The following is a 144,179-nucleotide window of genomic DNA, read 5'->3' on the forward strand; positions in this document are numbered from 1 at the left end:
TTCTCCTTTATCCTCCCTTCCCCCCATTTCTGGAATAGTTTCGACTGGTATTATTTTCAGTTTACATACATGTGGTGCGTGTTTATTTTAATAGCTGATGTGAGATGCCATGCTACAGCTGACCAGAGCCTAAACAGAAAAGCATAGAGCTTAATATTAAGCACACACGTAGCATGGAATAATAATCAAGTAAGGCTCCTTAAAATGGTAAATGCCTGAAATCCTCCAAACATTAAATTGAAGTCTACATGACAGCTGGCCCTTAAATTCTGTTTCTAAGAGAGGCTTTTAGAATCTAAGACAGCTACCTAAAAAGCAGAGTCAAAAATGGGCTTTATTTGACAAACTGTGTTCTCCTTATTGTTGTCCTCAAAAGTTGTCCAGAACAGCGGCAAGAGTTTATCCTCAGGGAAAAGGGCAATTTCCTGAGCCCTAGCAGTGGGCAATGTATCCAATCACAGTCTGGGTTCGCACACAAACCTGCACAGGCGATTTGTGGCTGAGAAATTTCCATGTCCCCAAATTCATGAGGGTTGAGGACTTAGCACGGCGAGGAGAAATGATAAGAGGAAAGGATAATGTGTTGGTGAAATAAGCACAATATGTGTGGTGAAAGGAGGAAAGGATGTCAGGCACCTATGTGGCTTGAGTGAGAGGCTGGTTGGCCCTAAGGGCTGACTGCTTCGCCCGGTTCCAAGCCGGGTCTGCTCAAGGGTAAGTATGGGAGTGCACAGAGGGGCTTTGTAAGCTTTACCGTCAGTGTTAATAAAAAGACACCAAGTGTGGAGAGCTCCAGGCCAGTGGTCTTTCCTGCAAAAGCCGTGGAGGCAGCAGAGGCTCCCCTCCGCCCTTTCCAACTCGGCCTGGCCCCGCCCCTCGTTTCCCACCCCCCTGCGACCCCGCCCCTTCATTCCTAACCCCGCCCCAGTCAACCGGATAGCTTCCCACAGCCCTTTCCGTCGGCTTCAGGCTCCTGGCTTGGGCTAGGCTTGGCAGTAGAGAGAGCGCGCAGGCGCGGCGTGCTGCTTCCAGAGTGCGGAGTAGCGGAGCGGGACCCGTGGTAAGTGTGGCAGCTGAGCAGGGCGACTCCCGGGGAACGTGGTCCTAGCCACGTTCAGCGATCAGGGTGTATGTGACTCGGTCCGTAGTGCCTCTGCCTGACGGTGTCCGGCCGGGCCGCGCGTGGGGAACGGAGCGCGTGGTGGCGAGAGTGGGTGAGGGCGTGTATGAGGAGAAAAATCGGAGGGAGGGAATCCAGAGACTGGAAGTCCGCACACCGGCTTGGCAGGACCCGGAGCTCCGCCAAGGGCGCTGGAGGGTGTCCCAGCTTCAAGTTCAGTCTCCCTGCTTGGTGCTCCTGAGGGGCGTCCCAGGCTTAAACCTTGTTACGCTCCTTACCTTCTCGGGGTGCAGAGTTGCCAGGAAGGTTCCCCATCGCTGGGGAGAGGATGTAAGAGAGGTGGGCTGTTTGCCTGGACTATTGCCAAGGAGGGCGTGGCGTTCCTGTTACTTTCCTTTGCCCTGTGCTCGGGAATGTGTCCCTCTTCTGGTCCATTGTGCGCCTGGACATTTTAACAAAGGCTATGACTGTTTTGTAGGCAGTAGCGGGTGACTGCGGGGGCGGGTGTGTGGGGGGTGCTTGTGAAGTCGTGATGTGGCCCTGTGGAGCCGTGGGTCTAGGGGTGCCTGGCGTGGGGGCGGGGGAGTTGGAAGGAAGAGAACAACCTTCCTGCTTCAGCTTTTTTCTTCTTCCTGGTGCGCTGATTTTGATCGGTAGTAGGAAAAGCCCCTAGAGGGATATGACTGGATATTTCTCTGTGTGTTTGGGCTCTGGCTACAGCCAGTAGTTTTGTAATTGTGTTTTTCACATATTTTCTAAAAGTCTTTTTGGGAGAAAAGCGAAACTAATGGAATTTGAAAGGAAATTATTAAAAGAGCCGGAGAAGAGGTGGAGTGACAAAACTTAGATTATTCCCTTTTGATAGACATCATATAAAGTCAAACTTTGAAGGATGTGCAGGTGCGCAACTCAGGGTAAATTAAGAGTTGAATAAAGTTCTGTGGATGGTTCAATCAAGAGTGTATTTTGGGGGGGTGCTACCAAGTACTTGGGGAGACTCACTTTAGAACCTTTAAAATGATATTAAAATTATATAAAAATGTGGTATTGGATAAGGGTCCACAGGCTTTCATTTTCAATGTTGGGGTCTTTAAGATGGATATGTGTTCCTAGGTATAGATGTTGATATTTTTACTCATTTGTTTTAACTTAATACAACAAAACCAACTGAACTTCCTCTTGCTCCACCCCTTTCCCTTTATCGCAGATCCTGTTTTAAAAATTTTTTTTTGAGGTACTGGGGTTTGAACTCAAGGCCTCACATTGCTAAGCAGGTGCTGTACCATTGAGCTATACCCAGCCTAGTGAATCCTGTTTATAAAACATTTACTTTCAGACCTAATGTATTAAAGATACACTTGCCCCATCTCAGGTATGAAGTGAATTGAATTTCTTGTTTTATTGTTATTGTACTCTTTCTTTTCTTTATTTTCCACTTAATTTAAAGGTTTATGGGAATAACATCATCAAATTTGGGAGCGAGATGATAGAGATGCCTTTTTACTTTTCCAGTGCCTGATGAACTCTTATTCATCCTTCCAGACTTAGCCCAATTCACTTCTTGGAAAAATTTGTCAACTTCCCCAGAATTAAATAACCATCCCATCATCTAATGATTACACAATTGTGGTTTTTCCACAACCTTTCTTATTTAGAAGACATTAAAAAATTAAGTGTAGATGTTCTGCGTTGTAATGTTGTAATCCAGCCCTTGCTACAAGACTGCCACATCGTAACTTTTTATATGTTTTTCATTCAATTGTTTAGGTAGTATTTGTGTGCCTATAAATTGTCAAATTCTTCTAAGCACTAAGGGTACAACACTGAATAAAAGAATTGTACTTTATTGGAAATTTCTGCTCTTAAGTACATTGCATCTTATTTGAGGAAGGCAGAAAATAAACAAGTAAAATAAAAGAAATACATGATATGTGTATGTGTATATATATATACATTATATATGTAATTATTTGTATGTAGTCTGGCACCACATAGTTATGTTTTAGTCAGTGATGGACTGCATGTACAATGGTGGCCCCATAATATTATAATAGAGCTGAAAAATTCCTGTCATCTAATAACATGGTAGTCTTGGTAATCTAGTGGGAGACATTTTCACAAAATTAAGTCAGAGAAATACTCAGCAGATCACACAGTGATTAAAAACAACTGGTGATTTAACATGTGACTGAGAGCTTCTCTGCATCAATCGAGTTGCATAATGTATGTGCAGGAATTTAAATTTTCTGGTTTTGAAATGTATTTTGTTGGATTGATTTACTTTTGATTGTGCTTGATCAAAACCACATGCAATAAATCTGCAAATAACGCAGACTTGCTGTGTGCATAGTTTTGTAAGAAACTGACAATTCACACAATTTGTCGTACCACTTTATAATCCTACCAGCAAAGAATGGGAGTTCCTGCTGCTCCACATCCTTGCCAGCATTAGATGTCAGTGTTCTGTATTTGGAATATTGTAACAGGTGTGTAGTGGTATCTCACTATTGTTTTAATTTGCAGTTGCCTAATAATATATAACATTGAGCATCTTATATATTTATTTTCCATATGTTTACCTTCTTTGGCAAGTTATCTCTTCAGATATTTTGTCCATTTTAAAACTAAGTTGTTTGTTTTGTCATTGGTGCATTTTAAGTTTTATTTTTATATTTTGGATAATAGTCCTTTGTCTGATATTTCTTCTGCAAATCTTTTCTCACACTCTGTAGCTTGACTTCGCATTTACTTGACAGTGTTTTTGCAGAGCAGAAGTTTTGTTTTGATGAAATTCAGTTTATGTTAATCACTCCTTTCATGGATCATACCTTTGGTGTTGTAACTAAAATGTCATCACTATACCAGAACTCATCTAGATTTTCTTTTATGTTATTTTCTAGGAGTTTTGTGTTTTGTATTTTGCATTAGGTCTGTGATTCATTTTAAGTTAATTCTTACTTAGGATGTAAGGTCTGTATCTAGATGCTTAAATTTTTTTTTGGCATGTGGATGTCCAGTTGTTCTAGCACCATTTATTACATTGACTAACTTTTATTCATTGTATTGCTTTTGTTTCTTTAACAAAGACAGGTTGACTGTATTCATGTAGACCTGTTTCTGAGCCCTTATTCTGTTACATTGGTTTATTTGCCTATTTTTTTTGCCCATACCACACTGTGATTTTAGTATGTCTTGAAGTTGGGTAGTGTCAGTCTACTGCATTTGCTCTTGTATAACATTGTGTTAGCTATTCTGTGTCTTTTGCTTCTTCACAAACAACATTTGTTGTTGTTGTTTGTTGTTTTTGTGGCACTAGGGTTTTAACTCAGCACCTCACACTTGCTAGGTAGGTGCTCTACCACTTGAGCCACTCCACCGGCCCTTTTTGCTTTATTTTTCAGATAGGATCTTGAGTTTTTGCCTGGGCTAGCCTCAGACCAAGATCCACCCTATGTAACTGGGATTACAGGCTGGACCACCATGTCTAGTTTCTTAGTTGAGATTGGGTCTTGCTAACTTTTGCCTGGGCTGACTTCAAAACATGATCCTCTCAATCTCTCCCTCACAAGTAGCTGGGATTATAGGTGTATGCCGCCATGCCCAGCTCAGAATAAACTTTTTTTATACCCATAGGTAACTTGCTGGAATTTTGATTGGGATTGTACTGAATTTGTAGATAAAGTTGGAAAGAACTGACATCGTGAGAGTATTGGGTCTTCTTACCCATGAAAATGAAATTTATTTCCTTTCATCTAGTCCTTTGATTTCTTTATCTGAATTTTATAGTTTTCCATATAGAAATCTGCTTTATATTTTGTTTGAATTTTACCTAAGTATTTAGTATTGGGCTGTATTGCAGTATAAATGGTAATGTGTTTTTAATTTCAAATTTCACTTGTTCATTGCTGATATATAGGAAAGAGATTGATTTGTGCTGTAATTAACCCATGCAGTCTTGCTGTGCTCACTCATTAGTTCCAGAAATTATTTTTGATTAGTTCTTTGGGATTTTTCTACATGGACATGTCATTTATGAACAAAAGCAGTTTTATTTCTTCCTTCCCAGCTGCTGTATACCTTTTATTTCCTTTCCTTGACTAATCCCATTGGGTAGGATTTTTGGTATGATACTGAAAAGGAGTGATGAAAGGGGACATCCTTGCCTTGTTCCTAATTTTAGAATGGTTCAGGTTTCTAATCATTAAATATATTGTTTTCTGTACATTTTTTTAAAATAAGTGTTCTTTATTAAATTGAGAAAGTTCCTTTCTGTGATGGTTGGTCTTTTTTAAAAATTTTATTGTTGTACCAGGAAAGGGGTACATTGTGGCATTTACAAAGGTTCTAACACTATATCAAGTATATCATACTTAAATTCACCCCCTCTACCATTCTCCTTTTGTGATGGTTAATCTTGATTAGATTGACAGATGGCTAGGAGATCAATAAAGCACACTTCTGGTGTACTATGGGGATGTTTCTAGAAGGGTTAACTACTTGGGGAAGACATACCCTGAATGTGGGTGTCACTATCCAGTTGGCTTGGGGCCTGCATAGAATAAAAAGAAGAAAAAAGCCTGTTCACAAAGGCACATGTTCTCAGTTTCATGGCTACTGTGAGTTGAGGAGTTGAGGAAACTCCACTATTGCTTTTCTGTTACAATATTCTTTCTTACAACAGGTCCAGAAACATGGAGCCAACTGGCCATGGACTGAAACCTCTGAAACCCTGAGCTAAAATAAATCATTTCTTAAGTTGTTTTGCTCAGGTATTTTGTCACAGCACTGAAAAACTAACATACTTTCTATTCCTAATTTGTGGAGTTTTTATTTTTTATCATGAATCAGTTTTGAATTTTATCAAATGATTTTTTGTATCTTTTGATATCTTCATGCAGTTTTTCATTTTTAGCCTGTTGATGTGCTGGATTACATTAATTAGTTTCTAATATGAATCTGCCTTGTACGGCCTAAGTTTTACTTGGTCATAGTATATAATTCTTTTTATATTGTTGGATTCAATTAGTAACATTTTGTTGAGATTTTTTGACTCTATGTACATCAAAAATAGTGTTATGTGTAGTTTAATTTCAAGTAATGCCTTTGGTTTTAGTTTTAGGGTAATGTCCTCATAGAATAAGTTAGGACATATTTCCTTGGCATCTAATTTTTAGAGAGATTGTGGAGAATTGGTATAATTTCTTCCTTAAGTGTTTGTTTGAGTTCAGCAGTGAACTTATCTGGGCCTAGGGTTTTCTGTATTGGAAGATTATTAATTATTGCTTCAATTTATTTAATAAGTAGAGTCCTATTCACACTAGTTCTTCTTGTGTTGAGTTTTGGTGTATTGTGTCACCCAAGGAAATGGTCCATTTATCTGTGTTGTCAAATTTGTGGGCATAAAACTGTTCATAATATTTTTTATTATCCTTTCAGTGTCCATGGAATCTGTAGTGATGTCTCCTCTTTTGTTTCTAATCATAGTAGTTTGTGTCTTCTCTCTTTTTCTCTTAATTACCCTGGATAGAGGCTTATTGAATTTATTGATATTTTCAAAGAACTGGCTTTTGCGTTCATTTATTTTTCTCAGATGATTTCCTGTTTTCAATTTTACCAATTTCTGCTTTGATTTTATTTTCTCCTACTTAGTATTTAATTTCCTCTTCCCTTTCTATTTTCCTGTAACGGGAGCTTAAATGATTGATTTTTAGATTTTGTTTTCTGATATATTAATTTAGGCTCTAAATTTCTCTTCAAGCACTATGTTTACTACATCCCATAAAGTTTGGTAAGCTGTATTTTAATTTTCATTTAGCTGAAAATATTTTAAAAATTCCTTGAGATTTCTTCTTGGATCCATATGTTATTTATAAGGGTGTTATTTAATATCTAAGTATTCAGGGGGAATTCCAGCCATCCTGTTATTGATTTCTAGTTTAATTCCATTGTGCTCTGAGAGTAGACATTGTATGATTTAAACTTTGTTAAGGTGTGTTTTATGTCCCAGAAAGCAGTTTGTCTTGGTGAGTGTTCCATGTGAGCTTGGGAAGAATGTGTCTTCTGCTATGGTTAATATGTCAACATCCAATTGATTGATGGTGCATTTGAGTTCAGCTGTGTCCTTACTGATTTCTTCCTCCTGGATCTGCTTCTGTTAGAGGAGTGTTAAAGTCTCCCAACTGTAATAGGTTAATCTATTTTTCCTTGTAGTTCTATCAGTTTTTGTCTCATGTTTATGTATAAAAGTTATTATGCCTTCTTGAAGTATTGACTCCTTTATCATTATGTAATGTACTTCTATATCTGTGATAATTTTCTTTGTTCTGAAGTCTGCTCCACCTGAAATTAATATAACCACTCTTGCTTTCTTTTAGTGTTAGAATGGTATATCTTTCTCTGCCCCTTTAATTTTAATGTCTCGTGCCCTTATCATTAAAATAAATTCATTGTAGTCAGCATAGAGTTGGATTTTGTTTTGTAATGCATTCTGACAATCTCTCTTTTAATTGTTGATTTTTAGACTACTGACATTATTTTAAACAATTATTTATTTACTTGAATTTCTATTTTATTTGTTATTATTGTCTATGTGTTGCCCTATTCTTTGTTCCTGTTTTGTCTTATATATCTTTTCTGCATTTTGTGGCTTTAATTGAATATTTTGTATGTGCAGTGGCTTGGATAAGTGTCTCCAAAGTTTCAGGTGGTAAAGGCTTTCCCCCCAGTATGGTGCTGTTGGGAAGTGATGGAATCTTTAAGATATCTTTAGGTCCTTAGAGATGTGCCCTTGAAGGGATAGTGGGGCCCTAGCCCCTTACTCCCTCTCTTTCTCTTGCCAACCATGAAAGAGTGGCTTTGCTTTGTCATGTGCTCCCACCATAATGTACTGCTTTGCTACGTGCCCAAAAGCAACTGGATTTGGAGATAATCTTTATCTATATCTATATTTATATCTATCTCTATCTATCTATCTATATAAAAAACTGGATGCCAGACTGGAGTTTCCAATTTTCTTTCTTAAGATTTTTTAATCACATAATTACTTCTAGATATTAGCTAATTTTCCCTGTTTTGAACTTTATATAAGTGAAAACATGCATATATAGATACTTGATTTGCTCAGCAATACATTGATGGGATACATTCATTACTTGGGTGCTTCTCAGACGTTGGTGTGCACATAAATCCATTGGAGATCTTGTTAAAACGCAGATTCTGATTTGGGAGGTTTGAGATGGGCCCTGAGATTCTGCCTTTTTTACAAACTCTGATGTGATGCTGGTGCTGCTCTTAAACAGGTGATGCTTGGAGTTATACTAAGGTCTTAGTTCATTCTACTTTCAGCTGCTTATTATGCTCTGAATACTGCAAGTATTTTCTATATAGATTTTCTGCCTGGGTGAAGACCAGAGTGGTAACCTGTGATTTATTTGTTCATCAGGTATTTTTTCCAAGGTTGGGAGCTAAGAGGAAACAAGTTATTTCATATTAAATGGGTGTTGTCATCAGTATGATAAATTGATGATTTGAGTAAAATAGTAACATATCCCTGGAACATTTCTCACATTGCCTTTTTATTTATTTATTTATTTATTTATTGCAGTACTGGGGTTTGAGCTCAGGGCCTATACCTTGAGCCACTCCACCAGCCCTTTTTTGTGATGGGTTTTTTCAAGATAGGGTCTCATGAACTATTTGCCTGGGGTGGCTTCGAACTGTGATCCTCCTGATCTCTGCCTCCTTACAAGCATGAACCACAGGCGCCTGGCTCACATTGCCCTTTTAGTTGTAGGCAAGGTTTTGGCAACTTTATTCTGTGCAGGTTATTTTGAGGTAAGGCAAAGTTAAAAAGGACACATTGGTGCCCTGTTTGTGTGTGTGTGTGTTCAGTGGCATATGTATGTGAGTAACAGACAAGATATAAAGCTTTCTTTTAGGGCTTTTATAGTAACTATTATTCTTTTTCCTGATCAGGGTGTTGAAGGTAGCCTCTTTTATTTTACTGTCTTTCCTGTAATGGCAAAGGGATTTGGTTATCCTGAAAACCTGGGAGAATTATAGAAATGATACTGTTATTGCAAGTTGACTTGTAGAGTGTCCTAAGGAAATGAATTTATGTTAAACTCTAATTCAGTGATCATTGGGCACCTTTGGTGTATAAGGGGTGTGTTAGATAGTTTTATCCTTCATAAATTAGAACCATAATTACTTCTTAAGCATGTTGTTGGGCCTAATGAAGTAAGAATTTTAGAGCCACAGGGGTAGGGTAATCACAGCTCTTAAAAATGATCATAGTTGCTTTGCTTTCTCCATTATTGTGTGGTAATAATTGGTATAGTTATTTTCAAGCTCTTTCAAATACTGATGATGAATTTTTGATAACACTCATTATCTTCTTGAAAGGCTTGGCAATCAAGTGAACCAGAATTGAAATAATAATTTGAACTCTTAGACACATTTTCAGTGCTTCAGAATTTAGAGCCTAGGATTTCTTTAGGAAAATGTGTATGTGTGTGTGTGTGTGTGTGTGTGTGTGTGTGTGTGTATGTGTGTTTTAAAATACTTGACTTGGAATAAGTTCCCTGTGTTCTATTTATTTTCTTCTTCCAAAACTGTGTCTTAGAAGGTGTGTATTATTTTCTGGAGCTCCTAGTTAACCAAAGGCCTCCTTTTTCAGTGACAAAATCTTTCACACAAAGCATTTTATATTCTGTGAATCTCCATCTGTCTCCAGTGTGCCTAATATTTGTGGTTTCATTTCTAATGTTGTGCATTCCAGTTTTGTAAAAAAGCCTTGTGAGTAAGTTGCTGCAGTTATCTGCTGTGACATGTTTGCTTTAGGGAGAAAGAGGAAAAGTTAGAAACATAAGCCTAGTTTTAGAATTTACTGTCACTGCAGAAAAGTTAATGGAATATATTTCAAGTTTCTTTCTTATATTAGTATTACTTATGGGATCATAATAATTATTTTGGCAAGATATATTTGCTTTCTTATGTAGTTTTATTCTGCTTCAGTATCTCATTCTGTTTTCCCTTGGATTTACCAAGGAAATATTGTTATAGAAGTAGAAAAAAGAAATGTCTTTCCATAGGTTCATAAGCAGTCTGCAAATACAAATATTTTTGTTGCATTAATTATGAACAATCTTATAAGAATAACTGTTCTTTGAATTTTAAACTTTAAAATGAAAATAGTAGATATTAATAATTATTTTCTTTAAATTTTATTCTCTAAATTATGAATGTTTACCCAGTTTATAGAATTGAACTTTGCAAATAGAATTGAACTTTGCAAAGTTTCTAATAGTCCATTCCTATTATTATCCTAGTCCAGGATTCTATACTTCTTTCCTAACTCTCATGTCCTTTTAACTGGTCTCCTCTGCCATTTATTGCTTTCGCTTAAGCCAAATTTGCCCACTGACAGATATTGAAAACCTCCAGCTTGTGGCACCACCCTTCACAGTGCTTCTGGAAAACCCCATTTGATACCCCTACAGACCCAACTGACCATTCTGTCAAAGGTCGTACGTGCCTAACCTTTTCTGATTTGTGTGTGCCAAATCTTTCTTCTATTTTTCTCTTTGAGTTCCTTATTTGCATTTCTGTCCTTAACTTGTTAGCTGGGCCTAGTTCTCTACCAGAATCTCAACCCCATTAGTCAAGGGTCAGAGCATCTACACTGCCTTGGTCTAGTTGTTCTTTGCCTGTTTCCCATCTCCAGGAATCAAGATGCTACATATACCTAAAATCTACAGCGATGGACCCTAGCAGAACAGAAAGTTTGGGGCAAATACTGTGTAGAATGGAATTTTGTTTTTTGTCCTCTGGGACCCAAACCCACTCTTGACACCTTATCCTTCACAGGAGTATAGTGATAGTTGATTATTTAGAAGATTGCTCAAACTATTTTTTCTTCTTATCTCTCAAACAACTCCTAGCCATATGAATTATACTCCTTAATAATAATAACCCCTCTGCATTGTGTACTTTATGTATTATTACCATTTTTTCTTGCCCTGTAGAGTATATGTCATTTAACCCACTTTATAGTCAGGACACTGCAGTTCAGAGTTTAAATGCCCAAGGTCACTCTAGGGGTGTATAGTAGAACTATATCAGGTTTTTCTGACCCTAAAAGGTTGAAGCTTTTCTCAGGAGTCCCTAATGCATGAAGAATGCTTTTGGGCTGACTCTTCCCATAGTAGTACTAGTTTCACATAGTAAAACTCTGTTTAGGAAAAAAAAAACATATGTTGAGCACTCGTGCATGTATTTCAGTCATCTAGCATTATGGTCTACTATGGGTAGTGCTAATGTTGAATGAATGAGAGAATCCTATGTAAATTAGTTAAAGGATAATCTTCCTTCTGTGCTTAACAGAGTGGAAGGCCTGTGGTAAGTGCATTTATACACACACACACACGCATATTGTTTTTTTGAACTTAGGACTAGACAAGTACTCTTCTGCTGAGGCACACCTCCAGCTCTTCTCTGGTTACTTTTGAGATAGGGACGCACTTTCTGACCAGGCTGGCTTGGACTGCAATCTTCCTATTTTATGCTTCCCACCACAGCTGGGTTGATAGGCATGTGCCACCATGCACAACACTCAGCTTTTTTTCATTGAGATGGAGTCTTGTGAACTTTTTTGTCTGGTCTGACCTGGCATTCCTGTCCTCCCACTCTTACATCCACTCTCCTCCTTACCCCATAGTTTGGGATGACATAGTTTGGGACCACAGCTATTGGTTGAAATGGGGTCTTGTGAAGTTTTTACCCAGGCTAACCTGCAACCAAAATCCTCCTGACCTCACCCCCCCAAGCAGCTAGGACTATAGATGTGAGTCACTGGCACCAGACTTCAAAAATATTTATTGAATTGATAGATTACCTACTCAAATATTGTGGAATTAATGATATTATTCACGCTGCCTTTCTATTAAAACAAATAGTGATGATGAATAAAAGTGAGTCACAGAGCCAGTGTTCTGGTGAAGGAAAAGATTGTTTTAATCATTGTTTTTCTTTGGATCCCTGAAAGTGTACTTGACACGTAATGATCCCTCCTTCTAAAAGAAGGCTTTTGTTTATCTGTGTCATCTTACATGACTCTTTACTCCCTAAAACTCTTTCCTTTCCTTCTGCCCATTCTCTAAACAATCCCATCAGCTTCATGACTTTAGATTTATTCTATACACAAACAATTCCCACATCTGTATCCAGTCAGAATATTTTCATGAATATCTGAGAATATATGCATGGTTGCCTCCTTAAACTAAAATGTTCCAAACAACATCTCCTGCCTACTACTCTGCCTATATCTTCCTTTTCTCTTTTGTTTCCTGTATTGTTCAATGGGAAGAAGGTTCCGTATTCAGACCTCTGGGTAAGAAGCAACCAGCATATAAGCAGGAATGTGACCACGTTCAGTTCCCTTAGCCACTCTTTGGAAAATTTACAGTGCTTGCCCTGGACTTAAGGCCTCTAAAGTAAGGGGATAACAAGTAATTTGCATCACCCCGTCCAATGAAGTTTCTACCTTTTAGTGTTTTTCTTGCCAGTTAACCCTCTACTCCTCCTTACTGATACAAGAAGGTATGGTAAGAGAGGAAGTCCTGTTTCTCATTACTTCTTTATTTATGCATAATATATTGAGAGAATGCACTGTGATTATCATTTACACAATTCTCATTACATATTTAAAATGCAGGTTTTAGGATTAAAATCATCTTTTTGTTTATGTTTAAACTTTCATTGACTACAATAATCATATAACTTAATAAATTATTTTGAGAGTTTATACTGCATCATAGGTTTAGAATATACCATTGTCTACCTGTAGCCATTAATTAGTGAAGGCAATTTTAGTCTCTTAAACTTTCATTTAGATTTCATATCCACAGAACTCTCTCAAGTTTGTGTGTGTGTGTGTGTGTGTGTATTTTTCCCATTGTCTTGTTTCTTTCCTAATCAGATAATAGGCTACATGTTGTTCTGTGAGTTCTTTTTCCTGTTACTTCCAATCCTCAACAGAGGGAGGGCCTGACCAATAACACTGTGCAGTTAGTTTTTAGTTCTTGCCTCTTTCTCTGGGTCTATCCATAGTTTATCTTTCTTATATGATAACTGTTGGACTTCAGATGATGATTTTGTTTTTCTCCTGTACATTACCGTAATAATGTGGTTTTGCTTTTCTTTTTACATTCACCACACACCGGATGAGACTGATTTATCTAAAACTATATGAATTGTCTCAAAACATCCCTAATTAAATCAGCTGTTTTCTTTGTATAATATTGGGAAGGAAATCTTAAGTGTTCTATTTTAACATTTAGTTATATTATATAGAACATTATAAGGGACATTACATTCTTTTTCCAAAAAATGTTTACTGTAGCTCCATATGTAGTATTGTTTAAAATCTTTTAATGTTATTAAGATGAATAAAAGTTAATGCACTTCTAGCCTTTTTGACATAGGTGAATCTTAGTTACTATATGACCATCCATAATCTGACTCTCTGTATCTTTATTTAAAGAAATGCAATTCAAACTCCTTTTGTTGGAGGTTGCTGAGTCAGCCAGGGCTCAAGCCGTATGCCTCAGAGAGTTTGAATTGGACTTGTTTTGTAGTATCAGGACATAGAAGTGTCTTGAAGATGTTTCTGTTTATAAAGTATTGGTTGTTTTAGAAACTAGCCTTTTATTTGATCTCACTCCTTTTGACCAGAAACAGCAGCATTAATTCCAGGGAGTATTACCAGACCTTAAGAGTATCATTCCATGGAACTAAGAGTAAGTTGTTGGGAAATCATGTAGCTAATGCAAGTGCTTTCTTCACTGTGCACAGCACATAACTCTCACAAATAGGTCCCCTGCTGCAAGGGTGCCTATTTTTGCAGTGGTTAATTGCATTAGACTTTAAGGGAGGTGACAGAATATTCTATTAAAAACTTCACACTTACTCTACTCCACTGTCACTTTCTTTAACTAATTCAGGGCCCTGCTGAAACACTTAGAGTCCCCTCTTAGTAAGTGCTTCACAAATCTTGGAATTGAATATTCTACTACTTGTCACTCGCTGGGAAGTATAGCAGTATAGTGTAGAGAAGTTTTACTGACAAATGTGTATGACTTCATACAGGCCACATGGGCAATTCATGATTGTAGTCCAACCTAAGTCTTAGTGAAATGCACCATAATTCTTGCTAGAGCAAGAAAGATAAGAAGCTTGGTGAGGAGCTGCTGTAAGGCAATGTCTCATCCTTATGATATGAGCCATTCCCCTCCCCATCTTCTAGTTTCAGTTGAGCAAAGGACTTTTCAGCTTACATTGTGTGGAAGTACAACTACAGGTTTCTGTGTCAGTCTATAAAATGTCTTGAATTTAGTTTAGCAGTGGGTGTTCAATATTAGAATGACCTATTGCTTAGGTTATCTGTCATCTAGCCTCTTGCAGTTTGGTGTCATCATGTGGGGCTAGGGACTGGGGGAACTGATACCATGCTGATTTTGCATTTGTTGTCTATGTAAGTAATAAATTGCCTCCTTACCAGTCAAAGTGGCATAAATTTGGCAAGGTTATCTAACAGCTGCAGTAGTAATACACATAGCTCTGTTAACCACTGTGTTGCTGCTTTGGGAATGTTTATGTGACATAGTGGGACTCTTAACTGGCCAAACATCCAGCTGGCATGTGTGCCATAAGACATTACTAGAGCCTTGTACTCATCTCTAGGCAGAATGGTACCCCCAGTCTGGCAAGTGGACAGAAGAAACCAGGGGTTTCTGTTGGAATTACTCTGGATTTCTTTTCTCACATTGTTGGGCCAAGGAAAATTAGCGAGGCCCCCTCATTAGAAAGTCTTATTTCCACAAATGGAATGACTATGCCAATTCTGAAGCTACCCCTCCACACATACTCACCGAGTATGGTAGGAAAGGAAGCGTAATGATAATGTTTGGGCCTGCTCAGGGTGGTGCACTTTAAAAATGTGTTTGCCTTCTCTCATCAATCCTGTGGTCTCTTCAGGCTATGATGCTTTGTGTTTCAAAGAAACCAAAAGTTTCAACATAGAAGCATCTGTAAAACATTCTTATTCTGGCATTATATCTGGAAAAAGTCAGAGACAACATGAAGAATAATTTCTAAATTATGCATTTTTGAAAAAGTTTCTGCAATACTTGTCAATTTTGCCTTATGTTCTTTTCTAATATAGGCATTTAAGGCTATAAGTTTCCTTCTAAGCATTATGTTAACTGCACTTCACAGATTCTGATGTATTTTCATTACTATTTAGTCCAAGATCTTGTAATTTTTTCTTGTTATTTATTCTTTAATCCAGTGATTATTTACAGTTGGGTTGCTTTCTTTCCAAATATGTAGTATTTTCCTGGCTTTCATATTGTTCTTTCTTTCTTTCTTTTTCTTTCTTTCTTTCTTTCTCTCTTTCTCTTTTTCTTTCTCTCTTTCTCTCTCTCTCTCTTTCTCTCTCTCTTTCTCTCTCTCTCTTTCTCTTTCTTTTTTTCTTTCTCTCTTTCTCTCTCTCTCTCTCTCTATCTCTCACTTTCTCTCTCTCTCTCTTTCTCTCTTTCTCTTTCTTTCTTTCTTTCTTTCATCTGTCTCACTGTGTTACTATGTAGCCCAGGCTTGCCTAGAACTCACTATGTAGCCCAGGCTGGCCTCAAATTTGTGACTCTTCACCCTTTCTGCCTCTGCCTCCCAGGTGCTGGGATTAAAGACGTGCATCACCACACCCAGCTTTATATTAGCTTTATATTGGTATTTCTGAAGAAAGTTTTAACACAGCAGGTCTGGTTGCAAACTCTGTCTTCATGGGAACTTGGAACAATCATCGACATTTGGCCAACCCCTAGCTCTTAGGGTGTTGGTTTTTTTTTGTACACCTGGAACAATGGACCATACTCGGTGTACCTGTTTGTCAGAATTGCTTTGTATGCACATTAAGACCGATGATGTGCACCTGGTTCTTGAGTTTTGGTTACCATAGTTGGTTGCATAGCAGGAGATGCCTACATGACTGTATCTTCATAAGAAGCCATTAGTACTAAATCTTAAATGCTCTTCTGCCCTTTCCCAGGCAGATAATCTACACTTTCCCTTGTTTCTAGTACCAGAGAGAAAGTATGTATAAGAAGCCTGTGTGTGACCCTACTGGATTTACCCATGTCTTAGTTCATTTTCTGTTGCGGTAGCTGAGGACTACAGACTAGGTAATTTATAAAGGAAAAGGGTTTATTAAGTTTACTATTCTGGAGACTAGGAAGTTCAAGGTCAGGGTCTTCTGGTGAGGGTCTTCTTGTTAGTGGGAAATGTTGGCAGAGTTCCAAGGCAATATAGGACATCAGTAGAGACAGGATCATATACATGAGATAGAACCAAATTGACTTTTATAATAGCTCTGCTCTTGAGATGAGATAAACCATTCACCCATTAATCCATTCATGAGGGATTTGCCCTCATGCCATAATCATTTTTTAAAGCTTCAGTTCTTATACCCCACAATGGAGATTAAATTTAAACATGAGTTTTTGTGGGAATATTCAAACCATAGCACATGCCTTTTTCCTGCTGCTTTTACTATGTATTTTTTGCTGTAATAAATTTCAGTCTTGAGTATAACCTTCTATTGAATCCTTCTGATGAATCACCGAAGTTGATCATGGTCCTATGTCCACCCAAACTGTATTCTAACTTAATTTTGTTGTGGTGAGAGAACATATTTTCTATAATTTCAGCTTTTCCTTTCACATTTTGGAACTTGTTTTATGGCACAGAATATAGTCTTTTGCTAAGTGTACCATGTACCCTGAGAAGAAAAGTATATTCGTCCATTATTGGTGTATTGTTCTGTATTAGTTAGGCCAAAATAAGTAATAGTGTACAGCTCTTCTATGTCTTTGCTGACTTTTTTTTTCTAGTTCAACTACTTGTTAAGATAGTAGTGTTACATATCCAGTTATGATTGTGGAATTGTCTGTTTCTCCACTCATTTCTGCCAGTTTTTGTGGCATGTGTTTTAAAACTCTAAGATGCATACAGATTTGGCATGAAGTTTCCTGTTGAATTGACCCTTTTATAATTATGAAGTATTCTTCTTTATCTCTTAAACATTTGCTTTTGATATTTGCCATCTGATATTAATACCCATTCTAGCCTTTTGCTTATTCTTTACAAGGTATATCTTTTCCATCAATTTACTTTTATCCTGCCTGTGTATTTATATTTAAAATGAGTATCTTGTAAACATCATATAGTTTCTTTGTCTTCCCAGTGCATCTGCTTCTTTTCACTCACTATTGCTTTCAGGGTGGCAGCTCTAGTCTCAGCTGTGAATATCCAGATTGCTTTGCATCTGTTCCACACAAACTTGGTTCAGGGTTCAGTTAGAGATGTGAGAATCAGAGTTTGGAAATTCCCTCTCTAGCTCTCTTCTCTCTGGTATTCCAAAACTCTCTTCAGCATTCTCCAACTGGACTTCTGTGGTTCTTTAAGCCAAAAAATGAGGTTTAGTTTTTCTTGTGTGTTCCCCCTCTTCCACTAGCTGCTGTTCACCACAAGTGCTGCACTTAGTGCAGGCTAAAAGCCAAGGTAATGAAAACTTAATTTGTATAGCTCCTTGTCTCCATTCCTCCTAGCAATTGTGGATTCCTTGTCAGAGTCTGTATGCTTCTGTTCACTGTCCAGTACTTAAGTTCATTTCTCTTTATATTATGTGGAGGTTTTAGAATTATTTGCTCTGAGTGTGTCTGCGGGTGTGGGAAGAGATCTTCCCTTAAAATATTACTAGAAAAAATAAAATGCACAACAATACATTTAATAAGAGAATTATAATAGTTATAGATTGAAAAACTATAAAATAGCATTAAAAAATAAAGAAGGATGGGCATGGTGTTTCATGTCTGTAATTCCAGCTACCTAGGGGCTAAGGCAGAAGGATTGTAAATTCAAGGCCAGCCTGGGCTATATAGTGAGACCCTGTATCAAAGAAAACATAAAAAGGAGGAGGAGGATCCTGATTAGCAACCTGTATAATCCCACCTCCTTAAATTGTGTTGAAATTTGAATAACTTTTCACAGAATCTGAAGGATCTTTTTTAAAGAAAAAACTACATACAGTTGTCTTGAGCCAAATGATTCCTTTCTTATAGATAGAAGACCTGCCGTGAAGTTAAGTATTCAATAAATGTTAGTTGAGTCCATTAAATATAGATTCACCATAATAAATTACTAAGCATACTAAATTAGCTAAGTGTGAACATTTTGATTATCTCAGAAGATGATTAATGAAAATTTGTATATTTTTCTTTTTTGTATTTATGTAGATACACAGGCAACATATTTCAAACCATTGTAAGTAGATTAATCTGCCATGATATATATTGTTACATTGTGCTATATATATGAGTAGTTTTGGGGAGAGCACTATAGTGGTGCTTCCTCCTTCTGTCTAATTCATTTGTTGAAGAACTGTAGGGAATTAGAGAGCTAAGTAATTAAATGAAGTTCATTTTTTAGTTTCTGACTCATAACAGCCAAAGCAAATGAGATTATTAACAGGAACACCTTACAGATGCTTGTAGAATTTAGGAGGCCTGTAGAAATTATCATGGAATTAAGAGTATAGAGTAGCAAAGAATGAAAGTTTATTTTTTTGTTTGGGTTAATATGCTGTGAAGAGTATGTCTATATACATAAAATATAAAATACACTTTTGACTTTTGCTCATTATCCTCCTGTTAATGCACATGTAAGAGCTTATGTGGACTCTTGATATCATTATGATAAATTACAGGCCTTATCATAGGTAGGTGCTATTCATTATTGAATGGAAACGAAATAAAGTAGCCTTGTTGATCCTTTGCTAAAACTAGCATATTTGGCATTGACTTGTCAGGGTGATTATTATAAAGGAGATGTTACTGTGGAACTCTTTCCTGGGATTCATCCAAGTATTCAGCCTTCAGTGCTCTGCCCTGGGTCTCCCATTTATGTGGTAATGTAGACAGACTGGAAAACCTGAAAACACTTAGGATTTCTGGGTTTACTAAGGAGCCATGTTACTCATCCTGCAGTAGGCTCTAGTGACCCACAACTACAGATCAACCTACATGCAACCTCTTTCTCCTTCAGGTAGCCTGAGTTGAAATTCAGTGTTCTAAACCTCTTTGAGGGTTTAATTGCATGAGTGAGCACTGAAAATGTGAAAAAAACTTAGATCAGAATAACAAGGTAAGTAGGTATGAAGAATGTTTTTAATGGCTATTCATGCATATTGCTGGCAGGATATTTCTTCCAGATGATTCCAAAAGATTCATTTGTAATTTAATGGGTTTTTGTTTGATTCTTCTAAGGCTCTAGTTGCATTCCTGTCAATTCTGTACCAGACCACATTAGTTATTACCTTTTGTCTTACTCTAACTAATCTCTTAGGTGGATGAATGCCTCAATTAAATGGGAAATAAGACACTATATTTTTAAGGGACTTTCCTCATATTTCAATACCTGTGTGATGCAGACAAGGAGAAATTCTATTTTAGAATTAACGACACAGTTTTAGAATCCTATAATGCTTACATGAAGTTTGGCAAAATGCTTGGCCAAAAAGCATTTTTTCCTCAAATTAGTAGCTGCATTGGTATGTGGGAGGAGCCCTTTCTAAGATTGGCTTTCCTTGGTAGCTGATGCTACAACTAGACATTTCAGAAGCAGTTTCCAAGGAGGTGACTAGATGGTGAGGTAATTTTTTTTAAAGTACTTGGATCCTGATTTTCTCCAGAGGCTTTGAAGCTGTGAGTTACACAATAGACTGATTTGATCTCCTGGGATCTTTGCCAAGTTTGTAATTGCACTGAGATTTTTAATGATCACAAATGACAACACCATGTCCTTTGCTTTGTTTTAGCAGTGAGGTAATTACTACACGATAAGGAAGAGAGTGAGTTTTAGATTGGAAGGTTTGGAAGATTAGACTTCAACTCAAACCCAGCACTCTATCTGAGATAGTTATGTAGCCACTGAGTTGTGACTAGTTGTTTTGCTGAAATAGCCTTGAAGTTGTCCATTAGACTCTAAGCAGCATGGGGCAGGTTTTTTTGACATTTTGGTAATTATATTGAGTTCTGTCACAGTAGTTGCGTGGGTTAGTCTTTATTAATTTTTGCTAGAAGAATTAGAAGTTACATTTTGTTCCAATGTCCTAGGTTTCTTTACTTTTTTAGTATAGAAATAAAAGTAGCAATGTTGGACAGGAGGCAGAGTAAGGTGTTCATTCCTTTCTGCTCTTGGCAAGCAAGTCTTCATTTTTCCAAACTCTTAAGTGTCACCTCATCTGTGAAGCCTTCTTAATCTTTTCTAGTATAACTAACCTAATCATTCTTCTCTGCATGTGATATGTTTATTTTTATTTTCTGTGGTTCTAGGGATGGATCCTACGGCCTTGCACACTAAGCAAGTGCTCTACCACTGAGCTATATCCCAGGTCCTTATTACATTTTAATGTGCATATGCCTCCCTCAGTAGAGAGCTCAATTATTATTCATCTGATTATTCCTGGTATGTTAGTAGAGAGTGTTTGGCTGCAAGTAACAGGAAATACAATTAATAGAAACTTAGATGGTTCAGAGAAGGTATCTTCAAGGATGCATGTGTCTTTCTATTTTTCCAATCCACCAAGCTTTGCATGTAGTTCTCCTTGTCATGATTGTACAATAGGTATACTCCATGCCTTGCATCTATATTCTATGCAGGAAGAAAGAGGGCAAATGGCAGAAGGATTTACCAGAAGTGTGTCCTCTTAAAAAGAAGACTTTTTTTCTTACTTCATTTTGATCAGAACTGGGTCACATGCCTTAGTTGCAAGGCAATCTGAAAACTATTCCAGTGTTTATACTAGAGAAAGGCAAGGGTAGGTGGTATTTGTGTAGGTGGCCTACAGTATCGTGTTCTGATTGGGTGCTCCTTTGAAATGTTCTGGCACATGTCTGGTCAGTTATGTTCTATGTTGAACTTATTTTAGAAGTAGATTCACCATCTTAAATCTCAAGGACAAAATCTGTTTCATTGCTATTCCTTCAAATTCTTTGTATCTATTTTTAAAGTATGATCTTGCTCATTCTTTCAAATTAAACTTACTTTGGCCATTTCCAAGATGAAGGATCTGGTTGGAAGTGGTAATAAGCAATAGTTCAAGAGAATATAGTTCCCAGAACTTGGCCTCAGTGGTATCAAAATCATTCAACTATGTAAGCGATGAACTCCATAATAGCCCCAACAGTGTGGGAAACATTCAGTTTTATAAATGGACTCACAAATATTAAAATAATTTCTATGCTCCCAAAGATTCTGTGATTTCTAGATGCCCTTTAGCTTTCAATTCCTTTTTCCTGGCTGCAGAATTCGGTGTGTCTATTTTAGTGTTTATTTGATTTGTATATCAACAGAGTCTCTGGTTATCAATGAGATATCCTTTTTGAATCGATTAGAATGAGGCTAGATGTAGCTAAGAATCCTTAGGATCCTCTAATCTTTGATACTGTCCCTATTTTTATTCTCCTTTGCCTTCTTAGGGTCCTCCTTCCTCTAATTAATGAGTTTACATGTGTCATTTACATATTCTCTGGATAGCTGTATATTTTAATGTCCTGTTCATTCTATGAGTAGAGAATATTTGTTCAGCCATGAATTCCTGTGTTCTCACTATATTAACAGGAAAACCCCATGTTGATATATGTTAAACTAATTCCTTTCCTCAGAGACCAAGCTTTCCTCCACAGACCTTTCATTCAATTATTCTGGGAAAGGAAGAGCTGTTTTGAATGTTTCTCGATTTTGGAGTTGTTTCTAGGAAACTTATGTCCAATTTGGTAGTGGAGCATTGCCCTTCTTTAGGGCCATTTATTTGAGGAACAAAAGATTAAATAAGACCACACATGTTAAGATCCTACAAAAAAGGATAGTTCTTTTGGGTAGCAATTTTGAGAAGAAAATGTTCTTGCCTGCTTTTAAAATTTGTAACAGAGAAGGTGTACACTCATAAGGAACAGAAAGCACACAATTTTTTCCAAAAGCTATAAAAGAATAAATGCAGCTAGCTCATGCGTATATTATGTATTCAAACTTTATTGGTGATCAAGGCATTATAAAGTAATGAGATACCATACCACTTTTAATTTATTGAATTCACAAAGTTGAAAAACATTCATCGCTGACAAATGGCAGTCTTAAAATTTTTTTAAATTAAATTATAAAAGATCAACACCCCCAAAAGTAATGAGGCCAGTATAATATAGACTTCTCTGTCCATGATTTTACTTTAGATATTGTTTAAAAAACCTAATCTGGTTCCCTTACTTCTTCCCTACTTCCTACACTGCTAGTACCACCCCCCACCACTGCCACATATGCACACCTGCCCAACACTCTCTGTAACCAGTCTTGTACACTAGTGGTGAAAATGAAATTGGTACAATCTTTCTTGATGACAAGTTAGTAATAATTACTTACCTTAGGAGTTTAAGTTCAGAAAACAGTAAGAGATCTGTCTAAAATATAGGTAGGAATGTTTACAGCATTATTTATAATGAAGAAATGAAACTATCCTAAGTGAACACCAAGAGAGGACTAGAACTGGCTAAATAAATAATAAATATACATAGAATGGATTTTGAAGCAGCAAGTATAATTTATATGTTTCCCAAGTTGTCAGCCTTAAATATACATCACTTTGTTTATTAGAAAATATTCATATGTCATACAAGAACCTATATCCAATTCAGTGCTAAAACATATGGTTTTGTATTAAGAGTAGTTAAAGTAGAAAAAGAAAGGAAAAGGGAGAAAATAAGAACCCAAAAGATTAGTGGAGTTTACAGTGAAAGAAAGGTAGTGAAGCAGGCAACTGGTTTGTTTTGACTGTTCAGGGGATTTGGTACCTTAGCTGTCAGTTACTGAGCATTTTCTTGATGCCTGCTGGGTGCTGGATTCTAGTAGTGCAGAGGTAGAGTCATGGCCTCATTCCTCAAGCAGCTTACAATCTACAGGAAGTAATGTGCCCAAAAAAGTGATGAGCAAGTAATGAGTACTGTAGATTTGAATCCTATAGAAATTTAGAGTACAGAGAAATGACATCCTGCTGGGCTGGTGGAGATGCATGTCTCAGAAGAAGGGAATTATACTGTCACTAATGGTGGCTTTAGGATTCAAATAAGCTAAAAAGGAGGGAACAACATATTTAGACAGTGCTCTACCACTTGAGTTATGACTCCAAAATAACATATTTGAAAGAAGGGGAATGGTGTGAACAAAGCGTTGGAAATGGGAAAGAATACTGCATTTGTAGAGAGCTAGGTTGACTGAATTGTAAAGCAAATGAAAGGGGTAGAACTCTGAAAGTCTTGCTTTAGGACCTGTGGTTCTTGTTGCTTTTAACTGCAGTTTGCAAAAATGGCCTTTTCACTATTAGAATCCACTATAGGACATATATTTTTAGCCAAGAACTGAATTTTTTCCATTTTGGGCTCAATACTGAAGTGAGAATAGCAGTAGAGAAAGAATCAAACCTGGGATGTGGTGCAAGTTTTTACCAAGTGGTGGTTTTCTAACCAAACCAAGCCTTGATCTCCTATCTGTGAAACAGGTGTATTACTTACCTTTCTGGACTCCTAGGGTTTTTGAGACAGGATCTTGCTGTGTAGCCTAAGCTCATCTTGAATTCACAATCCTGCTTTAGCCTTTGAGCACTGAAATCACAGCATGCACCACCACACCTGGCTTCACAGGATTCTTAATGTGCAGATCAAGTAAAATGATATAAATGTTCTTCTTGATGTATAACCGAGGGAGAAAAAGAAAAAAGTCTTCTTTAGACAGAATTCACTCTGCACCCTCTGATTCCTCACCTAACTTTGATGAAGGAGAAAGGATTTATGGTGATATTTTATCTCATCTGAAAACGAAGTACTGGAGTGGAAAAAAATCCAGAAAAAAGTACAAGAACTGTTAGTACATTGTCCCCAGACAGTTGGACCCCAATATAAGGTCTTGGGCTTGCTTACCTTTTAGCCATAACTCTATTATAGCAGAGATCTTGTTTTGTTTTGGTTTATTGCTCCCGGGGATCTAATGATTTAGTAAACTGGCTTTGCAAGCTTTCCACAACCTGTTGCTGATGCATGGTAATTATTAGGAACCCAAGGCTACCCTCAAATGAACTTTAAGCCCTTGCCCTTAATAGTTTAGAGTGGAATGACATTCTGAATTCTCTTGGCTCATGGGTTTGCTTATCAGCATTTCTTTCAGGACTGCTTGCTGCTCTTTTTGGAGAAGGGCCAGCAGAGTGACTCAGATGTTCTAGATTTTCTTTATAGAATGGCCATCAGACGCTGGTCTGGATCAGCCAGTTGCAATGAGTTTTCCTTTGGCACGGTCATTCCACTAGGTATGTTTTCATTTGTATGTCTAGGCAGTTTTAGGAAGCCATTTGAGTGGGCCAGTTTCTAAATATATTATACAAATACAGAATACATTACTACTGTGCTATTTTGCCATTGACCTACTTATAAAAGAGAAGCTCTAAGAAATTGTACTATAAAATACATTACCATATTTACTATATGGACATTAAAGACATTGGTCATCACATTTCTTTTGAGGATACTAGGGTAATTTTTTTCTCAAACCTCAAATCATAAGTAATGAAACTTCTGGGCAAACTGGTTTGTTTTGTCGTGGCTCATGTAACTAATAATATTTCTTGCCATTGGCTACTGTGATATTTATCTCTTCTTTTATCAGTTACGGAACACTTTAGCCACTTTTTGTATACAAACTTGAATCCTGCCTTTGTCTTTTGTATTCTTGATTTTTCTCATTGGCATGGTTTCCTCAAATGCTTTGCATTTATAAACTTTAACTTCTCCTATTAAAATTATATAAATCACCATTTTGGGCAGTACTGGAGTTTTGAACTCAGAGCCTCACTCTTGCTAGACAGGTGCTCTACTGCTTGAGCAACTCTGCCAGCCCTTTTTTGTGATAGGCTTTTCCAAGGTAGGGTCTCATGATCTATTTTCCCAGGCTAGCTTTGAACTGTGGTCCTCCTGGTCTCTTCCTCCTGAGTATAGGCATGATCCACCGGTACCTAACTATGTAAATCATCTTTAATTTCCCCCAGGACTAGGTAGGATCTGAGTAAACAAAGTGAGTTTGATATTGAAATAATAAATTTAATGTGTTGTATGTGTGTCATTTTTCTTTTTACTTGTCATGATTTGGTGATAACCTAAGGTACGACTTCGATGATATACAGAAATATATAACAGTTGAATTTTTAGATAAAGTAGTTTGAGAGTCAAAACAACTGACCAAATGTATACAATAACCCTTACAATGAACACCTAAAGATGTACAAAAATTTTATCTTGTCCTTTCCTTCCCAAGCTTCCCCGGGTATCTGTACATTTCACCAGAAAACCTTTTATAAAAGAGGAAATAGAGTAACAGAGAAACATTTCACAAGTAATGAAGGATGGAGCAGACTGACCTGGTAGATACTGTGTCACTATCGATTATCTTACTCACCCTTTCTGATACAACTCTTCCACTGTCATATCATCTCTATGTCACTATAGGATAATTCCAATTTTTATAGTTTGTTCCAGGTAGGTATTAAGAAGCAAGCTGATTAAATTAATTCACATGTGTATAAAGAGCTTATAGCACTGTTTATTTTCTAAGCAATATGTGTTTGCTTGCCTCACAGGTTACCCTTACAGTAGTTGTATCTACAGATTTCCAAATCCAGTCTCTCACACTTATTGGTATAAGGAAATAATCAGAAATGAGAATAATAATTTCTATTTTAAAATATGCCTTGCTACATTATTTTTAATAGCAAAATAGAATCAATTCTTAAGGGCTGCATAATTCTTTAATGTTTAGCTATAGCAAAGTTTATTTCCAAATATGTTTAGAACAGGATTAAATTATTGTATATGAAGATAATTCAGCATTAAGAATCATGCTTGTGAAATTTTAATTTTATAGGAAGATTCTTACCAACTATGGATGAGAAAAGTAGAAAACAAAGACAAGCTATGGTGGCTCACACCTGTAATCCCCACTGCTTGGGAGGCAGAAATTGGGAGGATCATGGTTTGAGGCCAGTCTGAGCAAAAAGTTTGCAAGACCCCATCTCAACAAACAAGCTGGATGTGGTGGTGTACATCCCCATAGTCACATTGGAAAGGAGACTTAGGTAGGAAGATCATGGTTAGACACCAGTGGGCCAGGGTTGGAACAAAAGCAAGACCCTACTTGAAAATTAAGGCAAAAAGAGCTGGACCTGTGGCTCAAGTGGTATAATTCCTGCCTGGCGACCATAAGACCCTGGGTTCAAACCTCAGCATTGCCGCAAAAAAGTAGGACAAGAAATAGAATATCACATGAGCAAAATTTGTTAAAATATCCTTTTTTTAATTCAGTGAATTTTGCACATATAGTATGTCAGTATAGTAATGAGTGTAAGGATATAGCATCAAATAAGATACATGTGATTCCTGCCAGCATTAAACAAAATATGACATCATCATGAAATTAAGTATCCCTTGGGGGATTGGTGATTTCTAATCAAATATGATTAAGCAGCCAGACATGATGGTACATGACTATAATCCCAGTTACTCTGGTGGAGGAGATTATGATTTGAAGCCAGCCAGGGCAAAAGTTAGCAAGACCCTATTCAAAAACAAACCCAGAATAGTGGTGCATGCCTGTGGTTCCAACTACTCAGGAGGCAGAGATAGGAGAATCAAGATTCAAGCTAGCCTGGGCAAAGTTGACATAAGACCCTATCTGAAAAACAAACTAGAAGCAACAGGACTGGGGATGTAGCTCAAGTGGTAGAGTGCTTGCTGCCTAGCAAGTCCCTGAGTTCAGTCTCCAGAACTGCAAAAACATGTGATTAATCTCATTTTCTAGTTTGTAGACTTTCTAGGATCTTCATTTTGTATCTCTTGTGCTTTTTTTTGTCTGAGAATTCATAGCCTTGTAGGTCAATTTGATTGGGCAGGAGAGTTTGAAAACAAAAGCAACAGACAATTCATCATCTTTGGATTTTCTTCATCTTTGTGGTTAGTGTTGCCCAATAACTTCAGCTCCTCTAGGAATCCATCCTTGTGATTTTGTGCAGGAGAAAGAGTTTGCAGAGGAAAGTAGCATTTCTGCAGTGGTCTTTTAATTTTACCTTATAAACAAACCCATAGTCATGGTTTTATAGGATGTAATTATTACTATTTGTACATCATTATCAGTTTAATTTATTTATTGCAGTACTAGGGTTTGAACTCAGGGCCTCATGCTTGCTAGGTAGGTGCTCTACCACTTGAGCCACTCTACCAGCCCTTTTTTGTGTTGGGTATTTTCGAGGTAGGGTCTCGTGAACTGTTCACCTGAGCTGGCTTCAAACCATGATCCTCCTGATCTCTGCCTCCTGAATAGCTAAGATTACAGGCCGTGAGCCATCAGTGCCTGGGCTCTCAATGCCCAGAAACTTGAGACAAGTTTCCCTTAAAATATTTAAAAATGATCATTATAGTAAAAGAAACTTTGCTCAGAAACAATATTTTATTTATTTATTTTATCATTATTATTATTGCTGTGCTGGGTGGGGGTACATTGTAGCATTTTAAAAAAGGAGAAACTATTTATTGAAGAAACTATAAATCTTGTTATTTAAGAACTTTATCCTGCAAAATAAGCATTCTTTAGAATTGAGGTCAATGTTTTAATTTTGCATGTCAGGCCATTAAATTTTGGTTTTACAGGTAGCTTTAGTGTAATATCCTTGAACATATTCATTAGAGTGACATGATTTGTTAGTGATGCAACAGTAATACATGTTACAGAAAGAGTGCTGTCTTTTTAAGGCCTCAGAGGTATATAAAATTTGTCCCATATGCTATATGTAATAATTTCTCAATGTCATTTTTGTGATATGCATACCTAATAGGGTAATGGGAGAAATTTAAATATGAGAACCTATTTCCTTCTGGATTGTCTATGTTGAGCTCTTGAAGTCATTTGTTATATCTGATCTTATTTTTAAACGTTAGAATATCTGAACTTTTTATGGTCACATTGAAAACACCAGTTTGTTATATTTGGGGTTAAAAGTCTGTGTTGTGGTATGTCTAAGATAATGAACCAAAGCCACATTGTTTATTCTTCTACTTTTCACTCACACATGGTGTCCATTATGTATTGATCTTGTCGAGCAATATTAACTTCCTTTAACTGATTGTTCTGCTATCTGAAGAATCTTATTAAAATTTAATCAGTAAACTAAAAATAAGCAGCAAATGCTATAGTACATTCTGGTAACTCATAAAAGAAAAAAGAAAGTAAAGCCTAATATAGCCTTGTGAGTTTAAAGGAAGGTTAGTATATATTTATTGGGTATTCAAGGGTATATATAAATGACCACTCATTTTTCGTCCCTTGAGAAGTGTGATGTAATGGGAGCACACTTGCAGGTGATACACCTCTCCATTTGCAGAATATTTACTGTTTTACCTACTAGCACTAAAGTGCTCTGAATTATATAACATTCTATAACAGGGCTACATATAAGGGGCATCTGTGCTCCTTCTTTTCTCTGAAAAGCCTTTCTGGACAGTGACAAAGACTAACATGATTCTCAAGCTATTTTCTGTATGCCATTTACTTCCCATCTACTGAAAAGGTACAAATTCTGCTCACATGAATTATCTTCATAATAGCTTCCCTCCCTTATTTTGTCTCAGTTCTTGCTTTAAGGGTTCCTTTTGCCCTGTTGGTTTCCTTGTTTTTCTTTTCAAAACATTTCTGGATTTAGAAGCAGCCCCTAGCCAGCCACATTTCCACTATTAGTTATAACTTTATTTTTTTCTTTATAATGACTGTTCTGCTCAAAGGCATTTGTTTTCACAATACCACAGAGAACTCATTTGTTTGGGAAATTATGGTCTTTTGCTGATCTTAAAAGTAATATATGCTTCAATGGACAAGACTTTAAACAAGCACTGTACAAAAGATGTCCAAAAGGCCAATTAACATACCAAAAGTTGTTCATCTTCATCACAGGAAAACACACAATTGATACCATTATGTTCTATGTAATGTGGATAATAAAGATAATTCCAAGAGTCTTCAAGAATGTAGAGCAACTGGAACTCTGTGCTGCTACTGAAAAGTGTAAATTGGTATAACTATATTGAGAAGCTGTTTAATAGCAATGAACAGAGCTGAATATAGGCATGTCTGTAAGTCAGTAATTCCTGTCTAGGCATATACCCAAAAATAGATATATAGGTTCATTAAAAGATATTTACAAGAATTCATGTAGCACTATTTATAATAAACCTTAAATTTTAAGCAACTCAAATGTCCATCAGTAGTAGAATGAATAAATAAATGGAGATACATACCTAACATGGAATCAGTAGTGAGAATAAACTCCAATAATGTATAACAACATAGATTGAACAATATAGATGAATCTCACAAACATTCTGGTGAGCACAGAAGTTTGATCTAGATACGTGTACACTGTGTTTGCAGTTTTGTGAAGTTTAAAAACATGCAAAACTAAAATGAGGTATAGTGGCACATGCCTGTAACTTCAGCACTCAAGAGACAGGCAGGAGGATTGCAAGTTCGAGGCCAGCCTGCATTACATAGTGAGTTCAAGGTTTGTCTGGGATATATAGTGAGATCCTATCTGAAACCACTCTGCCCCCCCCCGAAAAAAAACAAGCAAAATTAACCCATGGAGTAAGAAATCAGACTAGGAAGTAAGAACGGGGCAAGGGGAGGGTTTCTGGGGTGCTCTTAATACTCTGTTCAGTGTCTTGATTTAGATGTGCTGGTTACATGGGTATGTTCACTTTGTGAAAATTCAACAAGGTATAAATTTAATGATCCTTGCACTTCTCTGTATGTGTAACCAACCAGCTGCTTGAGATTATTCTCCTCTACCCAGATAGAAATTGTGAGTAGGCAAGATGTATATTTTCTAATGTTGGCAGTCCCAGGCCCTTGAGTTCACAAGGCCTAGAGGCTGAACTGGCAGGCTCAGAGGCTTATAGCTCCAAGCCCTGAGAATCGGGGATTTATTGCTCCAGGACTTAGAAGCCCCAGACTTGTGGCTTGAGGTACTTAGGTTGGAGGTTTAGGTTAGAAGTTATTGCTGTGGATTTTAGCCACCAATAGCCCTAGCACTTAGCAGCTACTGTAATCATCAGATTCTAGCATTTGTGAGTAGTAGCAGCAGGCAGTGCCTGCTAGTGTTAAAGCTCCTGAATGGGCTTCGGGTGTTGGAACCCTTAGCTAAGCTAGCATTACAGCTTTCAGGCCTAGGGTGTTGGACCCCTTGGACCTTAAGGCCAACTCCTGGAATTCTTCCAGTGAGTGGGGCCCAGTTTCTCGTTGTCAGTTCTTCACAGCCTTCATTGTCTCTGTCACCTCTGATCCTCACCCTGGTCAGTCTCTGAAACTCTTTAGCTGCCATCTTGCTACTACTGCTGCTGTTGCTGTTGCCTTCACTGTGGCTACCATTCCACTGCTGCTTCCACCATCTGCCCTTCATGTTAGCAGCTCAGATGGTTCTACTAATAATAAAATCAAAAGTTGGCAAGAAAAGAGCACTTGAGAGAAGGCTTTTAAGGAGTATAATGTAACACCAGTGGACAGCACTAGAGGGTGAGCCCAACAGCCTGCTTATACAGCCAGAAAGGGGTGAGTGGCAAGGGTGCTTGCACCACTTACAGCACAGTCCTTCAGTTCTCAATGCAAATGAAGGACTGTGCTTGCACAAATCACAAGCCCACAAGCCTTCTGCCAATAGTGGAAAGTGCTCCCCCTCTGGCCTGGGTGAAAATGGCTGTTAGAGTTCACTGAGGCATGTGATTGGCAAAAAGTCTAGTACAAGCCCTTTGAATCAATTGTGCTGAAATAGTGCCTTTTGCTGAGTGGAGGAGTGCTTCAGCAGGAAGTAGCTGTCATTGCAGTGTAACTTCTTCAAGGCCTCCATGGAGTGTTCCAAGCAGCCAGGCTGCCATGTGGGGCTGCTTGGCTGAAAATCCTCCACTTGAGGCAGGCAGGCATAAAGGGAGGGCCTTTCAAACTACCTTATCTTGACAGTTTTAATCATTCCCTGAGAGCATGAGAAGGATGTTTATAATAAAGACTTAAGGAAAGCTCAGCACAGACAGAACCAACAGTTCTAATAGCACTTAACAGTACTAAATAGTATTTAATAATGCTTAAACACTGCTTAACTCCTGCCCCAGTACCCCAAAGATCTGTCTCATATGTATGCTATATTTTTAAGCTATTGCATAAAAAGAATGATATGTGCTGTATTATTTATGTACTTCTGCATAACAAATTACCTCAAATCTTAGCAGCTTCAATTGAAAAACATGTGTTAACCTCACACAGTTTTTCTGACAATCAGCAATTCAGGAGCAGCTTACCTAGATGATTTTAGTACAGGTTCTTTGAGGAGACTGTTATTAAGATGTTAATGGGGTTGAAGGGGACTAAAGATATTTGAAGACTTGAATGGGGCTAGAGGACCTGCTCCAAGATGGCTGATTCATGTACCTGCTGAAGCAAGCCTCCATGAAAGACCCTTGTATTATTATTATAAGCTAAAAAAAAAAAACAGATAGCACATCAGATTCTCCTTGACTTACAGTGGGGTTATATCCCAATGAACCCATCATAAGTTGAAAATATCCTAAATCAGAAGTTCTGTTAATGCACCTAATCTATTACACATCTTAGTTTAACAACACAGCACACCATAGAGTGTTGGTTGTTTCACCTTCTAATTTCCTGGCTGTTCAGGAGCTGTGGCTCACTGCCACTGCCCAGTATCACCAAAAGAGGATCATACGACGTACTGACTAATCTGCAGTAAGATCCAAATTAATAATTCTACATGCAGTTTCTACTAATGTGTATCATTTTCACATCATTGTAAAGTTGTAAAATAGTAAGCTGAACCATTGTAAGCCAAGAATTATGTGTACATAATAAGATTTTAAGTACATTTTTAGGCTTTTCCTTATCAGTATACATTAGTTGTACAAGTGGATTTCATTTTGTTATTCCCATGGATGTCATTTTATTATTCCCATAGATGTTTACACTTCACTTTGAACAAGTTCACATACTCAACTCTACTCCATTAACATAATGATTTTGCATATGTTATACATATGTAACAAGTGATATCATGAATACTCCTTATAGTTTTTTCTTCACTCAATATTTTGTGAACTTTTAAAAAATTTTTTGTGATTGGTTGAACTATAGACCTATTTCATCCTTTATTGCATATACCTTTATTGAGCTATAATTGACACACAATTGGCATACATGTATATATTTTAAGTACAAAATTGGACACATTTTTATGTATTTATATACCTAATTAAAATGGATAATGAGTAAGCTATCATCCCCAAAAGTTTTCTTCTGTACCTTGGTAAGCCCTCCTCTTATTTTTTTTTTATTTTGGAAACATTTTTTATTATGTAGCCCGTGCTGTCCTTGAACTCATGATTCTCCTGTCTCAGCCTCTTGAGTGCTGGGTTACAAATGTGGGTCACCAATTTTCTTACTTATTTTTCTTTTTTGGCAGCACTAGAGTTTGAACTTAGGGCCTCATGCTTTCTAGGCAGGAGCTCTATCACTTGAGCCACTCCACCAGCCCTATTTTTGTGATGAGTGTTTTTGAGATAGGGTCTCATGAACTATTTTCCTGGGCTGGCTTCGAACCTCGATCTTCCTGATCTCTGCCTCCTGAGTAGCTAGGATTGCAGGTGTGAGCCATTAGTGCCTGGCTTCTCATTATTTTTAATGACTGAAAAGTTTCACTTACATATATATAGAGTATCTGTAAAATCCATACTTATATTTGCTCACAAATAGCTCAATTTAACTTTTGATTTAAACTGTAGGAACCCCCTCCCACAAAGTATAACATTGACACACAGTGTTCTTGTATATCATTGAGCCAGATTTCCTGGATTAGCTCTGTCACTTTACAAACTTTATGACCTTGAGCAGATTGCTTAACCAGTATGTATCAAGTTCCTTATCTAGTCTACGGCATACCACCCTGAACACGCCCGATCTCGTCTGATCTTGGAAGCTAAGCAGGGTCAAGCCTGGTTAGTACTTGGATGGGAGACTGCCTGGGAATACCGGGTGCTATAGGCTTTAAAGAAAAGTTCCTTATCTATTTAGTGGGGTTAATGGTAGTACTATATGTAAGTCATAAGATTGCAAAGATTAAAGGAATTATTATATATAGTGATCTGGTAACAGTGTACTATGTTACTATCTGCTGCTATTATTTTCAATAGTTGTTTTGCTAAAAGTCCACTTTTCAGTTTCTCTTGATGATACTAAAGCTATGATTTGATAGGGCCTTGTGTTCAGATAGCCTTTATTCAAATAACCAGAATATACTTCTTCCTTTTTACTCTTCTATACCTTCCTTTGAGCATCTTGCTGAAGATGATTAGAGGTATGTATTAATGCTAGGCTGTTTTAGTACTGGGGAGTTGGACCTTAGGGACATTGCATATACTGAGAGATACCTAAAATAGAATGCTTGCAAAACTAATACAAATAAATTCTTACAAATAAAGATATCTAAATGCCAATTGCATGTCTACATTAAAACTTGTTAGAGATAACTTTGATAGTAAAGATTATACATGTCCAGTAGCTATTCCTTGAGCATATACTGAGTTGCATATTCTATAAAAGATTCAAAGAATTACTAGGCCTCTGGAAACTTCTGTATCTTTCCTTCAAGTCATAAAGATTCAGCGACATTCATTGTATATCTCTTATGAAAAGCCCATTTTATTTGTGTCATCTCATTAATGCTCATATATATGTGCAAGCTAGAAAGTTGATCTCAATGAAGTAGAGAATAGAATAGTGATTATCAGAATTTGGGAAGGTTGCGAGTGGGGGCTAGAAAAAGGATGAGTGACAGATACAGGGGTATATTTAGAAGGAGGAATAACTTCTAATGTTCTGGAACACAGGCTCAATATGGTTGACAATAATTAATTGATAGGATTTTGAATGTTCCCAACACAAAGAAATGATTTATGTTTGAGGTGATTGATAGACCAATCATCCCAATCACACATTATATACATGTATTGATATGTCACACTGTATCCCACAAATATTTGTAATTATTATGTGTCTACTATCAATTTAAAGAAATATGATATGGGTTTGTAGTGGTGAGAATGGAAAGACTGGGATCGAGTATTAGAACAAAGGAAGTAAGTAGGTCTTACTGATTGGTTATGTTAGATTCAGCCTTGGATATCTTCAACCTTTGTAATGGAGATTTTACTACTTTCCCTAAAATGAAAACAATTTGTATTAGTGAGTTTGGGCTATCTGAAACTGGGTAACTTATAAACAGTAGAAATGTATTACAGTTGTGGAGCCTAGAAAGTCCCAAGATCCAGACACCAGCAGACTCATTGTTTCTGGAGCACTCATTCTCTACTTCAAAGGTGGTACTTTCTCACTGCATCCTCACATGGTAAAAGGGGTTGAGGAGCTCCCTCAAGTCTCTTTTATTAAGGACACTAATCCCGTTCATAAGAGTGAAGTCCAAAGACCCCAGTACCATATGAATTTTGTGGGGATACTAATATTCAGATTATAACATAACCCATAAGTAGTAGAATTAAGAAATATGGGTATATATACCTAGTATGGAGCCAGTAGTGAGAATGAATGTACATTCAGCTACATGTAACAATATTGGATGGATCTCTATACAAACAAGTTGTTCAGCAAAAGAAGCTACATTCAAAACAGTATATACCATGATTCCATTTATGTGAACATAAATGTTATCTATGATGTAAGAAATCAGACTAGTGGTTACAAGTGCCTGCCATGTCTATCCTCACCCTGCTAATTCCAAGTACAGGGTTTACACTATCACTATCACTACTACCATGACTCCTACAGTGTCAAAGATCCTATTCTTCCAGGCCTATGCTCAAGGAAGGTTGCAAGGATGGCTATAATGAAGGTATTGTTAATATAAATTTGTGGAGAAGCTAATGTACGTATATAGTAGAGATAATATTTGATTTTAGGTCTGAAGTATTTCAGATGGTAGCAAACTATCCAATGGTAGTTATTCTTAGACATTTGAAATTGTGGAATTCAGGGGGAAAGTCAGGGCTGGATGTATACATTTGTGTTTTATTGGAATGGAAGTGATAATTGAAACATTACCGTGGATAAAACAAACTTGCTGTTAGGAAATACAGATGACTTCACTAAGTGATTTATAGGGCATCTAGATTGTTTGATGTAGCTTTCAGTGATTCTTATTCACTGAGGTATTTCTATAATTTAACATGATTTATTTAGATGTTATACCATTATCTTTAATATTTTATCATACACTTGAAATTTAAGATCCATAGTCATATAAAATTAATATCTCCCACTTGAAAGTTATTATAGAATTTTTAAACTGTTGTTATTGATGTTGCTGTATCATTGTGTTTCAATAATACTTACGCTGAGCTTCCTTGTATTTCTCTTGACTTGTTGACTTATGAAAATTCAGTAAGTCATTTCCTTGTGTACACCGGGGATTAGCAAATAATGGCTTGCTGCCTGATTTTGTATAGCCATGAACCAAGAATGATTTTTACACTTTTATTTTTTATGTGTTTTGAAAGTATAGACAAGAAGTTTATTAAGAGGAAGAGCAAAGCTCCCACATGAAACAGGGAGGGGTCTGGAGCTGGTTGCCACTATACTTTTAAGTGGCTGGAAAATATTAAAAGAATATTCCATGATGTAAAAATTACATAAAATTCAGATTTTACTGTTTTAAAATAAAGCTTTATTAAAAGATAGCCTCATACAAATTGGCTTCAGAGGCTGCTTTCATATCATAAAAGCAGAATTTAACAGTTGTGACAGAGACTCTCAAAGTCTAAAGTATTTACTCTGGCCCTTTATAGAAAAAGTCTGCTAAACCCTGGTGTATACTAACTGCTGTGTAATTAGTAAACTAGTGAAAGACAGTATCAAAACATCAGAAGTACAGCCAAGTGTTCATGCCTATATTCTCAGGGAGGCTGAAGCAGGAGGATTATAAATTCAAGATTAACCTGGGCTATATAGCAAGATTCTATGTCACAACAACAACCACCACCAGTTCTGGTATACTCCTATAATCCCAGCTAGAAGGCAGAGATGGAAGGATCACAGTCTGAGGCTAGTCTCAGGCAAAAATCTAAAAATAACTAAAGCAAAATAAATAAGTAAATAAAAAGGCTGGGGCATGGCTGGAGTGGTAGAATGCTTGCCTAGCAAGCTTAAGGCACTGAGTTCAAACCTCAGTAACACCAAAAAAATCAGAAGTGGTTGCCTTACAGTTTTCTCCTTCATATATACCACTATTTAACATGTTATATATTTTGTTTAAATAAATAGGCACAGAAATAATTATATTTATTCCTCTCTAGATTGCAACCTTCATAAGGTCAGGGATTTTTGTCTGTTTTGTTTATTGCTGCATCCCCAGAACTAGGCATATAGCAGATACACAATGCATGTTTGAGTAGACACACAATATATGTTGAATTGAAAACATGAGCATGTTAATTTTGCTATACTCAAATCCGAGGATGACTGGAAAACAGACTGAAATAGTGTCCTTTCTTAATTTGCATAATTTATCTTGCTTTGTGCCACAGACTGTAGTAAGTAAGTATCTTAAAATTCAGCAGTAATTCATACCATTTTGGTGTTGCTGCCTGGTGAGGAACCACATGTCTAAATAGTTATATATTAATTTTTAAAGTATCTGATAATGTTATATTTAATGTTATAGTCTATTTTTTTAAAATTTAATTATATTAAGATGAACTATTCACATATGACATATATCTGTATCTCAAACTTTTATATCAGTTATTGTTTTATACATTGATAATGGGCCTGGGAAAGTGAATGGCTTATAGGAAGTATCTAAAGGTAAGGGAATAGACTGCTTTGTTTGCAGGGGTATTGTTTACTGGGTTTGCACTGTCTTTAGAAGAGAAATACAAATGCTTTACCAGACAGTAAAGCTTTGTATGACTTCACCATTTGTCTCTATTGCTAATCTTCTCTCTTGTTTGCCATGATGAAGTCAAATTGAATCTCTTTAAATTCCTTTTATCAGCTTAAGTTCCTTTATTTGACTTTAGAAACTATTATGAGTCTCCTGTAGACTCTAAGCTCTATTATGGCAGGATCACAAACTCCCCAATATTTAGCAAAAAGCAAAGTTACTGAAATGTAATAAGCATTAAGTAAATATTTGTTGGATGATTACATATATGACAAACAGCACTGAACTTGGTTCCAGAAGCCCTGTGTTAAGACACTGAAACGTATTCTGAATCTTGATCTGTATGCCAGTTACACAGATACTGTGTTAGTTAGCTGTTCTTCATTGTGACAGAGTATCTGAGAAAATCAATTTAAAAGTAGATTTATTTTGGCTCACAGTCAGAGGTTTCAGTCATTGGTCACTTGGCTCTGCTGTTTCTGGGCCTGTGGTGAGGCAGAGCATCATTGTGGAAGGGCATGGAGAAGGAAAGCTGCACACTTCATGGCAGCCAGGAAGCAAGAGAAAGTAAAGAACAGATCAGGGACAAGGTACACCCTTCCAGGGCACAACCCCTAGTAACTTATTTCCTCCAACTAGGCTCTACCTCCTAAGTTTCCACTACCTCCCAGCAGTGGAACCTAGCCACTTGACAACCAAGCCTTTGGCATATGACGTTTGAGAACATTTCAGATCTAAATTATAATAAGTATCTTTGTGAAAAACCATCAAGTTTTAATATTAGCACTTTTGATGTTAATATATTGAGAAGTTATAAAACAATCTCCAGATGGTCCTACTTACTATCTGAACATGAAGAAGTTGATTTCTCTGCAATTTTATCAGTCATCAATATGTATTATTGCACCTACCTCATAGGGTTGTTCTGAGCACTAGTGAGACAACACAAATGAAACGGGCATTTCATAAGAGATACAAACACATATTGTGGAATCTTTATTATTTAAGGAAAGATACAGAAGTGAAGTTTCCAAAGGCCTAGTAAAATAAACCTTATATGTATAGAACAGCCCTACAGTAGCTGAAGAGAGCTATGGCCTTAAGAGATCCTAGACCTAAAATGATGATGATGATGATGGTAATGGGACATGAATGTATATGGGTGGGTGACTGGGGAGAATCAGCAGGAGGGGGAAACGGGGAAAGGAAAGGATACTGAGGGGTGAAGAGAATTGAAGTACACTGCAAATATACATATGAAGATGGCATAATGAAACCCACCAAACACTGTTCCAAAGAGTAGGGAAGAGTGAAAGGGGGAAATGGGAATATAATGGAGGGGTGAGCTTGCTCAAGATACACTGTACACATGTGTGAAATTATCACAATGAAATCCCATTATATTATTAATGTATGATAAATCAAAAACAAAAAAAAATCACTGAACTAAAAATAAAATAGAGATGCCATGAGAAGAGAATGGATTCCAGGGATGCCTCATCTCTAGGGTATGCCACAGGGCCCTTAGGCCTTCTCACCTTTAAAAATTAGAAGGGCCTTGGTGTTTGGGGAAGAGCTAGAGATTAAACTGGTAACTGCTTAGCTAGGGTGGCCAGAGGTTAATGTAATGATTCATCGAAGCACAGTGAAGACCAGTGAAATGATTGAGCTACCTAACAAGCCATGAGAGAGCCATGTGGTTGAAAAGCAAAGCCAACATGGAAGTGCTTCTCTACAAATTAAAATGTAGCCTGCAGTGTTTTGAAACTAATAAAAGAACCAACTATAATTGAATCTCAGAGGATTACTAGAAGACTACCAGGAATACAAGCTTCTAATATGATTATCACAGGAAGGCTGTAAGAGATATCAAAGATGGCATAGCAAGCTCTTAAAGAATTGGGAGTGCACATTCCAAACTTAAGTAGTTATTGCAGTTAAAGCTAAAACTTAAAAATCAAAATTTCAAATTTTAGCTCATTAAATATATATATTATATATATGATATATATTATACTACCCTTTGTCTTAAGTAGTGATAGTTACACCTAATGTGTTGAACCAGATTGACCAGCTAAAAAATAAACCACAAGAACCAAATTGACCCAAGATATTTTTTGGGAGGGGAGAAAAAAAAAGCCAAACTTTTGTTAACATCCTCACAGGTTCTACTTACTCATATCAAAACTATTATAGCTGTTCTTATTTACCCCCCAGTCCAGGCCTATGAGGTTAGAGCTATCGTTTAATAACTCCAGTATAGTTGAAGAAACCAAGGCTTGCCCAAGGTCAGATAGCTAGTAGTTGGGAAGTCAGGCTGCAGATTCAGGTATGAGTGGTGGCAAAGCCCATGCTCTGACCTGTTGTTTGAACTCTCCAGGGTGTATACAGCCTGTTATTTAAAATGGCATGCTTGACTATAGTCATTACTTCACTATTTATATATCTACCAAGATAGGTATATCAAAATATCTTTACACCTAAAGATATAGAACTGGAAAAAAAACTGTAGTCCAAAAGTTCAGACTGTAAACTAAACAAAAAATCTTGACACATTTCTCAAAAAAGATAGAGCTTCTAAAAATTAGACAAAATATGATGTAAACTCTATTATTGTTCCAAACTGAGGAAATTTTAGCCCACCAATTAAGTAGTATATGAAACTTGTCTGGTGTTTTGTCTGGTCATTCAATTGATGTTCAAACTACTGAGTATTATAAAATGGTGTTTGTTATCTGCTGAACTGAAATGATAGGAGGTCCTAAAATATTTATGTAGATTAGCCTGGATCCCTATGTAAAACATAGTGTATACTTTGCAAAACTTGACCTGTACTTTGAGATTCATGTTCCTCTTTATAGTTCCTTGACAGTTTTAGTAGCACTGGGCTCCTAATAACATTGATGTTAGTGTACTCTACCTAAGCACTATACTAAACAGTATATTTCTGCATGGTCAAGTTATTGTTTCTAAATTATATAACTCCCAAGGAAGTCAGGAACATCTTAGCTCACAAGTTTTAAAGGGACCTGGTACTATAAACCTGCCCAGTACCAGCATGACTTCTATGTATAAGACATACATCCATATTTTTAAAAATACTGAGAACTATAAACTGGTAACTCCTACTTGAATATACTAAGAGTATTTTTTTTTCATTTTTCTTTTATTATTCATATGTGCATACAAGGCTTGGTTTATTTCTCCCCCCTGCCCCCACCTCCTCCCTTACCACCCACTCTGCCCCCTCCCTCTCCCCCCACCCCCTCAATACACAGCAGAAACTATTTTGCCCTTATTTCTAATTTTGTTGTAGAGAGAGTATAAGCAATAATAGGAAGGAACAAGGGTTTTTGCTGGTTGAGATAAGGATAGCTATACAGGGCATTGACTCACATTGATTTCCTGTGCGTGTGTGTTACCTTCTAGGTTAATTCTTTTTGATCTAACCTTTTCTCTAGTTCCTGGTCCCCTTTTCCTATTGGCCTCAGTTGCTTTTAAGGTATCTGCTTTAGTTTCTTTGCATTAAGGGCAACAAATGCTAGCTAATTTTTTAGGTGTCTTACCTATCCTCACCCCTCCCTTGTGTGCTCTCGCTTTTATCATGTGCTCATAGTCCAATCCCCTTGTTGTGTTTGCCCTTGATCTAATGTCCACATATGAGGGAGAACATACGATTTTTGGTCTTTTGGGCCAGGCTAACCTCACTCAGAATGATGTTCTCCAATTCCATCCATTTACCAGCGAATGATAACATTTCGTTCTTCTTCATGGCTGCATAAAATTCCATTGTGTATAGATACCACATTTTCTTAATCCATTCGTCAGTGCTGGGGCATCTTGGCTGTTTCCATAACTTATACTAAGAGTATTATCTGTAGTATTCTGTCACTGGATTGTAAGGAAGGACTAACAAAGCAGACAATTTGTCTTCTCTTGCCACTGTTTCTCTAAAGCATGGGGTTTCTCAATCTTGACACTATTGATATTTTGGACTGGATAATTTTTTTTGTTGTGTGAGGATGCTGTTTGCACTGTAGGATGTTTTGCAGTATCCCTAGCCTCAACCTACTAGATGCTTGGAGCATGCCTTCTTAGTTATGACAAACAAAAATATTTCCAGACACTGCCAAATGTTCCCTTGGGGGAAAATTATCCCTCACTAAGAACTACTGTCCTGCCAGTACCTGGCAAATAAAAGACATTCACCAAATATTTTTAGATGGACTAAAGACAAGAATGAACAGTGTTCTATAAGATGCATTGCTTGTGATAAGCTATGCATATGTAGTGGAACCTGGAAAAATTCCTAGTACTTGTAATAGTTATACACATTTTAAATGCATTAGAGAAATGTATAACACATCCAAGCCATGATTTTGCATACTATTTTTCAGGACAAGGCTAAAGTGGATACTGAAGTTTAAAAAAAGTAAGTTAATTGGAAGAACATTAAGTAATGTAGATAATAAATGCATTTTGTGAAAATCATAACGTTGATTAAGGTGGCATGTGAATAACTGGAACTTGAAGCCCTCATCTATACTAAGGGAAACTTAGGCAAAAATGATGTGTCCTGAACATGCTTAATATGAGACCACTGGTATTCTCATTGGGAATGGTCTAGTGCCTGCATAGACTAGATACAGATATAGACCCTTCAGGAATTAGGCAGTCTGATAAGATACTATAAGATAGGCACATCTGTGTGAAATATGACCTAAGCTCCATATTATATGAGAGTTCAAAAGGAAAAAGAGATTATTTCTTGCTCAGGTAATGAGGGAAGGCTTTACTACTGATACTGAAGGATGGATGGAATTTTTGTAGTAGTATATAATGCAGAGGAAATGAGCACAGACAGAATTGGAACAATTCAAAGCATATTTGAGGGATGAGTAGAGCTGGTTTAGCAGGGGTGTAGTGTAACTTTTAAGGAAAGCAGAACTTGAATGTAGAGGGTGATTACTACTAGATTGGGTAAATCCATGGAACAGTGATGATTTTTATTTAGATGTCTTAATGTCTGGTCAAAAGCTGCTTTGTTATTGTTTTTAAGTATATTTCCATTGCTTTAGAAGTAATGTTCAATTTGGGATGGGGACCTGACTGAGAATCAAGATTGATGAATACTTCTACTTCCAGAAGTGTAAACCCTAACGTGCCCTACACATAACACACACACATACACACATTCTCACCAACCAAAAGAAGGGACTACAGTCAAAAGCAGCAGGACTTCAGAGTGGAAAAGGCAAGCTAAACTCTGGCACAGAAAAAGCAGCAGAGATACAACCTAGGACTGGGAGAACTGGGATTTGGAGTGATATGGGTAATAGGCATGAACCCTATTATCTCTAGAAAGGAAACCGTCTTCTTTAAAAACAAAATTCTCATCTTTGGAGGTTTATTACTGGAAGGCTAGATGAAGTGGGTGACCAGTAGTATTGACTTTTGCCTCCTCAAATTTCCTTTCACTTTAGTTGCCAGAACTATCTTCTTGAAATCCAAATTTAGCTACATGTCTCCTTTGCTCAACACTTTCATGTCTTCTGATTTGTAATGGATTATACTTTACTGTATGACTTTATTATGTTTTTTCCTGGAGTGAGAAAGGTTTTGTAATTCTGTTTAGATAATGATTGTTTTATTTATATGTTTGGGAGGGGTTTACAGTTAAAACTCAGATAATATTTGGGTAGAGTGAAGGAGGACCTTCTTGTAAATATATGTAAAAGTTCTAGTTCTTTCCTAAAGCCTTCCCAGAATAGCTTCATCCGAATGGTCAGAGGGGGTCTCTGAACTTCAACTCTGGTTCCTGTATTTGGGTTTCTGATTGTGTATCCAGGATGCCTTAAGGAGAAAACCTAGTGGGTGAGACTACTGCCCTCCACTCTAATTCAACGAGAAGAGTTTTGTACCAACCCATTTTATAAATTGGTGTTCTGAAGATGATTTTTTTTTAGTGGGACTGAGGTTTGAACTCAAGTCTTCATGCTTTGCAAAGCAGGCAATCTACTGCTTGAGCCACACTCCAGTCCATTTTGCTCTGGTTATTTTGGAGATGGGGTCTCATGAACTTTCTGCCCTTGCTGGCCCTGAACCACAATCCTCCTGATCTCAGCCTCCCATGTAGATAGTATTACAGCTTGCAGACAATTTTTTAAAAAAATGTATTAGTATAAATTAATTGTACAAAGGGGTTTCAATGTGGTATTTACAAACATGCATATAATGTACTTTGATAAAATTCACCTCATTTATATGATTCTTTCTTGACTTTGAGGGCCACCTGCTGCTTTTAATGAAAGGTGAAGTGACAAGAATTTTTCTGAGACTCTAGCCCCCTTATTTCTTGATTCACTTTGTGTTAATTTTGTTCCATATAATTGATACCTTACTAGAAAAGAATCACATTTCAGAGCTGCAAGAAACTTTAGCAGATATCCTGTTCAGTTTCCGAAAATAAGCTCCAAAGAATAGGACTCCTGAGAAATGTTGTTTACGACAACAACAAAAAATGGTTTTTTTTTCCCTAGTTTACACATTAGCATTTTAAAGACTGAAAAGTCTTATAATAAGGAAACCTGTGTAGTCTTAAGTCAGCATTTCCTACATTTATTTGATCAAAGAAAACATCTTTTGACATCCTGTAAAGTATACTTTGAGAAACATTCATATGTTCAGCCCCCCCTTTTGCAAAGAACTTGAAATAGAAAATGATTTATCTAGTGTCACATAGTTAGATATCAGGTCTCAATCTGGTATTTATTCCTTGTTTGTCCCCCTGCCTGCTTAACTTGAAGTAGGTTGTAAGTTATTATTCTAGATAAGGTTTTTATCTTACAGATTTACCTCTCAGGTACTTAGTTCCTTATTGGGAACATGACAAATGACTGGTAAATGTATGGTAGCATGGTAACTTTATCATTGAAACTTGTAAGAAAATGAACCATTATGGTATGATTTAGTTTCTTCTTATTTATTTATTTATTTATTTTTGATGCACTGGGGTTTGAACTCAGGGCCTCACACTTGCTAGGCAGGCACTCTTACTACTTGAGCCACTCTGCCAGCCAATGAATTAGTTTCAGTATATGCATATTTCATCTTGTATAAGCACAATTGCTGATCCCCCATGCACATCCTCCATCTATAATTGCGATTCATGATTTTCTTTTGTTTTTCCAAAGTTTCTGTTGTCAGTAGTTCATGGTCATTGATTCAGACTGTTTATTGGGAATGATTCTGTGGACTGCTTTGCCTCAGGGATAAGTTGATTAGGGGTGCTGCTGTTTGACACCATTGAAGAAAATGTTACACTGTAAAGGGTATTGGATTTGTCACAGAATGATATCGAAGTGAAGGCAAGGACAAGCAAGCTAATAACATTCTAGCTTGGTTATTAACATTGGGCCTTTGGTATTTTTGTCTGCCATTTTTTATTGATATCACTGCCTTCCTATAAGATAAAAACATGACCAATTTGATGACTTTTATTTGGCAAGGGCAGCAACTAATACAAGATAAAGGTCATAGTAATTCAATATAGAGCCCATGGTTTTCAGAATACTGTGTGTCTGTCCTTTGAGGTTAGATATCTATGACAGAGAAAACATTTTTATAAGGGAGCAAGATAGAATGCACTGAAATGAAATGCTTACATTGACCACATCAGCTGTAATGGAGCTTATCTGATGTGGTGACAACTCAGCCTCTGTGAATCTGACTATGTGTGTGTTCTGTTTTGTACAGGGGATCAACATCCAGGACCTGCCAGAGGCCACAAGAAAACATGGGGAGGGGTGAGTTTCCCTTCTCGTTTAAGTGATATAGACTTCTCTCCACATTAATCCTCTATAGCAAGGAAATTAAATTTACAATTCAAATTATGTTTGTGGATACCTCAATTGTATTTCCTGTTGGTGCTAGAAAGATTTTGTCTGAAGCAAGGCTGTGGAAAGAAAGACCCAACATACCACGTGGTGCTCAGTGGGTCATTTATTTTCTTCTGCTTTTTTGTGGATCTTTCCTAGTTCAGAGAGAGCTCAAACTTGATAACTATATAAACCTGCATAAATCCCAACTTATTTACAATTCTTAGCAAAGTTACCCATATGCTTTGATAGTTTCTGAGTTTAGGTAATAGTAACACAAGCAAACAAAAAAGGTTCTACTATGCAACCAAGGACAGTAGTAAAATATTCATTTTTGAGGTTGATTTGAGGTTTGGTTTCCATTAAAATGTGAAAACCCAGTATTAAGAACGATTAAGTGAATTATTTGTGCTTATTTTTGCTTTCTGAGCAGGCTGTTTATGGCCAGTGGACAATAGAGAAATTTAAGATCATTTCATTGTTAATATTAATTAGCCATCACAGCAACTTCATAAATAATTCTAATCAGTGTGGATCATAAAATCAGAGTGTTTTAAAGGACCTTAGAGGAAAATTTTGTGTTGTATAGTATAGTGAGAGAAGTACCAGACAGAGTCAGAAGGTTTGAATTCAAGTTCTATATCTATCACTTCAGTCAAATCTCAGAGCTTCCCTAAACTTTTTTGTTCATTTCTAAGGTGGGATTAATGCATCATGTACTTCCAGCTTCAGGAGGTTGTGGTTGGCATAGTGTGACAATACATGTGAGTGTTTTGAGAAATCCAAAGTATAGTGGAATAAAGCAGTGGTTTTGGCTCATTGCTGTCCTTATTGAGTAAGTATATCTTTATTGGTTCTTTTAATGGTTGAAATGAAGTTATTTCACCAGATGCTTCTGTAGGTAACAGGGCTTGGGGTAGGGTTGTTCAAGTAACTGAAAGTTCCACCTTATGAGAATGTGCCTTGGTAGGCAGCCCCAAGATTATGGCTCAGCCATGGAAATTATATTCATGAACCTTGTTGAGTCAGCTTTTGCTCCTGTTTTCTCCAGAGCTTCTCTTGAAAACTGATTTGCCAGAAGGATTCTGGTTCTTTCCAAAGCTTCACAAAATATGCCAATCTCTGATGGCTCAGTAATTTTAACAATAAGTAAAAATTTTAAGTAAACTGGTTACTGTTCTGGGACTAATCCATACCATGCTCAGTCCTAACGTCAGCTGTTAATGGAAGCTTCCAGAGTATCTCACTGTGGCTTGGTCCTTACCCAATCCCAAATAAAAACTTCAGACAGATTTGGAGAAAGTAGTGGTTGTTGTATGCCACCATAGCCATATGGAAAATAGAGCTGCATTGAGAGAAGAAACCCATTCTTTCTTGTTTCCTCTTTTATTTTCAGACTGATCGTCAGTCACTAGCAAAGGCATTATTAGGTGCTTACTTCAAAAGATGCCTCAGCAAGTATTTGTTCAAATGGTCAATTAATAGAGTTCCTGCTAAAGAAAAGGGCAAGATAATGTAATCTGCAAAGATGGGCATGTTTCCAACCTGGAGATGAGATAAGGGAGGTGCTCTACGTAATGCTGCTTTTACAAATGTGGACGCGCATGATAGCAGCATTTTGATTGCTTGTGGTGACTACTTTGAAAGCATTCTTAATATTGTGAATATCAAAGAGAACTATCCTTTATTCTCCAAGCTTTGCTTAGTTTGCCTGATTACATTTAATTGCTGACACTGTTGGTAAAAAAAAAAAAAACAGGGATGCTGCTGTGCTCATTTTCCTCTTTTCTGGTGCTGTACAATGAAGTTTTTACTGGATTTGGCAAAGATTCTCCCATACAGAGCTCGATGCGTTGTACAAAGGGACACAAAAGGAAGTATTCAAAAGATAGGGCACCAGACTCATTACATGAATTAAGGATCCCTGAAAACAAAGAACAGGAAAATTGTACAGTTTGGGTAAGGAATTAGAATTGAGGTGAATTTATTTTAGTATTCTTTGATAAGGATGAAAAATTATTTATAAATATGTGTTAGAAGAATTAGCCTCTTACTTAGGTAACATGAAAGTTTATAAACAAATCTAAATCTTAAAAGGGGGGGATGAGAAATAGACTTGTGTATTTAATTTCTTATTAAGCCACCACCAATTCCCATTGTGTATGGCTTTAAAATCCCATTTACTATATATGAAGCATAAGCCAGGGCTTACTATTTAGAGCTCTTAAGAATCTGTGATTATTTTGATATTAATAAGTATCTGTAGAGTAGTTCATAACTCACAAATGTTTCCTTTACATTTTCTTACTTGAGTTGTAAGAAAACCTTATTATATAAAATGCAGACAAAAATCTTCATTTACATATTATAAAACTGAGACTAATAAGAGAAAGTCCTATCTTTATTCCACAGCCTAAAAATAACCAAAATACAGAAATAGGTCTTCTTATGTCATATTGAGTTTTTCTTTTCTTTTCATAATCTGTATTCTGAATATGCTAATCATCACGCAAAGTTGATGAAAAACAGGAGCCCTTGGTTGCTGTGAGAGTTGTCGAGGAAATTATTTTCTAAGATCTATAATAATGTTCATATATCATAGGGAAGTGGACAGCAGGCAAAAGGAAATAGCTCAGTGTCGATAAGCATTTATGGTAACAGCTGAAACACATGTGTATCAGATAGTGAGGTTCTCCAAAGATAAAAATCCTTTTAGCAACAATAATCTATAGCTACAGTAATTCAAAGTCAGCAGCACTAATTGGCACTGATCATAGTAGATATCAAGATAATTCAGAAGCTTGGCTGTACACATCCCACAAGGGAAGGTGCCGAGAGGAAGAGACTTGACGTTGCTTACTTGGTCTACATGAAGGTCGCTCTTTTCAACTGATGAAATTTTATCTCTGTGCCTTTTCTTGTCACAAAAAATATAATGCATCATTGGAACATCAACACAGTATGAGACGACAAGGTGAGATTTTGGTTCAGAAAAGAATGACATATATATGTATAATTATATCTAAAATTCTAGTAAAGAATTAACATTCTCACAGAGAAGAGAATGTCATATTATAAGTGTGTATATATAGGCTCATAAAGTACTATGTACATAACAGTAGAAATCTTAGTTATCTTTAGGTGAAACTTAATGCTTTCTTCTACCTTTCCATCTCTCCCCTGAGCAAGTAGTATATTTAAGACAAAAATGATAAAAGGCTCAGTAATTCCACTAAGTATTGTCTTTACCCACAAAGCAACTCTGGGGTGTTTCCTTGTTAAAATAATTCTGGGATTATTGCTTTTATCATAATGTTTGAATAGAATTTTATTTTAAAAAATATATCTGCTGTTCATATGATTTTTTTCTACCTCAAAACATACTTGCCACATCTTTTAAGTCCTTCAGTAGCAATCTGTGGTATGTATCAATTACTGATGGCTAATTTACTCTTTTCAGCTTAAGAGCCGAGCTTCTGAAAGAAGTTGATCATGATGCCTCAATAATAGCAAGCCACAGATGCTCCTACCCTTCCTTTACCAACATAGGAATAATAGCCATGAATCTTCAAAAGGATTAATTTTTCTTTGTTGCATTAAAAACAGTATATCTGGAATGGCTAAATTATTATAAGCAGACAGGTCTTACTTGGGGAATGTAATTAGAATGAAACTATGAAGATAACTTACCATTTTTCTGTTTCTCCTCTTCCAATATTTTAGTCTTTGGAAACAATTCAAACGGTTAGGCAATTAACAGAGTTCGAAGTTTAGAAGAAAATTTTAGGTCTATAAAATTTTAATCTGAAAAGTCCATTTTTCTATCTTCATTTTCCTTGTGTAATTGTAACATGCCCTTGATGTTCTGATAGAAATGAATGTATAGTTAAGCCATCAACAGTGGCAGTTCTATAACTTACTGTCTTCATTTCTTAGTGAAACATAGCAGCATAACTCCTTTGGATCTATGGATATGCTTGGCTCCTTTAGCCTAAAGAACCCAGTAATGACCCCAACTAATCAACACTTAGTGTAAGGAAAGGCGGTTTACAGCCACCACAGCAAATCTGTAAGTTCTTTGATTCACTGCTGAAAACTCATTTGAGGCCAATTGTGTGAACTTTAAAACTGAGCATATTTTCAAACAGGGAATGAATCTTCAAATTTACAAGCCTTGTAAAGATACAGTCTCATAATGTAGTGCCTAAATTTATTTGACAGCTCTCTGGTTTATAGTTCAACTAAAGGCATTTATTTAAAGTCAATTAATTATTTCATTTTCTGGACTATATTAGATCTAAGAGTCTCTATTATGGTGATATATTAATGCCTCTGTCATTTGGCTGATGCCACCAATTTATTGTAAACTCTTATCTTCATAATTTTATAACAGTAATACAAATCAGCTTGGGGCTGACTGCTGCCATTGTTTTTTCTGATACAAGTATTTCTGACCAGAAAGAAAGGGGCTCACTATTTAAGAGTGAGGCTACTTTTTAAAATTCATTATAGTGGAGTTTTATCTTTGGTGTAATCACCTCTGCCTTTTAAGGAGAAAGTAACTTTTGGCACATGAGTTTTGAACAGTTTCTTAACCTCAGCACTACTGACATATTTTAACTTGAAGCAAAATTCACATAGCATAGACTTGACCATTTTAAAGTATACACTTCAGTGCTATTCACAATGTTGTACAACCATCTAGTTCCAAAACATTTTTATCAATTGCAAAAGAGACTCCATACTCATTCAACAGTCACTTCTAGTCCTCCCTCCTCCCAGACTCTAGAAGCTTTCTAATCTGTTTTCTGTCTCTATGGGTTTGCCTGTTATGGCTATTTCATATAAATAGAATCATACAATATATGATCTTTATGGCGCATGCTATGTACATATGTGTCTGCTTTTTTCCACTTAGCCTAATGCCTTTTTTTTTGTGATACTGATACTGGGGTTTGAACTCAGGACCTTGTGCTTGCTAGGCAGACACTCTACCAATTGAGCCAGCCTGCAGCCCTTTTGGTCTTTAGTTATGTTCCAGATAGGGCCTCATGCTTTTAAGCCAAGGCAGGCCTGGACCACGGTCCTCCTACTTACATCTCCTATGTAGCTGGGATTAAGCTGGGATTATAGTTGTATATCACCGTGCCCAGTTTTTGTTTTGTTGTTATTGAGATGGCAATCTCTCTAACTTGAGCTGGTCTCGAACTGTAATCCTCTTGATCTCTGCCTTCCAAGTAGCTAGGATTACAGGCATGAGTCACTATACCCAGCAGCATAATGCTTTGGAGTTTATCCATGTTTTATTAGTATTCGTACCTGATCACTTTTATAACTGAATAATATGCCATTGTGTGATTATACCACATTTCATTTATCATCTGTTAATGGCTATTTTCCACTTTTTAGTTATTGTGAATACTGCTGCTGTGAACATTAATGTACAGATTTTTGTTTATCTATCTTCCATTCTTTTGGGTGTACATCTAAGAATGACTGTTGACATTTTGAGTTAGATAACTCTTTGTTGTGAATGTCCTGGACATTGCAGTATATTTAATAGTCCTTGGCCTTGCTCTGCTAGATTCCAGCGACATCCTGCCCTTAAAATTGTGAACAACCAGTTTGTCACATAGTTAGAATCATACAGTATATAGCTTTTTCAGATTGGCTTCTTTCCCTTAGTAATATGCATTTAAGTTTCCTTCATGTTGTCTCATGGCTTTGTAGCTTATTTCTATTCAGCATTAAATAATATTCCATTGTCTGGATGTACTACAGTTTGTCCATTCAGTTAATGAAGGGCATCTTGGTTATTGCTAAGTTTTATCAATTTTGAATACTGCATGAACATCCATGTGCAGGTTTTCCTGTAGACCTAAGTTACTCTTTTTGGTAAATATCAAGTAGACAATGGCTGGATCATATGGTAAGATTATGTTTAGTTTTGTGAGAAACTGTAAAACTTGCTTCCAAAGTGGCTGTACTATTTTTTATTCCCACCAAAAATGAATGAGCGTTCCTCTTGCTCCGTATCCTTGACAATATTTGATGCCAGTGTTCTAGATTTTGGCCATTTTAATAGGTACGCAGTGATATCTCATTATTTTAACGTGAAATTTCCTCATGACATATGCTTTGGAGGATCTTTTCATATGTTCTTTTTTGCCATCTATGTATTTTTTAATGTTTTGTTAAAATCTTTGGTCCACTTTTAATCTAGTTTGGTTTTTTTTTTTTTACTCTTGAGGGTTTTTTGTTGTTGTTTTCGTGGTGCTAGGGTCTGAACTCAGGGCCTCACACTTGCTAGGCAGGTGCTAGGTGCTAGACCACTTGAACCACTCCACCAACCCTTTTTTGTATTGGGTATTTTTGAGATAGGGTCTCGCAAACTATTTGCCCAAGGCTGACTTTGAACCTCGATCCTCCTGATCTCTGCCTCCTGAGTAGCTAGTATTACAGGCATGAACCACCAGTACCAAGCTTACTCTTGAGTTTTAAGAGTTATTTATGCATTTTATATAATAATCCTTTATCACATGAGTATTTTGCAAATACCCAGTCTGTAGTTTGCATTTTCATCCTCTGATGTTATGGTGCTTTTTGTAGAAGTAAGATGAGTCAAAAGGAGAGTAGTGTATGGTTCTGTCTTAGAATAAATCATTTGGTTCTCCACATGTGGTTGTGAAGCATATAATTCTTCTAATGTTTCCAGTGTGGTCTTATATACTCATTGTATTAGGTTGAGCCCTATGAAAATGGTTGGAAGTTATGATTTTAGCCTTCAAAACCTATAATTTCATATGTCTCAGCCAATATAAATGCAACGTGCACAGGGAACCCTTGAGTAAGAGGCTCCTTCCTTCCTTTTCTTTCTTCCTTCTTTTTCTTTCTTTCTTGGTACTGGGTTTAAACTCAGGGCCCCATGCTTGCTAGGCAGGTAATCTACTGCTTGAGCCACTCTGCCACCCTGAGTAAAAGCTTTCTTAAACATTCAGCTCAATGGATTAGAAATGTGTGGACGTCATGGATGGTTAAAGGTTCAATTTGGAAACAAATGGGGTTACAGAATTCTGTGCGTTGCATCAATCCATCATTTGGAATTGATGTACATGTAGGAGCAATAGTAAGAGTGTATTGAAAAACTCATAATCAGTTTGGCTTTTTTGTTATTGTTGTTTTGAGACAGGGTGTCACTATGTTGCCCATGTTGGTCTCAAACTTGGGATCCTCCTGCCTCAGCCTCCTAAGTGCTAGGGATCAATTTGGCTTTAATTATTATTGGACTGTTCTTGTTAAATACTGGTAGCTTCCATTTATTAAAGGCATGTAAGGTTGAGGTCTCCCCACAATCTGGTTATCAAGTTACAACCTAGTCTTAGGCCAAGTTTTGTTATACACATAGATATTTATCAACAAGTTCTGTCATATAACCTATTTTATAAAGTCCATGAAGACAGATTTCTTTTTCCTTTTAGATCCTACCACAATAGCTTAGATGAAAAGTTTATCTGAGGCATATGTGACAGCACTCTAGCAATGGTATTCAGGTAACCCATCCAGTGAGATGAAAGCGACCAAAAATCCTTTTGGTCAGCAGCCTAACAGGGCCTTGTAGTATTCTAGTCTTGGCTACCATTCCTAAGGTTACAAATCGCAGAGCTTTAGATTTGTATATTGTATTCAAATAAAATTTTGAATGCTGCTATCATGCTATCATTTCTAGAGCAAATTTACATATAAGCAACATTAATTTCACCAGTGAAATGTCATTTCTGAAATCCGTGGGCTAACAAAAGCTCTAATTCACTGAAACTCTGTTTCTTAAAACCGTTATGCTCTGTTGTGGGCAGGAGAGAAAGACCGGTGAACATTTTTGTGGCAGCAACCTTTGGAACAGGGCTTTTGGTTAAATATATTATGTGTCCTACTAGGACAATTATGCACACCCAGACTCTAGATTACAGCTGTCGCTGTCATATAGAATTCATATTATATGGTCTTATGTTGCTTATAAGGCAATCACAATAGCATAAAGTTCTGTGTTCAAAGCTGTATTTCACATTCAATGAGTTCTTATCTACCTGCCTTTCTCCCATTAGGTGATGATTATTAGTCAAAGTTATTTCCATATTCCTCCATATGGGACAGAAGTATGACCAGTATAGGTAAGATCCATAAACCCAAAAAGAAATTTTATGGTTTTAACACTAGTAACAGGAGAAATAGCCATCTTTGGAATGGTCCTGTATTGATTACTCCACCTGATTTTCTATTTAACTTTACCAAATTAGGCTGTTAAATTTATACTTGCTTGATTGCTTAGGAAGGATATTGTCCACAGTTCAGAAATATCACATACTAGAATACCATACCTTTATATTGCTAGTAATTTGGCATAATTGTTAATAATGCTATCTGCCATTTTGTGAGGAATTCTTTTTATAAGTAGTTACAAATTTTAAAGCCCCTTGAATGAAAATTTGGCCTTTTATTTTCCTCTGTGGGAGAATCTATTAGGCCATTTCTCTGTATCTCATTTGTCCTTATGAAGATAAAATCATTAGACAAGAGGTATCTGAATATGCAATCTAAAATTTGGCTTTAAAAAAATTGGGTAGTTGGTATCACTCTGGTGGAACCATGTTTGTTTTGTTTTTAAAGAGTATTGGCTTCATAGATACGCATTACGTCTTTTGTCTTCTCTCTTATAGAAATTCATTTCTGGCATATCATCCACACTAATTCTAGGAAATCTACCCATTATCATCAGCTTTTTATTGTGTGCTCTGGTAGTACAAAGCTATTTTTTCAAAAAGTCTTAGGTAATTATCATAACCACCACATTGTCCTAAGGAAGCAGCTTTGGGTTACTTAAAGCTATTTAATAACAATTGTTTCTTCTCTCAAATGCTTAGACTTTCTATACTTGCAAAGTCAATCCTGCAACTTTAAATTATTTTTTAAATACCTGAGCTCTTGAATGGATTGCACCCCCCTTCCCTAGTTCCTTATAAACACTCACTACGCTGTTCTAACCAAACTATAAGGTTGTGACATCCTAGTTGAGTATATAAGCACCACCATACGATGATCTCTGAACTATAAACATGCAAGCTATGAAAAATTCAACTTTACCTTTCCAAAAATAGGTTACAGTGATGAATGAAATTCAGAAATACTCTATTTTTCCACCATCCTAAGAAAAGATAGGAAGGTGATCGAAGCGGCATCTTTTTAGTTTGCATAATTTAATTTTTTAAGTGTATTGTCACTTCAGAATGTGAGACTTTGTTTTCCTCGGACAAGTTATTTCCATCAGTTTATGATAAGAAGCACCTATTTAACACGTATGTCAGTGGAAAGAAAGATTAAAGGTGTTGTATACAGGCACAGTTGAGTAATAGAATCCTAATAGTACATAAGCAAGAAAATAAGAAATTATGAATGTGACATTTTATGAGATTTAAAAAACCCAACCACAGGATTAAATAAGGAGAGTGCTTTGTTGATTTTTCTCTTATATAGTGTGCATGTTGATTTGAGGGTTGGTGATTGTTTGGCTGGAAAATAGTGTATGTATATCTGAAAAGGATTTGGATATGAGACAGTACCCCCACTGTCCAAAATTCTTTCCAATGATAAAATTCTTTATCACAACTAAATTACTTAAAAAATTATATACAGCACCCTTGCTTCACAAATTAGGAATCAGGCCACATAATTAAGCAACCAGTTTCTTCCCAGAGCTGGAACAGTAATGCGTATATTGTGAGTTCAGGGTCTTTTCACCATCCCACCCTTCTCTTATCCTAGTTTCATTTACCTCCATACGGTGTTGGCGAACGTGATGAATTGATATTGGCTCTCCTATGCTCCAACAGTTTATCTCAAAAGAGGGCTTTCATGTGACAAACAGAAGGCTTGAATAAGCAGATAGCTTTGTGTGTGCTATAGTCTTATATGAGAAATTTACAACTAAACATGACATTACAGATTTAATCAGAAGAGAAAATAATATGTGGACTCATTATAGATTCAGTCTGTGGCACACCAACATTTACATAATATCGTCTGGGAATGAATTTTCTATTTGAATAAATGTATTTTGTGGATTACCAATTGCTCGTTTTTGTAATGTGATAAATAAACCTTTTGGGGCTAAGGGTGTACCTCAGTGGTCTAGCACTTGCACAGCATGCACAAAGCCTGGGATTTGATGACCAGCACTGAAAATAAGAACATTTTAAAAACTATTTTATGAAAATGGTTCTAAATTAGATAATATAATTTACTGCCTCTATAAACATTATCCTGAACATCATATGGTCCTTTATTGGTGACTCAGATTTACTGTGATAAGCACAATCATTGATGTCTACTGCTTTGAGAGCTGTCAGTGAGAGGCAGTAGGTCCTTCTCTAAATAACTCTCAGAGGGCCTTCTGTCTTTCTTTTCCCTTGCCTTCAGATTAATTACCTTTCAGTTCTTGTTGCTGTCAGTATATTGATCTAGTTCAGTTTACTTATAACTCTTCTACTTCTCAATTTTAGTGTTCATTGAAACCTTCAAGTCTCATAGCCAGGTTCATGGACATGGACAGAGTAAACTGATTCTTGATTTGTTGTTTAAGACAGTTGGCGCTACCTTATAGGTAAAGCATAAGATGAGTTGTAGTACATGGCATTGATCATCTCCTGTTTCTAAGTTGATGAGACTGGGTTTATTTGAATGACTTCTACATAAATGAGTTACCACTATTACTAATATCCACAATGATGATGTAAAATATTGAATAGCCACCTGACCTATCAACCTAAAATTCAGTAGAACATAATATAATTAAGTGTATTTTGTTGTAGCTTCCCATGATTCTCTGAACGTATATATTGTCATGTGTATAATTTTTCTTTCTTAATTTGTCTTTCCTAAAAGTTTTTTTATGGCCTGTTAAAATTCCAATGATGGTAGGCTGTCAACATATATTTGATAAAAATTGAAGTTAAAAGCAAGCATTTAAATAATGGTAAAGGATGTTTCTTTATGAGCTTGTTACAGATACCAGATCCTTATAAATAAGAACCAGAAATAGTCCTTAATTAGTTGCACACAGGACACACTTGTCTTCTAATTGTGAACCATTAAGATACATGGCTGCATAGCTGAAACTAGGCTATGTAATCAGTTAATTCAGGTTCAAAACGTTTGTCTATACATTTTCAATAAATAATTTAGACAAGCTAGTACACAGTGCTTGTATGGGAGTTTTAGGCTTTAAATAACATTTTATAAAACTCGCACATTTTATCCTAGACTTTACCAAGTGGATCAAACTCCCAAGCATCCCTCCAGTTAAGCAGACAGACTCCAAGTTAACCTATCCTTGCTCACTTATTCTGTATTTTCAAAGTGCATATCAGTTTGGTACATCTCTTGCTTTTCTTTTTATGGAATAACTGCCACAAGTCATACTACTATTTATTGTTTTCATTCCATTCTTTGCCAATCCCTGAGCAAATAATTCTATATAAATTACCTAATGTAGTTATTCCTGATTTATAGATGAAGTAATGCTTAATTTTTTTTGTTTCCTCACATAGTTATGTGCTCTGACAACCCTTTTTCTAACTTTCTAACTTGTGTACCACTTAACTAGTTCAAGGATCAATGAGATCATATTTGCTATTCAAATTAAATACTTACAAGCTCCTCATAATATAAAAAATGTCTTTTGTCTTTCCCCTTCCAGCCCTGTCCCCATAGGAAATGCAAGAACTCCAGAGTTGCACATTAGGCCTAAATGGGTAGCTTGGCCTTGGATTGAAGAAAAGATACTGTAATACTAGGTTCATTTATAGAAAGTTCCTGTTCTCTATTGGTATTGATGTTCTTGCTACTGATGGTAATATGTACTTTGTTGTTGTTGTTGCTATTTTTTAAAATTTTATTATTCATTTATTCACATGCAAATAATATGTACTTTTATATCAAAAAACACGGCAGGTTTTCTGTTACCCAGAATAGTTCTAATGTCACTAGAGAAATCACTGAAGTGATTGAGACATAGGTTGCCCAGCTAGGCTGGTTGTAATTTGCACCAATGCTGGGATAAATCCTTTCACTCTCCTGTGCTTACTCCATAATATATTAGGCTTGGTTTCTCAATATTTTTGCTGGTTAGTGACCCCAGTGTTTCAGTGTTCATGTCCCTGACCTATTAATGTTTTGTGTCACTATAAAGAAATACCTAAGGCAGGCTAACTTTATAAAGAAAATAGATTTGTTTAGCTCGCAGTTCTCGAGTTTGAAGCTCCAAATAACAATGTGCAGATTCTGGCAAGAGCCCCTTCATTAGTCTTGTCACCTCATGGCAGATGGCAATGGCAGAAATGTATGAGAGAGAAAGAAATCACGTTGTTAAATGGGAAGCCACAAAAAGACTGGAGTCTCATAATCCCTACTGAGCGCATGCCCTCAGTGACCTAAGGACCTCTCACTAGGCCCGGGCACTTTAAAGTCCACCATCTCAAACAACCACAATGAGGAGTATGCCTCCAACAGTGTACCTTTGGGGAGACAAACAACATCCAAACCAGAATACCTGGGCTCTACCTGTCCTATGGCAAGCTTATAGGACCAAACTGGATAATTCAAGAAGGGCTAGGTTAAGATAACCTATAACTGGGTGATATGGTTAGTTAGTGTATTCTTTTCGTACTAGTTACAACTTTTTTTGATGGCACTGGGATTTGAACTAAGTGCCTTATGCTTGCAAGTCAGGTGCTCTTACCACTTGAGCCACTCTGCCAGCCCTAAAGGAATGTATATTTTAAAATTTGGTATGTGTAATTTTTTAACTTCTTTTTCATGATGCTGGGAATTGAACCCAGGGCCTCATGCATGCTAGGCAAGTACTCTACCACAGAAGTACATCCCCTGTTGAAATTACACAATATTTTTTGGGTGGGTGCAGCACTGGGGTTTGAACTCAGGGCCTCATGCTTACTAGGCAGCTGGCTATAACTCTTATGAAAGTCATAATAACTCCTAATAACCCACCTGACAAGTATTGGTAACTTTGAACTTCATAAAGAATCTCAGTCTCCTTCTTTACAGATGGAAATTCCCAGCCTATTCAAGCTTGGTCTGCCAAATGGATTTGGGAGGGGAGTGATCAGACTATTAATCTATAAAGCCTCTAAATCAGAGGTTCACAAACTTTCTCAGTTTATGGTGCCCTTAGTTGTCACAGTGATAATTTTCATAGCAGCTACAGTCCAAAAGAAATATCTAGTAGTTCCATTTATTAAGTAATTAGGTCCAAAGAACTTAGTATTTGTATTCTGACAGCACATAGTAGTTGTTTGATATGTACATATATGGTAATTGAAAAAATAAGTATTTTTACCTCAATCTTAAATAAACATGTTAATGAGAAGTATGTGCATGTAGGACCCTGTACAAGTTCTCAGATCTTGGCATCGGATCCTGTTCCACATTGATTTTTCAAATGGCACTTTTCAAAAATCGCAGTTAAAAATCCAGTTTTGCAAAGAAGAGGGATATAGAACTATTTAACGATGAAACTGTGAACTATCTCAAGCTGTGGTTTGTGTGGTATCTGACAGATGTTGAGTATCGCTGCATTTACTTCAAAATCACTGAATGTCTTTTAAATATATAAAATATTCTGCACAGCCCCTGTGAATTTGCTGTGGCACCCTGGAGGGATTTGCTGAACACTTTGGAAACCAAGGTACTAGTTCCTTGCCAGGGCAAAATGCATCTGGCTATGTCTTCTTCCCAGATAGTAGGTATTCACACACTCTACATCAACCTAACTATTAGAGGAAATCAGGTCATTTGTACAGAACAAAAAATATGTGCTTTAAGTGAGGTACAAATAGAACTGTCCTACAAATTTCAAAAGATACTTTCTTTTTGCTTAAAAAATGGTATTCAAGTGCTGCCGCCTAGAAACATTGCTGCAGATGTATTTTATATAATATAGAAACACATTTTGCAACCATATATTAAATCTGTAATTCTACTTCTTTTTTATTACTCATGTGTGCATACAATGCTTGGGTCATTTCTCCCCCCTGCCCCCACCCCCTCCCTTACCACCCACCCTGCCCCCTCCCTCTTCCCCTCACCCCCTCGATAACCGGCAGAAACTTTATTGCCCTTATCTCTAATTTTGTTGAAGGGAGAGTACAAGCAATAATAGGAAGGACCAAAGGTTTTTGCTAGTTAAGGTAAGGATAGCTATACAGGGAGTTGACTCGCATTGATTTCCTGTGCATGTGTGTTACCTTCTAGGTTAATTCTTCTTGATCTAATCTTTTCTCTAGTTGCATTAGTTTCTCTGCGTGGAGGGCAACAAATGCTCTCTAGTTTTTTAGGTGTCTTACCTATCCTCATATCTCCCTTGTGTGCTCTTGCTTTATCATGTGCTCAAAGTCCAATCCTCTTGTGTTTGCCCTTGATCTAATGTCCGCATATGAGGGAGAACATACAATTTTTGGTCTTCTGGGCCTGGCTAACCTCACTCAGGACGATGTTCTCCAGTTCCATCTATTTACCTGCAAATGATAAGATTTCATTCTTCTTCACGACTGAGTAAAATTCCATTGTGTACAAGTACCATATTTTCTTGATCCATTCATCAGTAATGGGACATCTTGGTTGTTTCCATAACTTGGCTATTGTGAATAGTGCTGCAATAAACATGAGTGTGCAAGAGGCACACTAAAATTTAAGAAGCACTGATTTAATGGACAGATTCTACTCTAGCCCCTTTATCTTACAGATTAGGGGAATGAAGTATCATTGTTACCTGAAAGTTTAGCACTGGTGAATACAGTGCTTCTTGTGTCCAGCAAGAGCAGAATTGAGGCAAGACTTGAAAATATAGTAAAAGTAATAGTAAAAGTTATTAGGAAAGGAATTTAGCATAACAGGATAAAAGTGGGGAAATAGAAACATTTCCTGCTTCTCATGCAGGAAATGGGAGTAAAGACTCAAAATGGTGGGCATCATCTTTTAGCCTTATACGTTCTAAGCTGGAGGAATACACACATTCATTAAGATTGTCACTATGGATCCCCCTGGTATAATGAATATATCCTAATAAAAATTTTTTACAATAAAAAAAGAAGTTGGGATCATGGAAAATCATCTTATTAAATTTTTCAAAATTAAAAAAAGATGATATTGGACCTAAGTGACTAAGATGGATGCTAAGACAGGGAGGTATCATCCAGGCCTACTCAAACGACAGGGACTTCCATTTGCTAGACATGTCACTCATTTTTATGTCTCTCCAGCCATCCAAGGAGCATTGGAGTTTGTTGACATCTCAAAGAGAAAGGTGGATACAGAAAGCCCTGGTGGATGCTAGCCCGGTTTTGTATCTTAAACAACTAAAAGGAGATGGGAGCGGTGGTTAGTTGCTCTGGCTTTTTTAGTTTTTATTTTCTAGTTTCAATGTTTGAATCTAGCCCTTTTAATATTTATTAAAATAATATAATTTCCCTGTCTCCTCATCTGTCTTATCCTGCCTCACTCATCACTCATGGCTAACTGCTGCCTAACATCATGACTCAACTAACCATGGTTATGATGCCAAATTTGGATCTTGATCCCAGATTGTCTGATTCTTAGTCCTGCGCACTGCCTGCTGTGTCCTATAGCTTCTCCATTACCCTCCCACAAATGGTGCATTGGTGTCTGGGTTGGAAACACTGGATAGCATTCAGTGGACCTCTGGCCTATCCTTGCATCTCCATTCATGTACATATTGGGTGTCTCTCTTCCAGGACACACACCAAAGGCATTTCTCTATACCCAGGAGGTCTTTTGCTTGTTTTCCCTTTAGTTCTCATCATCTTTTTCTTCTTCCTCTTCTCCCCTTCCTCCTCCTTCTTCATTACATTGTTATTTTTACTTTGCTCTTAAAAACAATTTTTGCACTTATTCACTATTTTCTGCCAGTCATTCTGAACCTTGCTGGTACTTTGTAATCACCTGGGGAGCTTTAAAAATGTCCAGATGCCAGAGTGCTACTCCCAGAGAGTCTGATGTCATTGATTTGGGGTGTGGTCAGGGTATAGGGATTTTTTTCAAAACTCCCCAGGTGACTACAGTGTTCAGCTAACACACTAGGAACTACTTTTTAGTAGGACTCTCACCACCACCTGAGGACATGGGTGGGGCACATATTGTGATGCCCTTTTTGTAGATAAGGAAGTTCAGGCTCTAAGACATTTGCTGTATTAGAGGAAAGGGTGAAATCATCTAGTGACACTTGATGCAAACTGGGTAACCAGGTAGTTCTAAGGAGTCTTTAAAGCCATCAGTCAGTCTGTAAGAATGCAGTAAAACCAGTTTTTCTTTTCTGGTTTTCAGTGTTTTCTTTGCTTGTGTTTCTTGACATGGAAGGGAAAAGAAACAGCAATGAAATGGAATCTGTGACCAAATGTTTGTAACTGAAATTCCCTGTTGAGTTCCTTTAATGACTGGAGGATGGTCATCAACCTGCCGCCCATTCCTCATTGCCCAGCATCATAATGGTCAGGGAGCATCAGGAAAACCAGATGGAAGGGACATGCTCATTCTGCACCAGCACACATGCCCCATTTGGAAACTAATTAACGAAATAACAAACCTGATCTCACTCCTCTGGTACCAATTTTCTGTGTCAGATTTTTCCTTGCTGTGACAAAATACCCTACAGAACAACTTAAAGTATGAAAGGTTTGTTTTGGCTTACAGTTTCAAAGGTTTCAATCCATGTTTGGTTGGCTCCATTTTTTTCTGGTACATAATAAGGCAGAGGGTCAGGATAAGATACAGTCCCAAGTATAGTCCTCTAGTGACCTACTTCCTCCATCTAAGCCTACCTCCTAAAGGTTTGAAAATCTCTTAAAAAATGCATGACTAGCTGGGACCTAAGCCTTTTGTGGAGCATTTCATATCCAAACCATAATAGTGTGACCAAGTCCGCACTACTTGAAAGTGGTAAAGCTAAGATTGAGACTCAGGTCTCTGTCTGGCTCTGAACTCCGTGGTTTTGATTGCTGTTTTGTGTTTTTATAGTCAAAAGCTGAGTCCTCTGATGCCTTGGAGAAACATAATGTTTTGACCCAAAAAGGACCTTAGTGGTCATCTAGTACAGAGCTACTCCATAGGTACTAGCTCACCATTACCTGAGAGCTTGCTTGAAATGCAAGATCTCAGATCCCATTCCATCGATAGAAGTCAGAATCTCTTAGAATCAAACTCAGGAAGATGTGTGTTAGCAAGTTTATTGGGCGATTTTTTTAGGCACACTAAAATTTTTTTATTTCTTTTATTCATATGTGCATACAATGTTTGGGTAATTTCTTTCCCTTTCCCCCCGCCCCCTCCCTCTCCCCCCACCCCCTCGCTACCAGACAGAAACTATTTTGCTGTTATCTCTAATTTTGTTGAAGAGAGAATATAAGCAATAATAGGAAGGACCAAGGGTTTTTGCTAGTTAAGGTAAGGATAGCTATACAGGGAGTTGACTCGCATTGCTTTCCTGTACATGTGTGTTACCTTCTAGGTTAATTCTTCTCCAACTAACCTTTTCTCTAGTTCCTGGTCCCCATCTCCTATTGGCCTCAGTTGCTTTAAAGTATCTGCTTTAGTTTCTCTGCGTTGAGGGCAACAAATGCTATCTAGTTTTTTATTTTTTTATATATTTTTTTCATTTTTCTTTTATTATTCATATGTGCATACAAGGCTTGGTTCATTTCTCCCCCCTGCCCCCACCCCCTCCCTTGCCACCCACTCTGCCCCCTCCCTCTCCCCCCCTCAATACCCAGCAGAAACTATTTTGCCCTTATTTCTAATTTTGTTGTAGAGAGAGTATAAGCAATAATAGGAAGGAACAAGGGTTTTTGCTGATTGAGATAAGGATAGCTATACAGGGCATTGACTCACATTGATTTCCTGTGCATGGGTGTTACCTACTAGGTTAATTCTTTTTGATCTAACCTTTTCTCTAGTACCTGTTCCCCTTTTCCTATTGGCCTCAGTTGCTTTAAGGTATCTGCTTTAGTTTCTCTGCGTTAAGGGCAACAAATGCTAGCTAGTTTTTTAGGTGTCTTACCTATCCTCACCCCTCCCTTGTGTGCTCTCGCTTTTATCATGTGCTCATAGTCCAATCCCCTTGTTGTGTTTGCCCTTGATCTAATGTCCACATATGAGGGAGAACATACGATTTTTGGTTTTTTGAGCCAGGCTAACCTCACTCAGAATGATGTTCTCCAATTCCATCCATTTACCAGCGAATGATAACATTTCGTTCTTCATGGCTGCATAAAATTCCATTGTGTATAAATACCACATTTTCTTGATCCATTCGTCAGTAGTGGGGCATCTTGGCTGTTTCCATAACTTGGCTATTGTGAATAGTGGCACAATAAACATGGGTGTGCAGGTGCCTCTGGAGTAACCTGTGTCACAGTCTTTTGGGTATATTGCCAAGAGTGTTATTGCTGGATCAAATGGTAGATCAATGTTTAGCTTTTTAAGTAGCCTCCAAATTTTTTTCCAGAGTGGTTGTACTAGTTTACATTCCCACCAACAGTGTAAGAGGGTTCCTTTCTTCCTGCATCCTCGCCAACACCTGTTGTTGTTGGTGTTGCTGATGATGGCTATTCTAACAGGGGTGAGGTGGAATCTTAGTGTGGTTTTAATTTGCATTTCCTTTATTGCTAGAGATGGTGAGCATTTTTTCATGTGTTTTTTGGCCATTTGAATTTCTTCTTTTGAGAAAGTTCTGTTTAGTTCACTTGCCCATTTCTTTATTGGTTCATTAATTTTGGGAGAATTTAGTTTTTTAAGTTCCCTATATATTCTGGTTATCAGTCCTTTGTCTGATATGTAGCTGGCAAATATTTTCTCCCACTCTGTGGGTGTTCTCTTCAGTTTAGAGACCATTTCTTTTGATGAGCAGAAGCTTTTTAGTTTTATGAAGTCCCATTTATCTATGCTATCTCTTAGTTGCTGTGCTGCTGGGGTTCCCTTGAGAAAGTTCTTACCTATATCTATTAATTCCAGAGTATTTCCTACTCTTTCCTGTATCACCTTTAGAGTTTGTGGCCTGATATTAAGATCCTTGATCCATTTTGAGTTAATATTCGTATAGGGTGATATACATGGATCTAGTTTCAGATTTGTGCAGACTGCTAACCAGTTTTCCCAGCAGTTTTTGTTGAAGAGGCTGTCTTTTCTCCATTGTATATTTTTATTGCCTTTGTTAAAGACAAGTTGGTTATAGTTGTGTGGCTTCATATCTGGGTCCTCTATTGTGTTCCACTGGTCTTCATGTCTGTTTTTGTGCCAGTACCATGCTGTTTTTATTGTTATTGCTTTGTAATATAGTTTGAAGTTGGGTATTGTGATACCTCCAGCTTTGTTCTTTTGACTCAGTATTGCCTTGGCTATTTGTGGCCTCTTGTGTTTCCATATAAATTTAACGGTAGATTTTTCAATCTCTTTAATGAATGTCATTGGGATTTTGATGGGAATTGCATTAAACATGTAGATTACTTTTGGGAGTAAACACATTTTTACTATGTTAATTCTACCAATCCATGAGCATGGGAGATCTCTCCACTTTCTATAGTCTTCCTCAATCTCTTTCTTCAGAAGTTTATAGTTATCCTTGTAGAAGTCGTTCACATCCTTTGTTAGGTTTACACCTAGGTATTTGATATTTTTTGAGGCTATTGTAAATGGAATTGTTTTCATATATTCTTTCTCAGTTTGCTCATTATTAGTGTATAGAAATGCTAATGATTTTTCTATGTTGATTTTTTATCCTGCTACCTTGCTATAGCTATTGATAGTGAATTAGAAGCATGGTCCATGGCCTCCAAGATTCTTTTCATTTAGTCTCCAAACATCTCTCATTTTTCTTTTTCATTTATTCTGTACTTTGAATCCTTTTCGGTACCATTTTCTCCCTTGAGGGAGAGCCAGAGAGTCATACCAAAATTATAATAAGTTTTATCACTTCATATGATCAAAGTATACGTAAATACTTAAGAATTTATAGCAGATTTTCCAATGACATAGAGAGTTGAGTCTGGAGAAGGTTTTAAAGGATGTTTTAGTGGAAGAGGAGTTCACTAGGCAGTAGAAATATTATGTGCAAAATTATGGAGGCCTAAAAGAGCCAATTTCTAGAAAAATGAGATTTGGTTTGACTAAGGAATAAGACGTGGTAGGTGAAGAGGTCAAAGAAATTCCCTAATAGCCATATCTTTCATGTCAGTCCTTCCCTTTTCAATCCTATTGCTACCACTTTAATACATGATCTCTTAAACTGATCCATTTTCCACTCATCCTACCCTCCAAGTCTGTTGTGTGTCTATACACAGTTTTCTTGGTGATCTTCTCTAAAGTATTGGTCTACACCTTGGGTGGCTTCCAGATATTTCAGATGCTTTAGCCTAATATTAAGTGCTTCTGTGACATGGCATTTGGGCACTGTCTTAGGCTTGAAATATTTTCTTCAGTAAGAATATTTTCCCTATTGAATCTGAAGGAGAAAAGTTTAGGTTTTCCTATTTCCTATTTCCTTTAATGGGTAAACTACATTTTAAAAATAATATCTCAGTGTTCTGTTCTCAAAACACATTTACATTCTATATTCTTGTCACATCATGTAATCTATGATTAAGGCATGCATGTGATTTCTGACAGCTACAGATTAATCACACAGTAAAGGAGAAGGAAGCAGAAAAATTGATCAACCTAAATTTTAGACATCCTACTTTAGTTTCCGTGTGTGTGTGTGTGTGTGTGTGTGTGTGTTGAGGATTAAACCAGGATCTCGTGCATGCTAAGCAATACCACTGACCTATACCCTTACCCCAAGGTTTGAATTTTAAAGTCCTAATGCAAGCCCCTGCAGCTTGAAAACTACCCAGTGTTTTGAGAGGAGATAATCTGATTTCATCCTATAAATCAAAGCTGTCACTTCTTTATTTTGATTCCACATTGAAAAAATTTCTAATTCTGGTATCACCATGTAGGGTCCATTAGATTTCCAAATTACTTTTAGGAAGACTGGCAAATGCTCTTCTGCCATTTCCTGTTCCTTAATGTATGGCAGACATAATTAATCTATGATACTACCTTTCCTATTTGTCAGTTTTTTACTTGAAGTAATAGTTTCTAATTGACTAGATTTGGCAAGTGAGATAAAAATTGACTTGCCTGCTTAGTCCATCTAGAGTTCTCAGTATTATGTTACCTTGCCTGCTAGTTCAAGAAATACATAGGAGATGCTTATGGAATGATCTTGGTAATTTGATTAGACTGGGATTAGAAGATCTGAGTCTTGCTACATTACCGTGCACTTGCTTATCTTTCTGAATTAGCCTGCTTTCTGGTTATAGGAGTTAGCTAGCTATTTTCCTTGACTCTCCTTTCCCATTTCATTAGCATATGAGAAAATATTTTTTTTCTTCATACTCTTTTGCCTTTTTCCTCTTTAAACCTCAAAATACATTATTTGAATTTTGTTTTGATTTATGCTCAGGAAAATTGATCCAAAACTCAGGGATACCTTAGACTGCATTATCATATGCATTGTTTTTTAAGCAAGCTGATAGTTCTGATCAAATTTGCACTTGTCAGACCACAGAGTATTGAAATCAATACAAGACATTGTATTTTATAAGGGAAAGTTGGCACAAAATATAATGCCCACTTTATATGATGAACAGATAAAGAAAGAAGACCTGCTTATCTTGGAAAAGAGGAGCCACAAGGGAAACCATTACTTTTTTTTTTTTGCTGGTACATTAGTTAGAGAAGACCTGTATACCATTTGAGAGGCTATATATAGACCAATGACTACAAAATTGTAGTTCATTGTCTCTTGAAAAAGAGCATCATAGTCAAACAAATATGAAAAATATATGCACCATGCTTCATTTCAGAAGATTTTCAAGTACACATTAAGGGTCCTAAAATCACACAGTGAAAGATCTCTTTAAATGTGTTAATCCAAGCATTCCATAAACACTTTCCTTAGAAATCATTTTCTTAGGAGTTGGCATTAGGGTTCTGGTTCTCAAATTGTGGTAATAGGACTGGTAATGTCAGTATTACCAGATAACTGATTACAAATGCAGTTACTTGGTGCTGACCCTGGCCTAGAGCAGTGGAACCAGAAACTGGAGGCGAATCCCAGCAATCTGTGTAATAATGAGTCCTTAGGGAGTCTGATGTTACTAAAATATGAGGATCACTGCTGGTAAATTCCATTGTTATTCTCCAACTCAATAGCACCTTTTTGGTTTCTTCCATAGTATTTACCATAATTATATTTTTAAGGTTTCTTCTAATGATATTCTTTGACCAATGATTCCTTTTATAGTTGGATCCTCCTATGAGGTATAGAAGGAAAGAAATACTTCTTGCAGGCCAACTATTGTTTTCACCCTAGTAGCCATTTACCTAACTAGTATCAATTTGGGTGCTTGAAAGACTTGTAAATAATAAATTTATATCTTCTGTAAAATGAAATACACATTTAAATAATAAGACAAAATGAATGCATTACTGCCATTGTAATTTTAAAAGAATAATTGCTTTTTAAATTTACTTTGGAAAATAGAGGTTTTTTATTTTTACCATCTTGAAAGATCTGTAGTATATATTTTCTGATGTTAGAAATCTGCAAAAATAGGAAATGTTCTAATCTTTTTACATTAGCAGAGATTACATTCTGGTGGCATTACATTTATGACTCTAAACAAGTGAGACACTTTTAGGAAAGTATAGATCTCTAAATATATTTGCATATGAAAATAAAATGAATCCCCAAGTCATAAATATAACTATTGCCTAATTTGTTTTTTATTTTTGTTTTTACTTTGAGACAGGGTCTCACTATGTAGCACAGGGTGGTGTTGAACTCACTGTTGCCTAACTTAACTTATTTTTTGGGTTTCATCAGTGCATCTTGAACATTTATATGAAATGCTTCTATAAATCATGCAAAAAAATTTTCTTTTCCTTAAGGATAATGAGACAACTTAGGGTGCCTTAAAGTACCGCAATAGTATATTTAACTTAAACGCATTTAAAATAAAATTTGCTATTAGCTCTTCTTTTAAATGAATTATGGCCAATTTATCTTCTCATTATTGTCTTGTCACCTCTTATCATAAAATTAATGGTTCTGTAGGTCTATATTATTAGATCAACTGGAGCTTTATTTATTTTTTAGTTAGAGGGACAAAGAGCATATTCCAGAGACTGGATTTTGATTTGGCTGCTGCTGTCCAACAGCAGAATATCTTGGGGTATCCACTTACAGTAGTGAATATAAGTAGTACTATCATTATTACTATATTTGAACACCCATGGTGGGCAGGAATGTGCTAAAGTCTGAATATAACATGATGTCACTGTCTCTGTCCAGGGCAACTTCAACTAAAAGGACATACTCACATGATGAGGAAGCTAGCAAATGCCCTGGTTTGGAGCTAAGTAACACTTAGTGTTACTTCACTGCTGACTCACTGAAAGATGTTGTCGATGTTTTCCAAAGAGCATTTAGCAGTTTTCTTCTCATATATTAACTGCCCACATGGGTTTGTTATTACATTTTTATGCTCACTATTATATCTCTTTTTAGTTTTCCTCACAGGGGAAAAAGCCAATTCAGTATTAAAGCGCTACCCAAGAGCTAATGGCCTTTTTGAAGAAATAAGGCAGGGCAACATTGAACGTGAGTGCAAAGAAGAAGTCTGCACATTCGAAGAAGCCAGAGAAGCTTTTGAAAATAATGAAAAAACTGTAAGTACATTGGCACTTTAAAACTTCTTATGGATTTGCCTAACTTTTTGATGTATATTTGTAATCTGCATTCCCAGAGTGTGCATTGCTATCAATTAAAATTATTTTTTGTGAAGAAGTCTGAAAGTGGTATCTAACTAATAATATTCTGTGTGTGGGAGAATTAGGTTCACTTCCCTGTGTGTTCATCTGCATTTAGGGCCCTGTTTCCATAGGACTCTGCTGAGCTAAGATTTATCATCATGGCAAGGGAAAAGCATCTAGTTCACACAAGTCTTTGATCTGAAAAGTTAATAATATCATTAACTTACTATGCCTACTCAGAAAAGAAGTGGTGGAGGAAAGTATAAGTCAAGGATGTAAATTCTATAGATCTGCTCCACAGTTGGACATGTCAAGCAGATCTATACAATCTATACAGAAATATAATTTTTAAAAGTGTATAAATCTATAGAATTTATATAGTGAAAGACATTGTATAAAGATCCACTCCAGTGCACTATGAAAATAATACTATATACTAAACATGCGACATCCGATGTACTACAGGAACATCGAATATGCATCAGGAGCAGTGGATACATAAAAGTTTTAAAGAAAGGGGATTTGATTTTTTGTTAGGTAAAGAAGATTCCATGGTTAAGAGAAAGGAGCTCAAGGAAAGATGCTTTAGAGAGACATAATTACCTGATTCCAGTGTAGAAAGCAAAGCAAAATCTGTTTGTAAATTTATAAGCTGTGAGCTTTGTTGCCTTCACTGATTTGCTTGGAGTTTATTGTTTTGTCCTGACCCCTTTCTGTTTCTCTTTTTCTCTCTCTCTGCTTCCTAGGCACAAATGAGGTGAGCAGCCTCTGCCTTATATTCTTGCTGTCATGATATTCTGCATCACCTCAAGCCAAAACAGTGGATCCACTAATCATGGTCTGAAACCTCTGAAACCATGAGCCAAAATAAATCTTTCTTCCTTTCCTCTTTTCTTTGGTGTACTAGGGTTTGAACTCAGGGCCTCAGCTTGCTAGACAGGCACTCTACCACTTGAGCCACTCTACCAGCCCTGTTCTGTGTTGGGTATTTTCAAGATAGAATCTCATGAACTATTTGCCTGGGTTGGCTTCTAACCATGATCCTCCTGGTCTCTGCCTCCTGAGTAACTAGGATTACAGGAGTGAGCCACTGGTGCCAGCTCTTTTCTTCCTTTAAACTATTTCTCTCAGGTATTTGTTATAGCAATGAAAAGACTGACTAACACAGCATCAGCCCCTTCCCATATGTATGATTTCTTGGCCCCTTTCCCATAATTAAGTCTCAAAACAGCTAGCTAGAGAGATGCTTTAAAAGTCTCTGCCAGGTGTGTTAGCACATACCTGTAATCCCAACACTCAGGGGGCAAAGGCAAGAGGATCACATGTTCAAGGTCGTTTTAGACTACATTAATGAGACCATGTCTCAAAAAAAAATTCTCTTCTTTGCAATTGCTTTCCATCTCCCTCAGTAAAAGTCAAAGTGCTCAGAATCACCTACAAGAAACTACACAGTCATTTCCACCCCACACTTCACTCCCCTGCAGTTATTTCTTTACCACATCTCTGTGACACTCTACCCCTTACTCACTTTTCTGGCTTTCTTCTGTCTCCTTACACATAGCACATGATCTTCTTTGTGGTTTTGACACTTGCTCTTTCCTCTTCCTCATAGGCATGTCTGAGCTCACTGATTATTCTCAGGTGTTTGCTCAACTTCATTTTCTCAGTAAGGAAGTATCCTATCTTAAATTGCAACCTTGACTCCCTTCCCAGCACTTATCACCATCTCCTATCCATTTGTTGTATTTGTTCATTGCTTGCTGTCTCCCCAGGATTGTTAGTTCTATGACAGCAGTGTTTTGAGTCGGTTTTGTTCATAGTTATGGTCCTTAGCAGTACTGGCACATAATACGGGTTGAATAAATATTTAATTAAAGAATGAGCTAATGGATTGTATATTACAGAGTACATTTAATGCATAGGAAGAGGTGATTTAAAACTTGTTCACAAGATGGCTGAGAGATGTGGACTTTAAAATGAATTTTTTTTATGTTGGCATTATGTTTGTTTCTTTCTTTTTTGTTTAAAGTCTGTCATCCAGATCTGCTTACGCCATTAAAACGATACCATTTCAATAAGGTGTATTGAAGGGCTTTTGGTCTAAGTGTCATAAAATTGGCACTCTCATCCTTTATCTACTTCAGAACAAGTATTTGAGAATAATGTTTGTTATGTGCTAAGAAGGATCTAGCCTTGGATGATAGTTTCATCTTAATCTTGGCAGTGAAGAAAATGATTGGCTTTTGATATTTGCTTTCTACTCTTAGATTTTCCACTTAATTACCTTTTTGTCTAAAAAAGTGACTAAAATTTATCACTCATAACAGATTTACTGACACATATTTGAATTCCCCCCAAAGTGGACTGTGAATTTAGAAGTTGTGTTCATAGAATCTCTTTTCCTAATTTGGATCACAAATCTAATTATACAATGTGAGAAAAGGTATTGTGCTCAGTGTTCATTTTCAACATGTAGAACTTGGGTCAGATTTATTCAGCTGTTATCTGGTGAATATCTACTATATAACACACAGAGGACTGAACACTGAATAAGGTACCCCTCCCTTATGCTGTTTGAGATCTGGTAGAGACAGCTGACATGCACATAAAGGCTCATTTAAACACTTCAGTATCTTAAATATATATAATTTTTATTTGTCACTTATACCTCAATAAAGCTGAAGTAGAAAAAAGCAAGAGTTATCTGAACACAAGGCCTAAATCCTCTCCTTTGAGAATCAGGTGGACCTGATTTGGGTCTCGGCTATGCCACCTATTGCTTCGCAACAACCATTTTGCCCTTATAGGCTTTAATTGTTTAGCCTTTAAAAGGGGGAATTATACCCACAGCATTAAGTTTGTGCCTAGCACAAAGTCTCAATAAATATCTTTTATTCTGGTTTTTAGGTACCCTATTTTAGCCACTTTATTTAGGAATCATTATTTAATCATTTCTTTCTTCTCTCTAAGGGACCACAAGTGTTCTCTTCATTTTTGAATTTAATCTTGAGCTACCATGAAGAAAATACTAGTAATTCTTTAAAACAACTATTTCAGAACTTTTCTTCACAAACAATTTCTGTTTTATTTTGCTTGGGCCCAAAATGGTTGTCTTCAGACCTCAGAGTATATAGAAATAGTGTGGGTGCTTATCAAACCTGCATAGTCCCAATTAGCACCCAGTTCTGTTTTAGGTTATTGTTGTTTTTGTTTCATTTTATTTCATTTGGTTTATGGTGGTTTTGTTTTGTGGTCTTGAAGACTGAACTTGGGGCAAGTGCTCTACTACTGAACTATATCCCCAGCCCAGTTCTGCTTCTGTTTTCATGGGTTTTGTGTATGTGTTTGTGTGTGTGTGTGTGTGTGTGTGTGTGTGTGTGTGTATGTGTGTGTCCATTACTAGTGTTTGAACTCAGGGCCTCAACATTTGGTAGACTGGCACTGTACCACTTGAGCCATGCTCCCAGCCCTTTATGCTTTAGCTATTTTTTGAATAGGGTCTTGCTATCATGCCCCGGCTGGCCTGGACCACAATCCTCCTATTTACTCTTCCTGAGTAGCTGGGATGACAGGTGCATGTCACCACATCTAGCTTTTTATTGGTTGACATGGAGGGTTTGCTGTTTTCCCTGGCTGACCTCAAACCAGGATTCTCCCAATCTCTACCTCCCAAGTAGCTAGGATTGCAGGCAAGAGCCACTACACCCAGATTGGATTTTTTTTTGATGGGAGTGGTTAGTGGGGTTTGAATTCAGAGCCTGGAACTTGCTCGAGCCACACCTCCAGCCCTTTTTGTTTTAGGTCATTTTTCAGATAGGGTCTCACATATTTGCCTGTGGCCAGCCAATGAGATCCTCCACCTATGCTTCTGGCCTAGCTAGAATTATAGGAGCAGCAACATGCCCAACTTTTTTGTTAAGATGGAATCTTACTAACTTTTTGCACAGACCTGCCTTGAACCATCATCCTCCTGATCTCCACCTGCAGAGTAGCTGGGATTAAATGCATGAGGCACCATGCCTGGCCCAGTTCTGGGTTTTTTATACCATTCTACAATAAAAAGAAAATAAGAGTTTTTGGGGAAATAGCTGATTCTAAGACTGGACATATTTTAGTACCATAAAGTAAGAAATGCTAAAGAGAAAAAAAAGCAATGGGAACATGTCAAATGGATTCAGGAGCCACCTGAAGGACACCTCAATGGCTAAAGCTGACAGTTTGAGCAACAAAATAAATAATGTGATATTGTATTGTAACTCAAATCATAAAGTAAATGCACATAGCCCATAATAATATAAATAAATGGGAAAATAAGTAAATACAAATCTACAGTACAGAAGAATTCCAAATTTTATATGTAAATATTCCCCACTCCTGGAGGTAGAGGTTAATTCCCTGCTTCCTTGGAATATAGTTTGAATTTAAAGGTCTACTTTCAAAGAACAGAATATGGAAAAGGAAGGAATAACTTTATAGTGGAGAAACCTGGCAGACACTACCTTGACTGGGTGATCAAGTTTAGCATCATCACTGATACATCATATATATGATATGCTGAGAAGGGACTTCATTTCTGTGGTATTTGTCCTAAACTCATAATCCTAGTATAATCATGAGAAAGTTACAGACAAATCAAAACTAAAAACATTGTACAAAAGGTATGACTGTGTTAGTTGGCTTTCCATCAATGTGACAAAATACCTAAGAAAATCAATTTAAAAGAAGAAAATATTTACTTTGGCTTACAGTTTCAGAGGTTTTGGACTATGGCCTTATTGCTTTGGGCCTGTCATAAAACAAAACATCATGACAGGGAGTGTGGCCAAGCAGGTCTGCTCGCCTTGTGGGCACACCCCCAATGACCTAACTTCCTTCAACATGAGTTGTGAGAGGACATTAAGATACAAATCATAACAGTGGCTACTCCTCCTCAAAACTGCCAAGGTCATGGAAAATAAATGTCAAGGCTGAAAAATAGTCACAGACCAGAAGGAGACTAAAGCGACATGATGGTTAAGTGAAATATGAATTAGAGTGCATAACAAAAGGACATCAGTAGGAAAACTAATGAAATCCAAGTTTGTTTAATACTAATGGACCAGTAGTGGTTCACTGTAACAAATATACCATGGTAATGTAAATGGTAACACTAAGGAAAATAGCAAGTGGCAGGATTTATTATATTCTAAAGCCAAGTAGTTTACCTAAAACCACCAACGTAGAATAATCAAAGAGGTCTGCAGTGAATGATATTTCTGGATGACTTTCTTATCTGGGCGCATCACCCAAAGTCTTTATCTCATTCCTTGTACACTCCATGTTCCATCTACTCCACCCCCAGATTGTGACTGTATTTTAGAAACTAAGTTATTAATATCCAAATATTTGAGATCTAAGCCCAGCAATTTCTTCTTAAAATAATCTCTCTTATTCTAAAGTGTTGCTATGTACATTTTTGTATGTTATTAGGAAAGAAAGAGATATTCAGTGCCTCTTCAAAGTAGGATATGTTATAAAAGCTACATTGGAAATATTTTAATTCATAGTCCATGGTAGGAGGGAGCATGTAGACACTTGTAGGTGAGGATAGTGATTTTAAGAAGTGCTCAGAGTCTGAGATTTTTTAGGAATTGATCACTAAATTCCAAGAGGTGACTTATTTCATTTTAAGCAGAAACTCAGATTCTCCAGCACTGTTAGGAAAACTTCTGTTTCAGTTAGCCTCGTGACCTGCTGATGGCTCTTGAGCCAGATTTAGAACTTTGCCCCCAACCCTAGTGACTAAACACCAGTGAGGGAATGCAGGAAGGAAGGTGGAAGTCAAGTTTGGGCAAATGAATATAGGAGACAAACTTGAGGCATCACTGTGGCCCTCTTCCAGCCCTATCCTGTGGATTTCCATCTGGATCTTCCCATACTATCCCAAGACTCATCCCAGGTCCACTAGGGTGGACTGAATACATACATTTTCCTTCAGACACATGGCAATGGTTGGTTTCCTGGGGCTCCAAAAGTCTTCCTTACTTCTTTTGGAACCTTTTGAGAATAAGTTAAACAGGACCAAAGTAGGTCATTTTATATAATTGGTGTTCTGAGCTACTGAACAAATGAAGATCTGACTTTTGCAGGCAAATACCACAATGTCTCTTACATGATCATTTAAAGTAAATTTTTATTGATCATATTGTTGATGTTATTCTAAAGTTAGTAGTGAATTTTAGTCTCTGGCAGTTGAACTCTTTTGTAGATTAATAAATTGTATGTAGTCTCAGTCATTCTTATCAGGTTATAGTACTAACATAATTGAGAGGGTTTCAGCCTGTATAATACTAATGAAGTGTTATACTTGCTGCTGTGGGAGTCTCTCGGGCCCACACAAGCAGTCTGTTAACCTTCACCTGAAGTCAACTCAACAGGTTTTCTCTTCTAGTCCCAGTTAACCTTTTACAGATTTTAACTCAGAGACTGGGTACTGGTAGGATGGATAGGTCCATTTCTTGTCACTTGTAAAACCAGCTGCACCATGGATGTAATAATGTCTGCATATTATAGGCAGTAGTGTGTAGTTAATGATGTCCTGTTTAACCTCCAAATATGCTGCTATTTACCCATGACTAACCTGAAAAAACATACAGAATTTCAGAATCTTCAGTGCATCTTGATATAATTAATTTGCCAGAAGTTTTTTTCATTGATCTGGTAGAAACCCAAGGGTCCCATGGCCATATTGTTCCTTGCACTAGAGTTTAAGGTTACATAAATGATAAGTCAGTGTCTAAAAAGACCCCTCCTTGTGTAGATAATTTAGTTTGATAGTCGAAAATCCTGTTGATTAGAGACAAACAGATCTCATATCTATCTAATCACTTAGACTGTTTCCAAAGCTTAGTGATTGTAAATTGTGTTGCAATAAACATGGGTGTGCATGTGGCTCTGTCCTCTCCTGGTGCACATTCCTTCAGATATATACTCAGGAGTGGTATTGATGGATGGTATGGTAGTTCTAGTTGTAGTTTTTTAAGGAACCTCCATATTATTTTCCATAATGGTTGCACTAATTTACATTCCTATCAACAGTGTACAAGTATTCCTCCATCCTCGCTAACATTTCTTGTTATTTGTGTTATTAATGATAGCAATTCTGACAAGAATGAGGTGGAATCTCAATGTCATTTTGATATGCATTTCCTTTATGGCCAAGGATATTGACCATTTATTTATATATTTGACCATTTGTACTTCTTATTTTGAGAATTATCTGTTTATTCATTTGCCCATTTATTCAGTAGGTTTGTCGATTCTTTGCAGGGTTAGTTTTTTGAGCTCCCTGTATATTCTGGTTATTAATCCCTTGTCAGATGTGTGGCTGGCAAAGATTTTGTCCCATTCTATAGGCTTTGTCATTCAGTCTAGTGACTGTTTCCTTTGCTGTGGAGAAACTTTAGTTTCATGCAGTCCCATTTGTCATTCCTTTCTCCTCATTGCTGAGCTATTGGAGTTCTACTCATGAAGTTATTACCTATGCCTGTGTGGTCCAATGTATCCCTTATGGATTAATTTTACTGTTTCACATCTTACATTAAGATCTTTAATACATTTTTAATTTATGTTAGTACAAGGTGAGAGATTGGGATATAGTTTCAGTCTTCTGCAGGTTAAAATCCAGTTTTCCCAGCAACATTTGTTATAGCAGCTATCTTTTCTACAATGCATATTTTGGGCGCCTTTGTCAAAAATCAGATGACTGTAGTTGTGTGGGTTTGTGTCAGGGTCTTCTATTCTATTCTGTTGGTCTTCATGTCTGTTTTTGTGCCAGTGCCATGCTGTTTTTATTACCGTGGCTCTGTAGTATAGTTTCAAGTAAAGTATTGTGATACCTCCAGGGTTGCTCTTTTGGATCAGTGTTACCTTGGCTATTCAAGGTCTTTTGTGCTTCCATATGAGCTTTAAAACTAACTTTTCTATTTTGGTGAAGAATGTCTTTTGAATTTTGATAGGGATTGCATTGAACTTACAGATTGTGTTCAGTGGTATAACCATTTTCACAATATTGATTCTGCTGATTGATCAACATGGGATGTCCTTCCATCTTCTAATGTCTTCACTGATTTCTTTCTTAGTTATTTATAATTTTCATTGTATAGGTCTTTTACCTCCTTTGTTAAATTTGCTCTAGGTATTTAAATTTTTTGAAGCTATTGTGAAAGGTATTGTTTTCCTGATTTCTTTCTCAGACTGTTCATTGTTTATGTATAGAAATGCTGCTGATTTTTGTGTATTGATTTTATATCCTGCTACTTTGCTGAATGTGTTTATGAGATGTAAGAGTTTTTTGGTAGAGTTTTTATGGTCTTTCAGATAGAAGATCATATCAGCTGCAAATAGGGATAATTTGACTTCTTCCTTCCCTATTTGAATCCTTTGTATTCTTTTCTCCTTTCTTACTGCTCTGGCTAGGAGTTCTAGTACTTTGTTGAGTAAGAGTGGGGAGAGTAGACACCCCTGCCTTGTTCCTGTTTTTAGAGCAAATGGTTTCAGTTTTTCCCCATTTACTATGATGTTGGCTATAGTTTGATATATAGCCTTTATAATGTTGAGGAACATTCCTTCTATTCCTAGTTTCTTCAGAGCTTTTATCATGAAAGGATGTTGAATTTTGTTGAAGGCTTTTTCTGCATCTATTTGAGATGATGATGTGGTTTTTGTCCTTGATTGTGTTTATGTGTTTTATTACATTTATTGATTTAAGTATGTTGTTCCATCCTTGTATCCCTGGAATGAAACCTAGTTGATCATGGTGTATGATCTTTTTAATGTGTTATTGGATTCTGTTAGCAAGTATTTTATTGAGGATATTTGCATTTATGTTCATCAGGGATATTAGCCTGATACATCTGTACCTGGCTTTGGTTTTAGGGTAATGCTGGCTGTATAGAATGAGTCCAGTAGTATGCCTTCCTTTTGTACTATATGGAATTGTTTGAGGAGCATTGGTGTTAGTTCTTCTTTAAAAGTCTGGTAGAATTCAGCAGTGAATCCATCAGGTTGTGGGCTTTTCTTTATTCAGTATCATTGTTTGTTTTAGGTCTGTTTAAGCTGCTAATGTTCTCTTGGTTCAATTTTGGTAGGTCATATGTGTCAAGAAACTTATCTTTTTCTTTTTCATTTTCCAGTTTGCTGGAGTATAGGTTTTTGAAGTTTTCCTGTATGATCTTCTAAATTTCATTGATGTTTGTTGTAATATTCCCTTTTCATCTCTGACTTTATTTATTTGGGTCTTCTCCTTTCTTCTTTTAGTTAATTTAGCTAGAGGTTTGTCTAAACCTTGTCTTGTTTATTTTTTCTAAGAACCAACATTTTGTTTCATTGATTCATTTTATCATTCTTTTTGTTTCCAATACATTGATATCTGCCTTGATTTTTATAATCTCTTTCTGTCTATTACTTTTTGGCTTGGCTTGCCTTTGTTTTTCTAAGAGTTTGATGTATATCATCAGATTATGTATCTGAGATCTCTAATTATTTGATGTGGGCACACATGGCTATAAACTTCCCTGTTAGATTGCCTTTGTTGTGTCCCACAGGTTCTGGTAAATTGTATCTGCATTGTCATTTGAGTCTAGGAATTTTTTTAATTTCTTTCCTAATTTCTTCAGTGACTTATTGATCATTCAAAGAAGTGTTCTTCAGGCTCCATGAGTTTGAATGGTTCCTGTGATTTTCCTTGCTAGTGATTTCTAATTTTACTCTATTATGGTCTGTTAGGATACAGGGAATTATTTCAATTTTTTGTATTTGTTGAGGTTTGCTTTATGACCTAGAATGTGATCTATTTTGGATAAAGTTCCATGGGCTGCTGAGAAAATATGTAATTTTCTGCCATAGGATGGAACATTCTGTAAATATCTGTTAAGTCCATTTTGTCCATGGTATTGTGTAGTTCTAGCATATCTTTGTTAATGTTCTGTTGTACCCAGCTTGGGTTGTGGCAGAGCCCTCAGGAGAGGGTAGCTGGGGCCAGGTAGTTGATGCTTTCCTGGCCAATTCTCTCAAAGAGCTTTGCCCTCTGAGTTGTTTGGGGTCTTTGAGGCCACTATAGATAGAGGGGTGAGACTTCCTGCTAAAATGCAGAGAGATCTGAGCAGGCAAGGCCACTCACTCTGTGAGTAGGCATAGGTAGCTTGAAAGTGTAGGGCTGCCAACCTCTGGGCCTTTTGCTGCTGTTCATATTGCCCCAGTCAAAATCTCACTCTTTCAACATCTGACTCTAGTGGCAATCTCTCAGGGAGACACTGTATTTGGAGACCTGGAACTCCCCAGGCTGCAACATTTTAAATCCCTAGACTTGCTGAGTTTGAAACTTGCTGCTTTGTCTGTTTGTAGTCCAGCAGCTGTTCTAACTTGAGTTCTCATCAGTGGGGCTGGGTGTTTTGTTTTTTAAATTGAGCTTCTATGGATCTGCTGTGGCAGGATTGGGCAGGGCAGCTGACATCTAGACATTTTTTGCTATTTTCCTGCCAAGAATGCTGGCATTGCCACATCTGACCCTCTCCCTCACTAAGTTTGCCTCTGGAGGCAGATTCCCATGCAGACACTGTGGCTGGGAGTCCCAGAACTCTCTGGACTGTGATTTTTCAAATCTCCTGAATGGCTCAGTCCCCAAGTTCGCTTGCTTGCAATGAGCTTCAGATATCTGAGCTCTCTGCCAGTGAAGTTTAAGTGCTTTGTTTTGGAAATTTTCCTCAGGCAGTTAGGCAGGCTCACCAATTCCCTACGCCAGTTCCCTTTAACTTTTCAGCTCATTGCAAGTCAAAGCTTCTCTGCTGCCATGTCAGACTCAATCCAGGAGGCCTTCCCCTCTTGGAGGTATGGGGAATGAGGAGTTGTCTAATCTGACTCTGGCCTGTCATGCAGGGGAAATTATTGTCTCAGGATATCCCCACACTGTAGTTAGGGTTTGCAGGTAGCATAGTTATTGTTCCAGAGCTAAGTCTCCCATTCTATCATGGCAGCTGCCTGGTTTACCTTGAGGTAGAGGTTTCGGCTTCCCCTCACCCCCCAGAGGGAGTTGGGGCTGGTCCTGCAAACTGTTCCCTGTGTTGTCTTTTTGATTCACCATATTTTTCAGATGTCACTCTTTTATATTTCTCTGAGGTCTTTCTGTCTGGCACTTCTAAATGTAGTCTCTTCCTTGTTATCCAAACTCTTACTCATGGAGCTTGATGGAGGAAGCTTCCACTCTTCTGCCATCTTGACCCTCCCCCAGCATTGATTATTTTTTAGATAGGATCTCACTTTATGCCTTTCTTGGCCTGGAACACAATCCTCCTATTTGTGCTTCTTCTCATAGCTTTGATGACAGGTGCATGCCACCATACAACCATTGGTGGAGATGGGGGTCTCATGACCTTTTTGCCTGGGATGCCCTTGAATCGTGATCCTCCCAATCTCTGCCTCCCAAGTAGCTAGGATTACAGTATTGAGCCACTGTTCCTGGCCTGTACTCATTTTTAAATCAATGTAAATGTTCTGTTCCATCACTGACCTTGTTCTTTATGCTGCTTTATTCCTCAAATCTACCCCAACCTTCACATGGCCTGCCATATGGGATAGGAGTGGTACAGATCATCCAGTCCACCACTAGAGCAGACATCTAAGTAACAAATGAGTGTTCTCTTCTTGCAGGTAACCTACAACTCACTTTCTAGGAGCTCCCCTTAGTTATTCATCTTAGAGTCCAAATAGTATCTTTTAATCTATTAAAGAGTGGCAGGCCAACCTATCATCTCCAGTAGTGACCAATATGACCATCTCATCTATTGTACTGCTGCTTTGGGAAGCTTAGCTGCTGAATAGGCAACACTGAACTAGTTAGGAAGTAGCTAATGTAGCCAATAGTGAGCTTCAACCTATCAGTGTAATTGATAACAATAAAATCCTCACACTGAAACTGAGATTTGAGTGGAAACCTTGGACAGCAAATGCTTGGTATATGCTTAGGGTATCTATTATTCCATCTGAAATTTGACCTCATATGCTTTCTATAGCATGCTGGCAGGAGGTTACCTATGAATTTAGAGATGGGGAGCCAGTTATTACCCAGTGAATTGTGTTCCTGAATCTAATACATTAAACCTCTCCCTCCCAAAAAGGAAAGGAAAAAAGACACAATCCATTCTTTCTGTGATATCATCAAATGACATGATAGCCAACAGAAAATGCCAATTTTCTTCTTTTTTGATAGTTGCTATATTTGTATATCATTGTGTAGACTATTTGCCCTCATTCATTAAAGGTGAGAGTTTTGCATACGTGAGTCAAGTGAACACTTTTGATTTTGCTCAGTACCAAATAACTGTGCTTATTGCAATTTGATCATTGATTGACCTACCACAATCACCCCTGGGGAGAAAAGAAGTCAGTTTCCTGATTCTGTCACTAATAAAGAGAGCAGACAATGTTGATCACTGATCTAAAAATGATTTTATCCTTTCTTCCTTGCTTAAAGAATGTCAGTTTTTTAGGAATGAAAATATACCCAATTACTAGGGATAAATCAAATTAGTCATGGTAATATTACTATTCTTATCATTTGTAGTAATGTTTCTCTGATTGACAATTTGTGTCTTCTATCTTTTTTACTAATCATGCTTTCTAGAGATTTATCTTTTTTTAATGTCACAAAACCTGAATTCTGCTCCTTTGAAAAGCATTTCCTTCCTTTTGCTTAATTTGAGTATATATTGCTCTTTTATCCAGCACCTCAGAGTAGAATGTTAGATTTCTGATTTGAGGTATTTGTCCCTTTCTAATAATGTATTATTTCAATATTTTTGATTAATTGAGACCATTATGGCCTACAGTATGGACAATTTTGATAAACAACCCATATGAAGTTGAGAAGAACATGTTTCTAGAGAATATATTTTAAAGTTTCTTCTATCACTTGAGTATTACTACTTTCTTATTCTTTCTCTTTGTGACCGTAGCAACTAATCACCAGTTGCCTACAGAGAGGAGAGCTATGTGACTTTTGAAACATATACATATATTACCAATACAGAAAATTACTTGCACTTAAGGAAATCTAAAAACTAATAATAGAATCATGGCAGTGGGTAAACAGAAGAAACTGCACTTATGAAAGAGTACCATTGTCAGACCAAAATTTGTGAGAAGTTTTTAGAAGACATGAAAACAGATGCTGTCACATTTCTGGAAACACTAGCAACAGATTACAGAAGCACATTCAAAAAAATTTCAAGCCAGCATTCAGTGACATCAAAGAACTTCAGAAGGGCCTAGTTCAACTGTGAGATTAATAATTATTCTCTAAACAGCAAATTTGCCTGCCCCTTTCTTACTTTGACCCTCTCACAGTCCTGCTTATAGAGGTCAGTAAGCACCTGTGTTTAAACTCCTTTCATCCCCCAAAACTAGATTCCAAAGACAGTGAATCAGGAAAAGAACCCAAATTACAGCAGAACTTCAGACAACTGCAGAAAGGCACAGAAGGGACACAAAACAGAAGCACCTATCACTTAAAAGATAGATCCATTAAAGTCTTCCAATACTGAGTATGTCCAAATATTTGCATCTGAGATGGTGCCCATCTCACCTGTAAGCACCATGCCATGTATCCCCAAAGGAGAACATTCCCTAATTGACACATGCCATCCTCCACGTCATAGAAGTCTATTAGTAAAGTAGAATGTGAAGAAGAAATCGTGATGAATATATAGAACTAATTCTGAAAGAAAAATCAGATATAATGCAAGAAACAGAAGACATCTTTGCCAAAAAATTAAATTCATATTCTCACAATTACGAGGAAGACAATAAGTATATGAAATGAAAAAGAGCTGTGATAGAATAGAACAATAGAATACAAGAGAAAGTACTTGAATGCTAAAATATTACTGCATAATTAAAAATTAAGTGGTGGCAAGTGCAAAGTTGCCCAGAAGCTGTTGCCCCTGCCTTGGACCAGTGACCCATGACCTCTCCTCAGAAGTGTCATTAGTATAGATATGGAAGTCAGATAGAAGAGCTTCCAGCTTTATGATATTAAATGAACATTATCACAAAAAGTACTACATTTAATGAAATAATCAACCTTGGGCAGTATTCAGAAAGCCTGATAAAGAAACCATTTAGGTGATTAATTTTAAAAGTTTGCATTTTATTCATGAATGGCTCCTCCAAAACACATGGACCAGTCAATACAGAGTTGCTGGGGTTCCTTAAGGAGCTCAGTTCGCCCAAGCCCCGACCTCTGACCCCCAACGCTCCTGACCACTGACCCTCACGCAACAGGAACTCGCCAACCCCCACAATTGCGTACTTCCGGTTACACCTCAGACCAGTCTCAGACTCCCCTCAAACTCGGTGGAGACTCCTCAGACTCGTCTGGCCTGCAGCCGGCCTTCAGTGGCCGCCCCCTTGCCCACCCTGGGGTTCCCACGAGGGCCCCGCCGCCGGCAGCGGCGCCGCTGCCCACTCCGCAGCCCACGCTCCCGCTCCTCCTTTGCCTTCTTGCTTGCTGCGCCCGTGACACCCGCCATTGTCGTTGCACAAGTGCGACAGAATTACCACCCCGACTGCGAAACTGCTGTCAATACCCAGATCCAGCTGCAGCTGTACACCTCCTATGTCTACCTGTCTATGGCCTTCTATTTCGACCGCGACGACGTGGCCCTGGGGAACTTCGCACGCTTCTTCCTGCACCAGTCACACGAGTGGACGGCACGCACCGAGAAGCTTCTACGAATGCAGAACCGGCGTGGTGGTCGCATCTTCTTGAGCCGCATCACCAAGCCTGAACGTAATGAATGGCTTGGTGGCCTCCAGGCCATGGAGTGCGCCTTCCATCTGGAGATGACAATTACCGAGAACCTCCTGGAGCTGCACCAGATGGCCACCAACAAGAGCGACCCGCAACTCTGCGACTTCCTGCGGTGCCACTGCCTGTGCCAGCAGATGGAGACCCTCGAGGAGTTGGCCGGCTACCTCAATGACCTGCGCAAGATGTGGGCCCTGGGAGAAGACTTGACCGAGTACCTCTTTGACCGGCTCACCCTGGGTGACAGAAACATGAACTGATCTGGAACTTGTCCCCATGACCGCAAGGTCTTCTCTGGCCACCAGATAGCGGGTGCACATTACCCTTACAGCATGTTCACTTGTTTTTCCATGTTTGACCATTGTTTCCAGTAAAGTTATTTGGTTCTAAGCAAAATCAAATATTCAAGTGGTTGACTCGTGTGTGCAAAACTCTTACCTCTAAAGAATGAGGGCAGATCCCCATGCACGTTTAAAACAGGTTTTCAGGCATTTTCACACATTCATGCCCAATCCTCTTGCAGCTCAGGGTCTCCAAGAGGTTGGGAGAAGAGGGGACTCAATCCACAGGCTCCTTCCTGGAAAATACCAAATTACCCTTCCCCTTATAAGCAAGGTGGGCATGGGTGGTAAAGGTGGGCATGGGTGATGAGGTATGGTGAGGTGTGATGGTTGGATTGTCTCAGGCCCCAGTGTCTGCATGGTAAAAGAATAAAAACGTGCCTTTAGGGCAGAAGAGAAAGAAATAAGATTAAGCAGAGATTAAAAGAAAAGGAATCTTTGGTATTCCTCAATGATTGTTGACCAGTATGTGAATCCCTGAGTTCAATCCCTTGTACCCTCCAGCAATTAAAGAAAAGGAACTTCAATTTTACCTCAAGAGTTTGTTTAGTAAAATATGCAAGTGTCAGTTTCTTGAATCTAGGTTACAGGAAAGAGTCCTGGGAAGAAGGCATGGCAGCGAACCTCTTTGACCAGGCCACTCTCAGTCACAGTGATAATGGGACTGGGCCTTAGCCTACTTTCACTATAGACACAGGATAATTAATTCACTGTTATCACCATTGGGGCATGCATAGTGCCTTCAGAATATTTCCATTTCTTTTTCTTTCCAAATGTACCATATATTCCATTAAAGTGACCTGATGGAAGCCCTAGAACATGGCATGGCATTGTATCTCTTTTATTAGCTCACCCTGGTCCCCAGTGCAAACAGGAAATCAGACTTAGGCTGGATCCCCCATAGACTCCAGATTGAATTCTTGTGGTCACCAGTACTGGGTGTTCATGTTGCAAAACTTGCATTTATGGTTTGTCAGGATTTCATTCTTTAATATTATTTCTTCCAATAAAATTTATTTATTTAATTTGAGACAGGGTGTTGCTAGTTAGTGCTGAATGGCCTGGAACTCACTATGTAGCCTAGGCTGTCCTTTATTTCTTCCCAAATCATTTCTTCCACTAAAGTGACCTGATACCCAAAACCCAATATTACCTCACTAGAAGGACTGAAAAATACGAGGCCATGGGTTAAGGTCATATTTGTGATATTGAACATGAAAGAGTAAATTCTCCTGTGCATTAAACCTGTGACTCAGGCTGCTTTTAATAATGTAGAAGGGTGAGGGCCATTGAAAGTGGGAGATGAGTTTGGAAACTGTTAGGGTTCTTTAAAGAAATAGAACCAACAGAATATTCTATATTTAATTATAAGAAGAGATTTATTAGATTTGCATATGATCAGAAGTTGAGTAGTCCCCAAATAGCCATCCGTAGGCTGGTGAGTTGGGGAAACTAGTAACTGCACAGCCCAAGAAGCTGGGATCCCAAAAACAAGGAATCAATGATGTGGCCTCAGTCTGAGAATGAAAGCCTGCAAGCTTCCTGCTGCAAGTGCAGTTTCAAAGGCTGAAGAATCTAGAATCTGATGCCCACAGGCAATAGCAGCAGCAAAAACATACCCACTCAAGAATAGTAGAGTGTACACATGAAATCTTCCCACTTCTTCAGCTTTTTGTTTCCCCCTATTTAAAGGTGCCACTAACATCAGGGCAGGCCTTCCCCACTTGTTTTTTTGACCCACATGGCAATCCTCTTTGTAAACAACCTCACATACACACACTCAAGAGTGTGCTTTGCAGGTTGGACATCATGTCAAAAGTTTGTAATCCCAGCTACTCTGAAAGGGAGATCCAGATAATCATGGGCAGCACTGGGGTAAAAAGCAAGACACCATACCTGAAAAATAACTAAAGTAAAAAAAATGAGGGGGGGTGCTGGCTATGTGACTCAAAAGGTGGAGCACCTGCTAGCAAGCGCAAGACTCTGAGCTCAGACCCCAGTACCGCCACCACCACACACACAAAAAAAGTGTACTTTGTCAGTTTTCTAGGCGTCTCTCAATCCAGTCTAGTATCCTGTCTAGGAGAGAAACTAGTGTGACTAAAAGTGTTGGCTAAGAAAATGTGGAAAAGTAGGCAAATTCCTGATGGAGTTTGAACAAGTCAATAAGATTTGTTCATGGATGGGTAGTTAGGAGTAGGAGATGGAGAAAACCTAGCTTTGTGTTTTGGCCTGGAGCATGTAGCTTGATGGTGTTGCTATTTTTTATCTAGGGATATTTGCAATGAGAAAACCTAGGTTGGAGGGATAAGGAAAACCTATTATATAAAATTTGATATTCCTATACACATAAAAATGTGAATGAACCACATGAGACTGGAAAAAATGAATAAGCCTTCTCTTTACCCCCTTCAACTCAGGTGGATATAAAGTATTCAACTAGATCTCTGGCACACATCATCCTATAAATGGTGCTAAAGTCATAGAACTATATAAGCTTACCAAAAAAAGTGTAGAGACACTATGATGGAGTCTACCTCACACAAAGGAGAGCTAACATTGAGGGATTTGTTAGGCATTAGAATACCCAGAGAGCTACTGCTCTCACTTTGACCTTTACCTTATTCTAGACCTCACCCTAATGTCCTCTCCCTGTGTACTCCCAAATTGGCCTGTTCTTGATCGCAGTTTAGCTCTGGTTTCTCCTTTGAGGATGTGGAGAAGAGTTCCCACTTTACCTTGCCTTTTTATGTGCAGAAAAATATTTACCAGAACAAAGAGGATTTCTTAAGGAAATGATACACGTGTATTTTTTTCCTTCCTTTGAAAATTCTGTCTTCTCTCTCAATCTGTTCTCTTCTTAAGATGAACTCTGTATGTAGACTCCACATGCACAGGAAATCAATGTGAGTCAACTCCCTGTATAGCTATCCTTATCTCAACCAGCAAAAACCCTTGTCCCTTCCTGTTATTGCTTATACTCTCTCTACAACAAAATTAGAAATAAGGGCAAAATAGTTTCTGCTGGGTATTGAGGGGGTGGGGGGGAGAGGGAGGGGGCGGAGTGGGTGGTAAGGGAGGGGGTGGGGGCAGTGGGGAGAAATGAACCAAGCCTTGTATGCACATATGAATAATTAAAAAAAATGAACTCTGTATGTAGACTCCAAGATTATCCATGTCTGTGAAAAAACATTTCATTTCTTTTGTTTTACCTGTGGATTACAAATAAAAGATAAAAATTATAGATTTCATATGCAATATTCAAAGTTTCAAGAGTATCTTGAGTTTTTTTATAGCTAACTGATTGGTTTGAAGATTGGATAAAATATGAATGTTTACCTTCCAAATTGTGTGACTGTATTTTAACCTTTTCTTAAAAAATGAGAATAATGGCTCTTTTGGTTAATTTTCCAAAAAAACTTTCCCCTTAATTCTCATTAGTCTAATCTGGTCTCTCTTCTCACTGTGTTTCTTTCTCTGTTTGTTTTGAGAACCTCTGTGTTAGTCTGACTTTTTGTCACTGCAAACAGAAGGAATTTAAAGTAGGAAGGATTTATTTTTTACTTGTAGTTTTAGAGGTTTCAGTCTGTGGTCCACTGGCTCCCTGTTTAGGGGTCTGAGGTAAGACAGAATGTCAAGGCAGAAGGCGTGGTGGAGTAGAGCTGCTTACCTAATAGTGGCTGGAAAGCAGAGAGGGGAAAAAAAGGAACTGGAATAAAATATATCTTGCTAGGGTAAGCCCCCAGTAGCCTTCCTCTAAACTAGGCCCCACCTCCTACTTTTCAATACCTAACAATAATACCATCAAAGAATTAATCCATTCATTAGGTCAGAACTCTCAGGGTCCTGTCACTTCCCAAAAGCCCATCAGCTGGCATACCATCCCCCAATATATGAGTCTGTGAGGGACATTTCATATTCAAGCCATAACATCTCCCTGTATCCTTTCTTCCCCCCATATATGTATGTCAGTAAACTGTTCTTTCCTAAATCTGAGGAAGAACAAAGAATCATCTATTTTAGATTATTTAAAATTGTCAGTTCATGATGGATCCTTCTCATTTCTTTGTTTTGGAGAGTGGAGAGGCAGTTTGCTATAGTGATTTCTGAACATCAAATTGCCTGGCTTCAAATTCTAGATTAGCTACTTATTATGTTGGGTGAACTTGAATGAACACTTTAACTTCTTGAGCCTGGTTTCCTCATACATAAGATGAGGATAATAAAAGCATCAACCCCACTAGGTTATTGAGATTAAATGAGTTAATATATATAAATCACTTAGAGGAGTGCCTGACATATACTAAGTACTTACGGGTTAGCTATCCTTTATCATTGTCATCACCATCATTGCCACCATCATTTTACTTTTACTTCTATATTGAGAGAAAAATCCATACTGATGAAGACTAAGCAGAGAGTTAGGAAACCTGATGGCTGAGAACCATGGCTTAGATGTTGATTAGGAATCACATTCTAGACTGCTGATGTTAACAGAATGGCTTGTAACATACAGTAAGGTCTTGCTGAGCCACAACTCCTGGAGTGCATAGAAAGTAACAGCCTCAGTGTGACCATCTAAGGCCAAAAACTCTACTCACGTGACATGTGGGAGGAGTTGATGAGCCCACTGTCTGAGAGTTAATGACCTATAAACCCATTTTTCTAGGATTACCACTCCTATCTATATAGACCCAATAAAAGCTTGAGGTCTCAGTATCCCCAGTACAGTGCTCCTTCTTGAGTCTGCTCACCCTCCTGTTTAGGGTGCACTTTTACTTCACTTTCACTTTGCTTTAAATAAATAAACCTGTCCCAACCTTCATAGTGGAGCACCAGCAACCATCCCTTGTGCTCAGCTGCCCACTGTTTCTCTGTGTCCTAATAAACTTCTTGCTTGTTGTACTTGCTTGTCATAGTAAATTCTTTTACCAACCTGTGACACTGAAAATTCCTGGCATTTTGGTCACCCCATACAGGGATCATTGTCTTTTTCACGTCGGAACCTTAGGCAGTACTGCATTCATACCTAAGGAAAATTGTGGACCTCTGGCCAGGGTGACTTCCTGGTGGGACCCAAAGGTCTTCTTGAATGTCAGTCCAACGTCCTTAGGGGTGAAGGATCTGACCCTTATACAGTCTCTTCAGTGGAATGTCCTACTTCTGATAATTGCAGGTCTCTGGCCAGAGTGGTTCTCTGATGAGACCCAAAGGTCAGGGGAAGAGGAGCCTGCAAGCCCATAGTTTGCAAAGGTAAAGAATCTGCATCCTTTATTATCCCAACTTCCAACACACGGCATTTTATACTGGGTGAATCTGTTTACACTGTGGGTAACTATTCCTCTGCCTTTACTTTCACTTTCAAATCCTTCCTGACCTTTCTCTGATATCATCATCTCTGTCCCCTTAGAGAACAGTACAGTGCCAGTGATGAGTAATCCCATTTTCCATCCTCTTTCTCAGGCAGGACTGATCACCCTGCTATCAAGTCTTCTCATCCATGAGGATTGCACTTGGTCTTTCAGGTTCCTTTATTTCTGAACGTTGCACTCATACAATTTTTGGAGGGTCTTCTGACTAGTTGAGACATCTCTATCAGAAGTTATACCTCAGGTTCCTTGAGGATGGCTTGAGCCATTCTCTCCCAGTGAGACTCCCCAACAACACTTATGGTCACTGAAACACACCTCACCAACATGAGTCAAATCACCTCAATCCCCTCTGATCACCTCTGGGTTACATTTTTCAACATTGGGCAAAATTTGATCCACAGATTCTTAAAAAAAAAAAATTCCTGGCCTTTTTTGTAATGTGGCCTGCCCAATCTACAAACTGGTAGAGTGGAACATCTTGGCCTCTAAACAGCACCCTCAATTAAATTACCATCCTCAGACTTGATCTTTCCTACAATTGCTGCAAGCGGTATGTGGTCCCCTATGTCCAGCCTTCATGTTTCTCTCATAGCTCATAGAATTTGGACCTTTGGGAGTAATGCCAGATGTGTTTGGCCCATTCCCCAGAGCTTCTAGATTCTTAGGACATTGTAGATGACTAATAACTCCTCTGTTCCATCCCACTGCTCTGTGGTTGCTCTCTAATTCTTCCTCCTCTTCTCTCCCATGTCTTAAAAACAAACATAATTTTCATCAATTTGCCTTTTATATCCTAATCTGTATCTGCAGGGTTAACACATAAAGATTTTGGGCTGTCTGTGTATTTTTCTGTCTTCTTCTTGCATGCAATAAGAAAGTTTTACTGTTCAAGGTCATTTAAAAGTTTTGTTATCTTAGTGGAATATAACATGTGTAACCCTTAGACTCATGTAAGACCAAAGGGGAAAAATGTGTAAAGACACCCTTTTAAAACTCTAAGCAGCAGCAAAGTTTGCTTATAATCTGCAATCATATGTGGACAAATGACAAGGGAAAAAGGAACTATTAATATTAAGTAGGAGATAAAGAGATTTTTTTAAGTTACAAAAAGAGCATTTTTCTATAAAAAAGAATTTTGTATGTAAAATAAGGTTTTTTTCTAAAAAGCAAAGGATTGTTCCAAAATGAAAACAGGCATGTAAGATGAAACCAAAAGGCTTAAAAGCAACGTCACAAAAGGATTGTATTAGGGTTTACACTAAGATACAATTAATGAAATGTGGTAAGACATGAAGAGACATAAAAAGTTATAAGAGGACATTCTCTGGATAAAAAGGCTTTTACATGGTAAAATAAGGTTTTGTCTTAAAGTAAAATATATAGACAAATAGGAACAAAACCAAAAGAGCAAAAACGTCACAAAAGGTTTGCTGTACGTTTTATGATGAGATACAATTGATAAAAACCCAATGCCATCTTGATAGATTTATAAAAGTCTCCCTAAAAATGCTAAAAAATGCCCAGTAATGCTAAAAAAAATCTTTACTTCCCTTAATAAACTGTCCTAGTACTTTCACTACATTTTGCATCTTGCCTAAAATCCTTAAAATCTTCTCTTGCTGAACATAAAGATGGAGATAGCTGCATTGATCTTCCCTTCTCTATCTGAGTTGAGATGATGTCACCTAAATCTGCTCTGCAAACCTTATTTTACTTCCTGGGTCCTTGAGCTTTCTTGTTTCTAACCTGTGTTTATCTACAAACAGCTCAGTTTTGCCATATGTGTAACTAGTTTCTCAACACTGCTGTTTTTTGCTATACCTACTACAGAGCTAAATGTCACATTCCTTCCCCACTGGCTGCAAAATCAAATCTCTGGTTCATTTCTTATGCCGTCTTGTGGTGCAACACTCAAATCCAAGAAATCCTTCCCACACTGCCATGTTGTTCTAATCTCCTGGACAAAATTTTGCCATTCCACCCCTTCCCCCTAAGGAAAGCCTTTACCCAGTATTGTTTGGTCACTCTCCTCAGCCACTTCATGTGCTGTTGGTTATTGTCCAGACAGTTCACAGGTATTCCATTTGTCGAATGCTGTTTTCAATTGCATAAGTCTCCATACCAGGATCACCCACTGCTTCTCTAGGGGACATTGCCCATTGTTTCCTGTCTATCCCTGCAGGAATTGGCTAGTTTGCCTTTACTAGAATGTTTTTTAACCTCATCTACAAAAATCATGGTACAACTACACATACACGCATGCACACACACACACACACACACACACATACTTTTAATCATTCTATTTTATAAATACTTTGGCAGCCCATTTGTTTTATCACAGCCATCAGCTGGAAAAACATCACCTAAATGCCAAATCCAGCCCATCTGTTCTTGTAAATAAAATTTCATTAGAACAGATGCATGGCCATTCTTTACACAATGCCTGTTATTGGGTTCCTGCAATTAAGGTACAGTCAGTATGTAAGACAGAGACCTTATGTCCTACAAAGTCTAAAATACTTATTATCTGGTTCTTAACAGAAAATGTTTGCCCACACTGTTTTATAGTTACTTGTCACAGGCCCTAAATTTACCTAAAGTTGCCAAATATTTTTAAATTTTCAACTATTTTTCTGCTTCTAATATGCTCATTACAGTGTGATCATTGATTTCCCTACTATAGACACCCTCTGGAAGAAAGGCAAGCCATGAACCACTTGGATTTAGTCTGGGATGATACTGATGTAATGTTACATGTCCAGTTAATGGAAATACAGAAGATACTGTTAGTTACTTATCTGAAAGCCATTTCACCCTCTTCCTTGCTAAGGCAACAGTGATTTGGGGGAGGGTAGTGACAGTGTGCCTACTACCTAGTAATAATTTGTAACCAATGTACATCAGACATGGCAAACATGTTCTCCTTTCAAGGTATTTGCTCTATTAGTCCTGCTTCTGGGTGGCCTTGTGACTTGCTTCTAGCCTAAGGAATACATGGACATATCTGATCTTCTGAGAATATTTTACTTCCCTAATAAAAGAAAAAGAGCTTTGTGAAAAGAAAGCATTTCACTTTTGTGGTAAGCATCCTTCTTGGGATGCTGGTATGAAGCTGTGATGCCAGAGGCAGAGACAGTTTCCTTGTAAGCATGAGAAAAGACCAAGAGAATTGCAGGACACCAGTATAGACCAGTACTTCTGTCAAAATCATCAACCCTACCATTTTCTATCACACAGGCTTCTTGATAAGTAAACACAGTTGACATCATTGCTTAAGCACTTTGTGGGTGTTCTGCTATTTGTAGCTTATCCAACATGTATAAAACAACTGCAGAAACAAGGCAATTTTTATTCTAACTCAAAATTAAATCCATCTTACCCTCCATTTTTAAATAATCAGTATTATAAGTGTATGCTGTATATTAAATACCATTTCAGGGGCTTTGCATATGTTGTCTGTATTGTCATAAACAATGAACTTTTGAGCTGTAGATTGTCCCAGTTTTACATATGAGAAAATGGCTTCAAGGTAGTATCATTTCTTCTTCTGGCAGGGGGTACATTGTGACATTAACAAATGTTTTTACAGTATATCAAATATATCATACTTAAACTCACCCCCTCCATCATTCTCCTTTATTCCCCCTCTCTTCTCATTTCTGGAATAGTTTCCACAGGTCTCATTTTTCCATTTACATGTATACATTGTATTTGCACTATATTCACCCTCCTACACCCTTTCCCCACCTCCTCCCCCCTCCCACTGGTACCAGTGCCCCAGACAGGACCTGCTCTGCGCTCCTGTTCTCTGATTTTTTAAAAATGAAAATGACATTTTGGTTTGTTTAAGATAGCTGTACAGGGAATTTCTTTGTGACAGTTCTGTGTACATAACCTGGATTGGTTACTCTCTATTTCTCTCCATTCTACCTTAGTCCCTTTATGGTGATTTCAATAGGTTTTAAAACTCTACATTCATTATTTGCCTTCTTAACATCCTTCTTTGACCCTTTCTTTCTCAAATGTGCCTCCTCTTAGCATGACCTGTTTTTCATAATATTGCTTGTATTTGTATTAGGTCTATATTCCATATATGAGAGAAAATATGTGGCCTTTGGCTTTCTGGCTAATTTCACTAAAGATGATATTCTCCACTTCCATCCATTTACCTGCAAATGACAAAATTTCATTCTTCTGTATGGCTGGATAAAATTCCATTGTATATAATATCACATTTTCTTAATCCATTCATCAGAAGTGGGGCATCATGGCTGTTTCCATAGCTTAGCTATTGTGAATAATGCTGCAGTAAACATGGGTATGCAGGTGCTTTTATTATAACCTGACTTAACATTCCTTCTTGTATATTCCTAGAAGTGGTATTGCTGGATCATATGGCAGTTCTATTTTTAGTTTTTTGAGGAGCCTCCATATTGTTTTCCATAGTTGGTATACTAATTTACATTCCCACCAACAGTATATGGAGAATTCCTTTCTCCCCACATCCTTGCCAGGAGTTGTTGCTTTGTGTTCTTGCTGATAGACATTCTAACAGGAATGAGGTGGAATCTTAATGTGGTTTTGATTTGCATTTCTTTATGTTTTTTGGCCATGTGAACTTCTTCCTTTAAAAAAGCTCTGTTCAGTTCATTTGCCTATTTCTTCATTGGGTCATTGATTTTTTTAGAGTTTAGTTTTTTGAGCTCCCTGTATATTCTGTTTATTAATCACTTGTCAGGTGTGTAGATGGTAAAGATTTTCTCCTATTCTGTAGGCAGCCTCTTCAACTTGGTGACCATTTCTTATGTTGTGCAGAATCTTTTGAATTTCATGTAGTCCCATTGGCCAATCCTTTCCCTTAGTTGCTTAGCAATTTGTGTTCTATTTAGGAACTCATTGTCTGTTAATACCAGTGTATTCCCTCATCTTCCCTGCATTAGCTTCAAAGTTTCAGGTCTGATATTAAGATCCTTAGTCTACTTTGAGTTTATATTTGTGCAGGATAACAAACACGAATCTAGCTTCAGTTTTCTGCATGCCGAAATCTACTTTTCCCAGCAACATTTGTTGAAGTGGCTATCTTTTCAATATCATATGTTTTGGGCCCCTTTGTCAAAAATCATTTGGGCATAGCTGCATGGATTCATATCTGGGTCTTCTGTTCCATTGGTCTACATATCTGTTTTTGTGCCAGTACCATGCTGTTTTTACTGCTGTGGCTCTGGAGTATAGTCTGAACTCAGGTATTACGATACTTTTTTTGCATCCAAATGAGCTTTAAGTTTGATTTTTTAATCTCTATGATGAAGGTCATTGGAATTTTGATGGGTATTGCATTGAACATGTAGATTGCTTTTTGTAGAATAGCCATTTTCACAATATTGATTCTGCCAATCCATGAGCATGGGAGATCTTTCCACCTCTGTAGTCTTCTTTAATTTCTTTCTTCAGTGGTTTATAGTTTTCATTGTAGAGGTCTTTCACATTCTTGTTTATTCCTAGATATTTTATTTTGTGAGGCTATAGTAAATAGAATTGTTTTCCTATATTTTTTAGTCTGTTCAATGTTGGTGTATAGAAAAGGTACTGATTTTTATAAATTGATTTTGTATCCTGCTCCTTTGCCAAAGGTATTTATGATGTCCAGGATTTTTTTGTTGGCGTTTTTCAGGTCTTTTAGGTATGAGATAATCTCATATGCAAACATGGATAGTTTGACTTCTTCCTTTCCTATTTGTATTCCTTTTATTTCTTCTTCCTGTCTTATTGCTTTGCTTAGAAATTCCAAGACTATGTTGAATAAAAGTGGGGAGAGTGGGCACCTTTGTCTCATTCCTGACCTTAGAGGAAGTGTTTTCATTTTTTCCCCATTTATTATAATGTCTATAGGCTTGTCATATATAGCCATTATTATGTTGACATACAGTCCTTCTATTTCCTAGAAGAATAGACCTTTCATCATGAAAGGATGTTGAATTTTATTGAAGGCTTTTTCTGCATCTATTGAGATGTTCATGTGGTTTTTGTCCTTGCTTCTGTTAACATGCTATATTACATTTGATGGTTTGCATATGTTGAACCATCCCCAGGATGAAATTAACTTGATCATGGTGTATGATATGTTTGATATGCTGTTGAATTCATTTTCCCAATCTGCCACAGTGGCTTTCAACTGTATTTTTTATTTGACTTAGGAACTTGTTATTTCCAGGGTTTCTGGTTTTTTTTTTTTGAGAATTTCCATATCTTTGTTGAGCTCCTTATAATGTACTATTTTCTTTATTTCATTTGTCTCTTTTTTTATAATCTCCTTAGTTTTGTTTCAGAGTTTGTTGAAATCCTCTGAGTCCATATAGTTGTTTGTGTCTTCTCGAGATTTTTACCCATGTCCTCTTGAGATTCATTGAGTTGTTTTTGTGTGTCCTCTTTTTTTTTTTCAAATGTCACATTTAATGTTTTCACCACTGTACTTCAAATCTACATTGTACAAAGTGACCAGAAAGTGTGCTACAGTAACTGACCAACCTCTGAGATTGTACCTTTCACACCAGTGTCTTCTTGGGCTCTTTTGATACTAAACACGTTTCTCATTCAAGTGAATTGAAATGTTTCAGTTGGGTTGATTCTCAGGCGCCTCATAAAAAAAAAGATATTGCATCATCTTTGTTTAGTAATTCAATGTTTGTTTCTTTCACAGCAAATAATTACTTCATTGAAGTTAAAACTTCCAAACATAACTTATTAATAGTCTTCAGATTCAGCTCAGATCACTCAAGATGAAAATACTCTGCTAAATACAGATAACTTACAGTAACTTTAACAGTTAATTGTCCATAACACACACCAAGGTTTTTTCTAGACCAATTTAAGACGATCCATTAGTACTCCTTGTACAGATGAAAAACGATCTTCAATTTTCTTGTCTTTTTATTTTTAATATAAAAGTTGGAAGGGACATTCAAGTTTCAAGTCTCCACATTGAACTTAAAAAAAAAATACTCATCATCAGCATGTGGAGGTAAACAAGCCAAGTTGTATAGCTCCAGGAGGTAGAGGCCTTCGACCGGCATTTGTATATACATATTCACAGAGCTCAGTGTCCCAACAGAGAAAAGAATTTGTCAAAAAGTATAAGTTATTTACTACTGTGACATTTCAAGACTCCCACAGCTTTGCCTAAGGACACAAACACATTTGACATAATTCCCTATGTGCCTTTTTTTGTGGCTTTTTTTTAAAATTTGTTTTTATCTTTTATTATTTTTCACTATCCAGTGCAGGAAAAGTCTCACAAAATTTCACAGACCTAAAATGTGCAAGCTAGTTCTTTCTCTATACAGCAATGTTGGGATTCTTTTGAAATTAGCCCAGAAATGAATTATTTACACACATGAAAGATGCATGCTTGGGGTTCTTTTATGTAAGAAAGAGCAGAAAAACTTCTAATTAAAAATAGATTAAATATATATATATATGTATATATATATATATTTATACTGGGTAAGGAAAACAAAAGTTTAGTCTCCTAATCACAAAACTCATTCTCTCTACCCACAACATTGGATTTTAGACAGCACACATCACCATTACGGCTCTAACGAGAAGCTAATTATAGGGCTTGATCATTAGGTGGCATGCCCCTCCCCCCCCAGGTGCAGCCACGATCAGCTCACGTGGCTCCAAGATTGGTCGCAGGCAAGGTTTCTAGATTCTTTAGTTTTAGAAAACACCAAATCTTTAGGAATGGCTCAAATATCAAAATGTATGACTGTCGTGTGTGTGTGTGTGTGTGTGTGTGTGTGTGTGTGTACAATCTCACTTCATTTTTTAAAAAAAGAAAAACAAAACAAAAGCCCCAACTCCCAAATTTGGTTCAATTCTCTTTTGTTCTGAGGTGAGCCTTTACAGCTGCACTAATTTCATAAAACGTGCAACTCTGGGTAAAATATTTTTTCTTCTAAAAGCACAACCACTTTACAAGATTAAAAGTCTAGTAACATTTCTAAATATTATTCATATCATACAAGTAGTGGTTGTTAATTTAAAACTTCATTAGTAAAATTACAGTACAAGCATGATTAACCTCCAGAATTGCAAATCCCAGACTCCAGTGGAAAGCTACATTACATCTTAAGTAGTACATTTTCCTCCACTGTTACTCCCACGCCAGAGGAGACGGGGGCATCTCAGATGTCTGAGCAACAGTGGAACTAATAAAGCTCTTAAAAGCAGCAGACTGAGGGTTGATGCAGAGAGGCACTCTGTTTCCTTTCTACTGTTCCAAAATGAACTGGTGAATAATTTCTTTAACCTGTCAGACAGAACTGAGGTTCTCTCAAAAGTGTCATCAAATTTGGGATTGGTGACGGGCTCAAAGTCACTGGTATAAACTCTTCCTGTAGAGGTGGAAAAGCAACATTTACACATACAGGTGTGATATCTTAGTCGCCCTTCATCTAGGTAGGGATGGGCTAAGGCATTCTTAGCGGATATTCTTTTCGATGGATCAAAGACCAACATCCTGCAAAGCAGATGAACAGCTTCATGTGTAGCCTGGCTAGACAGGGTGTAGAGTACAGGAAGAGATGGCTGTTTATGAGGACCCCTGAGTATGTGTGCCTTAGCGCCTTCACAAGCTGTCCTCCTTGCTTCCAGTGATGGTGTGCCCAACAGATCTGTGATCAAATCCAACTGCTGAATGGGACTCTGTGCCTGAAACAATATTCTTCGTCCTAGTAGTTCTGCAAAGATACATCCGACAGATCAGATGTCAATAGCATTGCTGTAATGACGGCTGCCCATCAGGATTTCCGGAGCCCGATAATACTGAGTAACAACTTCCTGAGTCATATGCCGGGATTCATCTAATTCTTCCACTCGGGCCAATCCAAAATCACAAATCTTTAGAACACAGTTGCTGTTCACAAGGAGATTCCCTGGTTTAATGTCTCGATGTAAAATGCCAGTTGAATGGAGATATTTCAAACCTCGCAAAATCTGCTAAAGAAAAACTTTGACATGATCTGAGCTGAGTGGTTGAGGAGAGACGATAATTTTATGTAGGTCACTCTGCATCAATTCTGTGACAACATATATTTCTTCAAAATAGTCAATGTGTGGAGCTTGGAGTATGTCAAGGGCAGAGAGTACATTATCATGTTTAAAAAAAACACAACATCTTCAATTCCCGGAAGACTCTTTTGCAAGAGACCAGATTCTGGAAGACGTTGGGCATCTTTTTGAGTGCTACTCTCTTTCCATCTCTTGGATCTGTTACTGACCAGACAACACCAAAGGCTCCATATCCAATAGGTCTATCCGGCTCAATATCCAGCTGCTGCTGTGGATGATGCGAGTGCTGATGATGGTGCGCCTTAACTGTAGCAGCTGCAGCAGCCTGTACCTGAGCTGGGGCTGCTGCAGCTGGTCCAGGAGCCTGACCCAGTGCAGGTGATGGGAAATATGGCTGTTGTTGCCCAGGGTTTAACATGGCAGCTGCCAAAGACGTATGCTGCTGTACAGGGTGCACAGCAGCAGCCGACCCCGGATGAAGATGGTGTTGAGGGTGGTGGTGGTGGTGGTGAAGGTGAGGAGGAGGAAGGTGTGGAAGGTGGTGATGATGGTGGTGGTGGTGACCTGCTGCTGCTGCAGATGTACCGCCATTATAAGACGCCACCATTTTTGCATTGGCTCTTGGGCCACAAAGAGACATTCAAAAAAATGCCCTTTGATTGGAAAGCAAACTGGGTCAAGCTGTCATTTGGCCATTTAAAAATGAAGAAAAACCACTCACTCCACCTCAAAACACATAGAGCGGAACTGGCTTTATGTCTTCATCAGTCAATTCCAAATAAGTTAGAGGATCTTGGTGTTTAATTTTTGGGTGAGCGTTTGTGGAAGGGTGTGGGTTGCCAAAGAAAAAGGAAGGGGAAGGGAAAAAGGACCCCTTCCCCCCAGGATTCCTGCCACAAGTGGGTACTAAAACTCCATTCTTAATTTGGGGGCGGTTCCAACTTTGAATGTGGGAATAAAGGCCAAACCTCCCGACCCCCAGAACTCCACGCACGAAAAGGATCAGGTAACACACCACCCTTGGAATTTTGTAACAGGGTTGACTCATCTACCCCTTCCATTCCCACATCCTTTTCTAAACACTACCACCTCCTACATCTCCCCCTACTCCTAATCTAGTTGACCTGATTTTTTGGGGGGCAGAGGTGGGGTTAAACCAAACTTTCCTGGGCAGAATGAGCCAGGGAAGGAGGCTGGAGGGATAGAGTGAGGAGAGGAGGCGACAAGCAGGGCAGAAAGAAAAAAAGAGAACCAGGGCAAAAGTGAAGGTAAGGAGGTGCAGGGAGGAATGAAAGAACGGTGGACAGCACTTGGACGCCCAAACAGAGGGAGAGCGGGTGGGTCCCCCGCGCGACGGCCCCTGCAGGGCTCAAGGCTGCTCCGTCGTAGTCCGCCGCCCCCCCCCCCAGCTTGGTCCTTAAGCCGCCGCGGCCGCTTTTTCTTCGGCCGCCGGTACCACCGCGGCCGGACTCACCTCCCCTAGCAAAGCCGGATAGCTGTGTGTCCTCTTTAAGCTCATTGAACATCCTTATCATCTTTGTTCTAAGGTCAATAACTGGGGATTCATACCCTTCACTTTCCACCAAACCCTCTATTGTGTGATTGTTAGACTTTTGAGGAGTCATATTCCCTTACCTTCTTTTTTTCTCTACGTTTCTATTTTGTGCTTTGCTCATGTGTTGTTGATTATTTAGTTGGGTGTTTTAATCACCTGTTATCTTTCCCTTGACTTAATTTCTATGCTCTGACTAGCTTAGTTGTTAGCTAAGTTGTTATAACATTTCAGCTTAGTGACCTAGAGTTGTAACTTAGCAATGATAAATTCACAGATTCAGTGCCAAGCCAGTTATTTACCTAATATATGAAACCCTTGGCAACATCATCTATAAAGAGTGGGTATTGGGGAGGTAACAGTTGTTTGCATAGAGAGTATCAAACTTAGGTAATTAAAATGATGGCACTAGAAGAGAAGCAGTGATGGAGGGATGAGGCAAGGGGGAGAAGAGGTATGAGGTATTGGGGCTACAGGGCAATAAAGTTTAGTTCAGTCATTGTGGGGGAAGGTGCTATTGTCTGGGATTACAGAGGGATAGGAAGGATAGGGGTAACATGTAGAGTTGATATAATAGACTACTCAGTGAGTGGTTAGTTTGGAGAAGGTAGTGACAGTCGGGGGAAATGGAGGAGAAGGAGAAGAAAGTAAGGATAAAAAATGAAGAGAGAACAGAAGAAAAATTGGGGGAGAGAAAGGAAACTGGAACAAGAGAAAGCTAAGCAAATTGAAATTTTGATAGAATGGAAAAAGGAGATGGGTAACAACAAATTTAAAAGAAAGGAAAAAATGGGGAAAAAAATTAAAAATTTTAAATACACACACACACACACACACACACGTATGTAGTCCAAATTTCTTCCTCATTATAGAGAGGAGTGGGTTTCCTTTCAGTGAAATGACGGCTCTTTCCTCAGATTTTTAATCCAGATGCTGACCCTTCTGACAGGGGCTTTCTCTGTTTTCCTGCTCCTCCCTAAGGTTGATGTGCTGGGCTTTGTGGCAGTTGATGGGTGCCCTCTCTATCAGACAGCTTTGGGAGGAGCGGGGAGTCTGCTCAGCGTGTTTATGCCCAGGTTCTTCTTTGGGGGGATGGACTGTGTGTGTCAGTGTGGGATTTTTTTTTTTTTTTGTAGACAGGTTTTCAGAAATGGTCCTGCAAATAGCTGGTATGTGACCAACCGCCAGCCCCTTCTGCCCACAGGGCTAGCCTGGGAGCTAGAATTGAGCTTTTTGTTGACTGCTTTTCTCTGGGAAGTCTGTTAGTTTCAGTTCACTACCAGTTTCTCCAAGATGGTTGAATGTGTTGTTATTTTCCCCAGACTGGCCACTCTGCCCACACACAGGCTAGATCATCTAAGCACTCTGTCCCACTCCTACCAGGCAGAAGTGAAAATTTCCCTCTGTTTATCAGGCCACCAATTTTGTCTAGGAAGGATACAATCTGCCCATAAGCTGTGCTGGACTATGTGTTTCCCTCTAGAGTAGATGATGTGCCTGCTCACCTGGAGGGGTTGTAGTTTTACTCGGTGGTATCTAGGGTCAGCCTGTGTGGGTGCAGGTAGATGGCAGTCAGAGGTTTCATGTCCATGAATTTGGGCAGGTCCAGGATGTCCCAGATGCTTGCAGAACCCATTCTGTAGTTCTCTGTGTTGTGTTTTTGCTCTTCAGAAAAAGGAGAAAAGAACAGGGGGAGAGGGGAGAAAGAAAAAACAGCTTTCTAGCAGCGCCTGGGCTTCTAGGGCTGTTATGTGCTATAAAAAGCTAATTTAAAGGTTGATTGTTGTACATTATGTTCCCCCTATGTATTGGTGGTATCTCAGTTGGTGAAAAAAGCCAGTTTATCTGATCCTTAATGCCATGAATCTGAAGTATTCTTTCGGACTCAGGGTTCCAGGGTCTGTTGGCTATCCACTATCTTGGTCTCCTCCTATTAGTATCATTTTTAAAACCACAAAGCTAGTAAATAAAAGAGCAAGAATCACCCTGTTTTTGGAAAGGGTAATATCTTTGCATCATTTCTATTCTGTTGTCATCTCAATTCCTTGTCCTATGTAATACACATAATCCAGGTGACTCTGTTTAGCAACAAACCTGTGGAATTGGTCTCTGAATTCAGCTGTCCTTTATAAATGATTGGCAGTTAGTGTTGAATTTCCAACTTGCAAGTTGCTTGTCCTCCTCTCAACAAAGGAGTTTTTGGAGTTAGAATTACTTTAAAATCCCTCATCTCCTACAGACTGCCCTTCCTTTGCCTGTCTTTCTTGTTCCAGGAAGGGAGAAACCACACAAATATTGTCTATAAATGCTGCTGGGCCCTCCTCAGCAGTACAAACTGGGCAATCACCCACTTCCCAGCTGTCCCAGGTAGGTTCTGATCTGATTAATCAAAGGTGGCAAAACATATTCAACTGTACTCTTTCCAGTTATGGGTAAAGGTCTTCAGGCCTTGAGTCACTCAAGTTCTATTAATAAATGGCAGTGAGAAAAATTGAAATAGTAAAGCATATATTCTATAAAAGGAAAGCAAAAATTCTTTGATAGAATCTTGCACCTACTAAATTTTGTTCTGTAATTCTCCTACCATGATAAAACAGCTCCCTTTTGGGGCTCCTCCCTCTGATATGGTTGTCAGACCTCTGTGGCAACTTCAGATGTTATGAAATTATTTGCATAACTTTAGCTTGTCCTATAGCTATGGATTCCCTTTAATAACTATTCTTCATTAAACAAATCCTTTACATTATGCTTGAGATTACTATAAGATATTTAATTATCATAGAACTTCTTGATTGGGTTAAAATTGTGCTGCTTTAAGCATAATTGTTAACTACTAGCTTTCTTTCCCTCTAAAGCACTACTGTACTAAAGTCTTGAAATTATTTCCTCTTTCTGAGTATCTTTTGGTTAATTTTCATAACAGTGATCTTGATTTCAAGTGAATTTTTATCTGATCCTCTGCCCTCAGGAAAAAAATAAGTGTATTTTCCAAAGAAACAAATCTGTCAGTACCTTTATATTTGGACCATTGTTAACTTAATTGAAAATATTTTATTTGTAACATAAGCAGGCTTGCTTTTCATACACATTAAACATATAAATAAAATAGAATTTTCTAGGAGGGTGGCCAAATTGGTTTGAAATATCTTATGTCAAAGCAGATTGCTTTTTTATTTGCTTTCGTGCCAGACCTCTTGGGTTCAAACCCCAGCTCCAAAGTTTACATGTTAAATGATTTTAAAGTTATACTATGTAACCTCTTTGGGCCACCAGTTCCTCACCTGCAAAATGGGTGTGATAATAGTACCTATATTATTTGATGTAATAAAGACTAAGCTACTCCATATAAAATTAAAATTGGGTTTACTAAGTCCATTTTTGCTTAAGGTTTCTTTTTATCGCTTCAAAATAAACATCTAATTATTTTTCCTTATTTTTACCCAGCAAACAATAATAATGATGATATCCCATCATATCAAAGAAACTAGAAATTGAATCATACAAGCCAAACATGCAAAAAGGCTCATTTGCATTATTAATGCTTGGTTTTCCCAACGTACTGCAGACAATATAAAAGAGCCATGTGTTATTGTGTTTATCCAAGGTTAGCATTACATAATTATTTAAAATAATTATTTATTTGAAATATATGTATTTGCATTCATGGACAAGATAAAATGGAAGCAAAGGATGTGGTAATCTGAGAGACAAGGAAGATAGAGGGTAAATTTTCACCTGGAGGCAAAAGAAAATTGACTCTTGAACAGATAAGTGGTAGGTCTCCAGAAGTAGATGATTGATTTCTTTTTTTTCCACTTAGGGAAGTCTGATTAAAAAAAAAAATTTTTTTTTGGTGGCATTGGGGTTTGAACTCAGGGCTTCATGCTTGCTAGGTAGGCAGACACTCTTACTGCTTGAGCCACTCTGCCCATAATTTTTAAAGACTGTATTTATGCAGGTGTGCAATTGTGATTGGAAGCATGGGAGAAAGATGTAAAACATTTTTAAATAATGTCAGCTAAACTGTTACTAATGCTTACATCTTTGTGATGAGATTGCAAGTGATTTGTTTTCTTTTTAAGCTGTCTCTTCATTGGTAACATTTTACATAATTAAAATTTGCTTTCTGAAAGTTACTTTATATAATTAAAATTGCTGGTTGTAAAAATGACAATAAGAAGTTAGCAATATACACTTTTTTAGGCAATAATGGAGTTTAAACTCAGGGCCTCACACTTTGCTAGGCCAGCACTCTTAATCTACACCCCCAGCCCTTTTTTGCTTTTTTTGTTATGTTTAAGGTAGGATCTTGTATTTTTGCCTAACACTAGCCTCAACAAGTCATGGTTTTTACATAAAATACAAAACCTAATCCAAAGTAAGACTCTGAGCACCACAGTTACATGTTTTATAGTCGTTACATCTTATTTACTTAGTCACACAGCCTTTTAAAGCACTCTGTGGGTATAGTAGTGATGCAAAGTCATCAGTGTTTTACCCTGAAACCAGATATTCTCTAAGGTACATTGCAATTGCAACATTATGTTTTTCTAAGATGAATTGGTATATGTTATGAGAAATATTTATGATTTACTAGAGCTGTGTACATATTCATAATGAATGTACTTTTAAAAATCAAGTGAAAATATGTAAGATCTAATATAAAAAGGATCCCAAAGTAGAAACAAATATGCCCCAGATACAGCATTCATTTCAGGATGACACCAAAATCCTGAAATCATCAAATGACTCTATTGCTTCACTAACAATGTAATCACAGGTGAAAACTCATTAAATTTATAGATATATGAAGCTTCTTTATTCTGTGTGGTGCTGGCGATGGAACCCAGGGCCTAAGTGCATGCCAGGCAAGCCCTCTACCACTGAGCTGCATCCCCAGCCTAAAGCATTTTAAAAATAATAAACGTGCTTTTAAAATTATACACTGTTGGAGGCCGGGTATGGTGCTCACATCTGTAATCCTGGCTACTTGAGAGACAGAGATTGAGAGGATCACAGTTCAAGGCCAGTCAGGACAAAAAGTCAGCAAGACCCCACCTCAATCAATAATCCAGGCATCATGTAATACCTGAAAATAAATATGATTCTAAAAAAAGTACTTATTGACTAAGTTTAAACGTTGTAAAATGGAGTCAAGGGCCAAGAATGTAGCTCAGTGGAATAGAACTTGACTAGCATGCGCCAGGCCCTGGATTTGATCCCCAGCACCACAAATGATGATGGCAGTGGTGGTGATGATGATGATGATGATGATGATGATTTCAGAACAAGCATAAGCTAGGACTATCTTCTGCAAACCAGGACATGGTCATTTTTACTTTTAATGCTGTATGTAATCTGTGCCTTTTCTTTCCAGTACTACAAAAATAGTGTTGTAGTTTGCGTGTGAAATTTCCCCCAAATGACACATGTATTGAAATTTGGTCTCTAGCTGGTGTATCCAATCATTGAGAGGTGATGGGATCATGAAGGTTCTGACCCTCATGGATTCAGAACTTGATGGTATTATTGGGACCAGTTGGAGGAAGTAGGTCAGTTGGGGCATTTGGGGAGGGCAGGGGTGGTATATCTTGTACCAGGCCACTTCCTTGGTCCCTTTCTGGGTCCCTTTCTGCTTCCTGCCATGAGGTAATAATCTCTGCTCCACCACACACTTCCACCATGATGTACTGCCTCACTAGAGGCCCAGAAACAATAGAAGCAGTGACCATGGACAGGTGGACTTAACCTTCTGAAACCATGAGCCAAAATAAATCCTTCCTCTTTTTAAAATGATTCTCTCAGGTATCCATCACAGTGATGAGAAAGAGTGGGAGGAGAGGAGAGGAGAGGAGAGGAGAAGGGGAAGGGAAAGGGAAAGAGAAAGAGAAAGAAACAAAGAAATGGAGCCAATAGTATTGAGATTACGGTAACCTTTCCAGCAAGGTATGGGATAGATTAATGATTAATCAGTCATTTTGAACTAGAAACTTGAGTATAATATGTAAAAAAATTAATAGTAATCCTTAACTATTTATTGTTTATATGCCAGAGAATCAATCAGACATGTTGTGTATGTTATTTAATGCTGAGACAACCTATGAGGTAGGTTTGTATTATCTCATATTATAGGTGAGGTTAACTAAGGCCTAAAGGAAGGAGTTGTCCAAATCTCTTTAAGTAGTAACTGGGTCTAGTTTCCTTTGTATTCTTTTAAATGTTTTCCTCACAAACGTTAAAGACATGAAATACTTGAGCAATCAGTTGTGATTAAATTTCAGTTTCAAAATTACCCTAATATGGTATCTATACTACCCTCAGGTCTCTCCTAGGAATAATATGTAATTTCAGTCTTCAGTGAAATGTGCAGTAAACTTTGCAGTTGGCAGTGTAATTGAGGAGGAATATCTGTTGGAGGAAGACTGCAAAAGGAACCATTAGAAAACAAAGTGTTCATCCATGGGGTGTTTGGGTACTACAACAGCCTAAACTAGCACACATTATTAAGAATGATGGTGATCATACAATGAGAACCTCAAAGTTGGATTTGGAGAGTGTCACTTGACTTATATTTATTTGTAAAGGAAAATTATTTGATATGATCTGAAAAGGAAAAAATGTTCATTCCTTATTTTTTCACTCTAAAATATCATAGCTGAAAATGTAAATAACTACAGGTCTTGAAAAAGATCCAGAGTGAGCACAATGATGCACAGATGATCTCCAACTAATAATGGTTTAAATTACAGTTTCCTGACATTGCAGTGGTGTGAAAGTGACATGTATTCAGTAGAAACTGTACTTTAAATTTTGATATTTTCCTGGGCTAGCGCTATGCAGTAAGATGCTCTCTTTGGGTGCTGGAGAGCAGCTAAAAGCTATAGCTTTCCACTTCACCATGTGATCACAAGGGGAAATGATCCAATCTGTACAGTGTGCTGTGTGCTAAGCTATAATGTTTGCTAATTAAGTTTATTCAATGCATATTCACTTAATGATATTTTCAACTTATGTCAGGTTTCCTGGGGCATAACCCCATTCTAAGTCGAGGAGTTTCTGCATTTGTAATTTTTTGTCATAGAAAATACAGGCTGTAGATCATTTTAACCAACAAACCTGGTTTGGGTCTTTTGTTCATTATATTCATTGAGCCCAGATGTTTGTTCATCTGATATTTTCTATCTTTTGAGTACTGATTTTCAATTGATATTGTTTTGTATTTTCAGAAGGAGTTTTGGAGCACTTACACAAAAGCGCAGCAAGGAGAGAGTAGCAGAGGAAGTGACTGGTTTCAGTTTTATCTTACCTTTCCATTAATCTTTGGCCTCTTCATTATCCTCCTTGTCATTTTCCTAATCTGGAGATGCTTCCTAAGAAACAAAACTCGAAGACAGACAGTGACTGAAGGCCACATTCCTTTCCCTCAGCACCTTAATATTATCACTCCGCCTCCACCACCAGATGAAGTATTTGATAGCAGTGGATTGTCTCCAGGCTTTCTGGAATATGTAGTTGGGCGCTCAGATTCTGTCTCCACTCGCCTGTCCAACTGTGATCCCCCACCGACCTATGAAGAAGCCACTGGCCAGGTGAACTTACGGAGGAGTGAAACAGAACCTCATTTAGACCCACCCCCAGAGTATGAGGACATTGTCAATTCTAACTCAGCCAGTGCCATTGCTATGGTGCCTGTGGTCACCACCATCAAATAAAGCTGCAAACTTCTTTTTACTCTAATCATTTTTAAAATACTAATGAAAGGACTTTCTAGCACTTTACCACTACATAAATGTGCATTGACTTATTTTATTAGAGTCTTATAGCATACCACTTCACACTTGCTGGTTTGATTTTCTTAATTTTGTTTCCCATTATAAAATCATTATCCAAACTCATTTTTGCTAGAGGAAATATGTGCAAAGGGAAAAGCATACCAGTGGGGGGGTCTCCATGGTATGTGGTGAGATATACATACATAATACATATGTATACATATATACGTAATATATATGTATTATGTATGTATACATATGGATATATCCACATGTGTGTATCAACCTAGTACATGTGCAACTGTCTTAAAAATTAACTTCTATCTAAATTACTTGTAAGGAGAATATTACTCACCAAAATTGGAAAAAGGGGGCACCAGAAATTTATATAATAGCCAGCAACATGCTGTAGAATTTTGCAAAAAGTATATACTTAGCATGCTTTCTAATTCTTACAAGCTTTTGTTAATCTCCTATTTCTTCTTCTACCTTCGAAGGGAAAAATACATGGAGTCATTCTCAATTTTAAAAACATCCCAGAAAGAGATACAGGAACAGAGCATGTGCACACACAGCAATAACTTGCTGATAGTGTACAACAAGAAAATCATTGGTTTTTCCTGGTATTTGGCTCATTTTGCCCTAGGGGTTTTCTTCTTGATTGACTCCTCCCCCCACTCCTAATAAAACAGTTTACTTAGCATCTCACGCTATTTGTACTAAAATGTTGGTGGGGAGGTTTTCCTGGCAATGGAATAATTTCTAAACTGGAAATAGGTATTAGTGACAGGCTGATTACACCTTTGCTCACTTGGGGGTGAGCAATAATTATTTTCTTCTCACTGTTTCATTGCTTTTTTTGCTTTACTATTTATTTTCTCTTTACCATCACACATTCTTCAAGCACCCCAGAATTTAGTTGAAATAAATAGTTTTGCCGAAGTCTTTGCCTAAAGATTATTAAGAGACAATTTTCTATTAAATTATAAACTGTGATTTTTGTATCACTCAGTGTGTGGAAGAAGATTGCAAAATGTGTGTTGTGGTAGGTGCACATCAAATCTAGTTATTGTTCCCACATAGATCTCATTGTTATTTTGTTTTGTATTTTCATCAGATTTTTTTCTAACTATAGGGATTTTACTTTTCCCTTGGAGCAGAGGGAACAGGCTGTTAATGAACTGCCAATGTAAACTGACTCAGAAAGGAAAAAAGGTCAAATGAGATGATGTGTGTATAACCAATTTGTACAATGTAAAGAACTATCCAAGTGTAAGATTCTAAAGTTATTATGGGGATTTGGGGAGAAATTTCTTCCTGTTTTTCTAAAATTGACCAGAGCTTTCACATAGTGAGAAATAGAGCCAGCTGCTCCATAAATAGCTAACATAGTCCTAATCTAAGTATGTGGGTTGTTACTTAACCCCTGCCATAATATGGTCTGCATAAAGTTGTGCCAATTTAAAGATGGTTGCCAACTCAGTACAAACAGGGCGAAATAATGTTGGAAAGGGAACTAAAGCAAATGTAGTTTAATAGATTTTGTAACTTTCATAGACTAAGAATGATTATATCTTGATAGTAGTCTCAGAAAGTACATGGTGATCTTTGGTTTCTAATTAAATCTCAAGGTGGGACAGTTTGATCCAGTTATTTATGTATGTACCCGTGTAGTTTGAGGGGTTTTTTTTAATGAAAATTAAAGCTCCTATGTTTTAAACTGTTTTTGTCATTAATACCAAGTTTTAAATGAGACCAGCAATTTTCAATGTAGAGCCCGTGGACCCCTGGAGTTCCTTGAAAGCAGTTAAGGGAATTTATGAGGAGCCAAAACTTTGAGAACTACAGAATTAGACAAAGACACAGGATGTTGTATTACTAGTTATCTTTTCTTGCAGCTTTGTTTTACATTCTGAATTCTTGGTATTGGATTTAATGCTGCCTCTTAAAGGTGTCTGAATTGCAGTATAAGAATGAATGTTGATCCTTGAAGCAAAAGTCATGTTTAAGCTGATCAATAACTGTAGATTTTTAATTATTAGTTAAAGAAAACACTGCTCCATAGTAATAGCTGCATCAGCAACAGATCTCATGGCAGCTTTTGCATGATAATGAGAGAATAAACAACATACTACTGTCATCAAAAACATTGTCTGAGATTTGTTTTGTTTGAATATAGTCTGGGTTTTAAATTTTTTAAATCCCTTTTGCTACCCCATCTGGTTTTATAAACCGAGTTTCTTAACATTTATTATAATTAAGAGGCTTATCTTGAATAATATATATTTTTATGCTTTTGCCTTTCTTACCTGACTGATATTACATTCGCCTTTGATTGTTTATAATAAAGGTTTATTTTTGCAGAATGTATTTAGTACTTTTTTTAAGCAGTAACTAAACTGAATCAATCAGTTTGTATTTAAATAAAAGAATGTGCTCAGTGGTCTTCCAGTGGAATAATTTGCAAGCCTCTATATGCATTAGTTGTATCTGGAATCCTAAAACTGGCACTTTTTGCTTCCTTACTCTAAATATCACAATAAATTGTATTTGTTTTAAAAAACAAAATTATTTTTTCTTTTCCTATTGACCAGTGCAGAGATGTTGTTTGTTTCATTGCTAATGATGATTTCTTCAAGATTGATTATCTAATCCAGTAACTGTGGAGGTAACTTTTAACTCAGTTCTGTGTATTTTATTATAATATTTCACATTTTTAAATGCTTGGTTTACATTAAATTATGGTATTTAACTATTTTTTATGTTTATATTAGATAGGGTTTTCTTATGTTTCTGTGTTTTTTGGTATGCTAAATAAAGCTATTTTTAAACCCAAAAGGTTTTTGTCTGCCATGTGTTAATCATATTATGGTTCAGTGATAAACATACTGTATAAGCTCTTATTATGTTCTTTTTAATAAAGTAAAATATTATGGTTTTTTTTCTTATGGATCTAGGGATTATTGCTCAGTAAATAAATCAGAAATCATCTGTTGAAAACTTCAGGATATTTCTCAGCATAAAAAGAGAACTTTCTGTACTACTTCTTAGTGCCCTTGGCATGTTCCAAAAGAATAGACTGACCTCTCTACTTTAGTGTAGTTTGTCAAATCTTGGGAATGGTTGTGTCTACAGATATTAAAGAGCTGGGTTTTTTTCTGCTTAGCAGAACAGCTTGCTTTTGAAGATAAGAAAAGCATAAGATGAAAACATTATAACCGTAGGACATTTTCCTAAGTGCAGCTACCTCAAAGAGTAAAAGCTGATGCAACAAATCATTAACCAAGCAAATGTAAATATGAGATGATCATCATAGTATAAAAATTTAAATTATGGTATATTCTGGGAGGAATTTTAAATGTAAATTATAAGTATCTGTTTTGTAAGCATAAGTCCCCAGAGTTGTCCAAGAAGGAATGAAAAGGTACTTTTAAAAATATATACAAATTTCTAAAAATTATGTCTTTCATCTTGATAAACACAACCATGAAACTCAACACCTATCAAGATATTTCTAGAACCCCAGAAGGCTTTCTCATACCCTCTCCTTAAAGATAACACTACTCTTACATGTGTCATAATAAAGATCACTTTTTTAAAGTATATACTTGACTGTGGCCACATGGACTTGCCTTTTTCTTTTTATAAGTTCTTAAGATAGTTCAGAAAGTATCAAGATAGATGTTTCTAAGCTGCTCTTTCATTTCCTAGCCTTCCTTGAAATCACCTATTTGTTTTCTTAGACTCTGTACATTCCTAAAGCTCTTTTAAGGCAAGAATTATGTTTAATCCTTTTAACTCCCTTCCCCAAATACATCAAATGCCTAAAAGTGACAGCCTCCTTTTTGTAGGCTATGAATTGATCAAAGCATTAGTAGTTGTCTAACTGGTCTCCTTACTGCATATCCTTCTTCTGTAATTGTTACTATTGTGGTGTTTTGTTTCATTTTTTTAGTGCTGTGTGCATGCTGAACACAGTCTCTACCAATGAGCTACACTCTGCCTCTCCTCTTACCACCTGCCTTTTTCTTAAACTTCATGACACTTTCTTCTCAGTAATTTTATAGACTTAATCTATTTCTATGTTTTTGTAACTCTTAAAACACTCTACAGTCTGGCTCCACATGCTTATCTGACCTTATTTCCTTCCCTAGCTTAGATGATAGACATTTACAAAATTCCTACTTTGTGAGACATTAAGGAAATTAGAAAGTAGTGGTGTCTATAGTCATTGTCCTAGAGATTTTGCAGTCAGACTAAACCTGGTATAACCTTATCTTCTACAGAGGTTAATAACCCTAATTTTCCTCCAGCTCAGAGATTATTGCCTACATGGTATTTACAAGTAGTCATCTTTATCATAAAATCCTGTTTATTAGCCCATGTTGTGGTTTTTATAAGCTTTTAGCAATGAAAATAACTTTCAAACAATGTTTCAAAGAACCCTAAAACATTAAACAGATGGAACATGGTTGATTACAGAAGTGTGAGGCTTGAACTCCACCATCTGTGACCCACTTTTCTTCAGTTCAGTCCAAGTAACCTCTGCAAATCCTGTCATTTGTGAACACAAGTGAAAAACTACTGTAGTATAACATCTGTTGAAATCAAATTTTATGCTTCCTCATCTTTGTACTCCAAACAAGTCTATAGAGTTTTTTCTACCTATGGACTGCTTGGAGTTAAAAGTTTCTTTTTGGTTCAGTCGTTCCTATGTCACGAGTATACTCAGACTTTTGACAACATGGCTGACTACAGGTACTAGACATACTTCCCTTCCGAAAAGAAGGACCAAAATAAATAATAAACATCTGCTATTTGGCTAGACTACTTGAGGGAGAGTGCCAGAGTGTAGTGCAGAAGAAACAGAGAAGCTGTGGAGTATGGACTCAGGGTGTCCTTGTAAAGAAGGTAACAAAGTACTTTGCAGCAACCACCCTGTTGAACCAATCAGGATAAGCTTGAAACTGGGAGAATCTTTCTACAATAGGGAAATGGTAAATAGGAAACCCCCAGCAGCACCATTGACACCATGGACACATGAAGTTTTTGTTACTGGGGAGTTGTATGGCTCCTGAGGGCTCTGAGCCCAGTTTAAGGAACTGTAAGGGAATGTGTAACACCCAACTATTCCACAGATGAATCCCAATACACATTGTACCCTCCACTCAGGTTCCTACTATATTGTGAGTTTTTGAGAATGAGCCTACTTGAAGTCTACAGAGGCTAACAGATGTCACATACACACCTAGGCCTGCTGAAGCAGCCCTACTCAGAAGCAGTCACTAGACACTGAAAGGTGCCCCTCCACTGCTGCTGGGTGTACCAGACCATGTTTTTCCAAGCCTGGTGAAGAAGCCCAACAACAATAATAGCCTTTGGTCACTAACGGTGCCCTACCTGGGCAGGCTTTCCATCTGCGGCCTGCCCCTCTATGTGGCTTTCACACTGATGAATGCCCTAGGCTCATTGATTGGCAGGCAATGCCACATTCACATGTGGTCTCAACACCTGCATGGCTCTTAACAGTGATGGTTGGCCTGTCTTCTCTACCAGGTTCACAACATAGTGCTTACAAAGGCTGTTTGGAGTGGCTCCACCCATGTGCAGCCCTCAGGGACTGAGATAGGCACTCTGTCTGCACTGTTGCACAAACTGCACCCACACATACACATACTTGTGTCTTCTAGAGCAGCCTTATCTCCATAAACCTGCAGAAAATGATGGGCAACTCATACTTGCAGCTGCAGGCACTGGAGAAGATTGCCCTCAAACAGGGCCATAAAACATGGGAAGCTGCCAATTAAAGCTGTAAAAGAGGTTACCTCAAACAGGGCCAGAAAGCATGAGAAATTGCCAATTAAAGCTATAAAAGAAAGTTCAGTGCCGAGATAAAGGGCACCATGCAGAGGTAATCACCCATTCTTGCCTTCCTTTGTCTCCACTTGTAAATTTTCCAAAGCAGGTCTCCCATGCTGTTCTTATCGAAAACAACCTTAGGTCTCTAACTCACTACTAGTTCCCCAATTAATCCTAGCATATTCCTTGTAACCTGATGCCCTGCACTGCCTTTTAAATATCCTGTGAGTCCTTTGGAGAATGTCCAGATATGGTATGTGAATCCATCTTGACCAGCTAGCGTAAAATAAAATCTGAGTTCTCCACTTCTTCGAGTGTCGCTTGGTTTCTCATCTGTCAATATTTCCACAACAGCACCGCTCCATAAGTGAAACTGCCCATGTAGACATTGCCACCATCCATTACTTCTGAAGAAACTATACAAATGATACACTACATAATGCCTATCTGGAATCAAATCTAGTTTAGACTACCCAACTAACATTTCAGGACACATCTCCAGGCAAATGTCTTTTACTATGAAAGCCATCCTATAAATTGGTAGACAACTGATCCACCAGATGTAGAAATATTTATATAGAGACACAAGAAGCATGGAATGGCAAGGCAACATGACACTTCCAAAGAAATGAAATAATTCTCTAGCAATATACCAAAAATAAAAGATCGATGAAATGCCTACAAAAGAGCTCAAAATAATTATTTTAAGGAAACTCAGTGAGATAGACGAGAACACAGGCAGATAATTCAATGAAATTAGAAGAACAATTCTTGTTCTGAAAGAAAAATTCAGTTAAGAGACAGTTATCATAAAAAAAGAACCAAACAGAAATCTTGAAACAAGAATTCAATAAGTGAGAATTTTAAAGTACCCAGTGAGAAGGCTGAAGATGTGGCTTAAGTGGTAAAGTGCCTGCCTAGCCAGCACAAGGCCCTGAGTTCAAAACCCAGTACCACTAAACAAATGTATAGGTGAAAGCTTCAACAATAGGCTAGATCAAACAGAAGAAAGAATTTCTGAGTTAGAATCAATGTCTTTTGAAATAATAATACAAGAAAGAAGGAAGGAAGGAGAAAAGGAAAGAAAGAGAAAGATGAAAGAAGGAAAGGGGGAGATATATTAACTGAGATAAGGAAAGAAAAGAGATGAAGAAAGCTATAAGATTTTGGGGACAACCATTAAGCAAACATCATGCATGCACCAGAAGGGCAATGAATAGAAAAGGCATAGGAAGCATATTTAATGAAATAATAGCTGAAACAACTTCCTGAATAGTATTCCAATAGCTCAATAAATAAGAGCAAGGATTGACAAATGGGATTGCATCAAATTAAAAAGCTCTGCATAGCAAAGGATATAGTCACTAAAATGAAGAGACAGCCTACAGATGGGAGAAAATCTTTTCTCAAATTAACATTTGAGAAGACAGTCTTTACTCTGGTGTTGAAGCTGTGAGCATCAAAAACATCAGAAATCTTATTCTCCACCATGCCAAAGAATCTTGCATGCAGAGAAAATTAAGCTTCAAGCCACAACAGAAACGGTAGAGCATCAAAATGGAAGGATGTATCTAGCAAGAACAGAGATTAACTAAAGTCTTCCTATACCAGATATACACCAAAATTTTGCAAGTGAGATGGTTCCTATCCTACCTACAAGCTTCATGCCATGTATCTCCAAGAAAAAAGAATACCCCCATTACTTCCCATGCACAAGTGAAGCCTGTTAGTGAAGTAGACCTCACAACTAGATCGTATCCATGCTTATTACCTTGGCTAATTTAAGGAATCCTTTATTTCTAATTAGGAATGGACAAAACTTAGCCAAATTTTTTTTAAGAAAGGAAGAAGGAGATCCAGTGAAGCTTCTTTCTCCAAGGTCACCAGAGACTTAAACATCAAATATATCATCAGATGCTTACTAACATATTATTTGAAAGCATGGATCATACCTACTTTATTAAAACTGCATTCTTCCTGAGATTACATTCAATTTTGCTTTTTCTCCTGATATCCATGATAAATACACCCTTTAGAACATACAAAATGAATGCCAAACTCCTCAGCAAACCAAGTTAGGTGTTTTACAATTTTGATCCAGCATAGCTATTCTTTTGTCATCACCCAAAATTTCATTCTTCAACTATCGTAAATTGTTGGAGCAAGCACTGTTAACCATATGACTGTATTCATCCATTCCAACCATGTTTCCACTTTCACTGCCACTCAACCCTTTGATATATCATAAAAACTCTTGTAAGTGTCACAATGTACCCCCACCCAGCACAACAATAAAAATAAAAAAGAAACAAAAGCCAGGTTGGCATCAAACTTCTCATCCAAAACACCGTGAGAAAACAGTAGAGCCCACCTCTTTAAATTACTGATAAGAAAAAAACTATTAGCATATAACTTTATATAAAGAGATAATATCTTTAAAATCAAGATAAAACAGACACATAAAAGAAGAATAAAAGAGCCAGGCATGGTAGTGCATTCTGTCATCCCACCTACTTAGGAGGGGGAGATTGTGAGGATCAGAGTTCAAGGACAGCAGGGCAAAAAGTTAGTGAGACCCATATCTCAACCAACAAGTCCAGAATGGTAGCAGGTGCCTGAAACCCCAGTATGGGAGAAGCATAGGTAGGAGCATTGGGTATCAATCAGCCCCAGGCAAAACATTAGACCCTATCCGAAGGACAATTAGTGCAAAAAAGGACTGGGAGTGTGGCTCAGGTGGTATAGCATTTGCCTAGCAAGCCTGAGGTTGTGAGTTCAACCTCCAATACAACCAAAAATACATACATTCATACACAAATGAAGAACACAAGCTAGGCATGGTGGTACATGCCTGTAATCCTAGTACTTGGGAGGCTAAGGGAGGAGGACAAGCATTTGGGACTGCCTGGGCTACATAGTGAGACATTGTCCCCTAGAAACAAAACAAAACAAATTCATCACTAGCAAATGTGATTTAGTGCACTGTCCTCTCTACCCTAAAACTCTCAATACCACTCAGGATAATATCAAAAATATGAAATATTTAGAGAAAATACAGAGGAAAAATGATAACAGGTATACACCAAAAACTACAAAATAATGCTGAGACAAGTGACAGAACACATATGCAAATAGAGATGTACCTTTTTCATGGATCAGTAAAAACGTATTCCCAAATCAATCCTCAGACTTACATAGAACATTCATCAAAACACAGTACCATAGAAATTTAAAAGACCTAGCAGACCCAAAACTAAACAAAACAACAAAAATCGTTGTAACAGAAGAACAGAATTGGATGACTAATACAGCCTGATTTCAGAACTTAAGATAAAGCTAAATTAATTAAGCAATACAGTATAGAGATGCTGCAAAGATAGAAAAACCAATCAGAAAAGAACCCACAGAAATATAGTTTTCTGCAGTGTTAAAAGGGTAATATAGAGCAGCTCACACCTTCTAAACAAATAGTTCCAAAATCATCATCTGGCCATAGGCAAAAAAGTAAAATATTTTTGATCCATATATTGCACTATCTATAAAAATTAAATCACAGTAGATAACAGATTAAAATGTAGCACTGAAGATTATATATATTCTAGAAGAATAAAACTCTTTGACCTTTGGGAAAAGATTTTCTTACATATATCATAAAAAGAGCACTCCATAAAAGGAGAGAATTAATATATTGGACTTCATCAAAATTAAATCTTCTTCTCTTTGAAATGTATTGTTAAGGAAATGAGAGGATAAGCAATATATGGAAAAATTTGCAAATGATTTATTTGAAATCCAGAATGCAAATAACTCTCAAAACTCAATGGTCTATATCAAGCAATACAACTTAACATGTAAAAAAATTTGAACATATACTTCACCAACGGAGAGATATGGATGGCCAATCTGCAAGGTAACACGTGTTAAACACCAGTAGTCCTGTGGAAACCAAAATGGAATGGAATTCACTGGGGGCCTATGCAGGGGGCGGTGGGAAGGGGACAGGATAGAATCCCAGCATCTCATGCCAGGATGGGTCTCCTAGCAACCAGAGCGTCTTGGGGAAACAAACCACTGAGGCTACCGGCAGTGGCTCGGAGCCAGCGGCACCATGGCAAACCAGAGGCGGCGGCAGTCCTTCCAGCCCTGGGTATTGAAGCCAGTGCCCCCGGGCATGAACTGCAAGCCCTGGTACAGCGACAGACTGCCTTCCAAGTGTTTCCCGAAGCACAAGAAGAAGAGTATGAAGTTCCCCACCTCCCTGGACGGCCGGAGGTGGGTATTTGTGAAGGAAGGGCTGGATGACTTCAGGAGAGGCTGTCCCCCGTGTGACGGTATGATCACTCGTGGCACCAAGGAGGCCTTTCTCCCCACCATTTCTCACCCAGCCCCCCGAGCGAGTCACAGAAAGCCGCTCAAGGATGCAAGCCTGTTTTCCACGCTCTCCAAGGCCCAGCAAGAACGCAGGGCATTCGTGAAGGACATCGAAGCCAGCCTGACCAAGCATCCCTTGGCTCTTTACCCATCTCTGGAAGAAAATATATCTTCAGACCTCTTACTGAAGGTGCTGGAATTGCTGGACCCTGACAAGAAGATGGAGGACACATGGGCTTATTGCCAGGGCCTTGAGAAAGAACGCAAGGATCCTACCAAGATTTGCAAACAGCCTCGTACAAAAATCTACATGGAATCTCCCAGGATTCCCGAGTCTCTTAGAGACCAGCTGTCTCACAAACCCAGGCGCCTGAGAAAGGATTTGCTTGACGTTCTGAAACGAAGATTCATACCCAAAGGAGTGCACGACTTCTGTGAATGGGTTAACACTTTTGGAGACTTGGGCATTGATGAAAACTTCATTATGCAACAATTTGATATTGGCTGTGAGTGCAAACCGACCTATAAGGACTCCTGCATCAAGAAGGTGAATATGGTTCCTCTAGAGCTCAGGCACTGCAGGAAGCTCAGTAAAGTGAAGGCCCTAAGATTCTCCATTCAGGAAACAAACTTCGAGAGAAAACTGCGGCAACCACAGGATCCCTATAAATCCAAGTGGGTGAAGATTAGGTATGGAGCCTGGTACTTGAAGCCTTACCTGTGGAAAAAGCTAAGAGAAAACGAGCCCTTGATTGACCCCAGGATCTTCCTTGAAGAGGTTCATCCACCAGACATTATTGAAGAACTTTATGGAACAATTGCCTTTAAGGATTTCATCATAAGCAAAGGCTACAATATGCCAAGCATCCTTGAGAAGCTGTTCATCAGGAAGGGATGGGATTATGATTCTGTTAATACTCCTATACCGAGAGTAGTAAAAGCTCATGCAATCATAGATGATGACGATGACTATGATGACGACGACGACCACGATGATGATGATGAAAATGACAACTAGATGGCTTTCTACTCACTGCTTGGCTATTTCTTACTCTTATTTTAAACACCAATCAGAATATATGATGGAGGTCCTTCCATGGTTGTACATCTTTGATGGGCAATATTTGTAAATTCAATACCTAACCTTATAAACATAGCTGTGCAATTACAAACTTTCCTCTTAGTACTGTTTTTTATTGTATCACATTAGTTTGTTTAATGCTTTGTTTTCTTCTTGTTTGTTTAGAGAAAATTTGTAAATCTCCTTTTGGTTTAACTCTCTAACCCAATGGTTATTCAAGAATGTGATATTTAGTTTCCAGTATCTGTGAATTTCTAATTTTCTTGCTCTTACTGATTCCTTATTTAATCCACTATGGTCAGAAAAGATACCTAGATGATTTCAAACTTCCTAAATTCATATAGACTTGTTGTGTGACCTAATGTATAGTCTATCACAGAGAATGTTCTGCTGTTCTGTGGAAAGTTTTATATGTGTCTATTATGTCCATTTAGTGAGTAGTGTGTTTCATGACACCATTTTGTTTATTGATTAATTGTCTTTAATTTCTACCCATTATGAGTGGAGTAATTAATAGTCTTTGGTTATTATTGTATCACTATTAATTTCCACCTTTAATCTGTCAATATTTGCTTTATGCATTTACATACTCTGATGCAGGTTGAGCATATATTAATAATTGTTTTTCAGCTGAATTGATCCAGTTTTTACTATCTAATGACCTTCTTTGACTCTAGAAATAGTTTGAGACTGAAAGTCTGTTTTGTTTGCTATAAGTCTAGCCATTCCTAACATTTTCTGTTTACCATTTGTCTATTCCTTTTTTAATTCTCTCATTTTCAGTGTAGGTGTGTCTTTAAATCTAAAGTGAGTCTTTTGTTCACAACATATGACTGGATCTTATTTTTATTCATTCAGTCACTCTGTATCTTCATTTGGGTGAATTTATCCTACTTACATTTAAAGTAGTTACTAGACGAGGGATTAATATTTCTAATTGTTCTCGAACTTTGATGCATCTCCTTTGTCCCTCTCTTCTCCTTTTGCTCTCCTTTTTGCTATTTGATTTTTTTGGTAGTATTTATTCATTTGCTCTTCATCTTTTGTGCATCCATTATAGGTTTTATCTTTGTATATAGCTCAAGGTCTTTATAAAACATCTTTCAGGTATAACTATCTATTTTAAATTGGTAATAGCTTAAGTAGATGGTAAATAAACATTTGCTGAATAAATTAATAAGAGGATTTTTACATTATAAGATTTATTGAGATTCTAAAGCATTTCCTCGAATTTTAATAATCCAAACCCTTCTGACCTGAACTCTTCCTTTTACAATGAACGTGAAACTGTCTTTGCCAAACATGACCTATCCTTCCTCCAAAGTTTTAACTGACCTTTTCTTAATTTAATAGCATTTATCATAGTTTCTTAAATGAAAAAAATATGCCTTCCTTATCGTTTCTACAATAATCACATCCAAAATAATGGCTATGGGTCAGTTAATTTCAACATTATATTTGTTAGTGTGCCTACTAATAATCCCCTTTTCCCATTGTATCTTAATACCAATCACCTCATTTAAAACGTAACAGGCACTTGAATTTTAATATAGTACATATATTGATGAATTTATCAGATAAATTTAAAAAGTAGTGGTTCACTAGAACAGCTATGGTGTCCAAGTCACGTGAGAAAGGAGTTATAATTATACCATCTCACCAAAAATAGAACAAACTACATTTTCTTCTATTTCAAAATTTCATTAAAGTATGCATGTTTCATAGGAACAGTAACCTATATGGGGTCATAAACCATGCACATGAATATCTGCTTTTCCACATGTTGGTTATGTGGAGCTTAGTTCCTCATCTATAAAATGTAAACTGAATGATCAAATATAAAGACATTTTGGTGAGAATTAAAGGATAACTTTTGTTATGGTTTGAATAACTTGTCCCAGTCCCGTTTCTGGTCTCTTGCTCTGCTTCCTGACCACCATGAAGTGAGTGATTTTGCTTTATAACATGTTCATTCCACCTTGATGTCCTGCCTCATCAAGCTGACCATGGACTGAAACTCTGAAATCATGACCCACAATAAATGATTCCTCCTTTAAACTGCTTCTCTCGGGTATTTGTCAAAGAGACAAAAGGCTTACTAACACAACTTTATAATGTCACAGCATTACAGAATTCACATTCAGCATATATTTGTAGAAGAGAAAAAGGGAGAAAGGGCAGGAAAAATGTTGTTGCAAAGGTACAAAGGAAAGAAGTCAAGGAATGAGTTTCTGAAGACATTACCCAGTATGATAGTCCCCAAATGTATCACACACAATTTCAACTGTTGTTTAACATGAAGAAAATTTTGAAAACTAAGAATCACTACCGGGTGAAGTAGCACATGTTTATAATCCAGCCCTCACAAAGTTGAGGCAGGAGGATCATGAGTTTGAGGCCAGGTTTGACTACATACTGAGACCCTGTCTCAAAAAGGAAGAATCACTAGAAAACATATCTTTTGCTTAGTGGTGATGACTAATCACAATAAAATATGTTTCCTTGGAGAAATCATATGGGTTTATCCTGTCACACACACACACACACACACACACACACACACACCCCAATATTCGATATATTCAGATTTTTTAACAAAAGAGATTTCATTAAATGACTGCCCTCAAATGCAAAATTTTTAGACAGATAGGGATTTCAGGAGATCCTGATAAATAACTGTGTTAGAGCAGCCTCAAATCTACTCACAATCTTCCTTTCTGATACTTACAGCGTAAAGAAAGACTGAAAAAGAATCCAAATAAGAAGCTGAGAGTGGTGGTACAAGCCTGTAATCCTACCTACTTGGGAGGTGGAGGTAGGAGGATCACAAGTTCCAGTCCAGCCCAGGCCCAGTTAGAGAGATCCTATCTCAGAAACAAAAATACAAAAACAAAGCTGTGGTCATGGTTCAAGAAGGAGAGCACTTGTGTGGCACAAAACCCTGGGTTTGATCCCCAGTACTGTAAAACAAACAAACAATTGAGTTATAAAGGGTCAAGAATGAGATGTAGAGTTAAAATCTTTGCATTGTGTGTCATCTTTGCACAATTATATTCAGCAACCTTGGACTCCACAAGGTGCCACTAAACTAGGGTAGGAACACTTGTACTGGGGCTTCTAATAAGGGAAACAGAGACATGCCTTCATTTTTCTGGAAGTGGCTGGAGCCTAGATTTACATCTTCTTGGCATAGCAACTATTCCTTTGTGAGTAATGAAATAGGAGTGGGGATAAGTTCACTTCTGGAATGATGTAAAAGTCGCAAATCAAATGTCATTGGCTTGCATGGCCAACAATACCTGTGTATGTGCTCCTGATTTCTTATCAGTTAAACAGTATATACTGTCCTTTTTTCAATTTATCATTAGAAATTTTTACTATTCATCATAAATACTATGACTTTAAGTAAAAATATTTACAGCATCATTCATTCAACAAAGATTTGCTTCAGAAGATGAATTTGACACCTGGGAGAATTGACACATGATGAAATGGTAACTTCTATAGTTTAATGCATTTTTCAAAAGGTAAATATGTGATTTTCTTAATTATCCTTTTTTAACTCCTCCTTTTAAATCCAAGGACACTGCTTAACTTTTTGAGTAATATTGTATCCCACAAAGGAGAGAAAATTATTATATCTCAGCCTTCTAATTTTGAGGAGAAATATTTTACATTTGAAAAAACTCTGGTGAAAACAAACACTAATTCTGAAACATTGCTAACCAGGCTCATCATGTTCATGTCAAGATTATTTTAAAGAGATATGTTTGGGATGTGAAAATAGGTTACAATAGACTGTAGCAAGTTTTCTGTTAAGTTTTCCTGTGGTGATGTGTATATCTATGTAAACCTTTACTTCAGAAGCTGATGGTATATTCTATTACATACTGTAGTGATCCATTGGCTCACAGAACCACATAGGGACAATCAAACCTTCAGAGAACCTGGTTATAGGAGCATATGTGATGAAACATTTCCTTTGTTTGACATAGACAAAGGAGATTGTTTTTCATTTCAGACAGTCCGAATGAAAGAATATTAAGAATGTGGCCTGTGGAATGAGGCAGAAATGAGTTCACATTGCAGTTCTTCCATGTTCTACAGACATGTGGCTGTTGGCAAATTGCTTCACAGAATGTTTACTTATAACAACTTGCAACAATTCCTATTTGCAAAGGTTTTAAAGGGTTATATGTGGTGTGGATGTTTGCAAAAGTTTTGGTCATTGCTATGGTTTTGATATGAACTGTAACTCCAAAAGGATCATGTGTTGAAGGCTCAGTCCCCAGCTGGTGGTGCTGGGGACCACCATTGAGAGATTGTTGGATCATGAGAGCACTAACCTCATCATTGGACTGATCCATTGATGAGGTCATAGCTGAATGGGTTATTAGGAGATAATGCCTAGCTGGAGGAAGTACATCACTGGGAACATTCCTTTGAAGGGTGAATCACGTCCCTGGACCTTCCCCCAACACCTCCTGGCATCCATAAGGTAAGCATACTCCCTAACAACATGTTCCCACCACCATGGTATTCTGTATTCTGCCTTTCCTCTGGCCCAAAATAATGAAGCCAGGTGACCTTGACTTGAAAACATGAGCCAAAAATAAGCCTTTCCTACTTTAAGTTGATTTCCCACAGGTATTTTTTTACAGTAATGGAAAGCTAACTGACACACACTTCAATTAATTTTACCTTTTTATTCTTCATTATTGATAGTTAGGGATGTTGGACTAAGTGTGCAACACATCTGTGTTTTTAATTCTCAAGTGGAAGAGAAACTTCAGGCAAAAAATTTTTCTGATTTCAATGTTCAGACCTGATGCAATGTTCAAGGAAATACTGAACTGAATTAGAATATTTTATTCATAAACATCCCCCCACATTCACACATATGTCACATAAAATGTGACCAGGTAGAAACTATTCGGAATGAAAATTGCCTCCAAGTATCATGGAGAAATACAGTGCTTCTCTGTATGTCATAGGTTTCACTTCCATGCAAACTGGATGAAAGGTGCCTTCTTAAACATAAAAAAAAATAATATCAGAAATATGTCCTTTACTAATACTCAGTTTGGCAGTGACCCCAGGCTAAAAAAACTTAATTACACTCTTCTGCCATTGTCATCTAAACTGTAACTATTCATTTTCCTATTTTAAAACTCTTTCTGACAATGGTAAGGAAGAGAAAGTTCTTACCTATACCTACTAACTCCAGAGTATTTCCTACTCTTTCTTGTATCAACTTAAGAGTTTGGGGTCTGATATTAAGATCCTTGATCCATTTTGAGTTAATCTTGGTATAGGGTGATATACATGGATCTAGTTTCAGTTTTTTGCAGACTGCTAACCAGTTTTCCCAGCAGTTTTTGTTGAAGAGGCTGCAGTTTCTCCATCGTATATTTTTAGCTCCTTTGTCAAAAATAAGTTGCTTATAGTTGTGTGGCTTCATATCTGTATCCTCTATTCTGTTCCACTGGTCTTCATGTCTGTTTTTGTGCCAGTACCATGCTGTTTTTATTGTTATTGCTTTGTAATATAGTTTGAAGTCAGGTATTGTGATACCTCCTGCATTGTTCTTTTGACTGAGTATTGCCTTGGCTATTCGTGACCTCTTGTGTTTCCATATAAATTTAACAGTAGATTTTTCGATCTCTTTAATGAATGTCATTAGAATTTTGATGGGAATTGCATTAAACATGTAGATTACTTTGGGGAGTATCGACATTTTTACTATGTTGATTCTACCAATCCATGAGCATGGGAGATCTCTCCACTTTCTATAGTCTTCCTCAATCTCTTTCTTCAGAAGTGTATAGTTTTCCTTGTAGAGGTCTTTCACATCTTTTTGGGAATATCATAGATTACCTAATATTTACCAACTATTAAGTGTCATAAAAATATAGGACTTGCCAGGTGTGGTTGACTCATGCCTGCAATCTCAGCTACTCAAGAGGTGGACACTGGAAGGATTGAGGTTTGAGGCTAGCTTGGACAAAATGTAAGTGAGGCCCCATCACAACAAAAAACCTGAACATGGTGGCATGTGCCTGTTATCCCAGCTATAAGGCAGGTGTAAGTAGAAGGATAGCAATCCAGACCCACCCAGGCAAAAACTGGAGACTCTACATGATAAAAAAAACTAAAGCAAAATGGGCTAGGAGTATGGCTCAGGTGGTGGAGCACCTGCCTAGCAAGTGTGAGGCCTTGAGTTCAAATCCTGGTACTGCCAAAAAATTAAAGGCAATTACAATATAAACTTATATGGAAACACATGTCCACTCTGATGATGTAGCATCAGAAAGGCACAATGGAATTTGATTAATTTACACCCTAAAATAGATACCTAGACAGAGAAAATAAAGAATTAGATTATTTAATATAATGAAAATAGTTTCATTTCCACTAGCTCTCAAGAGCTCATCTCCATGTATGTTAGGAATTGAAGAATTTCTTATGTCAAAGGCAGCAGTGAGAGGTTTCATTTTTCCATCAACAATGGGAGAAAGAGGACTAATTTTAATATTGTTGCAGGAAATTACAAGCTGAGACAGATTAGCAGGAAGCAACATCTATTGTGCCGGCACAGACCCAGTGGACTCGTGTCCAAAGGGACTCATGTCCCTGAGAACAAAGAGGTCTCACCTTATCTACCCTTGCAAGCAGGTTACAGAAGCAAATAGCAAAGCTCAATCCACACATGGCTGCATGTGCATGTGACTTCATTGGCTATTTCATTTCCCCAGTGCTATGTGACCTTCATGTTTCAATTCTTTAAGTTTTATCTCTCTGCTTTGTCATCCCCTCCCTGTCTCATTGTCAGAACACAGTCTGTCTGTTTCTTTCCTCCCCCCTTTCCTGCTACAATATAACTAACAAATTTGACACATGACAGAGTGAACATTATTGTGGGCATGGAGTAGAGCACAGTAGTAAAGCAACTATCTAAATATCAAAGGGGAAAAATTAATAAAATTATTTAACAGAACCAAATTTAGGCTTGGTCCCTGTTAAGGTCTAGCTTGCAATTAACTTAAGTATTTGTATAAAGGAACCATACCATTATATTCCTCTAATCTCCATTCCTGCACCATGTGAGTTGTTGCCAGCTGCATGTGGTTCTAATTATACCTTATCAACCACCCTTCCTTTCTAGTGTACAAGGCAAAGCAACTAACTTGTAAAGCAAATCACTCTGCTCTACTATACAGAGGATATTGAATTCATTCCTTTATTTCCTTAAATAAAAACACATTCAGATATATGAACTATCAGAATTTTCAAAATAAGGTCCAGAATACCATCACCAGTATTTAGTGCATATGTATTCAACAGACTAAATATTTATTACTCTTTAAATAATTGAAAATATCTACCACATATCTTAAAATAATACTTTAAAGTATCTTGACATCATTACTGTTAATCCCTGAATCAAGAAAGTTTTGCAATAGAAACAAATAAATGAAGGATACTAAATTTAAGAAATTTACTCTTTTTGAGAAAGACAGACATACTTGAAATTAAATAAGAAGGGAAATACTAGGTATTCATGTTTTAAAAATGGAACAATGAGAACTGTTGAAACTGTTCTAAAAGGGATGGAGGGGGGATAAAGGAGAAAAATGGCAGTGGTGAATCTAAGATATAATGTATACACTTTGGTAAATGTCACAATGAACCCCAGGTACAACTGTAAATTTTTAAAAAGAAAGTAAATAGTAATTTAGGACAATAGTATAAGAAATGTTTACACAAATCCATGTCTGTTAGCTACTTTTTGAAGTTCAGTCCCTTTCTCAGATGTGTCTTATATTTACTGCTTCTGAAGCTATTTATAGTTTAGAACTGCATTAACATTTCCACAAGAAACACATTAGAGATGCCAGTAATTAGAACAAAATTAAAAAGGACAAATTAAGAGGAAAGAAAAATTGCATTATACTGTACTTTCAGAATTATAACATGAGAATTCAAAGTTAAAATACTAAGATGAGCTTTTATATGAGTGTATAACGGTTTCAAGGACAGCTTAATTTTAAAAATAGCTACCAAGTGTTGGTTGCAGTCAATGAGCTACAGGTAGTTAGCCTCATCTTAATATATCACTTCATTTAACACACACACACACACACACACACACACACACACAAACTTAAAATGCTGGCCAAGAATTATCTAGGTTCCTAATGTGGATGTGATTCATAGGATGTAATTGAAGGATTAAAAAATAAATAAAACAAGGCTTGTTGCATGGCAGTGAAAGTATGGAGGAGGCGGGATATATATACACATAGTTAATAGTACTTTCTCTTGGAATGCACCTTAAAGTTTGCTTTCTGTCAGAGAAACCATCTAAGTTGCGTCACTCAGAAAGCTTACACTTACACTCACAAATAACTTTTAAAATATTAAGAGGACACGTGAGGCCATAATTCAAATTAGCCTGCCCATACTCGACTTTGTAAAGGACTCCATTTTGTCTAGCAGGAAAGCTGTTTTACTTTGTTTTTCTGAACTCAAGCGGAACCCCACTTGCATCTTTGTGACAATATATTTGACCTCCTGATATCACAGAAAAGATTGTACAAGCTAACAACCACTGTGGCAAAACATTGAGAAACTGACCACCCCAGCTGCTTCCTGGAACAGCTAGCTAAACAACAACAACAACAACAAAAACCCAAACAGTATATTCCTTCTACATCTTAAATGCTTATAAACCCCAACCCTAACCGTACTCTGGTCAGGTACCACTTAGTATCGTCTCTATGGCACCTTTCCTCCCTTGGAAAGTGAATAAAACTTTGCTTCTGCTTCAATTCTGAGTGTGTGTGTGTGTGTGTGTGTGTGTGTGAAATCCTTCACGCCCCGCCCACGGGCCTAATGCACTGGAACTTAACAGGTCAGAGGGTCAGCATGGAGTGCCACGGTTGCTCAACATTATTACTGACATTATTACTCACAGAGGAGAGCTGCCATTCAAACAAAACTTTATGATATTAACATCACAAAAAGCACATTTAATGATATAATTACACTTGGGTAGTATTGAAACAGTTTGTTTAAACCATTCAGATGACCAGTTTTAAAAGTTTGCACTTTATTCATTAATATCTTCCTAAAATATATAGGCCAAAGGTCAATGAGAGTCGCTGGAGTTCCTAAGGAAACTCAATGCACTATTCACAATAGCCAAGTTATGGAAACAGCCAAGATGCCCCAGCACTGACGAATGGATTAAGAAAATGTGGTATCTATACACAATGGAATTTTATGCAGCCATGAAGAAGAACGAAATGTTATCATTCGCTGGTAAATGGATGGAATTGGAGAACATCATTCTGAGTGAGGTTAGCCTGGCTCAAAAGACCAAAAATCGTATGTTCTCCCTCATATGTGGACATTAGATCAAGGGCAAACACAACAAGGGGATTGGACAATGAGCACATGATAAAAGCGAGAGCACACAAGGGAGGGGTGAGGATAGGTAAGACACCTAAAAAACTAGCTAGCATTTGTTGCCCTTAATGCAGAGAAACTAAAGCAGATACCTTAAAGCAACTGAGGCCAATAGGAGAAGGGGACCAGGAACTAGAGAAAAGGTGAGATCAAGAAGAATTAACCTAGAAGGTAACACCCACGCACAGGAAATCAATGTGAGTCAATGCCCTGTATAGCTATCCTTATCTCAACCAGCAAAACCCCTTGTTCCTTCCTATTATTGCTTATACTCTCTCTACAACAAAATTAGAGATAAGGGCAAAATAGTTTCTGCGGGGTATTGGGGGGGGAGCGGGAGGGGGTGGAGTGGGTGGTAAGGGAGGGGGTGGGGGCAGGGGGGAGAAATGAACCAAGCCTTGTATGCACATATGAATAATAAAAGAAAAATGAAAAAAAAAAAAAAGAAACTCAATGCTCCAGCGGAGCCCCTGACCCCTGACCCGATGCAACTGGCTCTTGACCCACACGCAACAGGAACTGCCCAACCACCACCATTGCGTACTTCCGGTGACGCCTCAGACCGGGCTGGCCCTGATCAGTCCTGCCTGTGGCTGCTTCCTTGCCCACCCTGGGATTCCCACGAGGATCCCACCGCCAGCAGCGGCGCTGCTGCCCACTCCGAGGCCCACAAGGCCAGAGCTGCTGCTTCACCTTTGCGTTCCTGCTTGCTGGGACCAAGCTGCCCGCCATGGCGGCCGCCCCATCACAGGTGCGACAGAATTACCACCCCGTCTGCGAAGCTGCTGTCACCGCCCAGATCCAGCTGCAGCTGTACCCTTCCTACGTCTACCTGTCCATGGCCTTCTACTGCGACCGCGACGACGTGGCCCTGGGGAACTTCGCGCGCTTCTTCCTGCGCCAGTCCCACGAATGGAAGGCCCGTGCGGAAAAGCTCCTGTTCATGCAGAACCAGCGTGGCGGCCGCATCTGCCTAGGTGATGTCGCCAAGCCAGACCGCGACGACTGGCTCAGTGGCCTCCAGGTCATGGAGTGCGCCTTCCACCTGGAGCTGACCATCACCAAGAGCATCCTGGAGCTGCATCAGCTGGCCACCGACAAGGGCGACCCGCACCTCCGCCACTTCCTACAGCGCCACTATCTGCGCCAGCAGGTGGAGACCCTGGGGGAGCTCACTGGTTACCTGACCGACCTGCGCAAGGTGGGAGCCCCAGAAGACGGCTTGACCGAGTACCTCTGTGACCGGCTCACCCTTGGCGACAGAGACAAGGACTAAGCTGGGACTATCCCCATGGCCATGGGGTCTTCCCTGGAGCCACCAGATAGGGCATGCATCAATTGCCTTTCCAGCATGTTCACTAGCTTTCTTCTTTCTGTTTGACTGTTGTTTCCAGTAAAGTTATTTGGTTCTCAGCAAAATCAGTGTTCAGTTGCCTTGTGTGTGCATAACACTCACCTTTAAAGAATGAGGGAGGACAGAGCCCCATGAACGTTTAAAATGGGCATCCAGGAGTCTCTCCATGCCCCATCCTCTTCTAGCTCAAGGTCTCCAATGGGTGGAGAGGGAATACAACCCATGGGTCTCTGGAAAACACTAAATTACACTTTCCCGTATAAACAATGTGGCATGGTGAGTGAGGAATGGTGGGGTGTGATGAGGTGGGTGGTTTGGGGCTCTGGTATTTGCATGGTAAAACTGTAAAAATATGGTGCCTCAGAAGAGAAGGAAATGAGCAAAATGTCCAGTTGACTCCTTTCTGCAAAATATTCACCTTTAAAGAATGAAGGCAGGTTCCCATACACGTTTAAAACCAGTATCCAGGACTTTTTCCATACACACATGCCACATCCTCTTGCGCCTTGTGATCTTACCTTATACGTGGCCACGGGGGAGGAAGGGGAAAAGAGACAGAGGAGAGAGAGAGACAGATAATATTCTTTTATAAGGATTCTTTCATCATAGTTAAAGTGTTAGGTCAAAACACCAGGACCCAATGGGTGGGGGTACAGGCACACGGAGGAGTTGGACACAGGTTCATTACCAGTAGGCAAAAGTGACATAGCAACCTTAGAGTATTCTGAGGGGTGGGCATCTTGACGAAGTGGTCAAGTACCCTGAACTATCAAGGTGTCAGGGCTTTTATGATCCCTGCTTAATGGTTATGTTAATAGGATGTACTTAGTTGTGGAGTTTATTAAGAAAAGGGAAGGTTTCCCTGGAAAGGATTGGCTAGGTTGGAGATAATCTTACAAAATCCACTCAGAACCAAGATGGTGATTTGTAAATTGTGTACATAAAACCCCAACTTTAATTACATGCTAATGAGGCCTTTGTCTAACTTTTGTACAGACTTTTGCTGACTTTCTGCAGATTGGAAAAAAAAGCCACAAGGCAGGGGATTTACAGAACTAAGAGTGACAAAATGTGTCACAGAGGTGTTAAGACCAAGAGGAAAAGACTAGAAGGGCCCTGGCAGTGCCCTTCCTCTGTAGCTCACCCTAACCCACATTACAATCCCAGTTTAGCTATGATATGGGTCCTTCGAGATTTTTGCCATTGTGATAGTTATTGTTTTCAACAACAAACCGGCAGCATAGATTTTTCTGCACTTTAAAATCATTCCTCTCCATCTGTTAGCCCTCATAGCTTGCTCTGCTGTACTAGAACTATGTCACAGAGCTGGGGATAGCAAGGCAGAGTGGGAGTAGCTCGAGCTAAAAATCCCAGAGTCACTGATTTTTGTGAATAAACATTTTAAATTTGTATGAAGTGAATTTGTTGCATGCCTTTTGTTAATTTCCAGAATACTGAAATGGCTGTTTTTGACAATTTTGTCCAGTTTTTTCATGGCTTTTTGTGATGAGAATTCGCCAACCTCCTTGAAATCTCCATTTATAATGGCTACACTTATGAAGTATGGAAGGATGGAAATATTCCCTGAGGGCCTACTATTATCATCATTGCATGTCGTTTAACTGATTCAAATTTGAATACATAGAACATACTAGGTGAGAAATCTATATTTTCTGTTATATCCAGTACACATTTCTGTAGGTAAAATTTAAATTCATTGCTCTCTTGGTTGTTTTTTAAAACACATCCGGTTTTGCATTTATTTTAAAATGTACTTTGGAAAATCAAAACTTTGAAATTTTTTTGGAAAATACAGACTTTAAAAAATTGTTGAAATGCCTGTAATGTGATTTGAATCTCATCAAGTGTAGAAGAAGGGTAGATGAACATGATCATTGCATGATGTATGCAAGTATGGAAATGTCACAGTGAATCCCATCAATTTGTACAATTAATATGTGTTCATAATTATAATAAAAAGTTTATAAGATTAAAACTTTATAAGCCATTTGCATTAATAGGGATGAAATTAAGGGGATAATATTTGTAACTCCAAGTAAGGAAGTTTTTTAGAAGCAGGTAATTGAAATACAACTTAAATTTACTTGTACATAAAAGAAGAATTTCCCATGAATGTATATAAAGTTGTTGCCTATTTATTTCAGAGAGTATCTTGGGTGTTCATTCTGATTGTGTAAAATTTCTGAAAAAGTGGATTGTAGGTAAGACACCTAAAAAACTAGCTAGCATTTGTTGCCCTTAAGGCAGAGAAACTAAAGCAGATACCTTAAAGCAACTGAGGCCAATAGGAAAAGGGGAACAGGTACTAGAGAAAAGGTTAGATCAGAAAGAATTAACCTAGAAGGTAACACCCACGCACAGGAAATCAATGTGAGTCAATGCCCTGTATAGCTATCCTTATCTCAACCAGCAAAAACCCTTGTTCCTTCCTATTATTGCTTATACTCTCTCTACAACAAAATTAGAAATAAGGGCAAAATAGTTTCTGCTGGGTATTGGGGGGAGAGAGGGAGGGGGCGGAGTGGGTGGTAAGGGAGGGGGTGGGGGCAGAGGGGAGAAATTAACCAAGCCTTGTATGCACATATGAATAATAAAAGAAAAATTAAAAAAAAAAGTGGATTGAGGTTGGATTTGTTAGTAACACATAATAAAGAAGGCAACTGCGTTTAGAACATAAATATTACTAATTCTTCCTTGAAACAGATTTAGGCCAAGTTTATCTTAATGTGTCAATGTTGTTTTGCCATCTTTTATTGTTCATGCAAGCAATATTCTCTGGACTTATTTGGTAGGTCAATTGTAGTTTTATTTATTTTTAGCTAGGAAGACAAAGGCTGGTAGTTTTGAGATTAAATTTTGATTAGCTGCTGCGGCCCACCAGTAGAATGCCTCAAGGTATTTACTTTTAGTGATGAAAAAAGTAGTGTTATCATTATTAGTGTATTTTCAAGCCCATAGTTGGCAGGAATGTGCTAAAGTTTGAATACAACATGGTTAATTAGGCAATGGGGATGGTGGCACATGCCTATAATCCCAGCGGTTACAATTTTTGGTCTTCTGAGCCTGGCTAACCTTGCTCAGGATGATGTTCTCCAGTTCCATCCATTTACTTGAGAATGATAAGATTTCATTCTTCTTCATGGCTGAGTAAAATTCCATTGTGTATAAATACCACATTTTCTTAATCCATTCGTCAGTAGTGGGACATCATCGCTGTTTCCATAACTTGGCTATTCTGAACAGTGCTGCAATAAACATGGGTGTGCAGGTGCCTCTGGAGTAACCTGTGCCACATTCCTTTGTGTATATCCCCAAGAGTGGGATTGCCGGATCATATGGCAGGTCTATGTTTAGTTTTTTAAGAAGTCTCCAAATTTTTTTCCAAAGTGGTTGTATCAGCTTGCATTCCCACCAGCAGTGGATTAGGGTTCCTTTTTCCCCACATCCTTGCCAACACCTGTTGGTGGTGGTGTTTTTGATGATAGCTATTCTAACAGGGGTGAGGTGGAATCTTAGTGTAGTTTTAATTTGCATTTCCTTTATGGCTAGAGATGGTGAGCATTTTTTCATGTGCTTTTTGGCCATTTGAATTTCTTCTTTTGAGAAAGTTCTGTTTAGTTCAGTTGCCCATTTCTTTATTGGTTCATTGATTTGGGGAGAGTTTAGTTTCTTAAGTTCCATGTATACTCTGGTTATCAGTCCTTTGTCTGATATATAGCTGGCAAATATTTTCTCCCACTCTTCAGTTTAGAGAACACTTCTTTTGTTGTGCAGAAGCTTTTTAATTTTATGTAGTCCCATTTGTCCATCCTTTCTCTTAGTTGCTGAGCTGCTGGGGTTCTATTGAGGAAGTCCTTGCTATACCTATTGCTTCCAGAGTATTCCCTGCTCTTTCCTGTACTAACTTCAGATTTTCGGGTCTGATATTAAGGTCATTGATCCATTTTGAGTTAATACAAGTACAGGGTGATAAACATGGATCTAGTTTCAGTTTTTGCAGGCAGATAACCACTTTTCCCAGGAACATTGATTGAAGAGGCTGTCTTTTCTCCATTGTATGTTTTTGATGCCTTTGTCAAAAACAAGATGGGCATAACTGTGAAGAATCATATCTGGGTCCTCTATTCTGTTCCACTGGTCTGCATGTCTGTTTTTGTGCCAGTACCATGCTGTTTTTATTGCTATTGCTTTGTAATATAGTTTGAAATCAGGTATTGTGATACCTCCAGCATTGCACTTTTTGCTGAGTATTGCCTTGGCTATTTGCTGTCTCTTGTGTTTCCAAATGAACTTTAGGATAGATTTTTCAATCTCTGTGATGAATGTCATTGGGATTTTGATGGGAATTGCGTTGATCACGTAGATTGCTTTTGGTAGTATGGCCATGTTTACTATGTTGATTCTACCGATCCATGAGCATGAGAAATCATTCCACCTTCTGTTGTCTTCCTCATTCTCTTTCTTCAGGGGTTTGTAGCTCTCCTTGTAGAGGTCATTCTCATCCTTTGATAAGTTTACTGTTAGGTATTTGTTTTTTGATGCTATTGTAAATGGAATTGTTTCCATATATTCTTCCTCAATTTGTTCATTGTTGGTGTATAGAAAAGCTAATGATTTTTGTAAGTTGATTTTGTATCCTGCCATCTTGCTGTAGCTGTTTATGGTGTCTAGGAATTTTTTGGGTAGAGATTTTTGGGTCTTTAAGATATAGGATCATGTCATCTGCAAATAGGGGTATTTTGACAGTTTCTTTACCTATTTGTATTCCTTTTATTTCTTCTTCTTGCCTAATTTCTCTGGCTAGGAATTCCAGGACTTTTTTGAATAGTAGTGGGGACAGTGGGCACCATTGTCTCATTCCTGATTTTAGGGGAAATGGTTTCAGTTTTTCACCATTAAGTATGATGTTGGCTGTAGGTTTGTCATATATAGCCTTTACAATGTTGAGGTACATTCCTTCTGTTCCTAGTTTTCTTAGAGCTTTTATGAAGTGGTGTTGGATCTTGTTGAAGGCTTTTTCTGCATGTGTTGAGATGATCAAGTGGTTTTTGTCTTTGCTTCTATTAATGTGCTATATTACATTTACAGATTTGCATATGTTGAACCACCCCTGCATTCCTGGGATGAAGCCTACTTGGTTGTGGTGAATGATCTTTCTGATATGTTGTTGGATTCAGTTTCCCATTATTTTATTGAGGATTTTTGCATCAATGTTCATTAAGGAGATTGGCCTATAGTTCTCCTTTTTGAAGGTGTCTTTGTCTGGTTTTGGGATGAGTGTAAGACTGGCATCCTAAAATGAGTTAGGTAGTTTTCCTTCCCTTTCTATTTCATGGAACAGTTTAAGGAGAGTTGGTATTAGTTTTTCTTTAAACATCTGATATAAAATTCAGCAGAGAATCCATCCGGTCCTGGACTTTTCTTTCCCTTGGTTTAATTTTGTTTTGTGGGTATACTGGATTTTTAGCTTAGTGTAAGTATGCTATTTCCATCCCTGGTCTGGGTGTAATTTAGTATTGACTAACTCACAATGGTAAAACTAACAAAACAACAACAACAGCAACAAAAAAACCCAAAGAAATCCACAGCTAGAGATGAACAAACAAACAAATTAGAAACAAAACAAACAAACAAACACACACACACACAAAACCCCTCTATATTCAGGAACAATAGAATTTCAGTCTTGGAAGTTCTGGTGTTACTCCTTCAGCATCCAGCCCTGGTGTTGGTATTTAAGCAGATGCTCTGTCTTAATCTCACCAGGTGGTTGGGGAGTCTCACCAGTTTTTCTTCTGTCTTTCAGTGGCAGCTGCTTAGTCAGTTCCTCCAGTGAGGTGTGGCTTATCCTCATGTTCCAGAGATCAGCTCAGTAGCCCACCAGTCGTCCTGCTTTGGAGTTGGGTTTTTGTTGTGTTGGTTTACTGGGGGCTTGTTTCTTTGTCTTGCCCACTTTCTCTGGGGCAAGGTCAGTGATCTGTCAGCTGGCCCCCTGCTGTCAGCATGTTGTGATGGCTTGCTGATTATTTTTCAATTTTGCAGTGTCATTTGACTTTGGGTGTTGCTCACTGGCTCAGGAGATGAGCTTTGTGGACGGCTACCTGTTCTATTTCAGGCAGCAGCTTATCACCCAACCACTGTTGGCCTTCCTGCCTTTCCAGCCTTTATTTACTGAAATTTTGAGCTCCTTGCCTCTCTCCGCTTCTCCAGTGTGCTTTCAGCATCCCGCCCCCTCTGCTGTGAGCTAGTTTTCAGTTCCTTGTTTATTGTTCAGGTTTTTTTGGGGGGTAGTTCAGTCTGCCCAGGGGGCTATGCTGATTTATCCTAGGGGTGGCTGGGGGGAATACCGTGTGATGCTTGGTGCTCACCTGTTGGTCTGCCGAATGTTTCCCAAGCAGGTTTGGAGCCAGTGTCTGGTGGCATGGGAGCCCTTCTGTTTTCTCAGTGTAACGTGGTGTGGAGAAGCTTTCCACGGGTTAGAGGTTCAGGGTGTCGAAGTTTTGATTCTTCTTGGTGCTTTATTTCTGCCAAGTGTGGCTCCAGCATCTCAGCAATATTTTTATTTGTGGAGCTCACGCTGTCTGCTTTTGCGCCCTAATCACCATCTTGGAACCTCCTTATCTATTTAAAACTTAAACTGGCTTTTTATGCTTTTTTGGGGGGAAGGGCAGTACTGGGGTTTGAACTCAAGGCCTTGAGCCTACTAGGCAGGTATTCAACCACTTGAGCTGTGGCCCCAGCCTTTTTTGCTTCATGATTTTTCAAATAGGGTCTCATTTATGCTAGGACTGGCCAGGGCTGTGATCTTCCTATTTCCCTTTGCTGTGTAGGTGGAATGACAGGCACAGGTCACCACATCCAATGTGTTTTGTTGGTTAAGATGGGGTCTCCTGAAAATTTTTTTGTCCTAGAACCATGGCTACAGCCATCTGATACTAGATCCCTCTCATCCTGTACAAAAATCAACTCCAAATTGATCAAAGATCCTACTGTAAGTTAGTAAAGTTTGAAACTATGAAAATATAGAGAAAACACTGGAAGATACAGGTATAAATATTTATTTTCTTAATAGGTCTCTAAATGCCTAAGGAATAAAAGCAAGGAATGACAAATGGGATTACAATAAATTTAAAAATTTGCACTTCAAAGGAAACAATTTCCAGAATCAAGAGATAAGTCACAGAGTGTGAGCAAATCTTCACCAGCTATTCAACAGACAAAGGGTTAATGTCCAGAATATACAAAGAGCTCAAAAAATTAAGCAGCAAAAGAAAAATAATCTTATGAAATAGGAAATGAATTGAACAGTGCTTAGAAGTACAAAAGGCTAATAAATACATGACAAAATGTTCAATAGCCTTAGCCAGAAAGGAATTGTCAATCAAAACTACACTAAGATTCTACCTCACCCCAGTCAGAATGACAATCATCAAGAAAACAAACAACAAATGCTGACTAGGATGTGTTTGTGGGAGGAACCCGCATACACTGTTGGTGGTAATGTAAACCAATGCAAACACTATGGAAATCAGTATGGAAGTTCCTCAGAAAACTAAAAATAGACCTGCCTTTAGACCCTGTATATATCCTTGGGCACAAATTAGAAGAGTGTAAATTAATATACAAGAGAAATAATACCTCCACATCCATGTTTATTGCAGCTCTGTTCCCTATAACCAAGCTGTGAAATCAGGTGACGTGCCCAACAACCAATGAATGGATAAAGAAAATATGGTATATATACACAATACACACACACACACACACACCATGGAGTATTATTCAGCCATAAACAAAAATGAAATTGTCATTTGTAGGAAAATAGATGGAACTGGAGATCATTCTCTTGAGCCAGAAAAGCTGAAATCAAAAAGCCAAATATCACATTTTTTCCATTCACTTATGGAATATATACCTAAAATGGTGATGATAATAATAATGGGATATGAATCTAAAAAGGGTACAGTCTGGGGGGGAGGTTTAGCAAGAGGAGGCAAGAGGACAGAAAAGGACAGTGAAGGGTGAAGAGGATAGAAATATGTTACATATATATGTATATATACATATATATGTATATATGTATATACATATATATGTGTGTGTATATATATGTATATACATATATGTGCTGCATATATATAGAATAATAAAATCCAGCACCCATTGTCTGAAAAAGTGAAGAGATGGCAGGGGGTAAGGGATAGAAGGAAGAGGGTGAACTTGTTAAAAGTACACTGTATGTATGCATCTATGGAATTATCACAATGAATTTCCCTCATATTTCAATGTATGCAAATTAAAAAGTAAAATAAAATTTAGGAAAGAGTCTGACGGGTAACCCTAGTGTCACTCCTACATAGACCAAGGAATGTTTAAAAATATAAAGGTCAGTGTCTTAGGAATATTGTTTCTTACCTTACAAATATTTTGCCACTTTTTATGTTGAACTGTTTTAAAAATAATTATATTTGTGGAGTTATTTACCAATTTGCTTTTCATTTTGTTTTTACTTTGTCTTGTTATTGATCAGTCTTTTACCTTGTAAGTAAAAAGGATATCATAGAAATATGTAAATAATTTGCTTTTCATTTTTAAATAGACTTTGTTTTAGTGCATGAACATTTGCACTTGTTCATTCATATATATGCCGACTTTGTATTACTGCATTACTTTATGTCAGTGTTTGTAAATGTTCATATATGAAGATATAATTCTATACATTGAGTTACCAAAGAAAAGTAAAAATGAGCTAATGCTTGTTTTTTAAAATGAAATCAGATAATTTTGTAATAATACAATTTTATTTAATTATACAATATTAGTACACCATTATGGAAGGCAGTATAGAGATACCTCGAAAAACTAAAGACAGACCTGCCATATGATCCAGTGATACCGCTTTTGGGCATCTACCCAAAGGAATGTAAGTCAGGATACAACAGGGAACCTGTACACCAATGTTCACTGAAGTCTTATTCACAATAACCAAGCTGTGGAAACAACCCAGAGGCCTTCCACTGATGAATGGATCAAGTAAATGTGGTATATATAAACAATGGAGTTTTACTCAGCCATAAGGAATAATGACAACATGTGGTTTGAAGTTAAATGGATGCAATTTGAGGACATCATGTTCAGTGACATCATAAGCCAGGCTCAGAAAACCAAAGGCCGCATGTTTTCTCTCATATGTGGAAGATAGATCCAAAAGATAAACCTATACACAAAACCAAACATGATCATATACAAACTCAGATGTAGAATATGTTTGAAATAGCGGAACTACTCTATGGAACTCGGGGAAGGAGAGCGAGGAAAAAAGAATGATAAAGCATCAACAATATTGTAAAACATAACATCTGTGAAGGTAGAAGATATAAGGATACCTATTGAAAACTGTTGAAAAATGGGGGGGAGGCAGTGGGAGGTAAAGGGGTAAGGGAGAGTAATGGAAGGAATTGAATGGACCAAAGTAAAGTATACTCACAGCAGGGATACATTGAGAAATCCTTTTGAACGTTGGATTAGAAAATAGTAATAACAAAAGACAGCACTGTAAAATAGGTACAGCGTGTGGGGGGAGTACTTGTGAGAGGAGAAGGGTGAATAGAGGAGATTAAGATGAAGGACTGTGGTTGAAGGACTTCACATATCTATATGAAATAGAACAAAGAAACCCCTTTAAGTGGGGCTGAGAGGAGGTTGACAGAGAGGCAGTGGGGGTGATCTACCCAATGTACAGTGAAAGCGTCTTTGGAATTGTCACCATGGATCTCCCCTGTACCGCGAACATATCCTAATAAAAATGTAAATAAAAATAAATAAAATCAGGTAATTTTATAATAATACAATATTATTTAATTATACAATGTTATCTAATCCCTGTTCAATCTGGACAATCATTCAATAATATCCTTTATGGCATTTTGTTTCCACTCCAAGATCCAATTCAGGCATCAACTCTGTCTTGGTATCAAACACTTTTAAAACCATTGCTGCTTTTAGTGCTGTCTGAATATAAAGTTCCAGGCACCTGTGATTACCTCTGGGAAAAGGGAAAGAAGGGTCTGGCCAAAGAGGAGAGGTACTTAGGGTTAGGGAGAATGAAGGCCAACTCATAACTAAGGACCTAAAAGCAAAGTAAACCTGTCTCTTTTCCAGCTCTCCATTTCAACCTCCCTAGCCCCACCATTTTAAGGAAATAAAATCCGAATCAATACTCATTCGGGAAAACCCAGATAGCGGGGAGTAGAGCAGGCAGAAACGTGGGCTCTAAGAGGTAAACTCAGGCAAAATCCTCTTTGAGAGAGAAGCAAAGAGAAGGGGAAAACTGAGCAGAAAACCCACACATCTTCGTGGAGTTGGGGCGTTGGTGCCCGTTGTTTTTTCAACGGGAGTGTGGAAGGCGTTGCATTTTTCACACAACCACATGGTTCTCGTCTTAAATGATAACAATGACCCAAAATAGCGTACGTGTTACTCCAGAGCAGGAGGAATGGCCACAGGGGGAGGGAGCGGGCGTGGGACGTGGCTTTAGGTTTGGAGACCGGGAACTGGGAGGGGAGGGGAGGGGAGGGGAGGGAAGAGGGGTGCTTGCAGGGACGTGGCTGGAACCCGAGGGTCCGCGGAGGGCGGGAAGGGTGGGGTGGGACGGAAGCGGACAGGGGACACCACGGAGAGGCGGTGGCTGTCCAGGAAGCAGGACGCGGGGCGGGAGGAGGGGCGCGGCGCCCGGGGCCCTCACCGCTGCTGAGCGTAGACTCGCAGTGCCAGATGTCCAAGCTGGCGGGTTTCCGGCAGGACTCCCACAAGGACAGGTAGTACTGGTGGTCGGCCGTGACCCAGGCCGGACTCAGCACGGCCCCCAGGTCCAGGCACAGCGCCAGGAAGATGCACACCAGCCCGACCAGTTCACTTGGGTTCCACGCCTCCCGCCGCGCCTCAGACTCGCCTGCCCGCGGAGGCTACTGGCGGAAAAGCGGGGGACCCGCTGCTCTCTACTGGTGCCTGCTCTCCCACACCCCGCAGGCCTGGTTCCAGGCGTCAAAGGCTCAGACCACCGCCCCGCATTACCAATGGCAGCCTAGTGGGAGCCCGATACCCCTGATCACTGCCCCAGCCCCGCTGTCCTCCAAGCTCCATCCTGTAGGCATTCTTTTTTTATTGTATAAATTTAAGGTGATGAGCATTTCCATCTCCTCAAATATTAGCATTTCTATGTGTTGGGAACCTTCACACTCTTTCCCTACATTTATTTTGAAATGTGTAACTAATTGTTTTAGACTATTTTGATTTTATTCTATCTGCTTTATAACATTGAAACTACTTCCACCCCCTGTGTTTTGGGACCTATTAGCATCCTTTTCGTTATCCTTCTCCCACTTGCTACCTTCGTAGCCTCTAGTAATTTCCTACTGTCTGCTTCTATGCAATAATATAATGTCCTCCAGTTCCATCCACGTTACTGAAAATGACAGGATTTCATTCTTTGTTTGGCTAACACTCTACTGTGTTTAAAAAGAATTCATTCCTCTACAATGGTCTTCTTGGTTGATCCCATATCTCAGCTATTGTAAATAGTGCGGCAATACACATAGACATACTGATATCCCTTTGGGAACAATGATTTCATTTCCTTTGGATAAACACCCAGTAGTGGGATTGCTAGATCATATATCTATTTTCGTTTGTTTTGAAGAGCCTCCATATTGTTTTCCAAAATAACAATTCCAATTTACATTCTAACGAACAGAATACCAGAGTTCCTTTCTCTCCACATCCTCACTAACAGCTGTTGTCTTGATTTTTTTTTTAAACATGCTTTATGGTTTTGTTAGCTTCTAAACAGGTACTTTTAGGGACAACCATTTATTCTTGTGGAAGGGGCTGCTGTTCCTCTAAATGACTCTTCACACTCTTTGAAGTTGTTCTTTTGTTTCAGATAAGTCCCTCCAAAAATCTATAGGGAACCAGCCAAAACCACTAACTCACTCTGACACCCACTCTTTACAATACTGAATTAGAGAAGTGGTAACTGACCTTAACTAAGAATTTCCCACCTTGTTGGCTTCTCAACTGGAAAAAAGTTTAAGTGCTTGTCCTTGAAAACGTTCCTCAGGGAACAATGAAAATGTAAAAACCAGAAGGATGAATAGACATGAGGAGGCTTGTGATACTTCCTTTTACCTGGACTTAAATTTGTAGGCTTAAAATGTACATTCAAAATTAGTCTTTAAAAACAGTCAAAAATGAACAAACAGAATACCCAACAAGATGACTAATAATAAACAGGAAGTCATCTTTGACACTTTGGCAGGTAGTTATCCCAGAAATTCTTTATTTCACTAAAGCTATATATTTTTTTATCTCTGTGGAAGACACAGTGCTTCATTTGATTTTTTAAAATAAAAATCCAAAGTTTAAAAAAAGTAGTCTTTAAGAAAAACATTACTATGCTCTCAAAGTTAAATAAACATTTTTCTTCTTATAAGTTCTATCATTTTCCCTTTAATAAGTTCCTTTTTAAGTCAGCTAAAATTTTTACTTTTCATGATTGCCTTTAGTTGTAACTCCCTCCTCCACATTCCTACATTTACCCCTTCAACCTCATACTTGTTTTACTTAGTTTGTTCTGGATTCTTCTCAATTGGTTCCAACTTTCTTTGCACTACCTACACAATTTTTTCTATGCTGTCTTCAAAATTAGAAAAATGAACCATTGTGACAAAAAAGGCCAAATTCTCCTAACGCAAACCTCTATTAAACCTTATAGGAATATTCACAACATAACGCAGATTAGTCATCCTTAATCTCCACTTTCAAAATACAGAATGCTGTCAAGACAGAATTGTTTACTTCTCATAAGTTAATAGAAAACTCATTTGGTGGAAAAACCTACTGAAACTAATGTAAGGCAGTAAGTACATGGCTTTGATTTATCCCATTTAGTATGAATAAATATGCGTCCACAGACCCTGTTGGGTTTTGTGTAATTTGCAGTATGAGGACCATAGTATCCTTCAAATGTCTGGAAAATTTTGAGTTCCTCAAAAATAGTTCACTCCCAAATTTCTACAGAAGGGATAGTAGACTGTATTTACCCTTAAAAATGGGGGAAGTGTGTGTGTGGACGGGGTAGGGGGTCCAAAAATAGTGAAAGTTTAATGAAAACTTACTCAAAAAAGGTACCCGGATGGAAGGAAGACGATTTGGGAGGTAAGAACTAAGCCATATATAATCTTATACATGCAGTGTTTGTGTGTGGAGGGTGGGGGAGTATGAGTGTGTATGTGTGTGTGTGTGTGTGTCAGAAGGTTAGAAATAGACACTAATCTGAGAAATGAAATGGGTCTATATTGAACTGTGAAGAAAATTATAGTGCCTACCTCAGGAGAATTGGCTTAGAAGTCATTGCTTTGTTAGTCCTGCATTGTCATGTTAGAAAAAGGTGAGAGGTCCCCTGCACCTGGCCTAGGACACTGTTTCACCATGGTGAGCCCTGTCCCTGGACTTCAGGGGGCAAAGACTATCATTAAAATCCCTAACTCTGTCCCATGATATAGGAACTCCATAGATTGGATACATGAGTTGTGTAGCAAGTGAAAGGCAGAAAGGAGTTTCTCTGTAGGCCCTGAAGTAAAGGAAGAAAGCAGTCCCAAGCTTGAATGAGTAAAATCAGAAAAGCAAATCAGGTCAGCAGTGTGAGAAGTGGAGTTGGGTTGAAGAGATTGGGAAGTCCATCAAGGAAGTGAAAGGTGTAGTAGAGGGTGAGGAAGAGATGGGGGTGGGTTACATATTTTGATTATGTCATAAGAGACTAGAATTAGTGTCACACTGTCAGCTCTCACCTTATCAGCAAGGTCACCATCTCTGTGTTTGCTTGGCAGTTCAATTGTGCTACTATTAAGGTTCAGTTGTGTGGGTTAAATGAGA

General features: G+C 37.8%; 2 protein-coding genes and 4 pseudogenes across 2 annotated transcripts; 5 read left to right on the forward strand and 1 right to left on the reverse strand.

Annotated features, from left to right (window-relative positions):
* Positions 1-927: 927 nt before the first annotated feature.
* Prrg1 (proline rich and Gla domain 1) lies at positions 928-110,928 on the forward strand. Its single transcript, XM_074064196.1, has 4 exons — positions 928-1,060; positions 45,078-45,127; positions 68,892-69,052; positions 107,545-110,928. Exons 2-4 carry the CDS (start codon positions 45,118-45,120, stop codon positions 108,028-108,030), a joined length of 657 nt encoding a protein of 218 aa, XP_073920297.1. The 5' UTR covers positions 928-1,060; positions 45,078-45,117; the 3' UTR covers positions 108,031-110,928.
* On the forward strand, positions 33,295-33,412 carry LOC141420003 (5S ribosomal RNA; annotated as a pseudogene).
* Positions 83,432-87,338, forward strand: LOC109681932 (ferritin heavy chain-like; the record flags this gene model as incomplete). The annotated part of the gene is made up of 1 exon (XM_074063478.1): positions 83,432-87,338. A coding segment is annotated over one exon (807 nt), but the record flags the coding sequence as incomplete, so codon positions are not given.
* LOC109680271 (serine/threonine-protein kinase NLK pseudogene) lies at positions 97,576-99,864 on the reverse strand (annotated as a pseudogene).
* Positions 110,929-117,936: 7,008 nt separating the features above from the next.
* On the forward strand, positions 117,937-119,753 carry LOC109675171 (protein FAM47E pseudogene; annotated as a pseudogene).
* Positions 119,754-129,602: 9,849 nt separating this feature from the next.
* LOC109675170 (ferritin heavy chain pseudogene) lies at positions 129,603-130,148 on the forward strand (annotated as a pseudogene).
* The last annotated feature ends 14,031 nt before the right edge of the window (positions 130,149-144,179 follow it).

Source organism: Castor canadensis, chromosome X, assembly GCF_047511655.1.
Source record: "Castor canadensis chromosome X, mCasCan1.hap1v2, whole genome shotgun sequence".
NCBI classification, from domain to species: domain Eukaryota; kingdom Metazoa; phylum Chordata; class Mammalia; order Rodentia; family Castoridae; genus Castor; species Castor canadensis.

What these genes read in the sequence shown, in the direction of transcription:
- Prrg1 (XM_074064196.1), top strand. An exon ending in TTGAAAATAATGAAAAAACT is followed by an intron (nt 69,053 to 107,544) that starts GTAAGTACATTG and finishes TTGTATTTTCAG; the next exon opens with AAGGAGTTTTGGAGCACTTA.